Genomic DNA, 144,179 nt, shown 5'->3' on the forward strand with positions numbered 1-144,179 from the left:
ACCAGTTTGATGCCGCTGGAATAGGGTATCCCATAGGTAGCTAGGAGTGGTTATATGGGAGCTGCTACTCTTTGCTCAAAGCATTTACTACCTGAGGTTGATTCACTGCTGTGTATCAGGAAAAACTATAACTATCATTGAAAAACTGGCCTTCAAAAAGGCACTTTTTAGCAGTTTGTAACTCAACAGAATAGGGAATAGGGAATTCACATTAGCAAGCACTTATCTTAGTATCAATGCTGACTTTGCATTTAGATTGGCTTTAGGACACCACTTCTTTCTTTCTGGCTTTAGAACATCACATTCTTAAGAAGAACTTTTATGCTTTTAAGTTTCCTTCTCTCTGTATTGATGATGGTTGATTCCACTTATCTACTGAGGTCATCACATCATCAAGCATTGTATGATCTGATTCCCCAAAGCTTAGATTGAAGGTAGTTGAATTAGTACTGGTAGTACATTCTTTACCTAGAATGCCTTAAATCATTCTATGTGGATTGGTAGGAGGGAATCTACAAATTAAAATGCAGTCAAAATTATAGAAAGAACTGGTAACCTCATTCACTACTTTCCCAACATATCCATATTTAAGGATACAATTGCAATAGGTTTCTACAATAGTCTAGTCTAGTGGAATTTGCTACTGCAGTGTGATGTATAAGGCTATCCATGGATATTGCTCATGACCACCAGAATGGCCTCTTACCAGCTGTGGGAAATATAGGAGTATCACTATTCTAATCGTCTTTCCAGAGGCATCTCCTTATGGGCCACCATGGGAATGGAATGTTGGACCAAAGAGGTTTTTAGATGTCCTTTTCATGTCTTCACATTTTCAATGTGTAATTCATTCTGTCAGTTGCACATATTTTATGTAATGGTATCCTGTTTTACAATTTTTGGGGGGGAGAAAAGGGGGGGTAGAAGCAGCTTCAAAATAGGCATATTTACTGCTCTCACATGGAAAACTTGTGTCTGCTGTGATAGATGTATGCATTATTATTTTTACATCTCCTCGGCACTGTAGTAATAGTGGAAATAAAAAGAAATGCACTCGTGTGATGATTTACCTGATTTATTTAATAGGCTGATTGGCCTGATCTATCAACTTTGCAATTTTCCTAATAACAACATACAAGACTGTAAAGTTTTTCTTCACCAGTGTGATCTAAGGATTAGGGTGTTGGGTTGAGGCCAGGCTTGTGTCTACTCCCAGCCACAGAAGGTCAATAGGTGACCTTGGCAGTCACTCCTTCAACACAACTGGCTCCAGACAATCATAGTGAACAAAGAAAATGGCTTAGGACCTGGATATTTACGGGACCACCTGCTGCCACCAGCAGCCTCTCACCGGCCAGTACGCTCTCATAGAGAGGGGCTCCCCTGGGTGCCGTCGGCCAAACAGTGTCGACTGGTGGCCCCCAGGGGGAGAGCCTTCTCTGTGGGGGCACCTGCTATCTGGAATGAGCTCCCCCCGGAGATACGGAGGATCCCGGATCTACGCACCTTCCGCCGCGCCCTCAAGACTTTTTTATTTCAACAGGCCAACCTGGCCTAACTTTTCCCCTTTTAACTTTTTAAATTGTAAATTTTAAATTTGTCTTAAATATTGGGGGTGTTTTAATTTGTCCAGGGCCAAATTATCTAATGTGGTTTTAGATTGTCTTTTAAATTTTGTAATTTATGTTTTATTTTTGGCTGTTCACTGCCCTGAGTCCTTCGGGAGCAGGGCGGTATATAAATTTGATAAAATAAAATAAATAAAAAGATGGATATGGACATGGGCATGCATGCCTACAAGCCTCCTGAAGCTTCTGGAAGAATGGTGGGAGATGCCAACTTAACAATAAATTAATAAAATTAAATAAAAATAAATCAGCATTCTGTGTTAAGCAGCAGCCAACCTGAGAACATTATTTTATTTTCAGAAGCACAGAAACACTACACAGGAACAATTTACAGGTGGCAGCAAAAGGAGGCATACCCAGACTAGGCATTGATAAGTAAGATTATACAGCAGTGGAACGAAATGATGATTTAAAAATAATTGTCCTGATTTGCTGGGAGAAAAGGAACGCTTTTTACACCTTGTTTCTTGGGATAGGAATTTCCACCTTGTAGATGTGGCCATTGCTAACTAAAGGCATATACAATTTAAGTACACTGAGCAACTGTAAAAGAGAGGCAAGATCAAAGAGTCTGGTTTAGCTCAACAGACAGAAGCACTGTAATTTAACATCAGCTGTCGAGATCGAATCTCACCAGGCTCAAGGTTGACTCAGCCTTCCATCCTTTCTAAGGTAGGTAAATTGAGGACCCAGTTTGTGGGGGCAATAAGATGACTTTGTATAAATATACAAAAGTATGAAGGCTATTGCTTAACGCATTGTAAGCCACCCTGAGTCTCCGGAGAAGGGCGGCATATAACTCAAATTAAAAAAAATAATAAAAAAGGGGGAGGGGAATGGGAGATAGGCTCCCAGGAATCAAATCACAAACCACTTAGCTCTTACAAGCACCTTGAACTGTATATGGAAATGCACTGGTAGTCAATCTGCTGTAGTTGATGAAATAAAACTTTTGCACAATCCCAGTATTTTTTTTTCCAGTCAAAAGTCTAGCAGCTCCATTTTGCGCTACAGTAATCACATCAGCAAGTGGTTTTCTGTAATTCAGTTGATGAATAATGCACATATGTGGAACTATGGCCAAGGCTGATCTAATCAGCATCAGACTCGTTCAGCATACCAACTGAAGCAGTGCAAAATAACCCCTGTACGTTTCCATCTTCATTACATCCAGTTTCCGTAGGTTTCAACTTGAACCCTGCAATTCTTTTGGTGATTGAAGTATCATTTGAATTTAAAACATACAGATTTGTCTAAGATCAAGATTTGTAGTGTGAATGTTTCTGCAAAAAGAACCCAAAGTAGGCCAGGTTTAATTAGCCCTGCCTACTTTATGTTTGAACATGCCCTTTCATATCCAAGGAGAAGATGCTTTAGATAGGAGGAACTATCTACTTGGAGGGATATATTACTTTGCAATCACCTATACTGGGCTATTGCTACTCATATTCACCGTGAATACCCTCTAACAGAAGAGTATATATTTGTGGGCAGTACATACATAATGGACAAGGCACAGCCTGAAATTAAGTACATGAAAGTCTAACCTATCAAGCTTTCTAACTATACACTCAGAAGCCTTAAGTTGTGAACTCTTGCCATAAATAGCAAAGGATCCTCCAGGAGCCAGTTCTGAAAGACCACAACTCATTTAAAAAATTTTCCAGACCACATGTTAATGTACAATAAATGAACATGTATTATTCACATATTTCACAATATTCAAAATTCTTCCAGCTGTCATCTTTAACAGCATTAATTTGATGTTAGGAAAGTATTACAGTTTTCTCATATTTGTGTGTCTGTGGCTATTACAAATTGTGTGAATCATGATTAGGTGAATGTCATGGGCTCCTACTGAATGGTACACAAAAAGAACAATGCGAACAATAAGCCGAAGCATCAAGGGTCATTTTTTCCCCCCTGCACTGGACTTATGAGTTTTCTCTTCTGGTGTTCCACAGGGCTCAGTTCCAGAAAAGTGTGCAAGATGGTGACCTTCAAGATATAAAAAGCTAAGTTAAAAGGACATGCCTCGACGTCTTTTCTAAAAATAGAGTTTAGGACCAAACAAAGTTCCAGAGAGAATTTATTTCATAGCCTGGTAACTAACTCTTAATTTAGTAGGTTATAACTGAGTTCCTTGAATAGATGGTGAACACATCTTTTAATTCATTTAAATTGATTTAATTTTCTTCACTCTTCTGTTTTCAGCTTTGCCTCCAAAGAATATAGGATTTATGGACCTCCAGATATTTTGGATGTAAACTCTTTCTAATCAGTGGGGCCAGTGCAGAAGGCCGTCTTATGTTACAGCACAATATTATGTCCATTCATAGATATCTTCTCATGGGCGTCAGTTCTGCTTCTGAAAGAGTCTGTTCTGTACTAAAATAAAATGCTATGTCCTTATGGCTGTTTGCTTCTATGTCTTTTTATACTTGTGGCAGAATTACTACTAATAGAAGAAAATATTTGTAGTTCAGGGTTGAACTGTGGGGCCTTGGTGTTCTTTAAGCTTGGTTGTTTTCTTGCAGATATTTCATGATCAAACATCCTCAGTGCCAGAGTTTGCAAGAAAACAAACAAGCTCATAGATAATCAAGAACCCCACAGAGTTGCTACTGTTTGTGTAACATAAGGCATTGGAACCTTAACCAAATTCATTCAGAGTTTTAAAAGGCATCTCTGCAGAGAACCTCTGATTATGTTCCAGTCCAGTATTATTAAAGGAAACTTCCCACTTTATCTATTGCTAGGAGTGGTATCTCATACGTTAAGAGTGAAGTTCAAAGTCATCCAAGTAGATTTTGGGTCACATAATAGAACTGTTTCTTCTTTACCTTTATTTTATAGCCTTACTCCCAATTTCTCCGCAAAATCTACTCGAGATTTGGAAGGTTCTCCCGGAGGAGAAATTGATGAGAATGGAAAGATTGAAAACAAGGGAATTTACTCTCTGTGCTCTCAATGGATAATCCACGATCAAAATACCTCAATAGATTTCCCCTTTGGTGCTATAAGGACATTGTGACAAAATATTGATGATTTTCCAATTTTTTTTAGTTGAAGTATACCAGTGCTGAAATGAATGTGTGATCAGGAGTACGAAAATCTTATAGTTGTCACGAGATCCTGATGGCTGGCAGTGTAAGAGAAACATTACCAGCCACATTGTTTCTGAGTGTGATGGACTATGAAATAATAAAAAATTCTTAAGGATAGAGTAGCAGTGATGAAACAGTTAAACCATAATTCATTTGATAATGAGGTGGACTCATAATATATTTAAACTCCGTACACAATATGTTTTCCTAAAATGCTTTTCTGTATTATTGAATAGTTAATCCACACAAATAAAAAATATCCCTTGATTGAACTGGCAACAAATCACATTCCAGTTTTAATAATATGCTACAAACTTTTTCTGTAGGATAAGGGGCATAGCTAGAAGGAAATGAATTTGTAACAAGATGGCACCAATTTGAATACCGCATGAATGATCAATTCAGGAAAAAAAACTAGCAAGAGACACATTTGTAGGAATTGTGAGTGTTAATAATTTCCATGCAGATAAAAGATAAGAAAAGTTTCATTCCTTGGCTAGTAAAGTTATTTGCATACAATAAAGCCTGAAATAGATCATTAAGTAATTATGCACAATTAGTTTTATGCAATTTGTAATGCTCACAGTTCAAGACTAATACATTTCCAACATGGGCCATGTGTTTTAATATTATTATAACAGATCTGAAGTAGACAGCAGACTCCTGCAGGGTGAAAAACAGCCTTTGAAATGAAGAGAGAACAAAGAGCAATGCAAACTGATCTATAGCCTTACATATTCAGAAACCTGTGTTTCACTGCATAGGAGAAAAAGTTGATTATATCAGGTTTGTGATGCACTTTCCACTCTAGAAATATCTGGGCTCATTTATTTGCAAGTTAGTTTCTTTCCTATGAGGTGTTCTCTTTATTGTCAAGCAACTATATGCATGTGTATATATAGAGATATCCATCTTTTAGATTTCAGCTTTATTACAGCAACAATTAGTAAAATGAAAAAAATAAGAAAAATGATAGGTATGATTTAGCAGTTTTTAAACTGATAAATGTTTTAAGAAAACTAGAATCAAGGTCTGAATATTTTAAGTTATTACAATGAAACATATACAGTACTTGTACCCCAAATTGTATTAAAGAATTCATAATGTGAATTCTTGAAGCAATTTTTCCAAGTAGAAAGCTTTAATGAAAAATAAACTTACATTTAATCAAATCTTGTATCTGATTAAAAATAATGGCTGAATTTAATTTCAAGAAACAGTTGCAAGGCATTAAGGTAAATTGTTCACCCAAAAGTGCTTGTAAAAACACCTTTATTTCTAGTCAGGAAATCATGGGGGCTGTTTCAAGGCACTTGTGGAAAGGACCACGGACAGGCAGTCTGCGGCTTTGTTAGAATGTACCCTACAGGCAAAATCCTAATTACAAGTCAAGAAAGATTGCTTGTTTATCAAACTCACTTGATAATGAAAGGACAAAAGAGATGTGAGATAAACTGGGGAGACCCTTCAATAAAACCAGATGGATTTCAAGGACCAGAAATTAGGTACCAATTTTGAATTTAAAGGCACCCAGCAATTTGTAAAATTGTAGTCTCACAGTATATGTGTTCCACAGAGCACTTCAAACCCATGAAACAGTATAATCATAACTCCACAGAGCACTTATAAACCACAAAACAATATAATCATACCTAGGGGCCCTAAGGATCAACACAAATAAGCCAAATTGGAGCAAATGTACACAACTGTTGCAAAAGAAATAGTTATCTCTTGGCAACCAAGAAATAAAACAACAATATTGCTTGATTAATGATAACTATAATAATACATAAGTGTTCCCTGATTTTCTGAAATGATTCCATGAAGAGAAAAACACAAATATTAGGCTAAAAAAACATAAAAACTAATAATAAAATTACAACCCTTTACTTAGAGTTGAAAGCTACTGAAGAGTTCAAATAGGGCTGTTTTTCCACCTGACAAGAAACTTTGGATAATAGAGCTAATGTGAAAATAAAAGTGTTGCAATGCTTTAGTAACTAATTAATTAGTTTCATATTTATATACCAAAAAAAGGATTCCTGTTTAATTGGTCAGCAAAAAATCCAAACACCAACAAAAACAAAAAGAGTAATGCAATGCTGAGATACTGTCCCTATTACTGATGGCTAAAAATAGGATGTAGCAGATGTGGTCCTTCTGAAAGGATATCATCAGTATTTTCCTTGCAAGCAGTGGCAGGCAGAAAGCTACCAACCAGATGGAATTTTGTAGGCACTTCAAGGGAAGAGGATCAGCAGTTTTCCATGCAGGAGAATTTCACTAGTCTTTCACAACAAAAGTATGCAGGTGGAGGGCGAAGAAAAAAAAAAGATGGAGGAAAAGCTTTTGTGTCTTCTATTATAGCTTATATGGCTGACAGGGTCTGACTCCCTTCTGGATTGCTGGCTAAATGATCATTAATATATACATTTATAACAACTGCAGATGGAAAAAAAAATAAACTCAGTCAATCAAGCTTCTTTAAATGAGAGCCCTAACAATGCAGACAATATGTTAATAGTATAGAGAACTATGTTTTAACTAAAAGTACATACTTTTCTTCATCCTTGTTGCTACATTTTACTTGTTAAAACATAAGGTGGTTTTCACACTGGGCAAGTTTCATCCTATGTTATCAAAAAATAAATGTCTGTCTGTCTGTCTGTCTATCTTCTATGTCTATTTGTCTGAAATGAGGCTTAATTTTCTTATAATTCTATGGACTTTTCTGCATTTCATTCAATTCATTCAAACACAATATTCAGTTCTGAAAATTCAAAGTCAAAAATAACCTTGTGATCTTTCAGGATTTCTTTTATATTGACTGAATTGATGTTTGCCCCAGAGATGAATACTAACATTCAAATTAACTGAACCTGAGAACAGTTCTATATTTCAGGCTTGAATATAAAATCTTATAGTTTAAACACAAAAGAGGAAGTAATAGAAATAGTTGTCCATGTGGTTTGATACAAAGGAATAACAGCAAGAGCGATTATGGTATCTCACAGAAAAGAAAGAACATTGGTATCATATGTAAAGATTCTGTTGTATCTGGTTCTTTGCTGTACATGCATTCCATACATTTTTGTTTACAGAGAATTTTACATTTGAGAGTTCTTGATCTTTACAATTGACAGCATCAGAAGACCTAGAAGGTCTGAGAACACACATATCATCTTTAACCTGCTCACTTTTCTTAACCAACAGAGGATCAATTATGGGTTTCCAGTAATGTTTTCTTTAGAAGAATTAAAAGGGCAGGATTAGGCAAGCAAAAAGTTCCAGCTGCTAATGCTGCCATCTGTCACAAGGATGACAAAAAGGAGGTCTTTATCACTTTGATTGTTCCAGGAAAAGTGTGAAATGACTTTTGCATTATTACCAAGAAAATTCGGTGTCCATATCCGTGAATAAGGCTACCACATCTGGGCTGCAAAACAGTCAACCGTAGAGGGCACAAAACATACAGAATCCTCTAGCTTGCTGCTGCCTTCTAACAGATGTCCAAATTTTTGCAGCTTAGATATGGTAGCCTAAGTATGCAGTCACTAGGAGTAAAGCTCAACTCAAAAAAGATTTTGCTTTTTTTTTGCAAATAAAAAAGCATTTGTTTCCTAGATACTGAACATAACTAAAATAACAAATAGGCAGCAACTAGATCAACACCACTTAAAAAAGGATTTATAAGAGAATTTCTCTAACTATATTAATAATAATAATAATAAAATATGGTCTCAGTGTTCTATACCCTGAAAGCCACAAAGCTGTATTTATCGTATATCTATATTACTGACAAAAAGTAAAATTTAATGCAATGCTTTAAACTGTCAGTTCTTAAAGTGCCTTATTTTTAAATGGGACAAAAAAAAAATACTGGTCGTATGTGGAAAAGTTCTTTTTAAAAAGCATCTATTTTTACATAGATTTTGGATGGTCTACAGCAAATATTATTTGCAGGGTTTTTTAAAAAACTCCAGCACAACAACCAAAAAGCAAAGTTTTATAAGAAATGGGGGAAAGCGATTTTTTTCCAAAGGTTTTCTGCAACCAATACTGCCCCACCTAAGGTCCCAAAGGTAATTCATTTGATCTCTGAAAGATATTTTACTGAGAATAAACCCTTTGGACTCTCTTCTAGCCCTTTCAACCTGGCTGGGAAATAGGAGTATCTAATTAAACAAGTTCAACTTTGGCATTGGGATAAACAGCTACCACGTCGTATCCTTCTGGTGGTTTAACTCTTTCCTTGGCATGCGTCTCACAGTATAGTTGTTCCTCAATGAAGAAATAGCCCCTTTGCTTCAGGTTGAGGCCACAGTCGTCACACATGAAACATTCTGGATGGTAGAGCTTGTCACGGGCTTTTACTATTGTGCCACTGTTAGAGTGAAGGAGAGAAGATAAGATAAGAAAGTTAAATACTTAAAACCTTATTTCTTGCAGGTCAATGAGTTATTACATAAGCCTAAACATCTGTAGATATTCTCAATCATTCAGGTCATGGTTGTCCCAAAGGTGCTTTTTTTAGAAGGCAACTGGACTTTTTTGTTTTTTCTTTTGAAGACTCATATTCAAAAGATAAAGATAAGACTCATATTCAAAAGATAAAGTCTTCAAAAGAAAAAAGAAAAAAGTCCAGTTGACTCCTGAAAAAGCACCCTTGGGGCAACCATGACCTGGATGACTGAGAATCTCTACAGACTTTTAGCTATACAATTTGGGATGAACACCCTTTGAATGGTGTGGGAGTAGGAATAGATTTCCAGAAGAAAAAAATTGCAGACTACAGGAACCATTTGCACTACTCAGGTGACCCCGAGGACACAGATGCTTCAAAGACCCTCTAAAACAGGGCTGTTAAACTCGTGGCCTGCGGGCCGGATGCATCACATGCTGGCTACACGCACACCCAGTTTAGTGAAGGAGAAAAAAGTCCCGATACGACATCACACGACACCATGACGATGTTAGTTTGACACCCCTGCTCTAAAAGAATGCAAATTACCAGCTGTCTGCAAGGAATATAAATCCTTCCATTCCCCACTATCCTGTCAGGGCTGAAGAAGCTTCTTGGATGAGAAGTGAAACAGCTTCAAAAGAAAAAACAAGAAAGTCCAGTTGTCTCCTAAAAAAGCACTTCGGGACAAGCCTAAACAGTTCTATTTTACCTAGGCACATCTCTGGCCCCCAAGACAAAGACTAACAGTTAATAAGACCTAATAGCCAGCCATCAACATCCCAATCTACATCTAAAACACTACACACAACAGGCACCATATAAATATCACACACAGAACAGCCCAAAGCACACAGAGAAGTTCCCTGAGGATGGGCTACATCACAAATCTGAAAGCTTGGAAGACAAAACCTCTGGTCCCGGTGACCAGCCCAGACTGGATCCTGCAAAGACTAAGAGCTTTGCTTCCACCATTTGCAAAAGCCGAGGATGTGCAGCTGCTCCTTAATTCCATATTTCTGAGCTGACCGGATTCCAATGAAATCAGGGAATCCTCTTTTGCATGGAGTTCCATACAAATTTTGGAACAACACAGGTACTTTGGATCAAGAGACTAACATTCGTCAATGTTAAAGCTGCAATACATATTTAATTAACCTTCCTGTGAAAGAAGAAGTCCAGATGCCATCCTGCTCTTATAATTCCACCCAGCACATAAAGTAGTTTTATGGCCTATACATTACAATGAGAGTTTAAAATGAAACAGATGGCACTTTTATTCACTAGCTTTCCCAAACAGGATATAAACTATTAAGGCTCCTGGGGAGATTCATGTACTTACACAATGCCATTACCACATCTGGTGCACTCAGGGAGCATCTGCAAGCCAGACATGGCTCCACCCAGTTTAGGGACTGGAGATTTAATGTGTCTCGGACTGGTCACTTTGTCGTACTTTTCACCTGTCAACAAGGTAAGATAAAATTTCAGTATTATTGATTTAAGGCGTGTGGAATGTCCCAGATATGCAAACTTCTTTGTTTAAATACAGGTAGTCCCCTAGAACAGTTCATTTAGTGACCATTCAAAGTTACAATGGCACTGAATAAAGAAAGCTGGGACAAAAAAGCCGTATAGATGGAACACAGAAGACAGATGAAGTTGCCTAATTTAGAAAACGTTCTGACTTTATAGATTTGGGGGGGGGGGTTATGATCTCTTGCTATGTAAAGGAAATCAAGCAAGGCAATAACACTGCTAAAGTGCACTTTTATAGCGTGCCAGATTTATTTATTTTACTGTATGTATGTCAGGACTCAGAGAGACCTTTAATAAAAGCAAGGACTCAGAGAGGCCTATAATAAAAGCAAGATAGCATGTTAGAAACTGGCTCTTTTTAAGGATTATATTATGAAAAAAAAACCTATGTAGTTTGAAATAACCAAAAAAAGAGGGAACTCAAGAAATCTTTATATACAAGATTGTATACATGTAATGCAGATATACAGATATGCAAATACCAATGTCCACATTCTGACTGCTCTGCTTTTTAAGCAGCCTATGCATGCTTCGAGACTTTGCTTGCTAACACTTATGTCAGTGTCCCCTTTCCCTGTTCTTTTTAATCCGGGGGGTTGGGGGGGGGGTTCCTGATTTTCTTTTCTTTTTCTTCTCCACTCACATCAATACTAAAATACAGAGACCTGCAATTAGAAGTGGAAAACTGTGGCAAAAGAAAGCAAAGATAGTACCAATAGTAATAAGCGCCTTGGGGCACAATTCCCAAACCACTGGAGCATCAGAAGAACAGTGTTGGCATTGATAAAATTACAGTCAGTCAATTACAAAAGGCAGCTTTACTTGGAACAGCTTATATTAATAAACTTGGATTCATTATATTAAAAAGAGGAGGAAGGTATATTGGAGATGTTTGCCATCTGGAGTTATTTGTAAAAATAATAAAGGCAAGATACAAATAAATAGATAAAATATCCTGTGATGAAACCTTTAGCACCATCAAACAACATCTGCCTATTCCAGGTCTTTGGGAAGGACTCAATAGGTGTATCAGGCCTGGAAGCCTTTTACATTGGGCCTTCAGGCCTGCCACATTTTCTACTGTGAAAAAATGGGAAGGGAGATTGTATGGAGTATGGGAGATGTATAGTCAAAATAACATTCTCTTCTCAGAGAGTCAAGGATGCCTTGCCCTGGCGCCTGGAGTTGGATGACTAGGAGGCATCTCCAGTTGGGATGGTGCTTTGATTGGACCGTGTGATGGACATGTGGGTGTTGGGCAGGGACTTGAACTTTCCTTTGGGTGGGAAAAGCCTGGAAACTTTCAGATTCGGGTTTTCCCAGATGTGACAACATGACATCTCTAATAAAATGGAACTTTGAGGAATCTCGAGCCGCGGAGACTTCTTTCGTTGAGGGTGTTACTTAGAACCCTGACACTGTGGATTGAAATGCCAAATCCAGCCCAAACATCTGGCTGACTGTGTGACCAACCATCATGATCAAGAATTATTGCACATTTGGTTTCTAAGACTGGCTTGTACCTTAAGGTATGCATAAGAGGAACGTTTGTGCTCCTTACCATTCTCTCCAGCTTCCAACATGCCTTGCAGATACCGGAAAGATCCTGACTGCTTAGGTTCTGAAATGGGCCTTTCATGATCTTGTAGCATTTTGTACACATCCGAGTCTGTGTCGATTCCATTTTTGTTCCTCGGGAGAGACCTTAGAGGATCAGCACTATTTGAATAGAAAATGAAGGTCAACCAATTGATGCCAACTGAAGAGGTACCAACCTAAATCCATTAAAGAAAAGGAGTCTTTCATGAGGAGTTTCTTTCACAATGTGTTCTAAAACTGTTTCATCAAATCATGAGCTTGATAACTGCAACTTTTGGCAAACAAATCCCATGTTTACTAATGAGGATTCAACCATTTGTTTCTGCTTTCTTGTTTCTGGAGTGATTGTTGGTCATGTACATGTGCAATCTATATATGCAAAGAATTGCCAATGAAAAAGCCCTTGAGTTCATTCTACTGGCTACTGAACCATATATTTAAGACTAACCAGTAAGTGCAGGACAGCTGCTGCAATTCATTGGATTACTGTGTTACACGTAGATCATTTAAAAAAAAATTGCATTAAATTAAATTACTGAAGGAATTGGAAATCCTCCCACCACTGAATAATATTTGGCACTGGAGGGTTTTTTGTTTGTTTGTTTGTTTGTTTGTTATTGCCAAACATTGTTTCAGGGATACTACTTAAAGAAAAGAAGCTTCACTCCTTATAAATTTTATTCCTTGTGAATTGGGTTGCATTTCATCTATAATACATTTGGAGAAAAAATGTTTGATGTAATGTTTGATATAAATGGCAAACATATATGGCTAAGAAGTCAAAATTAATGGTCACTCATACCATCACACTGGGTCCTTTGGGGAGATCTGTTTTGCCACTCATAAATTTTAGAAGGAGTGGCAAAATAGAAAAAGCTCATTTCTGTTCAGGCTTATTTAAATGGTGCATTCCGAAACTTTACATGCTACCATAAACCCCTGGAGAGATGCAACAGTGTCCTGGACTATATGAAGTCCCTGAAAAACGTGGACTGGGGTTGGAAATGACCGTCAAGGTTGGTTACTCTTGAAACTGCTGGATCATTTTGCTACCATTTTAGCCCAAATGGCTGAAATTCCTCTGAATTTTTTTTCATTTGTTTTTCTATTGATTTCACTTTTATCATCCCAAATGGATTTCCTATTTCTTGTTTATTTGCATCTGGAATCAGCAGAAATTATGGGTTCAAATTTGATAGATTTTAAACATCTAAAATATTTTTTAAACAAGCCACCTTTCATTTTAGAATTTAGAATTTCATTCTATTCAACGGTTAAAGGATATAACCGTGATATGTTATTTTTCACATGATCCGTGCTTATAAAATCCAGCTAAGACATTATTTAAACGCAGTCTACAGTAATGTCCTTCAGAGGATAGAAATTATGCTTTCAGAAGAATGTATATTTAACACCAAAGTAAGCTTGTACTTGGAAAATGCAGCATCTTAACTTAATATATGGCCAGCTCCAAACTTCTATTCTTTTGAATTTTTCTTATTCATACAATATACCACGCAGGTCATTTGATGCGTTGTATGGTTAATTCTAGCTAATGGCCCAGGGATGCTACTGCAGTATAAACCCAGATTTCTGAATTTAATCTAGTAGCCCAGACCAGTTTAAATCTCAGGTCTAAATATTCATGTGTTACAAAAATGTATCCTCATCCTATTTTTAACAATTCCTTATTTAAAACTATTATTTTGTAGCACTGCATATATATAATTTAAAGAAACAGTGTGGTGTGATAGTTAAGGCACCAGGCTAGAACCCTAGAGACTGAGTTCTTAGGCACAAAGCCAGTGGAATGACCTTGAGCCAGTCATTTATTCTTAGCCCTAGAAGGAAGGTAAAATGGCACACCATTTCTGAAAAAAACTTCCCAAGCAAACTGCAGAAACTTGTCCAGGTAGTTTCTGAGAATCGGCACAATTGAACTGGGGTGGTGGTGGGTGGTGGGGTGCTGGTGGTAATATAGCATTATACATGTTTTTTTTAAGATGGCTTTACAAATGGGAAAGTCTATGGTTATTTTCAATCATCCAGGTCTTTGTCCCAAAGATGCTCTTCAAAAAGTCCAAAACTGGACTTTCTTGGTTTTTCCTTGAAAACGTCTCACTTCTCATTCAAGAAACTTTTTCAATTCTCAGCTGCCTTTTGAAAAGCACCTTTGGGACAAATGGGAATGTTCTAACATGAATTTCATTTTTCTTTTGCCAATTTATCTTGAAAAAAAATTATTAGTCTGCTATTTTAACAACTGTGTACTAATAGATAAAGCTGTAATGCAAACACTGTTTTACCCATGGTCTGTTGAACAAGTTATAATTTATTGTCATGTGATATCATGTAAATCAGTCTAAAATCTATAACAAAGTGGGTTTGAGATAACTCCAAAACAGTTAATGTTATGAATCAATGTGATATGTGTCTTTTAATTAGGCTACTCTGCTACATTTTCAGCCATCACTAGGCAACAAAAAGATGGAGAAAATTCCTCTGTTTTGCTGCTATCTACTTGCCAACAGGATTTCTGGAGCATAAGTAGTGTAGTTTGACTTTTAGTAAAATAGTTGAAGAGTTGGTTGATTCATTTGGGTAAACAGTGCTAAAATGATTTTTCTCAAGTGTTTAAATCCATTTTAGGTGGTGGCAGGATACTCTTCGAACAGAAGCACATAATTGTTTTAGTGTGTGTGAAAGAGTGAAGATTTTTACTTGGAAAAAATGGTGCAACACCCCCCACCCCTCGACACTTACCTTTTTATACTGGGTGTGACCATGTTTGGACTAAAACATCCAGATGACCATCAAATGGATGTGAAAAGTGAGAGCTTTCTGTATCTCCCTACTGCCCTCTAGCAATTGCATTTTTGCAGCATGGATGCAGTAATCCTATTTCATTAATTCAATTCAGGCATTTCTAAAAGCAATTCAATTGATATGTACACTTTTTACTCCATACCTTTGGGGAGTTGTGATATGGAAACCACTCATCTGTGAAGGTAAACTAGAATCTGGACTGTTGTTTACATATAGACGTGAAGGATTATTGTATTGCAAATTTAAGGTCTGCTTGTTGTCTGTTGGACTTCCTCCAGGTGAAAAGGCCATGGGTCTCCTGTTTGGAACAGGTCCGTTATCCTAAACAAAAGAAGAAATCATGATAAATTGCCCTTGTCCGTAATAAACTACCACTTTCAGTAAATGGAGACCCATTAGGTGGTCCACCAACTGCAAACAATATTTATTTAATAGTAATGGAGCCTGTAAATTGGGGAATAAGAATCAGCAAAGATGATCTGTTTGAAGAGGAAGAAAATATCTGTATTTCACATGTGTAAGACACCTGTTGTACAATGTCTGTGTTTTAATTTGTGTTGTATCTAAGTTAATTGAAATACATATTCAAGTTAGATCTAGCTTTGAGGAAATGTTTTGATCCTAGACAAATAAGAGATAAACATATGGATGAGCAGATGTAAACATGCCAGTTTAATGTCTGTAAAAACAATAGTGTTATTGTTTTTTAAGATCTGTAATCTATTCATATGAAGTCAAGGGGAACCTGACTAGGAAACAGTCCTTCTACATTATAGTTTAACATTATGGAAATACAATTAATTCACACTCCTTCTCAGTCAGGAAGACTTTTAAAACTATCTCTTTAAACTGCTGTTTGAATCTTAGGATGATTGCCACTTTCTATTTATTATTATATAGTAAAATCCATCAATTATTTTATTATTTTAACAGTTATTCTGTTTTTTTTAAAAATGCTCTTGTATCTAATCCAAAATCTGTGAAATTGGGACTTAAAAAACTGCTGTAAAGTGAAATAAAAAAGTAACTATCAAGATATTCTTTTATCAAAGATTCTTTTATCATATTATTAACAAAAAATATGCCAAAGAAAGAATGCACAGTGCTACAGTCATTTGGAGTTTTATTTTTAGAACAAACATGTACGAGTTTGGTTTTACAAAATAGAATGTCTAGTTGTTTGTTTACATACGCAATCAACAGTGGCTGGCATTAAAAGGTGTTGCCTACCCAGAATTTCCTAAAATTTCCCTCCTCTTCTTCCCCTTCTCCTTTGCTATCTGTTCTCATAACCATGCTAGCCATGAACGCAAAAGGAATAATGCGAAAAAGCAGAAGCCATTATCCACCTAGCCCATTTACCCTGGAGAGTCCTAGAAACTGGACCTGGGGGAAATTCCCAGTGTAAATAATTGCAGTAAAATTAATCCTACTTGGAGGAAAGAAATAGAGAAATGAGCAAGAAAAACAGCAGTGAACTGGAGAGGATGGAAGAAGTATACTAAGAACTGTAAGCAGTTTATATAAATCAGCTCTTGGAAATAAACTTAATTTATTATTCTTTAACTAAAGGTTCCAGGCAACTTAATAAAGCACAAACAACATCAGCAAGTAGATGATACTGTAAATAAGATGCCATTCATGTAGTTTGGTGGTGGTTAAAGCCAGGTTACAAACCAGGAGACTATGAATTCCAGTCTTGTCTTAGGCATGAAAATGGCTAAGTAACCTTGGGCCAGCCACTCTTTCACAATTTACCCCCCAGGATTGTTGTGGGAAAAATAGGATGAAGAAGTAGTATTAAATATGTTGGCTGCCTTGAGTTATTCGTAAAAATAATAAAGTTGGGATTAAAAATCTAGTATCTATCTATCTATCTATCTATCTATCTATCTATCTATCTATCTATCTATCTCCCACTTCATAAATCTGTTAATATTTATTTGCTAAGTCCATGTTATAGCTTCGCTCACATTCCTCAACTAATGCGAGTTTTCCATGCCTCTTTAATACAATGTGAAAAAAAAGGTAGGGATGAATCATTGATATCTCTTTCTGAATCCTAACGATAGCCCTCATTTTTTTTTACTTAAATGTAACTAATTTTTGTTTTAAAGTACCTGAAACTCAAGACTTCTATAAACCTTCCCTACAAAACAAAACCAATTCTAAACCTGCACTGATTTATTCTTTCAGCAGTAATAATTAGGTCATGATATTAGGTCTTTCTGATATTTCTGATATTTTATTAAGACAATACCTGTTTTTTTTTCTCTTCTTGAGAAAAAGGGTGGTACTGCTTTAAAAATCAGAACAACCTTTGAAAGTGCTAATGACCTAATTTAAGCAATTTTGAAGAGCAGCAGAAAGTAGTTACACTCATGTAGAGGCAAAAGCCCAGTCATACAATAATTACAATCTCCATGCTTAGAGACTGCAATTTTATGATATGCATAAGCAGTGTAAAGATTTTTCTAAAATTTTCTGCAAATACTTTTATGTTTTGCAGTTTTTTAAATATTTACCTATAAATGAATGCTACTCTTAAAACCAACTGGTTTTTCTTTTCCATAAGAAGGATTTCTCTAGAACATGTGTTTGTGATAGAACTGTTTAGAATTACAAGCTCTGATTAACTATGGATTCCTTACTTCTCATTTATTTCTTCCTGACTTCTGGGAATGGATGCTGATTATGACAGTAAATGGCATCAAGCCAGTGTGCCTTTCCAACCCCTCAGCTGGTGCCCGACTATTTCTCTGCACTGCCCTACTCTTGTACAGGAAAAGGAACTAGGAGGGGAACAAACAGTGTCTACACAATCAGGAACGCAGCCAGCTTTTTCTGGTAACTCCTTGTACCTAGAAAATGCTTCTGTGGACCTGTCACTCAGGCAGTTCTACTGAAATTGATTGGGCCATGGTTTGTTCTTTCCCGTTAATGAGAAAGCAGAGATGGGATGGTCAAATACCAAATTATTTCTGGAAGCATGGTCTGCTTCTTATGCCAAAGGCCTACAAAGCCAGAATCAAGAAGACAGCAACAAATAGCAAATTCCACTCTGCAAAGAAACTGAAGAAATAGTGGACCACCTAGTTAGCGGCTGCCAGAAGATTGCACAAATGGACTACAAATGACAGCACATCAAAGTAGCAACAAGGGTGCATTGAAATATCTGCAACAAATAACATTTGCCTTCAAGCAAGAATTGGTGAGATCACAGAATAGAGAAACTCATAGAAAATGAAGAAGCTAAAGTGCTCTGGGATTCTACAATTCAAACAGAGAAGCACCTGACACATAACACTCCACATTTAACAATTCTTGAGAACAAAAAAAGTCTGCATAATAGATATGTCAGTGCCTGGAGACAGCAGAAGAGAAGAGAAAGAACCTGGAGAAAAACCACAAAATATAAAGATCCACAAATAGAAATAAAATGACTATGGCAAAAGAAAGAAAAAGATACTACCAATTATAATAGGCTTCTTGGGTGCAATCTCAAAATACTAAGAGCATCATTTCAACATCATTGGCATTGACAAAATTGCCACCAGTCAATTGCAAAAGGCAACTTTGGAATACCATATACCCTGTGATGGTATCTTTAGCAGCATCACATAAAAGCACCTGCCTATCTCAGGTCCTTGGCAAGGACTTGATAGGTGGATAAAAAACTTTTTTCAGTGTCATTATAACTTCGAATGATTGCTACGGTTCTAAGTAGAGGACTATACCACTAGCAAAATTTATCACATATATTTGACATCCCCCATCAATATGTTAAGGTTGCAGGGGGAGAAGAAGAATCAGGATAAGGGCACGTATCCAGCCTCCTCTCCATAGGATTTTTCTTCCTCTCATTGTACAGAAGTCAGGGTGAGACTGTAGTGGGCATTTCTCATTTTCTCTGTATCTGTTTTTTTTTTCTTCCTGAAGTCTAAACAAAGCTAAGGTGAGAAGTGAAAGATATGAAAGTAAATAAGCTCATTACTTGTTTTAAACAACTGCTGTCAGAAATCATAGAGAGGGACATACAGTTTGACTATTTGTCTTTTGGCCTTAGAGCTATCGTTTTCCAGATTTTTAGTTTTTGCTACTTTAATTAGAAATAGCACATTTTCAAATGTTAAACACACTTTTTAATTTTCCTGACTTTATTGCTCTGTTACACTGAAGGGGAACAGGAATGGTAAGCTGGAAATATGTTGCTTTGGCTAAATGCAAAGTTTTCCTATCCTAAATTAGCACAAGAGAAAATAAATACTTAAAATGTTCAAAACAAGCATATGGCAATATGTATAAGAAAATATGAGATTATATTTGATACAGCTCATTTTGGTTTTACTTAATATTATAAATTCGGTATACAGATTTATTCTCTCTGAAAAGAAACTTTTTGATTTGTTACCATACTTCCTGCTGAGTCATGTCAACTAGCACACAGGGCCTTTTATAACTATAATAGTTTTGCCAGATTCTTAGTTTCTGAAAAGTGATTTAATGTTTCTGAAGTGCACAACCCAATTCAGCATCGTTTATTTCAGCCTTTTCTCCTATTGACACAAATATGGAACTTTTGGTGAGTCCTGATAAAGCGGGGGGGGGTGTTCATGTAAATTTAGCTGCTGTGTAATTTTAAAATATATATATATTTAAGCATACATTTTAACTAGTTCATGAGAACTAGTTAAAACTGCAGCTATCATTTTAAACAAAATGATAGGGCTAACCACTCTTAAAAGTAGAGAGATTTTAATGGATTTTCTAAGAGAAGGAAATCCATGTTGACAGGATTCACAAAAATTCCAATTCTAATTCCAAATTGTGATCGGAGCAGAAGAAAATCTAAAAGGCCAAAAAAGTTGAAAAACACTCCTTTATCATTTTTTCCTACTGTTTTGGAAATTCTATTTTTGTCATTGTTGAAAATTACATTTTCCAGCATTATTGCATGTCAGAAAAGTTAAGAGTTTTCTTGTTTGTATCAATCAAAATAATTCTTGCAATTTAAACAAACCCTTTTATCAAGCATAGCATTACTTCTCCAACATTCTACAAATCAGCAAATGTTGGATTGAGAATAGCTCTTTTCCAAAGTAGTCACAATATGCAGATGGCATGTCAGAGACCATGGTGTTCCTATGATTCATCTTTACATGAGGAAGAGCCATTCAAGAACCAGTGATGAAGCAGGATTATGTCCCACTGTCCCTGATTCAGTGGCAGGTTGCTATCGGTTCACACCGGCTCGGGCGAACCGGTAGCGGCGGTGGTGGGAGGCTCCGCCTAACCGCACGGATGTTTCTGTGCTTGCACAGAAGCACCATACACACGCACGCATGCACATACACGCATGCACAAGCAAACCAGTAGCGACGGGATTTGGAACCTGCCCCTGCCCTGATTCCATGCCTAGAGATTCAGACCCCAATCTACTTGCCTGTCCCTCAGGTATGCAGTTTTCTTCCTATGGAAGGCCAGAGAGCACAGACATCAACTGCATGAGGAGGCATCATGGTGAGGAAGAGGGGAGGAGGAAAAGGAGATTGCTTTTCAAGCACAAATTCTTGTAATCAGAGCTGATTGACTCCCATCTTCGTGAGACAGACAGGCTGGGACACCCCTGAATTTAAGGCACTCTCTGAGAGCCTCACAGTAAGGAAACAACTTCTGTGACGTTATGTAGCTAGTTTCCAGCTTTAAGCCATGATACTCTCCTTGGAAAACCTGGACTCTTTCTGCCTCACTGTCAGTAAGAAATTTCTGGTTATCTTATGCCTGGAGTGCAGCTTGCTTTTATAAAATTTATATTATGACTGCTTCCTCCCCAGTTAAAAAAATCCTGTCCAAGCCTTGTGAACTGGGACACACAAGGATATATTTTTTTCTAGAAAAGTTATTCTGTTCTGCAGATGGAAAAAACATTTTGGAGCAACTCCAAACAGAACAAATTGGAAGTGCATGGGAAGGAACATACAAAACCAGGACCAAATGGAAAAGGTTAACATTAGCTCTGTTCTAAGCCATTTATTGTCTGAATAATTATCTTTAAGAAAACTTTCACTCATACCATCTTGGCTCAGTTCTACTTCAAAGGGACTGCTCATCTAATTCACTGTTACCTTCATTTAGACTGATAAGTTCAAGAAATAATTTCTTTTCTCTCTGTCCAGTGCTTTTAAAAACAAAGAAACTCCATCACTTAATAAATAAATTTAGTGACCCCACAGTTATTAAATTTCCATCAACCTGATTTACTCTTAGCTTCTATAAGGCTTTTAAAGCTTACATTTGCACCACGGCCTTTCCTTAAGATAGTTATTTCATTTGCAGCAGTACTTTTCTTAGTAGCTTTATACTAATGATAAACTTTCCCTGAGAGGATGCTCTTCAGATCCGATGGAAAATTTGGAAGTTGTTGTTTGCCACACATGGCAACAGACCAATATTATCATGGATTAATACTTTATCATTTGTCATAGAAAGTTTTTGTGTGTGTTGAGGATAGGATCTTAAAGGGGGCTTAGAAATATTTTGAATGAATTAAATCATTCATTTGTCCATTCTTGCTATGAGTGGAGGTTATAAAAAATATGATTATGAGGTTCTCTCATTATTAATTATGATTAAGCTAAGGTCTTCTAAAGACAATGTTAAGAGGAATATCTCCTGCCATAAAAACAATTATAAAATTATATAAATGATAACAAAATCCAGTTCTTCCTATTGTTCATGGTCAGGTATCAGGACACCTGTAAATATTACTGCCCTTGTGGAATTGTCTCTGTGCCTGTGAAATGCACATGGGTTTTGCGGGAGGAGTTTTTTTGACCAGATCTATTTCAGAGTCTTCCATGCTGGCTGTCTTTATTCCATACAGTTTCTCTGTGTCTCATGGAATCAAGAGACATTCCTAAAAAGAAGACAGGGTAAGCATGCAGTGGCCAGCATTTTTGCTTTGCAGCAATTTTAGACAGTTGAAGCACAAAAAGAAAAGCATAAAATGAACCGATCCAATATTTAGTCCTTAGCAATGAGCAGGGCGGATGTAGAAGAGCAGTAGGGGAAACATGGATATATTAAAGGATTTCTGGGAACAGTCTAACACTATGAGAAGAGGAAGCTTTATGACCTAAAGGTATGAGAAGAGGAAGCAGGGGAAAGATGAGTAATTTTGCTTGGTGCAGGAGGAAGTAGTTGGATTACTGCTAGGAAAGAGCAATGGGTGGGGGTCTGGCATTTCTTGAGAATGATGCTGAAAAAGGAAGACCAAGTCTGGGATGAGAAAAATAACATCCTATGGGTAATCCTGAGTGAGGGAGAGGGAAAAAGAAAGGAAAAAAACAGTGAGTTCTAAGGAATCTTAAATAAGGTACCTTTTAGCCTTGGAAGCTTGTTCTGTGTCTCTTTGTTTTCTGGTTTGATTTTGTTATTCCGAAGCTCGGACTCAACTGTGCCTTGCATTTAGGAATTTGAATTGGTCTTTTAGGTTCTTTCTATGATTGGTTCACTTACCACAGTGGCTAATTTTTGATACTACTCATATTTCCCCAACATTCTAAATATGTCCAAAACTCTAAAATAAACCTTGTATTAAAAGAACTAAGCATGCTGCTGCAAACTGCAGAATCATGTATCATTCATTGTTTTTTTTAAATGCAGTGTTTTTGAGCTGCTCTTCTATAAAATAATGTAGACTTCAATTCCCAGAATTTCCCAGATAGCACAGTTGTTGCTGGGAATCCTGGGAGTTGAAATGCTTGTATCTAAAGCATGCCAAAGTTTTTTAATGACCTCACACAGATGTAGTAACTATAGGTAGTCCTTGACTTACAACAGTTCATTTAGTGACTGTTCAAAGTTGCAACAGCATTGAAAAAAGTGACTTATGACCGTTGCAGCGTCCACATGGTCACGCGATCAAAATTTGGATGCTTGGCAACTGGTTCATATTTATGACAGTTGCAGTGTTCCGGGGTCATGTGATCATCTTTTGCAATTTTCTGGCAAGGAAAGTTAAAATTCACTTAACAACCGGGTTACTAACTTAATGATTCACTTGATTCACTGCAATGATTCACTTAACAACCATGGCAAGAAAAATGGGGCAAAATTCACTTAACAATTTATGTCTCAGCAACATAAATTTTGGCCTCAATTGTGGTCGTAAGTCAAGGACTACTTGTATTATGTGATTTTTCTATGAATTAAATAAAATATCACTAGCAGTTATGTTTCATTGCTACAGTAGGTAGTTGGAGGCTAGTCTGCATACCGCACTGTTGTTTTATCATTGTTAGAAGAATTACATGTGCCATTGTCTCTAGAACTACAGTGCAAAGGAAGCACAAAGAGACTGAAAATGTTTATGGGACCATAAAATTGCTCCATGGTATTAAAAAGTAAGTGAACAGATGTGCTGGTTTCCCAAAGTTAACTGTGCCAGAAGAATTACACTAAAATGGAAACACGGTTTTAAAATTGCTGCATGATTTTTATGTCCTCCTGGAATGAGTAATTGTTTGCTAATAATTTTCTTCTTAGATGGATGTGATAAATTATGGCTGCCAGAGCAACTCTGACTTCAACATTTGTGGTCCTGCAGAAAAGATGTTCCAATAGACAAAGGAGCACATCCGAAACAGAAAATGGAACATCGTGGCAAAGGAACTGGCTTCGGTTTTTGAGGGATTTCCAAATTAAGCTCTTCATCTCATCTGATCTGGCCTACTGATTTCACGGGAAGGATTTTTAAATGAAGAACGAACAAAGCACACTACCTCAGGCTAATTGGCATGAGATGTACTCCCTATACCTAATATTCAGAATTGTCTCTGAAAAGAGATTTATCAAGCTGTGAAGCACTTTAGATTCAATTTCCAAAAGGTGTTTCTGAACAAGTGGGCTCTCAAATGTAACGTTGGTCTACAACACCTTAAAGCAGCCATGCCCCTTGGAAGACTCTAGAAAGAGTGCAGAGAAGAGCAACAAAGATAATTAGGGGACTGGAAGCTAAAACATATGAAGAATGGTTGCTGGAACTGGGTATGTCTAGTCTGATGAAAAGAAGGACTAGGGGAGACATGATAGCAGTGTTCCAATATCTCAGGGGTTGCCACAAAGAAGAGGGAGTCAAAGCACCTGAGGGCAGGACAAGAAGCAATGGGTGGAAACTAATCAAGGAGAGAAGCAACTTACAACAAGGAGAAATTTCCTGACAGAACAATTAATCGGTGAAACAACTTGCCTCCAGAAGTTGTGAATGCTCCAACACTGGAGGTTTTTATGAAGAGATTGTCAGACCATTTGTCTGAAATGGTATAGGGTTTCCTGCTTAAGCAGGGGGTTGGACTAGAAGACCTCCAAAGTCCCTTCTAACTCTGTTATTCTATTCTAAAACAGTCTTATCTCAGGAAATGGCTCTCACATACCCCAAACACCTTTTAGGAATCAGATCCAAATCCCTAGTGTACATATAGTAGTAGTAGTAGTAATAGTAGTAGTAGTAGTAGTAGTAGTAGTACAGTAGTTGTATTACTGCCAATTGGTAAATCATTATATCAAAAGCCGAGTTAAGTGTTATCCCTGTAGAGATGTTTCATGATGCATGATGAATTCAAAGATATTGGATTTCCCTCTAAGACACCCTTTCATTAAGATATCAATTCTGTAAGCTTTATGTGTTCAGCAGTATCTTGCTTGGTAAATTTCCAAACGTGGGGGATGAGATCACACAATTGCTTTCCCTCATTCCTGCTTGAGCTGAAAAAGGATTATTGCTATACAAATGTAAATCCTTTTCTCCTAGAATTAGTAACATTATCTGTCATATTACAAAAAATGTCAGAGGACAAAAAAGAATGATAAAACTTGAATAAATGGGATGCTTTAAAAAGATTTAACAATAGGAATAAATGAGAAAAGCATACTATGAGCTTTTTCTTGCAAATCTGGGTTCCGTACTTTTGCTTGTAAACAGGCTCCACTAAAGCTAGTGATACTTTGTGTTAAATTCCATAGGTTTGGGATGAGCAAATTAAATATTTAATTTTGCAGAAATAATTTGTAAATGGACAAGAAGAAAACATCTGGAAAGTAATTATGTGCATATGTATGTGCAAATGGGTCCTATATAAACAGACAGCAAAGCATCTGTGCCAAGAAAAGAAATCATTTACAATCCAAAACTTCAAGTTATTCTAACATTTTGTTTCCATCCAGTTTCCCCAGGCAGACAATCTTTAAATTTCTACTAATTTCAGCATCAATTTCTCAGCTATATATGCCAGTTTTAGCACTGTTATATTGATATTTACCAATTCAGAGATTAGTTCACACAAATCAATCAATCAATCAATCAATCAATCAATCAATCAATTCATTTATATTTTATATTTCTGAACTGTCCATCTCCCTCAAAGAGGAGCTCTTATATGACCTATATATGAATGTTTTATTTTTAGGAGATAAAGCAATCTTTTTGGGAGATTTAACTATTTATAAGAATAAATATTTTGTATCTATGTTCTATCCTTTATCTACATACCTGAAAAATGTTTCAATAGGTATTATTCTTCATTCACTAGACAAGGTTTCAATTTGGAACTTCGTGAACAGGATGACTGATTGAAGGTAAGTGGGAAAATAAGATGATAGTCCTCCAGAGTTCTTATTTAACTCTGAAAATCTGCCTTATTATACAGTATAAACAAGGTCTACCAGGGAAAGTAAAAATGGAAAACCAACAATAGTCCTTTATATATAGCAAAAAGAGCCTTTTCAGTCATAGACTAGCAATTCTGCATATCACCGCATGCATCTCTAAAAGAACAGCAGCCACAACATTATTTCAGAACCGCTGTCAAGCGCTGTCATTAATCTTTCCTGATAATTTCTTTTTCATTTTAGGATATTTGAGGCATTTTGGAATGCTTAGAATATGAAGCCTAACGTGTATTCAAAATAACTTTGAACATATGATAGTGGAATATGAAATAATTAAGTTATCTTATTTCACCTCAAGAATATTCTTCACATGAAAACACTTTATAGGGACAACCTATTTCATTTCCTTAAAACTGAAATTCTTAAACAAAAAAAAAGCCCCAAATATGCTGATAAAATGTATTCAAATTTGTTTCATAAGCCTTAGTTTTTTAAAGATTTCCTGTCAATAAGACACAGAAAATGATTCAAATTCAACTCTACAATTCATGCTGCTATTCTCCATTAATCTGCCACACAGAGATACGCTCCATGGCATAGGGCCGGGATACCTGCGAGACCGCCTGCTGCTACCGATAACCTCCCACCGGCCAGTACGCTTGCACAGAGAGGGCCTCCTCAGGGTGCCGTCGGCCAAGCAATGTTGGCTGGCGGCCCCCAGGGGGAGAGCCTTCTCTGTGGGAGCACCCAACCTGTGGAATGAGCTACCTCCTGGAATACGACTGATCCCGGACCTCCGCGCTTTCCGAAAGGCCCTGAAGACTTATTTATTCCAACAAGCTGGCCTAGCTTAAATGGTTTTAATGGGGTTTTTAAATTTTTGATTTTATTGATTCTGGGTTTTAAATTGGGAACTTTCTGATTTTGCAGATCTGGGATTTTAAATTGGAAATGACAATGTTTTAATTTATTTTAGTTTTTTCTTAACTTTTGTACTATATGTGTTTTAAGTTGGCTGTCCACTGCCCTGAGTCCCCCTGGGGAGAAGGGCATATATAAGTTGAATTAATTAATAAATAATAAATAAATAAATACTGTACATTCCATGTGTTACTCTATGAGCAAATTTGTAGTACACATAATGTTCTAACCCCAATCTACAGTTTCAATCAATAGGATCTAACAAGGAAAAAAAAACTTGCTAGCAAAAGAGAGATTCAAGAGTGTTATAAGAATAAAAATATAACCTGGCTCCTACCACATTCAGAAACATACATTAAAAGGAGGGCCTTTTAATGAAGCATTTAGAGCTTTACAATTGATTTAGATTAAACTAGATGAATGATGCAAACGTATTTTAAACGATTCCTAGAATTTTTAATCAACATGAAAGCTAATCTTTAAGAAAAGCATTTGCACCAAGTAAACTAATTTTCATGTTAACATCTGTGCAAGGGAGAAAAATATGAAAACTAAAAAGAATGTAAAAAGAAATAAACTACCCTCTTTTAATGTTTTGCAAATAAAGTATTTATTGTGTCTTATAGTTTTATTATAGAGAATGAACATCAATACAAACAGTACTAAAGTTTAAAAATTTTCTGATATACAGAACATTCAATTCAAAGACATCTAAAAGGAAATATGTGGGATTTAAAGAACTTAAGTAAAAAAATTTGCATACAAATCTTTTCTTGGAAAACAGAAATACTTTCTCATATTCTTTTTATAATCATATCTGCTAGTAGATTTTGAGGGTATCAGCAATGTATTTGTTTCTCCACTCACAGGGATTTATACATAGGATACTTTTTTAAAAAAAACTGCACTTTATTACCTTGCCAGAGGTTTATCTGTATCAGTGAAGATATAACTTCAGTGAGCAAAATAATCTTTTGAAATTAATGCTATGTTAGTGTTGCTTTTTAGGTCTCCTGTTTCCTTTTCTACATTTTGGAATACACATGTGGGACAATCAGCTTTTTCTGGGCTCTCATAGTTCATGATATCAATATTTCATTTCTAAAGAATTCAACAAACCATTTCAGTTAAATGAAAGAGAACTAGGTAATATAGCATTTGTATGTGTATGTATTTTATATAAAATGTACTGAATACTAAATATATACCCAAAATGTATTAAAGCTATAGCTATGCTCCTGACGTCTAAGCTATTCCATTTTTGGATCAGTAGATTTTATATTGATCTTCAGAACTTTATTCTGATTTATACATGAATATCTCTTGTTGCAAAGAAACTAGCTTTAAACTGAAAAGGGAATATATTCCTTACTATTATTTCCAGGTTAAAAGCTAGTTTTCCCTTTTGTTGAGTTCTGTGATTTTTTTGGTTTCTTCTTTTACTTAAGGTCCTACTTTTACCTTCCTTTTTCTTTCTGCTTTATTTAACTGTGACCTTTTCTTTGGTATGTATGCTGGTTTGCCTAAAATGTAGCCCTGATAATTCATTCTGAATTAACTCTGTATATAGATGTTCTTTCACAGCCTACTCAATGACTAGCTTAGTTCATGACAATAGTCCTGTGCCTTGTAAAATAGCTTAAGAAAACCCAAATACTTAAAATAAATCAAGTCGGAAAGAAATAGCCAGCACTTTTTAAGATGTTTGCTCAAAAGTATACTAGGGATAATGATGCTTTAAACATTTTGAGTGGCTGCATCATCCATTAACCATTTCAGGAAGCTTTATCTGTTTGGAAATATTTAGTAAATATGGTGTTGCAGAATCCTAAATGGTTTTTAAGTATGGAAGAATATTTAACTTAAATTATGTTTGTTCTTATATTTATTCTGTAAAGTTGTGACTAAAGAAAGGATAAATGAATAATATCCCTTTCTTTCAGACTTAACCAACTGGATGGAAATGAGTTTCCATAAACTTGAATTTATGATACCCATTTATTGATTACTGAATGAGCTTAGCATCTTTTTCCTAGACTAGCACACTTCTCTTTTCCTCACTTTTTTTCACTTGTAATATTGGCCAGAAGAAATAGTTAGGAAGGTTGTACCTAATATTTTGGGTTCAAATGTTTAGTCATGTTATCCAAATTAATGAACAATAATTAATGTTCAACTGTAATTTGTGTTATGAAATCACAGTTTAACACTGGTGATTTCTTATTTTAGGGGGTACTCTTTACAATAAACAAAGACATAAATAAAATGGCTACCAGAGAGTGCAGGGATGTGGTTGGTGAAATCACCAAGAGAATAGATGCAATTCTTGGCCTGCTGTTTTTATTTGGGATAATTCCTTCAATATATAGGCCAAGCCTTGCAGAAATTGAACATATGTGTTTTATTCCTCCTCCATCCAACTGCCAAAACTTCTTCCCATGGGAAAAAGAAACACATAATTGAAAATTGATAATCCCAATTTCAGTAGTACAATATTGAGTGGTCAGGGACTACAAACATGGGACTGGGTAACATTTGTACCCAGCACAGTATATAGACAGAAAGTTGCCAAATTTTGTATTACATTCATGACCACTTTCTGTTCAGAGCTCTTTGTTTCCTCCTTCAGGCCTACTGAGAGTATTGTAAGAGTACAAACATTCTTGACTTACAACCGTTCAACCATTTAAAGTTACAAAGGCACTGAAAAAAAGCCACTTATGATTGTTTTTCACACTTACAACCGTTGTAGCAGTCCCATGGTCATATGATCAAAATTTTGATGCTTGGCAACGGACATCTACTTATGATGATTGCAGTATCCCAGGGTCAACCTTCTTTTGCAACCGTCTGACAAGCCAAGTCAATGGGGAAGCAATATTCTCTTAACAACTATGTTACTAAGTTAACAACTGCTGTGATTCACTTAACAACTCTGGCAAGAAAGGTTGTAAAATGGGGCACACCTCACTTACAACTGTCTTGCTTAACAATGGAAATTTTGATCTCAATTGTGGTGGTAAGACAGTAGTGGGTTTCAATTTTTTTTACTACCGGTTCATGGGCGTGGCTTGGTGGGCGTGGCATGGCTTGGTGGGCATGGCTTGGTGGGTGTGGCAGGGAAGGATACTGTAAAATCTCCATTCCCACCCCACTCCAGGGGAAGGATACTGTAAAATCCCCATTTCCTCCAGATCAGCTGGGACTTGGGAGGCAGAGAATAGATGGGGGCAGGGCCAGTCAGAATTTTTACTACCGGTTCTCCGAACTGCTCAAAATTTCTGCTACCAATTCTCCAGAACTGGTCAGAACCTGCTGAAACCCACCTCTATTGTAAGACGAGGAAAATATAACTGCTGCTTATTCCCCCAAAGCAGGCCCCTTTCTCTAGCTAGGGACTTAGAATGGGAAGGTAAATGGGAGATGGCTAGCGTTTGAAAGACCTGATCTGTAGGACACTGTTGTAGATTATTACCAATTTTCATTCTATTTTACAAACAATAGATTTTATAGAAATTGATTGGTTCATGATAACATTTTCCACAGTGTAGTTTATAAAATGTTTCACAGTGTAATTTTAATCAAACGATAAATTGTGATGACCTGTAAGAACCCCCATGTAGGTATGCTGGCTTATGGTTAAAGATTCCAGCCAGAGGCCAAACTGGCAGGATGTCATAGAAGCTGTTCAATGCACGGGGAGAGCCCTGTGTTTTGAATTGTTGTCTCTTTTTGATATTTGTCCAATTGTAGAATTATTTTCAAAACAACTAAGAAACTAGATTGCTAAAATTCCCTTGAAATGTTTTAGTAGAATCATCTTCAAACTGCAGATATAGCGCCTTGAATGAAAGATCATACAAATCAGTCTCCATTTTGCAATAAATGTATATAAACAACGTAAGTTAAATTCAGGATGATGTACTTGAATGGGGATATTGGGATTTCCTTGTTTAGACTGCTGTGAAATTTATGGCATACATTTTTTTCAGTGACCTGTGAAATCTACCATGCAAGCATATGTGTTTTTCATCAGATAACTTATCATAAAAGAAAAGGTGCTTCTGTAAAATCGCATGCTTGCAAGATTTAGCAGTTCATAGTTTAAATGGTAGTTTTAGCATGAAAACTGTCGTTTGAAATGACTGCCCATGTGATAAATTTCTCTACTGACATTTGATGTTTAATAAAACTAATTTATATCTTTTTTTTCAAAGCTATACAATTAAGAGTTGGTCTATTTACATATATTACCATCAGCTCTTTTCATACTTAAGTCACAATTGCTATTAGAAAAAACAAACTATTTATTTTGATAATTAATGTCAATACGCAGCAGACATGGAAACAGTTGAGCACATTTCAAATTCATCTATGTTAACTTGTGACAAAGTTGTTAAAATGTAAATTGTTACTGTGCACTTGGTTCAGAATGCAAATGCAGTGGGCTGATCTGAGGTTGAATTCAACTCCAGCACAGGCACGTACAACACTACATATTATTGCCTGCATATGCTGAGATGATCAGGATATGATGGGTCCTCAGTGCTCTCTGAACTTGGTTGGGCTAAAGAATCTCTAAGACCGCTCCCTCCCACACAGACAGGCAAGACATCGGAATATAAACTGACAGCAAACAGCACTTCTCACTAGCACTGATGATGTTACCTAGTTAGGGTAATGAAACGTCTACAAGAAAACAAGCAACTCAGAGAGCACCAAAGATCCCACATTTCAACCATGAGCGACGAATATTCTCCTTTAATGATCAGGATAATTTAGCATATGTATTTGTCATAATTGTGAAATTACAAGTCAGGCAAAATAGGAAGTGAAAAACATACAAAGTGGTCCAGTGTGAAGTATGTATGACAAATCAGTGATATTTTGGACATTCATATAATTTAAAAACAACAATACAGAAATTGCTGTCTCTACTTTCATCGAACATTTCTAAATATTTCTCCATCATCACACTTTCAAGGAACTTTGAAAACTGACCCACAGCTTTCCCAGAGTTCCCTATTAACCAAATATAAACCTTTGTTTCTTGAATAATTGTAATAAATAATAAACTATGCCAAACAATTTTTCATACTTAGTGCTAGTTCATAATGTTAGTTCTATTTCTCTGACTATGATCAGTTTGCTTAAAACTCTTCTGCACAGGAAAATTCTACGTCTGAAACCTAAAATTTTAGCAGCAAGTATACTTTTGACTCACTGGAGAAGAGCCTAATGCTGGGAACGATTGAGGGCAAAAAAGGAGACGGCAGAGAATGAAGTGGCTGGATGGAGTCACCGAAGCAGTTGGCGTGAGCTTAAATGGACTCCGGGGGATGGTAGAGGACAGGAAGGCCTGAGGAATGTTGTCCATGGGGTCAAGATGGGTCGGACACAACTTCGCAACTAACAACAATACTTGGTCATGATTTTCCACTATGAAAATAAGCTCCAGCAAACCTCTATATCAAATGTGTCTTTCTTTCTTTCCTTTTGGAAACCAAGGGAACCCTGAAAGCATCTGTTTCTGGCTATAAGCTACATACAATTCTAAACAAGGGAATCTATGACTTGTTTGTGGTTCCATCATCAAAATAATCATACTGGCATCTTAATTTGTTTCAAAACAGTACATTTCTCCAAAACTGCTTTACTTGATTTTGATTTTGCATGTGTGAATTGATTCAAAATAGCTTGGCATTTTATATGTAAAGAGACTGCAGTTGGATATGATGGGAAATTGTAGTCTATTTTAAAGCCGGAAATGAATGCTTCTGTCTCAAGAGAATAGGTGGAGAGAGAGGTGAGGGTGAGCCTAACACTTACTGCAATATTATTTCCTGTTTCATGCAAATTTTATCTTTTAATCTCAGATGGAGACTTGAAAATCTGGTGATTAATTGTTAGCATACTGGAAATGATGTCTTTCCATACAGGTCTGTGGACGAAAAAGTTTCGTAACTTTTAAGAATGCTCTCCATTTTGCATAATTCATATTGCCAAGGTTAATCTCATCTGACCTATTTGGGGAAGCCTGTTTCAGGATTTGCCTGATAAGACTGCCTCTATAATTTAACATTCTAAACAGATGATCATGTTATGTATGGCGAAGACAAATGGAATGCCTATTACCATGGAAACACTCTTCCAAACAAACTAATTGTACCCACCCACGTTTTAATGTATTCCATTTTTTTGGATCTAAGGTGTGCTTTTTCAGATGTGAGCTTCTCTAAGTAATGTCTTAACATGGAGTAACTTCTTTCATGTAGAGTTGTGGGTGGCTGAAGAAGAAAAGTTGGCACACTTTCAAACAACAGGAAAACAGTCTGCAGAGTTTATTTAAGTTCATATTTAAACAGCTAAAATCCTTTAGAAGGATGTTGCTCTGGCCCAAACTATTTGGTCCAATAAAATATATCATTTAATACATGAGGCTTTTATCACTAAAAAGGGATTAATTCACTTTCTGTTCCCATGTCAAAGCTCCAGTTGTTCTGCTTTCAAGTCCAGATGCACATAATGAAGTTTTCTCAATAATGATACAGAAACCTTTTCCTCTGAAATGCATCTGAAGATGCTAACATATTTCTGTATCTATGGTCAAGATCAAATAGAAACAGTACATGACAATGTCTTCTCTTTGATAAAGTAGTAATTCTTTTCTTCCCCTGATAATTAGCCAATGTTTATTTTTTGTACTACTTATAACAGCTCTTTCCGGTGTCCTTTGCTCAGCACTTTGTTCTTTGTTTAGAATTGTCAGACAACTCACTCATGCATCTCTAGTAAAAGAAACATTTACAAAGAAGAATAGTCATTCTTCAGAGCAAACAATGGTGCTCTGTTAGCAGCAAGCTTATGCCCCATGTATTTTCACTATACTCTGATTCTTACTAGAGAATAACTTTATAATGTTATTCTACTATTTTATGGAACCATCTTACAGGACTGTTTAGCAGGACTTATGTGGTTATAATATTTAATGAATGCTGTAACCCATGTAATACTTTTTCAGAAGTATTTTAAGGGATCAGGGAATATATGAATGGATTTTCTTTTCGTTAAAAGAAAATCACTTTTAAAATTTAAATTAATTACTTTTGCATTTACTTTTTAAAATATTAGATTCACTAGCAAGGGAGTTACACTGAAAACCATGTTTTCTTGCCTTTTTATAGTTCCAGATGGTTAATTCCCCCCCCCCCCCCCGGTTAGATTTATTCCATTTCAAAGAAAAAATAGTTAAAAAGCAATTAGAAATTTAGGGCCCTATTAGAATAATTCCAGCTAACAATTGTGAAGTGCATGTTTTTCTGCATCTAAATGTAATGCTTCTTATCTAGTAATAACAGTAGAGTCTCACACAATTGAAATTGTTAATTCATATTGAAAGAAAAGAAATCCAGTTAAAATTTTAAAAATAGATATGTAATTATGTTAATAAGGTGTTTACACTAAATGTAAAAGAAAAGGGGGGGGAGAAGTGAGATTTTATAGTTTCTCATATTGTAAAACCATCCATCCATTCATCCATCCATCCATCCATCCATCATTCATTGTGTTTGTCACTATGTTGTCATGAAAAAACTAATTTTTACAAAGGAACTATCCCCTCCCCAGAAGACAATAAATGCAATAAGTTGTTCAGGTATCTGTCTTCTTCCTCTAACCAGGTACATAGTTGTGAGGTGGGCAATTCTAACCCTGAAAACTATTATAATGGAAGGGGAAACAACCATTTGTTAATACTCATGTACCAAGTCTGCAATTCCTATCTATATGAATCATTTGTGTGTTTTCCCCACCACCATGTCCCAGTTGTTACTTTAAAATGTGAACTACTCGATTTACAGCTCTTCCACAGCACATCCAATTTGAGTCTCAGTTTTATAATTTAGTTAAAAGGAAAATAAACTCAATGCTTTGAGAGGAAAGAAACCTCTTTGGATATATACTTTGAAACCACCTTGCTGACAATATTGTATCAGTTGAACTGTTTTGACTTTTTTTTGGTGCAAGTCAAGATACCAGTTGTTATTTAAAGAATTCTGAGCAGAATATCTGAAAACACAGTTAAATGTTCTATGAATACGTCCATAGTTACATGATTTGTAAGAACGTCTTGTCTGATTGATAGTTTTTTCTCCTAAGCACAAAATGTAGTCAAAACCATTTAATTTCAAACATCTGTTGCAAAAATTCAAATGTAATTACTTCTATTCATTTATCACTGAAGGTGGCCTTTCGGTTATTCTTAATTTGTTTATTATAGTATTATTTTGTTTATAAAACTCAAGGGCCTAGTTTTATTGAAACTGAAATAGTTTAATTAAATATACTGTCTGCAATGCTGTTGAGCAGGAGATGTCTCCCCAATCATTATTCTGGCTGAACTTAAATACTTAATTATATCATGCTATTTACAGCATTGTAAGCATTAAGCAGATATTTACCCTGTAATTCCTACAATGGACTAACCATTTGGAGACATTTGTCATGTTCAGCTTAGAAGGCTGTACTATTAGGTCAGCATCATGGAATTCAAGCAAGCTAATTCCTCTTAGCTTCCAATTGCGGAGTCCTGTTAAATCCTTCTTGATATACACGTTTTGCTCTGGATGTTGTCTGCCTAGCCTTTTCAGGATTGTGATATACCAAGTCACGATAAAGGGATAAACAATAGTTATTCCAATGCTTATTTTCAGTATATATTTATTATTCATCTACTTCATTCTGGTTTACATACCCTGTTTCCCAAAAATAAGACATTCCCTGATAATAAGCCCAATTGCACTTTTGAGTGCATGTGCTGAAATAAACCTCCCCCCCAAAATAAGCCCTCCCCGAAAATATTTAAACGCAGAGCTGGAAATCAGATAAGATGGCAAGAGGAGCCCCATCTTGCTCTATGCACCCCACAATAATAAGACCTCCCCAAAAATAAGGCCAAGCACTTATTTCGAGCTTCAAAATGCAGAATGCAGCCGCGCGAGTAATAATGGGGGCGACTCGTCGCTCCCATGTAACACCCATCTTGCGCAAGCTGCACTGGCTCCCGGTGGTCTTCCGGGTGCGCTTCAAGGTGTTGGTTACCACCTTTAAAGCACTCCATGGCTTAGGACCTGGTTACCTACAGGACCCCATTCTGCCACCGATTGCCTCCTACCGACCAATACGCTCCCACAGAGAGGGCCTCCTCAGGGTGCCGTCAGCCAAACAGTGTAGGCTGGCAACCCCCAGGGAGAGAGCCTTCTCTGTGGGGGCCCCAGCCCTATGGAATGAACTGCCCCCGGACATACGAAGGATCCCCGACCTCCATGCCTTCCGTTGTGCTCTGAAGACCCTATTATTCCAGCAAGCTGATCTGACAGGATAAAGGTTTTTTAAATTGGGTTTTGATAGGGGTTTTAAAATGATTTTAGTTGGATATTTTAAATTTGGCTGAATGATTGTATTATTTTAATAAGCTTTTAACTTTTGTTGTATATTGTTTTTACCATGGCTGTTCACGGCCCTGAGTCCCTCGGGAGAAGGGCGGTATATAAATATAATAAACTAAACTAAACTAAACTAAAAAAATATAAGACAGGATTTTAAAGTTTTAAAAGTGCTATAATTCTTCTCTTTTTATCACCAGAATAGATTATGTCATAAAACTATTGAAGATTATGTGAATTTAAATACTTTGTTTCTATTTTGTATTTGATTAGTTTCAAAAGTAAACACTCGGTTTATACAGGTAGTCCTCGACTTACGGCCACAATTGAGCCCAAAATTTATGTTGCTAAGTGATAAATTTGTTAAGTGAGTTTTGCCCCATTTTTCTTGCCACATTTGTTAAGTGAATTACTTTAGTTGTTAAATTAGTAACACAGTTGTTAAGTGAATCTGGCTTCCCCATTGACTTTGCTTGTCAGATGGTTGCAAAAGGGGATCACATGACCCCAGGACTCTGCAATTGTCATAAATATGAGTCAGTTGCCAAGCGTCTGAATTTTGATCATGTGACCATGGGGATACCGCAATGGTTGTAAATGTGAAAAATGGTCATAACTCACTTTTTTCAGTGCTGTTGTAACTTTGAACAGTCATTAATGAACTATTGTAAGTTGAGACTACCTGTACTTAATCTTTCATTTTTCTGTTAGATATATGCTTCATTGTACCTTTAGGTTTAAATGGTTGGCTACTCATGGCTGCTTTATTTATTTATATTATTTTTAATACAATCTAAAATACTATTTTACATGTAATTCGCTATCTCTAGAGGTGAACGGATAGAATTATTATTATTACTCTTCATAATAGCAATCAGATGGCTGTTCAACCTTGTATAAAAACAGATTTTTTTTCATCTGGAAGCCTTTTGATATTAATAGACAAGCATCCGTACATACGAAGATTTTCCTAATGATTCAGTGCCATATAAAATATAATTGATGGTATTACTCTTTGGACATGAATATTCCCAAAGAGGAACCACAAATTACATTGTTTTCAGAATTATTTATTTACCCAAATATTGTTGCTTAGTTACAAGCAGACTTTTACTAGCATGCTAAAAATGACAAAGTGATTTATTTACAGGAAGTAACAGTGTGGAAATGAGAGAGTGAGATGGTTAACAGAACCATGATTGTTTTTCCCATGAGCTTTGACCACATAGGTGAAGCATAAATGAAACTAAGAATAGCAATATGTCAGGCAACAATTTACTAGCAAATTGGGAATATAATGTTGGCCATTTAAGCATCTCTGTTGTTGTTGTTGTTAGTTGTGAAGTTGTGTCCGACCCATCACAACCCCATGCACAACTTTCCTCCAGGCCTTCCTGTCCTCTACCATCCCCGGAGACCATTTAAACTCACGCCGACTGCTTCAGTGACTCCATCCAGCCACCTCATTCTCTGCTGTCCCCTTCTTATTTTGCCCTCAATTGTTCCCAGCATTAGGCTCTTCTCCAGTGAGTCCTTCTCATTTGGTGGCCAAAGTATTTGAGTTTCTTCTTCAGGATCTGGTCTTCTAAAGAGCAGTCAGGGTTGATCTCCTCTAGGACTGACTAGTTTGATCGCTTTGCAGTCCAACGGACTCGCAGGAGTCTTCTCCAGCACCATAGTTCAAAGGCCTCAATTCTTTGATGCTCAGCCCTTCTTATGGTCCAACTAACCACCTCTATATCTCTTTCTAAACCTAAATGAAAGCTACCTATCTATAGGTATTTGCCTAAGGGGGGGAAAGGGGAGGGGAGAGGTAATTGCTTACTTTGAGTACTGAAATTATCAATTTCTGTCAAATTTCAATTGGATTGATACACTCCTCAAAAGTAATAAAATAACAGAAGTACTATTACTAGAAATAATATAAGAAATGATGATATTAGTTTCAGATGTTCTAGTTAATAGTTCCATGTAATTTAGGTAACTCACATTAGTGTAGTGTCTTGGAAGCCCATCATGCACCATATTTAATGTGTTTTATCATTACTGGATAGAGCAACAACAATAACATCTAGGAATATTTTAAATGACATTTCCCCCCTAGCAATTTGAACTCCTGGAATGAGTTGTCTCTAAAATGGTATTGTGATTTGAACAGAAGGGAGGGAGGGAAGGAAAACTATAATTTGTACAAATTGTACAAATTCATTCCATTCATGATTTATTTCAATGACAGTACAGTAGCTGCAAAGTTTTTGTATCTTTCCACCACTAAATCATCCATAGACAAGCTTATAGTTCCTCTATCTAAAATTGTGCCAGGGTGTTTTCTCATCTTTTTCTTTTCTCAAGAGCATAATAATTCTTTTCACGTTTTTAATGCATTCCGTTAAATTCAACTGTGGGTTTTATGCACCAAATGCTGCTTTGTTTTCCAAAAAAGATTCACTATTTATACCATGAATTTTATTTAATTTTTATCTTCTTCATGAAAAAATTAAGCTTAACAACTGAGATTCAATTAGTTTAGTGCAGTTTTTTTAAAAATTAAAACAGTTTAGGTTTATATTTCCTAATACTTTCAAACAAAACTTAGATACAGTGCTAGGGTTTTTTTTTTTTTTTTTTTGGAGAGGGAAAGTTAAAAAAAAACCCTGCCATTCTTGTGATTTTCAAACACACACACACAGTTCATAATAGAACAGATTCTTAAAACTTGCTGACCCTTCCTTAATTTTCTAGGGAGCTATTGTTTTAGTTATCTCAAACTAAAACCTATCATAGTTTTTCTCTTCACCATCCAGGTCTGTTATTTCCTGTTTCTAGCTTTCTCAGTCTCTCCCTCATGCTCTCATTGTCCGATAAATATTCTAAAGAATAGAAGTGTCCAGCCAGCGAAAACCTTTGTTACTTTGTTAAATCACTGGCTTCAAATTAGTTTATTTGATAATCAGTTCTCCTTATGGCAGAGTGAGACCAAATCAAAGCTGCAGAAAGGATGCATTCTTTATCTACCAGTTAAACTATCAGGCTAACAAAATAAAATAGTGGCTATATCAAAATGACCATTAGTGGGCAGCAAAGAGTTAGAATTTCCAGTATTTCTTACCCTCTTCTGGCTGCTTGGATTTTTGCAACCGAGATATGATAAACTCCCCTTTTTAAGATGCCTTCGAATCAGTCTTGATTACTGCTGATTGCTTGGACTAGTCCATGAAGTTCTCTTGTCAAGATTTCAGAAGTGGTTTAACATTGCCTTCTTCTTGTGCTGAAAGAGAATGACTGGTCCAAGGCCACCCAGTGGTCTTTGTGCCTAAGGCAGGGCTAGAACTCATGGCTAGAGCTCCTGGTGATTAGCCTGATACCTTAACCATGGCACCAAACTGTTTTTCACAGGTGTAATGTTGTAGGTATACTTTGTTGCCATTGCTTAGTGGTCAGAATAAATAATATGGGATTTCATCAGCGTAATGGCAACGTGAATAAATGAGTACAGGGCAGCTATTTCAAGCAGTTCAGCAGGGAAGTCAATTTACTCAGACAAATGATAGATTTCTCTGGAATTGTTAAATGAGGCTAATTGGGATGCTCCAACTTCCCAACTTCTGAGCAGAGGGTTAAATTTGATGGTCTAGATTTTATGATATAATGAAATGAAATGAAATGGAGTGAGTGAGTTAGTGAGATTTGGGCCAAGATAAATGAAAAGAAATCACAAATCCTGAGTAAAAAGAATGTAAAAAGAAAGCAAATATCCGTTCTTTTATAAGCACCATATGGTTGTGTTTTGACTAAAAGTCAATAAGAGAAAAAACCTAGGATAATTTATATTAACGCTCTCTTTTCTTCAGTGGCCCGAAGATTATTATATACTCTAGGGGAGTGATGAGCGTTTCATTCTTCTCTCTCATAAGACTTTACATATTTTCAAACTAATAATAATTGCCAATATTTACCACTTTAAAATGTTTAGAACACTTATATACACATATTATTATTATTATTATTGTAACTGCAAGATAAATATTAGAATCAACAGAAGAGAATATGTGTAGCTCAGGGCTGAACTATAGAGTCCTTGGTGCACTCTGATTTTGGTTGTTTTCCTGCAGACATTTTGTTACTTGATCATATAATATCTTCAGTGCTAGAAGGCAGTTGGGTTTGCTCTCTGTTTATATATAGTGCCTTGCCCTATCCATGTTAGTAGAGGTGTTGTTTTCTTCTTGGCAGTTCCTTGATAGGGCTCTCTCAGAATCACTTCTCCACAACACTAGGCATCTTGGTGGCTCATCCCAACCTGGGAATCTATAATTTCTAGACACCAGGGGGTGAGTCAGTAGCACCTGAGAGCTATTCTAATCCATCAAGTGTAGTTGTGATCCCTTTCTAAACAATCTAACTTTCCTAAACTTGAAAAAAGCACTAAACAACCTATGATCCATTGGGCCTTCTTTTGTCAATATTTGCTTACTTAAAGAAATAAACAGAATGGCCATGGGTGAGCACAAAAACAATGGGAATGCAATTTCCTGCTGGCTTCCCTATTGATTTTGCTTGTGGAAGCTGTTAGGGAACATCATATATCATGAACACATGATTGTGGTGGTGCTGTAATGCCCAATACCTTGCAAATGCAACTGGTCTGAAGATTCTTAAAATTTCCATGAATGTAACAGGCTCTAAATTATGTATGCATTTTTAAGTTAAAGTTTTTGGTGTATCTCAATTCAAATTTGTTGTCCCACAATGTCCTATTTTGGCTATTTGAAGATTACAAACAGATAAACAGACAAGAAAGTTTTAGTGGTATATAGATATTAAATTATATTAGTCACAACATGCTTCACAATCCTTTTGTAGACTATCATATCTCGTGAGACAACAATTTACATAATAGATATATTCTGTGTTTGTTTATACTGCATTCAAAACCAATAATAGGTGATAAGAAATGTTGTCTCTACTGGGAAAATTTTAAAGACTCCACAGGAATATTTTAGGTACATAGTGACTTTGATTTAATGCCTGCTCAAGAGCAAAGAAATACATACTTCAACAGCCTATAACTACCTGCAAGTTAATTACTGCAAGCAGTAAATAATAGCAACTTTTCAACTACTTCATCTAATTTGCCAATAGTAAAATAATGAATTGTGAAAGTTACTCTTCAGTATCTCCTAAACTTTTAATTTGCCTGACATGTAAAGAAAGCTAGGATAAATCTATCCTAGTTGATGACCAGGATTTGTGAAATAAAGTCTCCTTTGAGTTGAACCTGTTTCCTGCTTTGTTGTAAAAATGTAAATGTGGTTTGCCACTATCTCCTTTTAGGATTTTTGTTTTCATTTTCCAATTCCAGTCCCTGTTTTCCCATCCAAGTACCAACTGGATCTGTTTAGCTTCTTCCAGATTAATCAAGGTTCTTTCAACTGCTCTTGCAATCTGAGGAATACTTCTATTGGTTGTAATCTATATCAGATATCATAGAGACTACTGCTACGTATGGCGGGAATAAGTTTTGTGATATAGGCAGGCATTATTTTGGCCCACTATCCAGTCACACAGTTAATTTCCATTTTAAAAATAAAGAGCAAATATATTTTATACTGTTGGTTAATGGCAAGAATCAAAACTAATGTGCATTCTCCCTCAGAAATATATTTGGCAATAAGAATTCATGCATTTGTTTCCAATAGACTGTTCCCCCATATGGACAATTTTGGAAAACATCAACATTTTTTGAAAAGAGTTTTTTTTTTTAAAGAATAAATTGCTGCAGCTAATTAATTAGCCAACATAGCCAAGAAATGGGGAAAAATATAGACAGCATCACCATGCTTCTCCAATAAACACAGAATAAGGATGTGCACGCTACATTTGCCCTACAGAAGATGCTATTTCAGATAAAGATTGAAATAATGCTAAATATACCTACTTTATGTAATAATATCTTTACCTTGCTTTTTCAACAAACAGGATACTCAAGGAAATAGTAACCTTGAGAACTATTTTATGATAAAATAATTCAGAATAGCATTAAATTATATGCTTGTTAACTGGAGTTGACTTGCATGGAATACATGGCAAATGATGGGCAAGTCCCAGGCAAAAAAATAGCCTTTCATTATCTTGCTCTCATTATAAGAAATGGTGGCCCCAATTCAGTGGTAGGTTGCTACCGGTTCGCCCCGGACCAGCAAATCGGTAGCAGCAGTGGTGGGAGGCTCTGCCCACCTGCCCAGATGTCATCAAATATGCTCTGCGTGAGCGAACTGGTAGCAAAGGTAAGTAAAACCCACCTCTGCCCCAATTTTGATAAAGCTTCTGAAAGTTCTGAAAGGAACTAGCTTTCTGCAATAAGTATTTTTTTATCTCTTTTTCAGTTGTGTCTGATTCTCAGAGGTAGCAATAGCACTTAGACTTATATACCACTTCATAGTGCTTTACAGCACTCCCTAAGAAGATTACAGAGTCAGCATTTCGCCCCAACAATCTGGGTCCTCATTTTACTTGTATCGGAAAGATGGAAGTCAATCTTGAGCCGGACAGGATCAAACTGCTGGCTCTTGTAATAAGTACTGTATTAGGACTTTGCAAATCTTTGCTATTTTTATCAGCAACTTTTGCAATCTTTTCAGAAAGCCTGTCCTATTATTTTGAAACCTAGCACACAACAGCATCTTTACAATTGCTCTGGTATTGTGCTGATGCAATGGTGGCAGGGAGCAGCTTCTTCAGTGTCATCTACTATTATATAGATCCTAAAACGTAGAGTGTGTTTGACTGTACGCATTCCAAGTTTTCTTCGGTTATATTTCAATGCTTTACTGCTTTAAGCAACTCAAGAAATCAAGATCTCTGAGAAAATGATGTTAACTGTCTAAACCATATCACCACTTCACAGATGTTTCAGAATTTCAACATTTCATTTTAGAATTAGTCCATGGGTAATCATGAACTATCGCACAAAGCTAAATCAGAAGTATATATAATCCATTCCAAGAAGTTGACAGATGGAATTTAAACTGGTAGAAAATCTCTCCTGCTAGCTAAGGGTATTGGTGGCAAAACGGCTTTCGCTCCAAGAGCACCAAGAGTAGGATACTAATGAAGAAATATCCTTTACTTGCTCATTTACTGATTTGCCTGCTGCATCTATGTTGCATTGGCTTTTTTTTTTTACATTATGCTAAGTAGGAAATATATTCTCTAGCATTATATTTTTCATACAAAGTCAGATACAACTGAATTTGAATGGAAAATATACTTCACCAGAACAAGTGGATTTTATAGACTGTTGCCACTGTATGCCGAGTCTCTATGGGCTGCTGCTAGGAAAGGTTAGTGAAAGTGTGATCACTTACCTAGCCCATATATGGACAGCATGAAATGTAAAGATTAATTTTTTATAAACATCAACATACCACACTATCCAAACAGACATTTAGACATTACAGTTGGATCTAAAAATACTCTGGAAGTATATCTAAAGGATACTAAAAGAAGGCTCCAATTCCAAGCAAATGAACAAACTTTTTTTAAAAAACTAGAAAAGAAACCATCGTTTAAATTCCTTTAGTACTGGATCTACCTAATACTCCTCCTTACTTATGTGTTCACCCACCAAGCCCTCAACAGAAATAAAGCTTACCAACATCTTTTTTTAAGTCAGTCTTTGCTATGAATAGAATAGAATAGAATTTTTTATTGGCTAAGTGTGATTGGACACACAAGCAGGGGTGAAATGCTCCCGGTTTGGACCGGATCGCCTGATCCAGTAGCAATGGCAGTGGGTGGTTCGAAGAACCAGTAGCAAAAATCCCTGCACGCCCTCCCCTCGACCATGGCCTGCTGAGCCGCACAATCATCAGAGGCTTTTTTTTTTTTTACTTTTAAAAGCATTTTTTCTACAACTTCTGCCGAAAAAATGCTTTTAAAAGTTAAAAAAAAAGCCTCTGATGATTGCGCGGCTCAGCTGGGATCGTCAGAGAGACTTTTAAAGCATTTTTTTTTTTGCAACCTCTTCCGGGTTTTTTTTTTTTTGCAACCTCAAAGCATTAAAAAATGCTTTGAAAGTCTCTGTGATGATCTCAGCTGAGTTACCTGATCGTCAAGCATTTTTTCCTGCAACCTCTTCCACAAAAGAGGTGGTTAAAAAAATGCTTTAAAAGTCTCTCTGACGATCCCAGCTGTGTTGCCTGATCGGCAGAGCCTTTTCAAAGCATTTTTTTGCATTTGCAGAAAAAATGCTTTGAAAAGTTAAAAAAAAAAAATGGCCACGCCCACCCAGTCACATTACCCCCCCATCCACCAAGCCACGGCCACAGAACTGGTAGTAACAAATTTTACATTTCAGTCCTGCACACAAGGAATTTGTCTTGGTGCACATGGTCTCAGTGTAATAAAAGAAAAGATACATTAATCAAGAATCATAAGGTACAACACTTAATGATAGTCACAGGGAACAAATAAGCAATCAAATCATATTAGGAAACAGTCAGTATAAATCGTAAGGATACAAGTAACAAAGTTACAATCATGCAGTCAAAAGTGGAAGGAGATGGATGATGAACCTCTATAGCTTATTTCAAATAGACCATAGAATGGCAGTGAAGATAAATAAAATACAAACTGTAATGGATTTTGCATACTTAAATATACAACAGATCCAGAAAGCAACATATTTTTCTGATGTCCTAAGTATGCATTTAATGTTCAACTATATTTTGTATATTTTGTATTGAGGAAGATTAATTTCCTATGTTTATGAATTTTTAAAAAATGATTTAAATTATGTAAAGATCACATACCTGTGATTCAGGTTCTACACTGACACGATAAGCTTGTGCTTTTCCATCTTCTACAGTATTAGGTGACCAAACCTTGCCTTCAGCCCTGCAATGGAAAATTAAGAATTATATGTACAATGTACTGTAGATTGTTAGTAAACTTGAATATAATTTTTATACATTTCCAAGAATCCAGAAACCTGGATGAATCAAAAACACTATTTACTTATTTTTTTCCTTTCCTATTATATTCTTTTATTTTATTTATTTTATTTTATTTCCAATTTATATACCGCCCTTCTCCCTGAGGACTCAGGGCGGTGTACAGCCAGAATTAAGAACATGAAATACAAATATTAAAAAACAATTAAAATATATATAAATTTGGCCCAAAAATTAAAAATCACAAACCAATTTAAAACTTTTAAAAATTTCTTCTTAAGCCAGCCCGGCTTGCTGGAAAAAGTGGGTTTTAAGGGCACGGCGGAAGGCACTGAGGTCTTGGATTCTCCTACTTTCATACTGATAAGTAAAATTCATCCAACTATTCATTCAATCAATCAATTTATATAGTGTCCGTTTCCAATTCATGACTCTGAGCAGCTAACAACAGTTAAAAGCACCATGAAAGTCTGAATAATACAAAAACAATACTCATAACCAGCAGCTGAGGTAAAAATGAAAAAAGCTATCAGCAAATCAATGTAAGCATTGCATGGGCTCTGCCACAGATCCAAGCTTGGTGACACAACCACTTCTTTAAGGTCTTACAAAAGGCCAGAGGGGTCAGAAGCAATCAAATTATTGGGCCGGGAGTGGGGGAGAGATTTTTTTAAAAAAATTATTTATTTATTTATTTTTCAAGTACGTATTAGATAATATATATACAATGAAAATGAATACAAATAAATAAAATGAATACAAATAAAGGGAACATTAGGACAGGGACGGTAGGCACACTGGTGCTCTTGTGCAGGCCCCTTACAGACCTCTTAGGAATGGGGTGAAGTCAACAGTAGACAGTCTTAGGTTAAAGTTCTGGGGGTTTGGGGATGAAACCACAGAGTCAGGTAGTGCATTACAGGCATTGACCACTCTGTTGCTGAAATCATATTTTCTGTAATCGAGTTTGAAGCGCTTCACTTTAAGTTTGTATCTATTGTGTGCTTGTGTGTTGTTGTGGTTGAAGCTGAAGTAGTCATTGACAGGTGGGACATTGTAGCAGATAATTTTATGAGCTATGCTTAGGTCATATCGAATGCGGCATAGTTCTAAATTGTCTAAGCCCAGAATTTCAAGTCTGGTGGCATAAGGTATTTTGTTGCGAGAAGAGGAATGGAGGACTCTTGTGAAATATTTCTGGACACACTCAATTGTATTAATGTCTGATATGCAGTGCGGGTTCCACACAGATGAGCTGCATTCGAGAATTGGTCTAGAGAAGGCACCATGAGAGAAGCCTCTGCTAGATTGCATTCTCTAATGGATTTGACTCAGAGCATGCCTCATATGCCAGACCTATAGGTTGGAGAGGGCGAGATGGTTCCTCACATGAACTGGCTTCATGCCATGGAGGGCTTTATTGGTAACTATCAGCACCTTCAATTGAACCCAGAAGCACACTAACAACTCACAGAACAGAGGTGTATTGTGTGCTGATCAAGGAGTACACATTATTGTCCATGTTGCTGCATTTTGTACCCCACACAGCTTCTAGATGTTCTTCAATGACCGCCCCAGTAAAGTGCATGGCAGTAATCTATTTGGGGGGTGACTGATGCATGAGTGACTGTGAGCAAACTCTCCTGCTCCAGGAATGGGCACATGTGCCAAACAACATGAAACTGTACAAAGGCCTGGCTACAGCAGCTGCCTGTGCCTTAGGCCCAGGAGATCCCTCAGGTTGCACACCAATTCTGTTTGAAATAGTACAGTCACCTTCAAAATTATAGATAAAAAGTCCTTAGAACCAGGATCAGGGGTGGGTTCTACTTACCTTTACTACCGGTTTGCATCACGCCTGCGCGCGCAGATCACCTATGATGATGTCCGGGTCAGTGGGCGGAGCCTCCCGCTGGTTTTACTACCGGTTCTTACGAACCGGTCCGAACGGGCGACAATCCACCACTGACCAGGACGCCCTAATACCCAAGACCACTTAATCTTGCCAGGGTTGAGCTGAAGCCTGTTGTTTCTCATCCAAACCTTCATCATCTCCAGACACTAAACCAAATTTCAACTGTATCACATGGGCAGTCAGAGGTGGAAATGGATACCATTGGACCTGCTTCTGAATGACTTCACAAAGTGGCTTCATGGAGATGTTAAATAGGAGCTGAGCAAGTACCAAGCCCTGCAGAACCCTGCAAAAGAGTGACAGCAGGCTGGACTTCTCCCTACCATCAACACTGACTGCCCTGGAGGAAGGAAGAGAACCAGCACAACATAGTGCCACTCACTCCCAATCACTAAAGCCAATCCAGAAGGATACCACTATTGATGTTATCAAAACCTGCCAAGAAGTCAAGAAGAGCAAAGATGGATACACCACTTCCATCCTGCTCCTGCCACATGTTATTTACAGTTGCAATCAATACCATTTCAGGCCCATCACCAGATCTGAATTTCAACTGAAAAAGCTCCAAAGTTTCCACTTCCTCCACCATTTCCTGGAGCTGTTGCACAACCACGTTTTCTACAACCTTTTCTAAAATCAAAACATATTATGATTTGCAATTCATTTCATTTGCTTAAGTTTATTTTTTTTTTAAGAAAACAACCTTGTAATAATAGCATTTTATAGCCTTTAGCCGTTCATTTGGAGAAAGAAAAAAATGTTCTATTCATTTTAAAATTGTCTAGCTTAACTATACAATAATTAAAATATTGTCTCTTTCCATGTTTAACTTAGCCACTACGCTCATGGCAAGGATTTTCAACATATTTGCAAACCGTGGTTAAGAAATCTAGTTTGCTCTAACTACTGAGCCACAGATAAAACTGTCAAGAAGGACAGAAATTAATATTTGGGAGTGGGGGCAGAAATAAGGAAAAAGCATGAGTACCAAACTACTAGTATCCTATCTACATCCTTGGCCTTCAATTTAATGACTTAGCTTGTTATCTTACCACAAATTAATCTTTGTGGACATCAATATATTAACAAAAGTAGTCAACTGCTATCTCATCAAAACAACATAAATAAGATTTCATAATGTAACTCACTTTTGGTATTTCTATTTTTCATTTTAGGCCACACATGTCCGTTTAGAAAATGTAAAGCTTCTTGTTTCTAGAAGGTAATAGTTAACAAATGCAGCTGAGAATCTTTATTTATATTTAATTCCTGATCTGTTAAACACTGAAGTTTAAGTGAACTGCTGGCAGTAATGACACACAAACTATTTACAGCATGTCAGGGTTTTAGTCTAGGAAGTTTTTACCTAGAGTTTTTTTTCTCTTGTCTAAATGAAACAAGAAAGCATTGTGTTTTGAAACAGTCAATGAATTATACAGTCTACTAAAGCCTTCCATAACTATGATAAGAATGTTGTTCTCAATTTTTACAAGTGTTACATTCTGAAGCAAGTTCTACTGTGATCAGTGAGAATTAATGTATTTAAAGTTAAGATTAAATAAAGACAGACAACACCGATACAGACACACAATGCACACACAGAACACAGGAAAATATTGGATGCTATTTACTGTCAATCAGCTGAAATAAGACACCAGAAAAAATTACAGAAATTACAGCCAGATTCTAGGATTCTGAAATAAGCCCTCATGAACCAAATCCTGGTTTGAAAGTGATCATAAAGTGTCTTCTAATAGTAAGTTTATTAAAAATTACAATGATAAACTACATAGAAACTTTAAAAACCCAATAAAAAATAAAAAGTGCAAAAAAAATTCCCTCCACATGACAGAGAAGAGTTATTCAAGGTCAAGGATGCTGTGTGAGGAAGATAATAGTTTTATCCATTAATCCAGGGGTCTCCAAATTTGGCAACTGAGGAATTCTGGGAGTTGAAATCCACAAGTGATAAAGTTGCCAAGCTTGGAGACCCCTGTACTAATCAAAATGTGATATCTATGGTCTTATTGTAATTAAGGGCAAACCAGATTCTAAACAGTGAATGATTGTTTAAAATAGCAATTTTATTAAAAGATACAATTAAAAAGATTAACATTAATATAAACTAAAAAATAGAGAATACAAAGAAAAAAAGGAAAGTGAAGGAAATGAAAAAAATAGAAAAGATTAGAGTAAAAAAAGAAATATATAAAGAATTGACTTTCTGCCTTTATCACAATTATAAACAATTTTACTTATAACTTTCTCTAAAAATGCAACAAATGACCTCTTCTTCCCACAACCCATCTCTTATTTATAAACAAATTCTTAAAACTTCATTATTTAAATCCTGATTAGAAAAAATCCATTAAGGGTCACCACAACTAAAAATATATCTATTTTAATCTTGATCAAATAAACCAACTTTATATTCCTTCCTTTTACTTTTAACAATTTTGATTTTTAGTTCCTTCAAATAATGTTCTAGAACTTGATTAAGTTCTCATTTTTATTTCATCTCCTCACAATATTCTTCAAAGCTTTAGCAAGCCTCTTTTGTAAACCCAATATCGGAAAATTATCCAGAGCACTCTCTTGGATTTTTGTATATCTTTTATGTAGACAAAAAACCTGCAGCAGGTGTCCCCTTGAACTTTGTCTATTATGAATCCATCAAGTTTAGCTTGGGTAGATGTATCCAATGAATAGCTAACGAGCATAATGTGTTGTAGTGATATTAACTGGTTTTAAAGAAAATACTATGTGTACAGTCCAAAGACTGGACTAAGAAGTGGTCATTTTCAGATGCTTTTGAATATAATTAACCTATGTTTAAATGCAACATGTTGCTTCTCCACAAGTGACCTTTTCAAGTACTATGTTATTCCCAAGGGAGATCCCCCATGTGGAATTTGCTTGTTAGTGATTAAAGGTTTAACTCTTTTCTTGGGCATTTCATGAACTATTGCCAGCTTTTCCTTAACAACTGTTGCATTATTTTAGGATTGAATTTATATGATATTTTACTGATTTGTCCTATTTTTATTCTATATATTGGAATCGGGGTGAAATCTGAACCAGTTTGCTACTGCTTCGCTGGCCACCCATGTGCGCTACACACCAAGCGCATGCTGCACCTGTGAATGCGCAGTACGCACCATAAGGAGACTTGGGAAGGTAAGTGGAACAGCAAGGGGGGGATCAGCTGTGGCGGGCAGTTTAGCTTCACTAGAAAGCAGGAAATCCTGCTTTCTAGCAAAGCTAAACCGCGTGGCACAGGTGATTGTCGGATTGTAGCATTTTTAAACTACCAGTTCGAACAAACCGGTAGTTTTTATCGCTACCGGTTTGCTCGAACTAGAGTGAACCGGTAGCATTTCATCCCTGATTGGAATGCAAGTTTGTCATATAATTATGCTTACTTTACAGAAGGAGAACAGAAATTATAGGTGGTAAAAAATGAAGTTCACCGCTATGACTAACAACCGATTCTGAGAACAAAATACATATTTAAACATACGTTAAGTAGAATATACATCCTATTTATATTCTCACGATACTTTCAGATGGTATTTTAACATTACAGTATCAGTCAGTTTCTATATTGTACTAGATTTCACATATGGTACTAATCTAGATCTTGCTCAGTTTATGTTAGTATACAATTCCTTTATAATCACCACTATAAACTTTCCTTCTCTCTTCACTTGACAGAATTCTTAGTTGCTATAGACAACCAAACAAATAGTTATTTACAAACCTTGTTTAGCATATGTATAGGAAAATGCCTACAAACCTGAAATTGTTTCTCTAAACAAGTAATGAAATGAAATTACAGTTAATCTGTTGGCAGCAAACATTCTTCCTCCCCTTCCCCACCTCCCAATAATGGCTCCTGAATATAAAAGTTGATGGTTGTTAATATTTATTATGGATCTAACTTGTGTATTGAAATCAGAGATCCAGTATTTCCTCAAGGACTTTCCAGAGGAAAATGATGTAATTAATATTTGTTCTTACCCAAAAATCTGAGAAGTGATTCTTTTTTAACCTATGACTCAATCTGGAAATTTGAGAAAATTATGAATAATGCTTTTCATGTGTACCAATATCACTCTGCTGCATACAACACATATGTATTTATATGGCATCACTATCAGAGATGCTTTATTATATCCAAATGTGTTGGAAACAAACTACCTAAATAAAACATTGTGGTTTTAAACTACCATGAAATGGAATTGGCTCTTGACTTTCCCCTGTGCCTATATACAACACACATTCCATATAATTCTCCAAATAACAAATCATAGCATTCATATATTATGTTCCTCTATACATTATTAATCATTTAATTGCTTCTTTGGAGACCTACAGGCTATGGAAACCTGGAAACCTTGTATTTTAAAAAAATGTTTCTTTATAAAATAGTTTTATGCAAAATTTATCTAGGAAGCTCACGAATTCACATGTTTTATGTGAGTTTCAGTATGCCATCTGTAGGTCCTCTAGAGCAGAAGTAGTCAGGCCTGAATTAAACCATTTTCTAATAATATATCATGGAAATGCTAACAAGGTATTGCATGCAGGACTGGCTATAAAAGTGTTATTCATTTTTCTAATTAAGACCAAGCATAAAGAACCGCAGCTCCAGGATAGCTATGGTCTGTTTTAAAGCACATGACCAAAACAAATCTAAGCAATTGCATCAAATGCCATTCTGCTTCAAGTCAAATCCATAACACCACAGTTAGTCAAATAATCAAAGTCATTCATTTGAGAGAGATAATTGTAGGACTGGTTTTTAATAATCCAAAAGCTCTTTTCTTGGTTATCCAGCCTGTCTGATAGTGAGCAGAAATAAGGCTTTTCTGGTCTGGTGTCTCAATTGCCCAGTTAAATCTGGTGCTTCAGATTTTTCTCCAGAATATTCATTGTGGATCTCATCTATGTTTATGTTAAAATACCCTGCAGTCAATTCATCTAACGTTTCTAAAAAAAATGCATCAGCATTGCCGTTTGAAGTTTTATTTTTTTTCTATGTGTTTCTGCAAATCCTTAGTTGAACAAAGAATGGGATATGAGGGTGTGCATATTTTGAAAAATTCAGAAAAATTTCTCTGGCTCTGATATGAGACAATTTAATAAAGCCACGTATAACAGTTAAAACCCACTTTTAAAAAGAGCACCATCTTTTTTTCCAAGCCTCCGATAATAATAATGCTACTATCTTATCCAGAACTCAAACATTTCTTTTAAAAGAAATAGTAATATTGTATCAATCTCTAATGCTTTTCAGTTTTCACTCGCTGAGAAAGGATATGGTTTTTGCATAATCTACAAAATAAAACTCTTTTTACAACATATTGGTAATAATTCATTCGTATGGTGGTGTATGGAAAAACAATTGCCAGAAGATGAAAGAGGTTCGTTAAAAGACGTCCTTGTTCTTGACGTGATCATTAATCACACAGCTACAGTTGGGTCTCCATGGAACCTTATTTGGCAAAGAATGAGCAGCACCAAATTCCAGGAGGATTCACTCAGCAGATATAAAGAGAAACAAAATCATAAACAACCGAGTTATTCCATTTGGCCCACAGAAGTCTCTTCCCCACCCTTGTTTTTTTCCCCCTTAATCTCAACACATAAAAATAGTGAAAGTGATTTGTTCAAGTCAGATTTCGGTTCCGTTTCTTTTGGCCTCCATTCTGTCTGATGGAAAATAAATGGGGCAAACAAAGAAGAACATGTCAAGGACACAAACAGGAAAACAGTCTCATCCTTCACTGATAGGAATGCATGTGTGCAAAAACACAGTGACTCAAATCTATAGGAATTACTAAACCAGATTGTAAAGAAAATTGAACTGTCTTTATATGTTTGGGAAGTGTAGCATGAATCTAAAGTTAAAAGCTAGACATACATTTACTTAAAATCTCAAGAGATAATTAAGCTATCGCAATAAATGCCAGATGGGCATTTGCATATGCAGCTGATCTAAATTAATAATTACATTCATATGCAATATACTTTTCTCAGTGGGAAAAGTACTTCAATGAGGTTGTTCTCATTTTCCAATTCTTTCTTGATTATATCTTAAACTTTATCAGAAATCATTGGAGTTTTGTCAATTATATGGTATTTTAAAATAATGAAAAATGGTTCATCCTGTTTGTTTTCTGAACTATTAGAAACTACTTCATTTAAGGGCAACAATTATATTTAATGGAATTAAGCTAGGGGGAAAAAACCTTTATCAGTAATCCTTTACTTATTATTATTATTATTATTATTATTATTATTATTATTATTATTATATTTACTAATTATTATTATTTACTAATTATAATTATAAATTAAATTTTTATACTGCCCTTCTCCCGAAGGACTCAGGGCAGTGTACAGCCATATTAAAACAACATATGCCCACACAATTTAAAAACAGTTTAAAATATATTAAAAATTTGGCCCATATATTAAAAACTACAAACACCCAATTAAAATTCATTTTCTAAGTCAGCCCGGCCTGTTGAAACAAAAAAGTCTTAAGGGCACGGCGAAAGGTACGTAGGTCGGGGATCATGCGAATCTAATCATCCTTCCAATCACTGAATTAAAGTATAATATAACAGCGCTTAATAAAACAATATTAAATCAGTAAACTGTGAAATGTTTGTTCATACAAGTTGTACTGATAGCAACATAAAGAAAACACATTCAGGTTTCTGGAAGAATTCCTACAGGAATGATCTATATAGATCGCAATAAATAATTTTCTGATGGAGCTAGTTTCTCTTTTCCTTTGAAAACAATGCTTTGCTAAAAGGATGACTCATTTTCAGTAACAAATAAGTCTGCATCTGGCTTAAGCAGTACTACTTTTATTGGCCAGACATCTTTATTTGCAACTCAAAGACTTGCTTAGGGCTGAGTTAAGAAATACAATAACTATATCATCCAGATGTTTTATCTGGTCAAGGCTTAAAAAGAACCAATAAAATTGTTAATATAATTACTATGCTTACTGCATAAAATAAACATGTAGGTTTTCCAATTGGGAGAGATGTTGCTTTTTAAAATACTTAGTTGACTATTTTAGAAGTTCTCTTCTTTCTTCTCCAATATATAAGCCTAAATAATCATTTATCTTAAATAAATCATGATTGGCCCACCATGAAGACTTTTTCTTAATTGCCTAAGGAATTCTTCATTGTCCTTCCAGGTTTCAACCTCACTCTTTGTTCCAATCTTTTGGGGAGCCTTCTTATACTTATTGGCATTTGATGTTTCATATGCTATGATTTCCATGTTCTCTCAGTGTTCCCTGTAGCAGCAGTTTATACAATTCAGCAATTCCAATTTGTTCAGTACTTTATTTTTTCTGTATATTTTGGTGTTCTGCTCACACACTCTTATATTTGCTTTGTTTCTCCTGGGAATTCTCCTTGAGAATTGAACCTGGAAGGGCATGGAATGCAGAATTCCATAGATAATTAAAAACAACAACCAATCACGTGTCTCTGAAGGAAGGACCAATCCCATGTCCAATCTATAGATACTTGACCATTGTTTTTACTTATTTATTTATTTATCAATTTTCTATACCGCCCTACTCCCGAAGGACTCAGGGTGGTAAACAGCCAAGATAAAATACAGATAATACAAACATTAAAAATCCATTAAAATTATTAAATATTTTGGCCGAAAACAAATTTAAAACACCCAATTTATAAAACAAATTAAACAATTTAAAAATTTAAAAATTTAAAAGGGAGAGTTAGGCCAGGCCAGCCTGCTGAAATAAAAATGTTTTGAGAGCACGACGAAACGTGCGCAGATCCGGGATCCTCCGTATTTCCGGGGGGAGCTCGTTCCAGATGTAGGTGCCTCCACAGAGAAGGCTCTCCCCATGGGGGCTGCCAGTTGACACTGTTTGGCCGACGCACCCTGAGAAGCCCCTCTCTATGGGAGCGTACTGGTCAGTGAGAGGCTATTGGTAGCAGAAGGCGGTCTCGTAAATACCCCGGTCCGATGCCATGGAGCGCTCTAAAGGTGGTAACCAAAACCTTGAAGCGCACCCGGAAGACCACCGGGAGCCAGTGCAGCTCGCGCAGGAGGAGAGTCACATGGGAGTGCCACGCCACTCCCATAACTGCACGCGCAGCCACATTCTGGACCAGCTGGAACCTCCGGGTGCTCCTCAAGGGGAGCCCCATGTAGAGAACATTGCAGTAGTCCAGGAGGGAAGTAACAAGAGCATGAGTGACCGTATTTAATGAGTCCCGATCCAGAAAGGGACGCAACTGGCGAATCAGGTGAACCAGATAAAAAGTTCCCCTGGCCATGGCCGTCAAGTACTCTTCCAAAGACAGCCGTGAGTCCAGGAGGACACCCAAGTTGCGAGCCCTCTCCATGGGGGCCAATGACTCGCCCCCAATAGTCAGTGATGGCACTTGCTGACTATATCGGGATGCCGGCAGCCACAGCCACTCGGTCTTGGACGGGTTGAGTCTGAGCCTGTTCCTCCCCATCCAGACCCGCACGGCCTCCAGGCACCGGGACATCACTTCAAGGGCATCATTGGGGTGGTCCGGGGTGGAGATGTACAGCTGAGTGTCGTCAGCGTACTGATGGTACTTCACCCCGAAACCACGGATGATCTCACCCAGCGGCTTCACAAAAATGTTGAACAGTAGGGGCGAGAAGACCGACCCTTGTGGCACCCCACATACAAGGGGCCTCGGGGTCGACCTCTGCCCCCCTGTCAACATGGACTGCGACCAATCTGAGAGAAAGGAGGAGAACCACAGTAGGACGGTGCCCCCCACCCCTAACTCCTCTAGCCGGTGCAACATGATACCATGGTCGATGGTATCAAAAGCCGCTGAGATGTCTAATAGGACTAGGACAGAGGAACAACCCCTGTCCCAAGCCCTCCAGATTAGACTTGCCTAATATTGCTAAGTTTTTGCATTTTTGTACATTTATAATATATATATATTTAAGAAAATGATTTTATATGACTAAAAATGGCCAAGTAGATTCATCTAAATCAAATATATACTGGGTTCCAACAAAATTTCTAATGCAATCTTCTAGATATGGTATATGAATTTAGAATTTCTCTGGAGATTCATGTAATATAGCACAACCACAATGAAATTATTTATAGTTAATTAAATGGCGGGTGGATGACTTAGGGAAAAGCCTCTTAGCCAAATAACACACTACAAATATATAATATATATAAAATAAATTAGAATAAAATGAAGCATTTAAACAAAACTAGGTGTCTTTAAGAGTAAATAGCAAGCACAGCTTAGACAGAAATAATGCTAAAGGACAATTTAAAAGACATGAAAAAATATTTTAAATCAAGAAAACAAATATACATCTTACTTGTATTTAATGGCTGGTGAGGGCAAACCTGATGATATTCTAAACTCTAAATAACCTTGTTCAGTAATTACATGTACTATATATGAAACATTACAGAGAATAAGACCCCAAGTTTTAATTACCACAAAGTCAAGTTCAGTACCATAAAATAGCTAGATTCTTCAGAAGGAAATAATCTTAAATTGTAATATATTTATATTTATATTAGTATTATAATATTAGTATATAATATATAATGTAATATGTTCTAACTTTATAGTTAGTTTAGATAAGCATTTATTGTAGTATACATATAGACACACACACATATAGCACACAAAAAAGTTCAAAGTAGACAAACTTTGAAAATGCTATCTTAAATTATAGAAAAAAAGAGAAAAGCAAAATTTGACTTCATTTATTTGTCTGTTTGATTGATTTCTACAGCCATTCATCTCAACAAATAACTCTGAGCAGAGTATATCATTTATATACTTTGTTACAGAATTATGAACTGCTGCCTAAATTATATGGATTTCTAATTTAAAGATAAATGCATTATATAGACACTTAGACAGTCTCTTCCAAAGTTCTGACATTTTAACAACTTTAATCAGGAATTTTAATACAGGACCTTTATTTATGAAATCTTCTGTTATTGTATATGGTATATGCATTGTATTCTCACCAAGGTTGATGGGAAATTTTGAACTGACATAAACATATATGGTTGAGGTCTTCTGAGATTTCACACAGGTTCTTTTTATGTATATGCTGCAATAAAAATCCCCATTTCCTTTTATGTATTTTTGTGGAATGTTTATATGCTGGGAAGCATCACAGAAGGATATTTCCTATTCTCATGTCAAAAATAATCTTACAGTGGAAAAAGTTGGAAATGTTAAATCATAAGGAAAAAGCAGACATCCAAATTTTGTGAAGTATTCACATTTTCTCTGGAGGTAGAACTGGCCAGTATCAGAGACATAAACGAAATTAATTGAACAAAAATTTGATGCATTTTGTGTGCCAAATCAACACCCCAGTTTACTATAGGAGAAAACTGGAAAAACAGAGATACAGTGGTATCTATTCAACTGCTTTGAAACTCATTGAATTTTGTATTTGACAATTTTGATGGAAAAATTTTGTCCTAGTATTCATCGTTAGTTTGGTAGTCAACACACAAGCTAGAACTTATCGGTCTTGGCTGCCTTGTGAAGGCATTATCCCTTATGGGAAAAAATTGTTTGGTAACCATCGATTTTGGTACTCATCACATCTCCCAGAACCAATTAACAATTAGTATTGGGTACCACTGTATTAGAATTTATTTTCTAACATGTTAAGAACATTAACCTGAAGTTTCAGAGTTTTCAAGACTGTAGTACCTTAACATTTTTTAAGACAAAGTATAAACAGTAAAGAGAAAATACTTGGTATATCAGAATGCCATTTTGGTTTTGGTTAAAAAGGTCTTTCAGATACAAGTATCTTTAAAATCACTAAAATAACATTAAATGCATAAAAATTATTTTGGCAAGATTATAGAATAAATTGCAATTTTCTGTGAGACTTTTGGACACAATTCCACTGAGAGATTACAAAGAGACAAAAACCAATGTAAAATACCCCTCCTATAATTAATCAAGTTCAAATCTTCTTATAAAATATGTAATTATGACCAACCTAGGCATTTCCTTTACTCAAAAGTAAACAGTACACTCTGCCATATTAAAAATTACCTGTATTTATCTTCAGAATAGGCTTTTAGAAGACACCAAACCTAAAGACTTAAAAAATGCCATTTACTTAAAATTGTAAAATTTCAGTAAAAATTGTACAGGATCAAATACTGAAACATGTGACTTTGTCCCCCCCCCATAATTATGGGTCTCACCAACAGTATGTAAATAGAGCCTAAGATGTCAAACATATTACAATAACTCTGGGCTTCTTTAGCTTCAAAAGTACTGACATATTACAACTTTATCACAAATCTTATAGTGAGCTTAATTTGATTATTTTGCAATCCATGCATCTTGGAATTGTTTCAGTCAAAATCCCTAAGAGAAGTTTTTCAAGTTCCCAATTCCATTCTTGATGTTATTTTCTGATCTGAGGTTGGACCACTGTCAGTAAAGGCAAGAATCCAGATCACAAACTTTAATTATTAGTTTACCTGAACTGAATCACCACGGGCTTGGTTCCTCTTGTATTAACAGATCCCTGACACTCTGTTTGGAATCACTCTTAAAAGGCCGGTTTCCAAATGTGTAATATCTGTCAGGAAGCACTTCTGACAATAGAGTTAGAGAGTAACAGAGCCAATATTAAGGAAAGAATAGGGATCACCAACTGGATGTGCTATGTGTTCCAAACTGCCAATATTTGGAAAGAAGACATTGTTCTCTGAAACCAGGAGATCAAATCCCAATTATTGAAAGGCCTTCATACTGACAAATAGAACCCTGCCAGTATCTGGAATTCCAATTAAAATTGGTTTTTTATGAAAATTCTGCAACTTGCAGAAAGACTGGGCCCTCAAAACTTCTTAACAACTTTCTTTCTACTATCCCAAGATTTTCTTACTTCTGTTTTCCCTCAATTCCAATATATATATATATATATATATATATATATATATATATATATATATATAGGTCTTTGGTTATTCGGGTCTTCTCCCACGTAAAATTGGAAGTGTCTTGGCGACATTTCGACGAAGTCTCATTCGTCAGCTGCGATCTCACATTGCTCCTGGAAGCACGAAGCCGAGAACACCAGCCTGAAGATGACGAATGAGACTTCGTCGAAACGTCGCCAAGACACTTCCAATTTTACGTGGGAGAAGACCCGAATAACCAAAGACCTACATACAAACACCCGCGAAAACCTGAGAAAACATATATATATATATATATATATATATATATATATATATATATATATATATATATATATATACACACACACATACATACATACATATACATATACATATAAGGAAGAGGAACAGGATTGTATTTCTCTTCCCAGTATGCCTAGAACATTTTACCGAGAATGCTGGAGTATGTCATATTTAATTATTCATGGCGGAATGAACTAAAACCAGAGGATTTTTTTAAATGGCCTATACACACATGCTGAGAATTAAAATAATTTATTAATTTGCCACATAGGGGATTACAACAACAATTGAAAATAATAATAAAGATTTGTTTTTCTTTCTTTACACCAAAACAGGCCATGAAACCAGGCTAAAAAGTGCTACATAAATAATAACAATAACAAGAGTTTTCCTCTTCCACAAGGAATATAACAAAGAGGTTAGGCAATGAACATCTGCTTGTGGACTGTCAATCACTGGGTATAAACTGCCCAACCACATGTGCGTATAGACCTGATAGGTCAGCATGAGATAGAAAGTTGAGACATTTACCTGTTCACAGATAGTATCAGTTGATCCAGACAAGCTTTGATCTTGTTTTGTGCTTCTAAATGTGTCATATTTTCTGTGCTGTCACCATTAATTGACAAAATGACATCACCTGGGCAAAGGTTAGCGACAGCAGCTTTACTTCCTGGATTTATCTATAGGATAAAAAGAAAGAAAAGTTACACACTATGATATTTTGATTGTGTAAAACTCAGATCTGTCCCTGAAAGGACAAACATATGGAAGGGGTGGGGGATATTCTAAGAACTCAGTGTGTTATCCTGTAGTTTTTCTTGTTGCTGTTGTTGCCTTCGAGTCAATATTGACTCCTGGCAACTGCCTAAACAAGTCCCTGCAATATTCTTGGCAAGATTTCAGAAATGATTTGCTATAGCCTTCTTCTTCCTAGGCTGAGGGTGACTGGCCCAAGGTCAGCCAGCTGGCTTTGTGCCTAAGGCAGGACTAGAACTCACAGGTACCTGACTTATTGCCTGTTGTCTTAAGTACTACTGTATATCACACTTGGCTTTCTCCTGTCAATTAGTGGCTCTAAATACTACATCCTAGCTAGTGCATATAGTTGGCAGTTAAAGAGTATGTGATCATATTTTCTACATCTGAGTATGATATTTGGTGAAATTGCCCATATTTTATCAGAGAATGGAACTGAAGTTAAAAGTAGAATATAAATGTAATCCGTTAATTTGCAAAACTGAGTAACTAAGTTGGAAACACAGCCACAAAATAATATACATTAAATATACCAGTATTATCTCAATATATTTGCAAAAATATAACTTTTGGTTTTCAGAAAATAAACTCTTGTTGGGGCCTGACTTCTCTTAGAATTGGTGCACTCAGTAAGTAATTCAAGCACAATAATTCTTGGAAAATGGTGTAAAATTATCTAAAAATGCTAACACTAAATTCCTAAAGCTCTAAGCTGAGCCGGTAGAAGAGTACTGGTAATAGAAAACAGTCACCAACAGTTTTTCAAGGTATGCTTTGGCAATATTTGTTAAAGATGACAGTATGACTTATTCAACAAACTATATTTCTGGTTTAATGTTTTACAACAATGAAATTCATATTTCATAGTGATAAAGCACCTTTGTTTTTCAATAGGCAGGTCAAAATTAAGTATGTAAATATTCTTCGTAGTTTCTAAATGTTTGCCCTTCCAGAAACCAAATCTGATTTTTATATTTGTAACTTAATAGAAAGAATTCTTGAGAACTGATTACAATTTCAACTACAAAACTACAATTGGGCCTGGTGGCTCAGCAGACTAAAAGCATTGTGATTAACACCATCTGTCTGCAATTACTGTAAATTCAAATCCCACCAGGCTCAAGGTTGACTCAGCCTTCCATTCTTTCTAAGGTAGGTAAAATGAGGACCCAGTTTGTGGGGGCAATAAACTGACTTTGTATAAATATACAAAAGTATGAAGGCTATTGCTTAACGCATTGTAAGCCGCCCTGACTCTCCGGAGAAGGGCGGCATATAAATCAAATTAAAAAAAAAAATTGAAATCAACATTTTTAACTCAAAGTTCAACAAGTTCTAAAATCTGGCTCCAAGTGTATTTGACTCTTGGAAATCTCCAGCCTTTAATCCCAAGTTTTAGTGCTTTGTGACATGGATCGGTTCTTTGAAACCAAGCAATAAATGATAAAATATTTCTGCAATTAAAAGAAGCAGCCAACACTATGGAAGCCATACTAATAGCTTCCTGCTGAGGTGTTATCTTCCCCAACAGCTTTGCTTGGCTAGTACTCAAATAGCTTGTCACTTGCCAGTCATGCATGAAATATCATGCTGTTTATTAAACTCTACAGCATTTTCTCTGGTGTTTTGTCTTAATGCCAAGATCTTGCAAAGACTGTTACTTTGTTTGAGTGTGACTAATGGGAGATGCTAGCAATATTTGTAGTGCAACTAAAATGCATTTTAAAATAAAACAAAATCCTTCAGTAAGCGTTGATTACACTGGTATTAAAAAAATTGAATTCCACATATACAGCTGACCTTAACAATAAATCAGTGGCTAGTGAGTATATGTATGTATTGATTTACCTCCTCAACCTAATATCCTCCAAGACATTTGGGACTGTATACTCAGCATACTGGCTGGGGAATTCTGAGACTTGAAGTATACATATTTTAAAGTTGCTAAGGTTGAAAAACACTGCTGCAGTTTATAAATAAATAAATTTATTCCAGAAGTTTCCTCAACATTCCTTCACAACTTTTGTTATTACTTCTGTTAACTTGTCATGAAAACATAAACTCTAGATATTTGGCATTATTTAATGAGAAAATGCTCTGATGGTTTTAAACATATCTGCCCCTTTAAATATAATATTTTATTGCAGCTACAATCTTATTCTCTAGGTGTGTTTAATATGTAAATACTTTTCATCATCTCCAATTTTTTTTTAATAAAGAACATGTTGCTTCATGAGGATCAGAGATAAAGATATTTCCTCAGTATATACTATTTATTTTCCATCAAGACACAGAAAGACCTTTCTTTTTTAATAAACAAACGAACAAAAAAAGAGAATTTTCCGAGGTCATTAGTGACTTTCAGAATCTGATGGGACATAGTACCTGGGTATGATTTCTCTCTCTTGATCTTCTTTATTATGTTAAATAATATTATATTGGGAATAGTAACATATCAAAGCCAATGTCATAGTTGAAAGACTATAAAATTCTTGACACAAATCCATTCTATACCAGATCTACCATTTCTGGGCTGCAAACATTTACCCGACAACAAATTCAAAAAACTAAGTCTCTCTTCTGTTATCTAGAGCTCATTCAGATTTTTGTAGCAGACAAAGTAGCCATATCTAATCTGAGCTCCAAACTCATGAAGAGACCCAATTTAAGATCATTTGTAAAATAACTTGTTAATTTATTATTAATTTTAATTTAACTAATACATTCATTATGGTATGTGTTACACTTCTACTACTGTTAACCTGTCCAGTTTAGGCTGACCACATTTAGGCTATAAAAATCTGGATCAACAAACAAATGGAACAAAGAAAGTTTTCTGTATCTCTGCCATCCATTATTTGTCTAAATTTGGTTTATGACATGGTAGCCCTTGACAACAACAACAACCAGAACTTTGTGACCTTTGGATATGTGTGGTTAATTCCTAAAGATTTATCTCTTTCTGCAACACTGAACTTCTCCCAAATGCCTCTTGACCCTCTTTTTTTCTCAGTAGTCTTGATATAATGCAAGACTTCAATTTATGTAAGATTATTCCAGAACTGCTCTATAAATATTACTGATCCATTTCATTCAGATTTAATTACACTCTCCCATGGCAATTCCCATATCCAAATAATAAAATTGCTTTGCAATGTAATAATGAAAATCCAAGTTTTCTCGTCTGGTTTGGAAGATGGGCATAGTTTCAAATATAAGTCCTTCCTAGGTATCTATTTGCTGTTCATATATCATTTTTTTTCTTGAAGCTGCCCTCTGTCCCAATAAGGTAAGGAGTCCAAAGTTTGAACGAAAACTTTTTTATTTTCTTCCTTCAGATGGGACCTGACTGATTATTGAATAAGATTATACAGTTATTTGTCAGGAAATTTAGGCACGTGATTTATTCTGATTTTGAGATAATCTTTTATACACCTTTTTTTTAAAAAAATGCATAGGAAGGGAGGGGGGATTAAATAAAAGGTACTACCCATTTCTAAATTACTAGATTTTAACTACATAATCTGCCCTTTTAGGTAGGCCAGCTGAAGAAATAAGTTACTCCAAGACTACTGGAATTCTGCTACTGAATATCTCACAGAATTTCCCTCTTATACTAAAGAGAGTCAAGGTGTAGTTATCTTTTCTCATCCTCTCTTCCTTCCCAGGCCTATGTGAAGGTTTAGCTAACCATTCTTGTATTTCTTCTATAGTGTTCCATATGATTCTAGGTAGATAAGTCTGCCTTTGTTATAGTATACTTTCTTAAACAAATAAGAAAATGAAAAAGCTTATTTAGTTCAATGTTGTTTCCATTAAGACCTGGCAATGGCTTAATACAGACAAAGGAGAAAAACATATTACTTTTAAAAGATTATACAACTAAATTGAATTAAAGCAGCCTTGCTAGAAATTGGGAAAACTGACACTATCAATTAGGGGAAAGTTGAATCAAAACAATATTGTACATATTGTGGTCAATAATACTCATTGATAATATTCAATCATATGTCACCTTTATAAACAATAGCTGAATTGTTTTGGCAAACGTGAGTTAATTTCTTTGGGAGAAAAAATGAAAAGCCACTCCTGTCTTCCAAAAGAAGATTTAAATTGACCTTTTTACATAATATGAATGAAGTGACTCAGTACAGAATACCTTGGATATTCCAGTTTATTTTTTTTGGCAGGACTGGAATATTTTCCAAAGTTTAAAACTTTCTATTGTGTTTGTAAAAGTTGAACGAAGTAACAGCGTTCAAGAGACAATGTTACTCTTGTTTCCAGGTTGCTAAAGTTGATGCCTTCATCCAAGGCTGTCCTCTTTTTCAGTGTTTGCATGATTTCTATACTCAGATTGATAACTGCATTAGGAATGGAAAAAGAACAATATATGCAGAGTTTGCCTGGTTACCTAAACATAATATATTTCATGTAATCTTGTCTCACTCATTAGTTCAGTTTTAGGCAGGAAGATTCTTTCTCTTATCTTCAGATTTCAATTCATTTAATCGTAGTGATTTTTGTACAGTATTTTTGTAACCATGACCCCCAACATTTTCCATATTAATTATTGTTCTGAGCAACCAAGAACAAAAGGATCATAAGAGTAATGCATGTTCTCTTAACACCATACAAGAGAATTAAAGTACATACTGTGCCTTTTAACCTAGTTAAATTAACAAAAAATGGTCTTATGTATATTTCCCAGGAATGAGAAATTTGAATATATGCAATACAGGCATATGCACATCACTGTTATGACACATAACTGTCCAGATCCAATAGGAAATACATGCAATCCTTAAAACATCCCCATTTTCAGATGGATGATGAAGTTAAAAACATCACCAGTTTATCTCTTGGGGTCTCTTTTGTTTTACACTTAGCCTTTAGAAAAATGTTTTTGATTATCTGATCCTTGGGTTTTTATTATTTATTATTTTTAAATGGTTTTAGTGGGTTTTTATTATTGTATGTTTTTAATCTGTGTTCGCCGCCCTGAGTCCTTCGGGAGAAGGATGGCATATAAATTCTGTAAAATAAATAAATAAATAAAAAAATAAATTATCATATTAATCAAATTCAAGCATTTTACTTTTGCCCTTATAAAATTATTTCTGAATTACTGTTCAATTCTGAAAAGAATATTGCAATTTAAAATTCAATTTTTAAACAATGAAGGGAAGCAAGCAGATCATAGTTCTGGAATTATTTCCAATTTCTTTGTCAGCAGGAGCCATTTGTTTGTGTATATTAGAAAACATATAATAGCTTCATAACTCCATTATGGATTACATGACTGGCAGAGAGTTAAAATGGAGCAATTGCCAACAATTGCTGCCCAGCTGCCATCTCTCCCTGAAGAATTTTTTTTTCCCTTGGCAGTCCCCAAACAGATTTGGCCCATTTTCTAACTTGATCTTATCTCTGCTGATTTCAACTCCACCTTGCTCTCCTACACCAAATTTGGTCCCATTTCTGTTTGGTTCTCAGAATTAATCCCATGGATGGACAGATAGAAATAATTTATTCCCAAAGTTTTATTGACTAGAAAACATTGGCTGGTTCTCTAAGTGCATATTTCTACTCTCTCCTTCTCCTTCTCCCATATGTCTGCATTTGTGAATATCCTCTGCAAAGTCTAATCAGTGCAATTGCATATCTGTGTATCTGCTCTGACTTATGGTTTTACTTGCCCATAGTTTTCTGTATGTGTGCACTGAGAAGAATGGAGTAGACTGTATACTGTATTCTCCCCTCTGAGTCACATGACTTTCAAACCCATTTACCAGCAATGGCTATAGAAGAAAGACATTTTCTTCTGTAGAGAGTTTAAGGAAATTCAGATAAAACCTGACTTTAGTCTCTCAAGTGTCTCACTGCTGCCACTAGAGATTGGGAAAGGTTGGTGGGACAAAATAAGTTTGGGGTTTAATCACCAGTTTTCTCTGGGCCACCCAACCAGGAGACAGCAGGATTTATGAGTTCGCAGCAATCTGCCCAGTTGCTTCTCCCTAAAAGATGCAGGAGGAGAAGAAAATTTTCCCTTTATAGTCTTAAGCTAGGTCAAGATCTAGCTCACTTTAAACTTTTATCATTTTTGTCAGCTACTTCCCTACCCTCCTCCACCAAATCCAGTCCCACTCTGTTCCGTTTAGAGAGAATTATTCTGATGAAAGATGGAGAGAAGCCCTTTTGCATTTTATTGTGTTAGAGAGAATAAAAATAGGACAGCAAAACTAATCCCATTTTCCTACAAAAAAAGAGAAGCCGATCTTTAGTAAATCAGAATTGGTTTAAAAAAATGTAAATGATAGTCTGTTTAAATGACAGCTTTTGCTTGAATGGAGAAATTAAAACAACAGTAAATACTGTACTTCCCAAAAATTGCCTTGGTTCCATTGAGGAAAGGTGAGTGTTGAAATGGTTTTTTGAAATTTAACACCCACATCTTCTTTTTCCAGTCAGGAACCTTCGAAAATAAAAATGATTGTCTTTCAGCAGGCTGCCTTCAGTTGCTGATGTGTGGATTTCTGAAAACTGTCCTCTGGAAACTGACATTTCCTTTATATTCATAGTATTAAAAAAAACCATCCACTCCAGAGAGCACAAGAGCTTGCAACTAAACAGTATGGTCCTAGTTATGAATATTGCTGCTGGCCAAAAGGAATTGAATTATCTCATTAGCGAAGAGAGAAAACAAAACAAAATAGGGCTTGGCATATTTATTCCTGTCATCCCCTGATGAAAAACTTATTCCTCCTCCAGCAACCCACTTGGCTTCTGGATTGGGGAAGGGATAAGAGAAGCCAACACAGAAGCTAAGCAAACCACCTAAGCTGGACACTACTGACCGTTCCCTCTTCTGTGGTGGTTACAGCAAATGTTAACTCTTTCAGTGAGTTCTTTACTTTACTTTACTTTATTTTGAATGTATATACCGCCCTACTCCCGAAGAACTCAGGGCGGTGAACAGCCAAAAGGTAAAACACACATAATACAAAATTTAAAAACAATGTAAAAGCACATTAAATAATTTGGCCCAAACAATTTAAAACACCCCTATTATTTTCTAAGAAACTTTTGCTTCTAGAGAATATCAATTTCCCAGAAGGTAAAATTGTACTTTAGAAAAATCAGTTATTTGTCCATACCATTCACTATGTGGTAGAGATCCCAAACCCAAAAATACCTTTTAAAAATGTTCTTGGGGATAGGATTGGGTCCAATACCAAGTTCACAGAAGGCAATCCAAACATGTTCAGAGATAATTTGACCGAGAAAATGCTTCAAGACAGATGTAAAACAGCAGTAGTAAATGTATTGTCCCAGCAATGCACAAAATGACAATTCCATAGAAGGCAAATCAGATTATTTAGAGGGATACACTTAACCAAATAAGTAAAATACCCTCTTATGTTGTCCATCCACATTCAAAGGAGAAACAGGCAAATCACTCACACCCCATGCAATATACACACTTAAGATATGTGCTGCTCCCCTTAAGCATCAAGATATTCGGCATTTCTCCATTCTCAAGAAGCAACTTTATTAAGCATGAATGATCACATTTATTTATTTTATTTGTATTCCCACTTTTATTATTTTTATAAATAACTCAAGGCAGCAAACATATCTACCACACCTTCCTCCTCCTATTTTCTCCACAATAAAACTCTATGGGGTGGGGTGGGCTGAGAGAGAGAGAAAGAATGATGGGCCCAAAGTCACCCAACACAGGCATGGACCAAACTCACTCTTGCTTTGTTACACAAAATTTTCTGTAAATTATTTGGTTATTCTTTTAAAAGTTATTTTCTAGGGTTGATCATCAGCAAGAGTTTATTAGAGTAACCAATATTATTAAAGAATGTACTTTTAGCTACTTTCATTTTAGAAATATTAAATTATTGTAATCAACTTGAAAAAGTTTTCTTAAGTATACGTAGGGTTTTTTTAATTTCAAGTTTGCTCCTCTTATGTTTGCATAATTGTATTTCCACAGTAGCTAGGTACACCTGCATCAGGAAAACAATAGTTTAAACTTTGTTTCAAAAATGCTGATGTCATTATACCAACATTGCAAAATAGTATAAATTCTCCCAAGTAGCTTGAATGTTTTTGTTTCATCTAGCTTGGCAAAGACAGAAAGTGTTTAGGGTGTGGGAGATTTATTTTGTTAAGCTTCCACCAAGGTCAGACTTGGAATGAAAAGATTATAAATAATTTCTCTTGCCTGATTTCCACTTCTGGATTGCTGGTGCGATAAACTAATTGAAGTAATTAATAAGAGGCATGACATTAAAATGGCTCTAATTATCTGTGTGCCAAAACATAATGAAGTGAATAAACAAAGAATATTTTACAATTATGTCCAAAATGAAATAAATTTAAAACAACCTTTTTTCCTTTGAATACCACCAGCCCACTGTGAGGTTATTTGAAGTAACTTGGGTTTTCTACAGCAAATTCATAGTATGTTAAGTGGAGATGGTTAAGTTAGGAGAGTAATTTTCAGTAATACATCTGTGGTATCTTAGATTGAAAGGTTCCCCCACTGTACCACATTATTAAACTGCAAACAAGATTCAGTCACAAAATTCAGGTTGTATGATAAAGCTAAACTATATTTTAGCTGTAGAAGAGCAAATCTAATAGCCCTTCCAGATACTTCTTAACACAGGCAAAGAAAGGAACTGGAAAAATTATCTTTTATTTTCAATATTTTGTCATTCCATCTACATTAAAACAAAACATTCTTAACTTTATCTTCAGCTATTGAAACTTCCACAAAATTTATGGTATCCTTTTGGGCCAGCTATTGGGAATGAGAAGCATGGTGTTGCTGCGGTTCTCCTCCTTTCTTCATTGCAAGTTTTAGATGGTGTTTGGTGGAGCAGAGAGGTTGAACTCGAAGGCCCAAATTAAGGCTGATTTAGTGCTTGGCATTCTCTCCTCTCCCCCATATGAACCACTGGAAGAAGTCATTGGGATTCTGAGTATCATTAATCCAGGCTGATGATTTACAGTGGTATCCCTCAATCATTGGATAACCAAGTAGTGCAATTAATGTTTTATCCAAGTGTCTGGAAGCTCTTGAGGGAGACAGGGAGGAACAGGCTTAGATTTGATCTAATAAAATCAAGGGGCCAAGAGTGTTTTGTCCTCTGGAACAGGGGATCTTCCATTTTTTGTACTATCCCACTTGGCAATCTCAAAAATAGCAGCTATGGCCAGGAAAACCTTTGCACAGGTGTAGCACTATGCCAGTTGTGCTTTAGAGATTTCCTCATGTTCTGGTCACTTTTTAGGTGGCCATTGCACAAGGTCAAGATATTTGAAGGATTGCATGTCTTCTATGGTGCTATCCATCTTTTGATAGATTTGACTTGTTTCAGATCCTATTGATTAAACAATGCTATCTATCAGGACCCAGGAAGTGGGCCTTCTCTGTTACTGCATCTGCCCTTTGGAACAGCCTTCCCTGAAGATTCATAGGGTTCCTACTCTGCCTTCCTTCAGGCGTTCTTTGAAACCCTGGTTTTTCCTTCAGGCCTTGGGCTAGGATAGTTCAATGGTCCCTTTAAACTGGAGGGGAATTAATGGAATTGATCTTCTAACTTTGTGAGGCTGTCTGGAGTTAGGTAGGCAGGCGGGCGGGCAGGCAGACAGACGATGGATGGAATAGAGGCAGAGACAGATAGGGATAGACACAGATAAGGATGGGTGGAGAGAGAGAGAGAGAGAGGGAGGGAGGGAGGGAGGGAGATGGATGGATAGATAGAATAGATAGAGATGGATGGATGGATGGATGGATAGAATAGAGATAGATGATAGATAGATAGATAGATAGATAGATAGACAGACAGCGATAGAGATGGATGGATGGATGGATGGATAGAATAGAGAGAGAGAGATGGGTGGATAAATAGAATAGAGATAGATAGATAGATAGATAGATAGATAGATAGATAGATAGATAGATAGAGGCTTATTTCAATAAAATATAGTATTCCAGTTTGGGTATAACAACTTATGATTAATTGAAAAAATTGTGGTCGTTTCCAATTTTCTCCTCATATACCCACCAGGGGGTGGGGGGGTGGGAGATGAAGCACACCAAATTTACTGCACATGCTTTTACAAGAGCTCCCCATGCAATCAATTTCCTACAATTTTATCACTAAAAAAATTAACATTCACTCACATTTCTACCTATGACAATAACATAATATTCAATTGGTCAGCCACTTAATCCCTTCATAGTATATAATTCCTTTTCCTACTGTTATTTGGTGACTGCTATCTCTGAAATGCAATTAATAATATAGCATCTTACAACTGTGCATTACAACTTACAACTTACAACTGTGCATTAGGTTTGTAAAATAATTTTTCTTTACTATTTGGTCTATTGGCTTAATGTAATTTATGCAGTTTTTAAAAATGAAATCACTTGAATCATTTCCTAAGTGAAACTAATAACAGCAATTACAGAAATCAAGCTGTGATGTGAATCATAGCAAAATACTTCTTCTATCTTCTACACTTCTTTCATGAAATTATTACCTGATAACTCGCTAAAATCTCAGCCACAGAGACAAACTTTGAAAGATTCCAATCTTAAATATTTGTAAAAACCCATTAAAACATACAAGACTACTATTTTTCAAACTGTACAATATGACAGAAATATATATACAAAATGTTTGAATAAACCTGAATAAGACAGAGCTGCATCTCCTTGCTAAGAGATTACAGTTGTAATGAAGGATTTAATGGATCATTTCTAGAGGTGGGGCACATACTTAACAGATGTTTGCACTGTGAATAATAACTCAGATAGCTATTCAAGACCAAAGTTGTCATCTTTATTTAACCGCATGTAGACTTCACAGATACTGACTCCTTAACACCGCGACTAGTATACAATTTCTAATGATTTTAAGATTCTCGTGTTATCCAGGAGTTATTAAAAATACCTAAGTGAAGGGGAGGAGCCCTGCCATTTATGACATTATGTCTACAGCAGGGGTGGGTTCTACTTACCTTTACTACGGTTCGCAACGGGATCATGCTCGCTCGCTTCGCTTACGCACACGCCTTGCTTCTGCACATGCGCAGAACCTTCTGTGCATGTGCAGATCACTTCTGATGACATCAGGGTCAGTGGGTGGAGCCTCCCATCGGTTTTACTACTGGTTCTATAGAACCGGTCCAAACCGGGGGCAACCCACCACTGGTCAATAGGCTGTGCCAATGGTAGCATACACAGAACCCTCCATTGTGTAGATATTTCAATTCCATACTTGGACACAACTGGTTTAATTGACATCTCAGCCACAATTTATTGGAATGAGATTGGTCTCTACTGCCTGCATTGTGGATAGCTCTTCTTTTAATTACACCTGAATACTATAAAGTAGAGAGTAAAGATGTTGGTCTTTGCTAAACAAGGAGTGAAAAGGAAGGAAATGAAAAGGCTGGAATTGTTGCATACCAGAACTCAATATTAGAGAGAATTACATATAGCAGCAAATAAATGTATCTTTTTCACAGAGGCAAAGAAAAATAAATAGCACATTAGGGCAGAAAAAAAAAAATACTGCAGGCACAGATTAGTTTTTAATCTCTCAGCTTTTCTTTGTTATTGTGGCAATGATGGGAATCTTATCAAATTAATTTTATCATAAATTAGCCTAATATTACAACTATTTCATACAAAAATATATAAATCAGTCTTTTTCAAACTTGGCAACTCTAGGATGTATGGAGTTCAACTCCTAGAATTCCCCAGAGTCCACACATCTGAAACTTGCCAAATTTGAAAAATATCCATATAAATGGATAACCTTAGAACAAAATGTTGTTAATACACAGTGACTACTCTAAAGAAAGCAACAAATGTAGAAAGAAGCAGGAACAAGGAAGCAATGAAGGAAATCTAGCATAAAAGTTACCATAACAAAAATATGGCTTAATGTGAAATCTTCTCTTAAGTTCTAGACTGGCTGCTCACTTGCTCTTCAAGTACTTTAGGGGGTTACTATACTCAATTTATCAAGGAAATGTATAAATAGTAGGCTCTAATTTTTCTCCAGTTTGCCATGACATTATTCTCATTCCTAGCAGGTTTTGAGGCTTGTAATTTTGTTGCCTTTTGCAGAACAGTGTGGATTCTTGAACCAAGTCTCAGGGAAAACTCACAGAAACATGTCAGAGCAATAGAATTTAAAACAAGCATGACTGAATTCTTCTCTAACAACATTTTATGACAGTGTAGAAACTCATTTAGTTAGCATGTTAGTGCAATTACTTAATCAACCCCCCAAAGTAATATATGAATAAAATGTAGCTGAAATTTAGAAATAGATTTTTTCTCAGTTTTATGAGGGAGGTCCAATAATACAACACACACACACACACACACACACACACACACACACACACAAATGGCTATATTAGTGAAAAGAGAGCCAAATAAATTGCTTGCCTATGTAAGAACAGTGCATGTACAACAGAGAGAGAAAATGCAAGTATTTACAAGCATATTCAGAAGATTTTATTTTGTTACAAATGAGTAGGAAAATGATCCAATGCAAGTTTAATATTAAAAAGATTAAAAAGTGACCAAAAGAAAAATGGATTTGCTCACCTATTGTTATTTCTGAATAAGCCTCGTTAAACACTTTATTAATTTGCTTTAAAACCCAACATAAGTGAAGTTTCCATGGAAGAGTTTAGGATACTATGTCTGGATTGCAGAAATGCAGATGATAAATACATGATACTGGAGATCTAAAAAACCCATAAATTTCTGCTTCTATATAGTTGTCATCTGGATTTTTGATATTCAAATCTAATAGCCTTAAATGAGATAGATTCCATAACGAATGGTAGAGAACAAAAGAAAGGCAGTAGTTTTCTAAAACAAATAAAGTATGTTGAAGTAATTTATAATTTTACTTGTTCCTCATTTGTACACTGCCATATATTTATCTACTACAATATTTTCTGCTATTAAAATCCCAGTTTAAAACAATGAGAATTTAAGGGGGAAAGCCTATCTAAATTAAAAATTACATAAATTAAAAATACATACAGTAGCTTTTGCAAATAAAATCCAAGTTAATTACTTGTTATATGTATTCTGAAAATTTTCATTTTTCCTTTTTTTTCTTTATCTCTTTTTTTTTTAACTTGCTGTAGTGAATTCTTCTAACAGAGTCATTTACAGAAATCACTTTGCAGGTTGTAGATGGGAAAACACCCTTAACTGTTTTTCTGTGCAATGGCTTGACAACCAATCACAAGTAATATAAACAAAGCATTTATCTTCAAAGATAAAAACACTTTTTTTCAGACCTAAGATACTGAAAGATCCAAAGTTCATGTAGTTTTGCTACATTAAGCATATTAAGACAAAGTACAATACTCTAAATTTTTAGAGTAGAGGGAATATCTATAGTATATGGCTTTCATTGATTACATTCACATTTTAAGCAAGCACTTTTCCTTCTCAAGTAATATAATAATGGACATGTCTAACATGGACATTTTTCCGGGCAGCCTGGTTGGATAATAGGTTCTTATAGTATTATTTTTTGCATTTAAGATAAAATATTCTCAGATACTATGGGACCTTATTACAGTACTTGCCATTCTTACATCTTTCATTACTTCCTTTCATCATATGCAGTAAAATTAATCATATTTTTAAGATTCATATTCATTTCATTGTCGTGTATCCAAGTGAGTAGACTTATGGGTAAAATAGTGTATTGGAAATAAGTCTTCTGAGCTGATAACTCATCAAGCTTCAACAATTTCGTTCATCTTTGGATCTACAAATGGTACCTTCTTCCCCATCAATTCTAGCAGAATATCCCACACACATTCATTCAGCACTCAACAATTTTCTCTAAACAGATATCTGGTTCTTCATTATCACTAATTACTCCAGCAGAATTTGCAATCATCTCCAACTTTGTTATCTGTTCAAATAAAAACTGAGCTTTGTTCATTGGGACACATAGACACGTGATGTTTATGGAACTGTATTTATGGAGAAGCTTAGTTCTGGCATTTTACAAAGTATTTTTTGAGGAAAAAAGTCAAAGAAGTTTTTTTTTATTACAGATTAAAATGATCCTTCAAAATAACTATTTTTCTTTCATCTCTAATTAACATTAACTTTGTATTAAAATATCCGTAGCATGTGACCATTGTGACATGCTCAGATCTGTCATGTTTTCTCTCTCTGCATCTGAATTTCAGTTGGGTTGCTGAAAGTAAAATTCAATCCCACACCGGAATGGAGTTACTCAACTGAGCTTGTCGATCAGAAAGATTGGCAGTTTGGTGGTTCAAATCCCTAGTATAGGTCTCCTGCATGAGCAGGGGGTTGGACTAGATGACCTCCAAGTCCCTTCCCACTCTGTAACTGTTATTATTATTACAAGTCACTTTTTTTAGTCTTTCCAAATGAATAAGTATATAATATAAATAAATTGTATATATAGGAAGTCCTCGACTTGCAACCACAATTGAACCCAAAATTTATGTTGCTAAGTGAGAAATTTGTTAAGTGAGTTTTGCTCCACTATATGACTTTTCTTGTCATGTTTGCTAACTGAATCACTGCAGTTGTTAAATTAGTAACACTGTTATTAAGTGAATCTGGTTTCCCCAGTGACTTTGTTTGTCAGAAGGTCGCAAAAGGACACTGCAACCGACATAAATGTGAGTCGGTTTCCAAACATTTGAATATAAATCATATGACCATGGGGATACTGCAATGATCATGAGTGGTCATACAAAATAGTCATAAATCATTTTTTTTCAGTGTTGTTGTAACTTTGAATGGTCACTAAACCTACTGTTGAAAGTTGAGGACTACTTGTAGCAAATTATCTTTATGATGAATGAATATGTGCCATTAAATCATTTATGTGGTCATCCTAATGACCACATAGTGCAGGCCTGCACCCACACTAGGACTTCTAGGGCCTTCACTACCAGAGGCACTATGTGCTCTGCTTAAGGACTGCAATGGGGAGAGCAGAAATTGTGGTCATTAAGCATGGCAATCACATGGATACCTCACTTAATGACCACCATGACATATGACTGTAATGGGCAGGCTCCATCACAATCATAAGTTGAGGACTACTTGTATAATCCATTACTACACAGATTTGATTCTTTTTCCCTAAGCGAAGAAATTTGCCCTTGTCATTATTAAATATTAAATATTCCATTACTTTCTGCCCATTTCTCCAAATTATCAAGTTTGTTTGAAATGCCATTCACCTCTTCTAGGGTACTTTATATCATCTGCAGATTTAATAAACTTTTCTTCTACGTTCTCAATCAAACAGCAGATCTGTTTTCACCTAGGCTTCCTTAGAAATTAAACAGCACAAACTTAGTCCTGGCAAACCTCTTTAATTCATATGGCTGTAAATTACTTTCATTTACAGTCCAGAAGGCCCAGACTCAGGGCAAGGCCAAACTTGGCACAGAGTCACAAACAGAATTTTCAAATCTTGAATCAGTCAGATGAACTAATTGCTTCCTGAAAAAGTTCATGTCCCGGTTTGCTTCTCTTTTATGTCTTATGGGAGGGGCCATTCATCTCCAAGTCTTACTCTTACTTACCCTGTTTCCTTAATTGTTCCTGTCTCCTGGCAGCTCTGCGCATGTGCACACTGGGAACAGGCTCACACTGTTCTTCTGCCTCAGACTCTGGAAGCAGCAAAGAAGTATCAGATGGCCTTGGCTCCCTCTCTTCCTCCAACTCAGAGCCATCCTCTGAGCCTTCCCCAGACTCCAGGACTGGCCCACGTTCCTCCCCAACCTCCTTACTGTCCAAATCTGCTGCCATCTCTGCTGGCTGCTGGTGGGCTACAACAGGATCAGGCAGGAGTAGTATGCTGTGAGTTCCATCTCCTAACAAGTTCCAGCTGGCAAAACTCTTTTCTGCTGTAGCCTCCACACTCTGGAACATCATTCTCCCTGAGTTGAGGTTCTTCAAGAATGCCCTTGAAACATGCTTTTTTCATCAGCCTTGGGGATCCCAGGGTGCAAGGCAGCTCTATGAGATTAAATAATGTTTGCTTTCCTGGTTTCTTGGGTTTTACTTGCTTGTTATATTTATTTTGCATGATTACTTTATATTTATTTTATTTTGGTTTGCTGGTTTTAGATTCTTGTGGAAGCATTTAACTATTGTTGTATTGTACTCAGCCCAGAGGTATGTGTTTGTGAGAAGGGTGGCTATATAAATATGGTAAGTAAATAAATAATAAAATATTGAAAAGTAGGTTACCTAAAATATTTTTATGGCACCCACACCCACTATCTTTTTCCAATTTGGCAAGGAGCCATTGATGGCTTGCAATCTATGTATGATTTTCAAAACATATTGTTAAGCAACCACTTGATTGCTGCACTATCCAGCATGTTTGATCTAAAAAAATTTTAAAAAAATCGCTCAAATTAATCTGCCACAATTTGTTCTCAACAAATCACTCCTGGTAGTTACTGCATTGTTTTCGATATAGGTTATACTGTAGATCCATCTCTTGATGATTGGTTCTAAATTGCTGAGCTCACCCTTGATGGGTTCTAGAATCTACAAACTGGTTTGTAGTTTGCTATATTTTCTTTTGACCCTTTTTAACATCATGGGTCAAGTTGCTTGGCAGTATCCATTCTCCAAGAATCGTCACATATAATAGATGAGAGTTCAACCAGACTACCAGCTACTTCCTTTAATATAGTACTCTACAATTACTCTAGTCCTAAAGTTAAACTCAAAGGGATTTTTTAATAATGTTGCTGTCAGTCTAAAATACAAACCTGCCCTTTCATTCTGCTCTTCCTAAGTAGAACTCATAGTTTTGTTGAAGACTGAACTAAAACAGGAGTTAAATAGCTCTGCCCCTTCTTTGTCACTTATGAGCATTTTTCCTTCTTCATTGGGCAGCTATTATAGGGATTGATTTTAAACCAGTCTGAAGAAGCCGTTTCATTTTTAACTTTTTTTTTTTTTTTTTTTTTTTGCTAATTTCAGCTAATTCTGAATTTTGGCTTTCCAGTTATCAGCAGTACAGTTCTGGGGTACCTGCTCTTCTTTTGTGATCTGGTTCTTTCATTTTTCTGTATTTCTCTCCCCCCTCCCCAAATCTCCCTTTAACTTTTTAATGTAGTCATACTGGCTTATTTTGCTATCCTCCATTTTTTCTCTGCATTGGAATAGTTTGTGACTATAATTTATTGTCTTTCTCCTGCTTTTGAGCTCCTTTTGCTATTAGCTTCTCTTGCCATAGGTTCTTACTGATCCTTACTCAGACTTTTTTCAAATCCACTTTTTGCAATCAAATATATGTGTACTCAGTTGATTCAGTGTTAGTTTTCCTTAAAAATAAGGAAAAGTTCTTAAAAGTTCTCAAAAAGAACTCAAGGATTATATGGTAACTTTCCCATAGTGCCAGGTCTATACTGTACTGGATAATATGCTGTATTCTGTTGCTATTATTGTAAAACCATGCACATTTAAAATTAAAATGACCAGATCATTACTCATTTTAACTTTCATCATGAGAGAACAAACTTTCACAAAAATCATTCAGAAACAAAACCTCATGACCAGTACTTGTTTATTATGTACATTAAGCATCTTAATAATGAACACTAATTATTTTAATGGATAATTGTGCAATGTGATCCTGTTATCTTTCTCAGGAAAAAATGCCACTGAATTTTGACACTGCCTATTAAATATGCTTAAACTGCCCAACCTATTTTCCCACTGCTTTTGGGAAAACTGTAGTTGTAGTAATCACACCTAGGATCTGCCTGTTAGAAATTAAAGCAGTTTAGGAAATGATTTCATTATACATTAGGACAATAATTTCTGTGACTAATAAATCCAGGGGAAAATTCTCTGCCTTCCCAAATGTGATGACCCAAGAAGTGTGTGTGTGTGTGTGTGTGTGTGTGTGTGTGTGTGTGTGTGTGTGTGTGTAAAATAGGCAGCGTAATTCTTTGCCCTGCATTAACATTTTCTATCAATCCACTTATATTGATGGGTCCGTTTCCTGCAAACTTTTCATTTCCCTCTCTCCAAGAAACTTTCTTGCACGTTTCTTTTTAAAACAACAACAACCACCGTGCGCTGTTAAACTCTAATCCCATCCTTTTCTAGTCACTCAGCAGCTCGCTTTCTCTTTTTAAAGTCTTCCTTTCCAGCCTAGGCTCGGGAGTGGGAATAAATAAATAAATAACTAAATAAGGAACTGCCCCAAAGTTCAGCGCCTCGCAGGTCTGAGACGGCTCTTCTCAGCATCCAAAATGCTGAGGAAATCTGGCTAAAATCGCACGCCAAGCATCTTTTCTCTCTCGCAGGGGCGTTTACACCCGGGCGCCCTCCTGTTTCTCGTCCCGCTTGTTCGCCTCAAAGCGACGAAAAGCCGCAACGGCAGGAGCGCCAGGTCGCAGAGCTGGCCGGCCAGCAACAAGTGCTTCCCGCAGGGTCGACAAGAGCCCCGGAGGGGCCTTTGAAGTGCATCGCCGCTTTTCTGTTTGGCGGGCTGGCTGGCTGGCTGGGGCTTTCCAGGTTGCCACGGGCTGCTGTAATGGTGCCTGGTGCTGGCTTGAGGATGCGGATCGACAAAGGCTACTATTTTTTTTTAAAAAAAAACCACCCACAGCCACCCACAGTCCCCTGATAACCTTTGAACGAAACCAGGCGGGTACAAACGTGCTTTCCTGGCATCTAGGCCCGCCAGCTTTCTTTCTTTCTTTTTCTTCTCCCCCCCCCCCTCTACCAGTCTGCCCAAGACGGCGCAACGACGCGAGTGCCGAAAAGTGCCAATTCCCGCCTCGGTCGCCTGAGGCGCTTCTGCAACCTCCATCCATCCCCCGCCAGCGCGCAGAGAGAGAGAGAGACGCGGCTTTCCCTCACACACTTACCCGGGAAATAGTCAGCGGAGTGCTAAAATCTTTCCCTCCGACCAGACGGAACCCCCATGGCGAAGGACCGTTCAGAGCCACTGTCTGGGGCATGGCGGGGCTCTTCAAGCCAGAAAGAAAAGCCGGACGAGGGAGCGCGCCTGGCCAGCCGGCTGAAAGCAACTCGCAAAGCGGCGCCTCTTACGCCAACTTCTCGCCTCTCCTCTCTCCTCTCCTCTCCTCTCCTCTCTTCGCCTCTGTTGCTTTCTAATCCACTTAAAGCGCCTGCTAATCTCCGGTCCGGCCTGACGTCTCTCGGCTTCCCCGTACAGGGGAGAGGGAGGAGGAGGAGGAGGAGGTACAGGGGGCAGAGAAAGGGAGAGGCGGGGCCCTTCACGCTTAGGGCGGGCGGGAATCCAACTTTCTCCTTGTCCCTTTTGCACAACGAGCCGTTGGGTAAGGATATTCCTTGATTAGACTTGGGGAGGGATTTTTTTTTTTTTAAGTCACAGAAACAACCTTTTCATTCGAGGGTTCCTGCTGTTCTTTTATACCTGAGTCAATTGCTAACCAATGCTCAGATTATCAGGAGAGGGGGGGGAAGAGAGGGAGAGAGGGGAGGGAGATGGAGGCAGAGGGAGAGAGGGAGGAGGGAAGAGAGGAAGGGGGAGGGAGAGAAGGAGGAGGAAAGAGAGGGAGGAAGGGAGGAAGAGAGGGAGAGGGAGGGAGAGAGGGAGAGGGAGAGGGAGGGAGGGAGAGGGAAGGAGGGAGAGAGAAAAAGGGAGGGAGAGAGGGAGGGAGAGGGAAGGAGGGAGAGAGAAAAAGGGAGGGAGAGGGTGAGGGAGAGAGGGAGGGGAGAGGGGGAAGGGAGAGAAAGGGAGGGGGAGAGGGAGATGGAGAGAGAGAGAGAGAGAACTGTCAAATCTCAGGTTCATATGCTTTCCCTAACTGAAGAGCAACTTTCTAAGGAAAGCATTCAAAAACAACAACAACAAAAACAAGAAGGAAGAACATAGGTAGACCTTGCCTTTGTTTCCTCTCCAGTTCCAGCAATCTTGGCTTACATTTACATTTCTTTTCTCTGTACATGGTTATGCAAACAAGCCTCTGGTAGAGCCCCCTCTCCCAATGTATGAATTGGTTTTATTTACACAATATTGTACAAATTGTTACAAGCAGTTGGAACTCTGAGGGGTTTACGGAAGAATGAAAAATAAAATGCCTTCCCTTTACTTTTTATATTTATTAGATAGATATTTTATCTATCTAAAAAATATCTATTTTTAGGAGACTTTAAACTCAGCTGAAACGAAGGAAAAACTGGATCCAGCTCCCACCCCAATATTCTGAGTAGTGTTTTTTGGAGGGGGAAATGCGAGAAAAAAACCTGACTTCCATGTGTTGTAATTTATAGTTTCCTAGATCAGAAAGGATCCCAAATAATGCAGACTTCGATGTTAAGGATATAGTTTGCTACACTAAAAAGTTTAAATTTTTCCTCACTTGAACTTAATAATGGTATAAAAACTTGCTATAGCAACATGTTTTTTATGCTTTGTCCCCATGATGTTGCTTTCATCTTATTTTCGGTCCTGATTAGGATGAGTTTAGTCATCTTTAGATGTTCTGATGTGAAAGCTACATTTCTCCTACTCCTGCAGCCCTTCCTTACTCTAAAACAGGGCTGTCAAACTCCCGGGCCCGTGAGCCGAATGCGTCACATGCTGGCCACACCCACGCCCGGTTTAGCGAAGGGGGAAAAATTCCGCTACATCACATGACTCTGTTATGACAACATGGGTTTGACACCCCTGCTCTATAACCCTAATTCCTGCTCTATAACTATCCAAGAAAACCCAAAATACAAAAAAAACAAAACAAAACCCTCTCACAGTTTCTCACTTGTTTCCTTGGAGGCAAGTTAGGTGATTACAATTAACTTACTATGTTACTGGAAGTGGAAGTAAAATATCTCAATAAACTTCTGAAAATAGTTTTTTTTCCTTATTTTAAATATTGGTTTGTCCTTTCTACCTTGGTCAGCTATGCCCATGTATGAGTCTCTCCCTCTGTGTGTGTGTATATGTGTTTGTGTGCGACACAATTTACAGCTTTTCATCTGTAGCTATACAGCAGTGACACAAGCTATTTTGCTGCCCCACGTCACACAGAAAAGTGACCCTCATACACAATACCCTTGAAACCAAGTCATTTTCTAAGTAGTTTTGTACTTATTAAACTGCTGCAACATTCTTCTGTCTGAGATAAGACAGTTCCTATTTTTGTAATTGATCCTCTTGTAACAATTAACTGTATTAATAAAGTTTACCCTCCAGCACTTCAAAAATAAAGGGAGACATGCTTATAACAGCTCAGTTTAAATTCCAAAGGTTATTGTTTGAACTTTTTCCACAACTCCACCTCCTGCATGCATCATTACATAATTCAGAAGTCTGTGCTCCACCTCCTGCATTGTTTACGTTTACCTGCCCTTCTCTGTTTATTCTATTACCAGTTTGGTTAGGCTTGAAAAGGAAGGCAAGCTGAAGTCATGGTTTGCCCAAGAAACTGTGGCTTGGAGCCAGTCGTTATTTCTAAATTTAGCCAAATTGTCCTGTGAATAACAATAGGGTGAAGAGGGGAGAGAAAGAAGAATCGTATACAGGGGCTTTAACATGTTATTTTATTTTTTTATTTATCAAATGTAGTCACTCTCAGAAAAGATACAATACATCAATAAAGATACAATGGATCAGGAAAAGGATCCAGGTAAAAGTTAGGCGAGTTAGGTGATTACAATTAACTTACTATGTTACTGGAAGTGGAAGTAAAATATCTCAATAAACTTCTGAAAATAGTTTTTTTTCCTTATTTTAAATATTGGTTTGTCCTTTCTACCTTGGTCAGCTATGCCCATGTATGAGTCTCTCCCTCTGTGTGTGTGTATATGTGTTTGTGTGCGACACAATTTACAGCTTTTCATCTGTAGCTATACAGCAGTGACACAAGCTATTTTGCTGCCCCACGTCACACAGAAAAGTGACCCTCATACACAATACCCTTGAAACCAAGTCATTTTCTAAGTAGTTTTGTACTTATTAAACTGCTGCAACATTCTTCTGTCTGAGATAAGACAGTTCCTATTTTTGTAATTGATCCTCTTGTAACAATTAACTGTATTAATAAAGTTTACCCTCCAGCACTTCAAAAATAAAGGGAGACATGCTTATAACAGCTCAGTTTAAATTCCAAAGGTTATTGTTTGAACTTTTTCCACAACTCCACCTCCTGCATGCATCATTACATAATTCAGAAGTCTGTGCTCCACCTCCTGCATTGTTTACGTTTACCTGCCCTTCTCTGTTTATTCTATTACCAGTTTGGTTAGGCTTGAAAAGGAAGGCAAGCTGAAGTCATGGTTTGCCCAAGAAACTGTGGCTTGGAGCCAGTCGTTATTTCTAAATTTAGCCAAATTGTCCTGTGAATAACAATAGGGTGAAGAGGGGAGAGAAAGAAGAATCGTATACAGGGGCTTTAACATGTTATTTTATTTTTTTATTTATCAAATGTAGTCACTCTCAGAAAAGATACAATACATCAATAAAGATACAATGGATCAGGAAAAGGATCCAGGTAAAACAAGGATTAAATCAATTACAAGTTAAAAGGTGGAGGGAGACCTTCGTGGCACCAACTATAACTCTCTGTGAGACCCATATACAAGTTGGCAAAGCCAGGTCTTCAGACTCTTTCGAAAGGCCAGGAGAGTGGTGGGGGGAGGGGGCTGCCCCACCTTTGGTGGGGGAGGATATTCCAGAGGATGGGGAAGACAGCACAGAAGGCTCTCTTCCTGGACCTGGATAAAGTCAAAATTCTTTAATTGACAGGGTTCTGTAACATGCCTTCTCTGTCTGTCTGACTGGGTGGGATGGGCTGATGTGATGGAGTTAAGGTGGTACCTTGAATAATCTGGTCCCATAGCATAACCAATACCTTGAATTGAACCTGAGGCAAATTTTCATCCAATGCAACTCATGCAGGAAAGGCATTATTTATTCATTTGTTTATTTGTTTGTTTGTTTGTTTATATTTCATGTTCACAGACTGCCTGTCTCCTTCTGGGTATTACATGTGCCATTCTTGGGGTGCCCAAAATTGTTTGCACAAGCTAAATTCTGAAACTTCCAAATACTCTTCAAGGGTAACCCCATGTAGACTGCATTGTAATACTCCAGAGAGGAGTATTAAAAGGAGTATCTATTGTATTGATTTTTTTAAAAAATAACTTTTTAAAATCATTTAAAAAAAAAAAAAAGTCCTAACATGAAAAATGGCTTGCTGGATGTCTTATGATTTCTTTGTAGAAGTTGATACGATGTATAAATATATTGATGTAAACTATCAACAATCCACTCCCATTTATTTAAGGGCTTAAATTTACAGAGAATCATAAGGACACTTTTGGAATGCATGCTAGTAATTTAACAATTGAAAAAATTGAAAATGGCACCTGGCTAGAATGTAGGAGACTGTGAGTTTGTCCTGTCTTAGCCATGAAAGCCAGTTGGGTGATTTTGGGCCAGTCACTCTCTCTCAGCTCAACCCACCTCTCAGGGTTGTTGTTATGTGGAAAATGGGTGGAAAAAGGTGAGTTGGATATGTTTGTTTCCTTGAGTTATTCTATAAAAATAAAGGTGGGATATAAATAAAATAAAAATAAATAAAATGTCAAATTGTGTTCTCTGTTAACCCATTCATTGTTTGTATGGTGAATACCAATAAATATTCTCTTTCTCCAACTCTGTCAACCTTATAAAAAGTACAAAAATGCTGAAATCTTGTTGCTACTGTTTGATTTTCCTTCTCTGTTGAAAAGATGGGAGGAGAACATAATAATTAGACTGAAATGGGTGGTTCAGTGGGTGTAGTAGTTTTGATTCTGACATCACAAGCTATTATTTGCTTACCTAGAAACAGGTGAAGTGAGTAGCTCCGTGTGTTAAATGCATACTCAGATTGGAATGCTTTAGCCATATGCACAAGCTGTAACTGGACATATAATAATTTGCAGAGCTGAACAATATTCCACTGCTGAGCACACTCCTTGCACACATTCTTTCTTTAAGAGTCTGAGGAATTGTTGTTTGTTTACTTCACCTCCCATGTAATCTCCTTACATGCTGCTGTTAAGCCAACAGGTTGTAATTTGGTCAAGTTTCACTATAGCATAATGTCAATCATCTCTCAACACAGCCAATGGCATGGAGTCATTGCTAATAGTGAGGGGGTTTTTTCTCTCTCTCGTCCTGGAGTAAATTGCTGGTTTCAATCCAAACAATCCAAAAAAAGCTACCCATTATCAGTTTTTTTTTCCCTCAGCTGGTAGTGGAAGCTTTATCTGCAACATGTCCTTGTTCAAACAATAGACAGCCAGGCAAACACATAGAATGTGCTGTGAGCTGGCTACAACAGACAAGCAAGGCATGCTCACACCATTTCCCCCATCTTTACTTGAGCCAAGAGGGATATATTTGCCTCGTGGGAGGGTACTCTTTACACTACTATTTCTACAAACTCTTAAAAACTCATTTAGCCACCTTAAACTTGGTTTGACTTGGCTAGATCAAATAAATTGCTGGATCGAATCTGCATACAGTTTAATTTGGTTCTACTTGGAAGTCAATGTGTGAAGAAATCATAACTGTTTGAATTTCTTGCCTATTATTTCAATGGGAGATTTCCTTTGGGATACCTTTGATCAGCTTGCTACTGAGGTAGGCAAATGGTCCAGCCTTGCTCTGGTTTTGTCATTGTATAGCAGAGGTGTCAAACTCAAGGCCTGCGGGCTGGATCTGGCCCGTGGGGTGCTTAGATCTGGCCCACTGTTTCCAGGGACAACCCTGAAAACAGCAAAGGACTGGCCTGCAGTTCCTTTGCTAGTGAAAATGGAGCTTGGGAGGCTATTTTTGCTGGCAGAGCGCTCGGGCCACCACAGATGCCCCAACATGAGTGACGTCAAGCTGGCCAGGCCCACCCCAACCCCCAAGGTCAAACACCTTGATGTGGCCTTCGATGAAATTGAGTTTGACACCCCTGTTGTGCAGGATAGGCGATCTTCACACTTTACTATGAAAACAACTGAGTCAACATAATACAACTGTATATATTAGTTGAATGCTTTTTCATGTTAGTCAATTTTTCTGGAATAATGGAGAACATTATTGCTGAGCACATTGTAAGCCGCCCTGAGTCTTCGGAGAAGGGCGGCATATAAATCAAATTAAAAAAAAAAAAACATACCTTGACTTTCACTGCATGGCAACCTTTCAAATATTGGAAGAATGCTACCAAGTTACTCTTAATATTTTCTTCTCAAAGCTAAACGTTTCCTATTCCTTCACTCATTTTTCATAAAATTTAATTAATTCCCCTAATCTCCTCCATTCCCTTTCTTTGAATTTATTCTGCTTTGTCTGAATCGTTTGTAAAATGTGGAGTGTAAAGGAGAATCAAAAAGTAATGGAGCACCTATGACTTTTCACATCCTCATCACTCTAGCAGAAAATATGCCCCGTATTCTTTGTCTCATCAGTTTTTCCATATGGAGAGAAATAAAGAGATTTCTTTTTTTAAAAAAAAGGGTTTTGTGGTTTGTGGAGCATAGTAATACATAAAATTCTCAGTGTTTGCATGTTTTTGAACCACATTTTCCACTGGTAGTCATCCTTATTTTTATTACTTACTTTTTAAAGGCAACTTTCTTATTGATTTGGGATGCAGTACACTATGCATATTATTTACAAAAATAAAAATAAAATAGAAAAAAGATAACAAGACATATTTAAAATATCTGGGGATATAGCTAGAAAGCAGTTATCTAGAAGAAGCCTCCTTCAGTAGCCTCCCTTGACGGCAGCTTCCTTCTTTTCTCTTGTTCATGTTGCTTTTTTTTGGTGATGGTTCAGAAGTGATTTACAACTGCTGCCTTCCGGGATATTTCTTGGCATTCTAGCATAGCCTATAGCTCTTTAATTTGCTAGTGATCTACTCTTCAAATGGTAACTGTGTTTTAACCCTGCTTCTGAGCCCAGACCAAATTTGCCATTTACTCCCAACTGTTAAGGGATTAACAGTTGTATTTGAAATGTAATTGAAATGTATACAACTATAACCAAACTAAGCCTTTTTAAATTTACTGGAACTTACTCCCAAATTGCATCTTTAATGCATGTATTTAACTCAAATTTATATGGCTGGCCATCTGAAGTAAATGACTCTGGGTTAACAAGATTTTTAAAAACCAGCAAAAAGCCAACCCAAAATATAAAATAGGCATTCACTAGCCAAGATTAAAAGAACCACAACAAAATCCCTATACCATATAAATGCAATAAGAAACATTTTGAGCTGTGTTGGTGTAGTGGTTGGAATACAGTATTGCAGGCTAATTCTGCAGACTGCCAGCAGTTCAATTCACACCTGCTCAAGGTTGACTTAACCTTTCATCCTTCTAAGGTCAGTAAAATGACCTAGATTGTTCCTGATTCTGTAAACCACTTAGAGAGGGATGTAAAGCACTATGAAGCGGTATATAAGTCTAAGTGCTATTGGTCTTTCATTAAACTTCATTCATAAGCTCCAACAGACCCCAAGCCTTGGATCACAGCTTTATCTTCTGGTCTTTGTAAAAGGCAACAGGGTCCAAGACAATCTGATCTTTTAGGGAATGACATGGCAATACAAAGAATCCTGCTAGATGGCACTCTTTAACAGATGGGATCCATAATATTCTTCTCCTGCCAGATCTGATTGGGGAGAGGTGTTCCCACAAATAACCTGTCCCCATGCCATGGAAAACTTTATAGGCAATCACCAGCACCTGTCATTGAACCCAGAGGCATATTGATAACCAATACAGTTTTTCCAAATAGAGATATAGTATGCATAGATCGAGAAATCCATAGCTGTCTGTTCTATATTTTGTATCATATAGAACCCACTACTATAGTCCATCAGGAGGTGACTAAGACATGGGTGATTATGGGCAGAGCCTTTCAGTCCCAGTCACAACACAAAGCTATGCAAAAGATCTCCTAGTCATTCCCACTATCTGCTCCTTGAACAGGAGCTACAAGTCAAGGTGGAACTCCTTGTACGCCAGTTCTGATTGGGCAGTACCACCCATCCAGAATAAGAAGTTGACTCCACAGAACTAGGAGGCCCTAGAACCCAAACCATTCAGTTTTGCTAGGGTTGAGTTGAAGCCTTTTTGGTCCATCTAAGCCACCATCAGACACCAAGATAGCATGTCCACAGCATCATTTGGATGGCCCAGGTGATATATTCCATCCCGCAATCTAACTGTGATTGTTGTCCAATATTAGATATGCCATCATCTGCCAGCAATGCCCTTCTAGATTCTACGTATGATGAAACAGAACAACCTTTGCCCAAAAGAATGAATAAATACAATTTTGACATCAGGGCTCAAAATAAGGACAAAGTAATGTCAGAGCATTTTAACTTCCCAGGACACTCTATATCAGATCTCTTTTGGTAAAATGGGTTTTTAAAACTCCACCACTGAATGGGAAAATGTTGAATTCACATACATCAAAAGATTAGAGGCAGTCTTAGAAGTTCACAAACACAATGGGGTTTTAACATATTACAATTGTTAATTGATAAGGTGTTTATAATCTGTTTTACCTGCAATCTGCACCTACACAAACAACCTGTCTTCCCGTCCGTTCTCCCCCCACCTCACCCAATTTAAATCCTATATCTGTCTAGCTAGTCTATGCCCTCTGACAAGGTGAGCTACAGCTCTTGAAAATTGATATCTTTTAATAAAATTTGTTACTCAGAAAAATGCTACCAGACAATGTTAGGTTTCTGACATTATAGACCAGTGATGGCTAACCTTTTTGCCATTGTGTGCCAGGAGGGGGGGGGGCTGGGGAGGTTTGCACATGCGCGTGCCCACACCCATAATTCTATGTGCTCTGCCCTGTGCATGTGCACCCAACCTCCCCTTCTGCTTCTGCCATGTGATGGCCCAGTAGGCCCTTTTTTTGCTGTCCCCAGCCTCCAGAGCCTCTCTAGGAGTCTCTGGAGGCTGGGTACAGCAAAAAACGTCACTTCCTGTCCCACCGGAAGTTGGGTAATGGGCCCTTTCAGGTCTCCAGAGGGCCTCCGAGGGAATGGGAAAGGCTGTTTTCGCCCTCCACAGATACACAGAGAGGATCAGGAGGCAGGTAAGAAAGAAAAACAGGCCTTTCCCACCCCCCAAGCCCTCCGGAGGCAGGAAACAGCCTGTTTCCCTAGTTCTGGTGGGCCCAGAAGGCCCGAAAATCAGCTGGCCAATGTGCGCATGCGCGCCAGAGTTGAACTGGTGTTCCCACTGATATGGCTACACGTGCCACCTGTGGCACGCGTGCCATAGGTTCGCCATCACGGTTATAGACTAATACGACCTTCCTCTTACAATATTTTCTCCCCCAATAATATTTGGTTCCCATTGCTTTGTTACCATAACCTGCCCAGTCTCCTTAATTTCTTTTCATCTGTTCTTGAATAGCCTGGGCTCAATGCAAAAACAAAATTCATGCGGTATTTTTGAGGTCAACTATTTCTAATTGCTATTCACATGCTAAGCTGAAGCTTTTCTTCTTATTCCCAGGCCCATGACTCAACATTTCCTCTAATGATAATGATTCAGTGGAGAAATTCCAACTGGAAGGTGTTGTCTAAAAAAAACAAGAAACTCTTCTTCTACCCAAATAATTTCCAGGTAGTCATCTCGTTCTTTCATCAGAATTATAGGATTGCAAGTCAGCCACCACCCTCTATCTAGCTATCGATTTGTAACTTTACATGGTGCTTGCCATATCATGTGCTACTCATAAATGTACCTCAGTGATATATGAAGGGAAAATGTGTTACAGGTTCTGTTGTTTTTATTAGTCAACCCTTGCCCCCTTAATAAACTGCAGGTTTTAAGATTGGGTGGCAAACACAGCTACTTCTTCCTCCCATGTCATAGGAACCCAGTTACTCTGACCTTTTTCAATAATGTTGTTGCCTAGCAGAGTTGGGAAATTGAATGCAATTGTGGGAGCTTCTAGATGTTGCATGATTTATTTATTAATTTATTTATGAATCATATGACAACCTAGGAATATTTTAGATATCTCCATATCAGATATCTGCAGAGCAATAGCTTCTGCTGTTGCCAAAAGGAAAAAAGCCAGATTCCCTTGCAGAAAAGTGTGTGTGTGTGTGTGTGTGTGTGTGTATGACAAAGTGAATGTATTGTGTTATAGTTTTTGTGTGCAAATATGTAAGGGATTGTTGAAAAAGGCAGTGAAGAGGAACATATAATAAAAGTAATATATGCAGGAGAATCAATGGAATACTTGGCAAAAGGTTTACACTGAGATCAGAATAAGTCAAGGAAGTGTAATGTTCTTTTGATTGTTTAATATACTGTATTTATGGATGGATGCCTAAGGAATGCTTGTAGTGACATTAAAGATACGTTAGTGGAGAGCATGAATATACATGTACTTTTCTATGTAGATAACATCATGCTGTTGGCTGAAAACATGAACATTAGATAAATGGTAAAATCCAAGACCAAAGAAGGTGTTTTTTGGCACAAATAGCAAAAAAGAGAAAGTAGATGATGTTTGTCAAAAGAAGGAAATCTAGCTGTGTACAAGAGCAAGTTTATGTCCACATTCTTATATAGGAGTGAGAATTGGGGTATGTCAATAAATCCAGAAAAAAATCATGGTTTATGGTGGAAACTAATTAAAAGTGGTCCTTGGGTTACAACAAATCATTCAGTGGCCATTAAAACTTATGATGGGACTGATTGAGGAGGGTTAGGACTGGTCTTCAGAATTCCACCTGTTGCTGTGTCCCTCTGGCTATATGATTGCGATTCAGGCACTTAGCACCTAACTCATAATTATAACATTGCTGCAAGACATGGTCACATGATTGCAATTTCCAATGCTGCTGCTGGCTTCCCACAATCAAAGTCAATGGGAAAGCTGACCAGAAGTTGTGCTCACATGAGGTCCTGTGTAGTCCTTGTTTAATGGCAGCAACCAGAACTGCTGGAACTGCCATTGTTAAGTGATGTGGTCATGTGACATTGAACTTTACATTTGCAATTGAATGACCAGGATGGAGAACATTTGGAGAACATGAATGAGGACTGAATCACCAAATAAATACATCAAGGAATAATGGATGGCTTAAGAAGAAGGTCTTGGTGGGTTCAAATTAGGTAGAAAAGTTCCAGTGAGATCAAGTTATGAGATCCTACAAAAAACAAAGGTAAAAGTTTGAAGAATAAAAGACAATATATTAAGTGTCCTGATACTGGAAACACAAGGATGGCAAGTAGAAAAGTATGGAAAGGCATTTCAAGTGGTGTTGGAATAAGTTAAATTTAGATAAAGTTTCTTCGTTTATCTCATGTCTCTAATTTTTTGACTTGCTATTTTTTACTCCCTTCCTGCACTTCAGGATAATGTTTCTGCCTCCAAAAAAGAATACCCTAATGGCTAAGTATGTGTATATAATACATGTACTGTATGATGTATGATATAAAGATATGGACTTCTGCTGGAACTAATGTGAGTAAGATGTTTTTAAAAAGAAAGAAAAGCACATTTTGAACCTTTTATCTGAAGATTTAAAAAATAATATGAGGATGATGAATCTTAATTAGATAATGCATAATAGAATGATTTGGGGAGGAATAGCAAAGATTTGCTGCTGTAACACTTTAGACTGCAACAGTTCAGGAAAAGTGAAGAATTTCCTGTTGCTGTCCATTCAGGCAGAAAGTGGAAGATGCTTAAATTGCCAGGGTATGCACACACATGAAGACAGTTTGAGCTAGCTTGTGTATTCCAATAGTAAACATTTAGTTAAATAGAAATGAAAATTATGTTTGTTCATTAGTTAATTGGTATTCTACCTTTTCTCCATGGCTCCATGGCTTAGGACCTCGTTACTTACGGGATCGCCTGCTGCCATCAGTAGCCTCCCACCGGCCGGTACGCTCTCATAGAGAGGGGCTCCTCCGGATGCCATTGGCCAAACAATGTTGACTGGCGGCCCCCAGGGGGAGAGCCTTCTCTGTGGGGGCACCTATTATCTGGAATGAGCTCCCCCCGGAGATACGGAGGATCCCGGATCTACGCACCTTCCGCCGTGCTCTCAAGACCTTTTTATTCCATCAGGCTGGCCTGGCCTAACTGTTTCCTTTCCCCCCTTTTTAAAACATAAATTTTAATTTGTTTTTAATTTATTGGGGTGTTTTAAATCTGTCTTCGGCCAAATTGTTTAATTCGATTTTATTCAGTATTAAATTTTGTATTTATGTTTCTTATCCTATGGCTGTTCACCGCCCTGAGTCCTTCGGGAATAGGGCGGTATACAAATCAAATAAAATTAAACTAAAAACTAAACTCTCCAGGATTTCACAGCATTGTTTCTCAAGCTGGGAAATTTATTCTACTTCCAAAATACCAATTAATGGACATATTGGTTGTGGATTTCTGAAGATCAATGTCCATTCACCCGGAGGTTGCCTGTGCACTGCTATATTTTGAAGGGCTTGAAGGGGTAATATGTAATTATTCTCATCAGCTATCCCATCCTTTCCTTTTACAGGGAGTGTGATAGGAGCAAGAGCTTCATTTGAGATACTAAGACTGCTGGACTATCAGAGAATATCCTATTCCTATTAACATATTGTTCATATCACTGGCTCTAGTTGTTTGAACAATAGCCTACTCTTCTTTATCTGATAGTTCCCAGAGAAAATACTTCTTTGGTGTTTGGTATAGGATTGCTGTTCCTCTTTCTAGTTCATCCAGTATTGTAGCTCTCTTTAAAACTTGCTGTTCCAAAAGAACATTACAAAAAATCATGTCAATTATAGAGTTTTGTGCAACAGTTTAAAAAATCTCTAAAGATGAAATGATTATAATTTCCCAACTGGATTTATTGTATCTTTCATTCATATTTTTTCCATAAGTAGACAAAACATGCATTGGAAAATTGGCAGTCAGGCATGGAGTGTATGCATGGGTGATTTTGTGCAAGAAGAGAAGTAATGTGCTTGTCAAAGCTGCTTTTAAAATTACATCCATCATCGACAGCAACACTGTTATAGTTTCTGTACACAAAAGTTCCAACTGAGTAACCCTCCTGAAAGAGGTTTTACTGCTTTCAGATACAATTGACAAATACAAAACATGAAATCCATTTAATTTTATCTCAACTCTATCTTAGTTCAAAACATTCTCTTTGCTGCCCAATGGGAAATGAAGAATGCACAATGTTTTGAGACCCTTGCCTTAAGCCTGGACATTTGCAAAAATATCTGACTTTTCTCTCTCCCTCCCCCTCCCATCACAATTTACACATTCTGGCTATTATAAAGCACCCATAAGAATGATGTGACATATTTAAATAATACAATAATTTTTAAAGCTGAAAAGTTTAATTATTTTAATAGGAAATAATGGCCAGAATCAAAGGTGAATCCTAGGCATTTTTTGATTATTTTAAATCATTTTGCTCTACTTAAGACTAACATGTGATTGAGAGTAGAAACAATTAATTATCAATATAATTTAAATATGCATCTATTAATTGAATGAAATGGATTCAAAGAATGATACAATGATTTTTTAAAAAAACAAAAACGATTCAGTTGCCATTTTCAGGTCACACACAAACCCAGAGATTGTTTTCTTTTGAAACCTACATAGGAGCATGATTTTAAGAATTAAACTTCCACTGCCCAGCACATAACTATTCTAGATGTTTCAAGAGCAGGTAAAGGCTTGCATCTGAAATATTACGTGAACCAGTCCTAAATTCCACAACTACAAAAATCTAGATTAATGTTGATATTTGGGAAAGTTGCACCTTGAAACATGGATAAAAAGTAAATTACATCATAAAAATATTGGATAGAGTCCAAAACAAATTTGAATTGTATGATTGTAATACTGCCAGATTAATTATTATGCCAAGGAAATTAGATCATAATTAGATCATAAATGAGTATTCTGCTTCATAGAAATTCAGTAAAAGCCTTTGTATTTCCCCTGGGCAATTCTTTTCCCAGAACTGAGTTCTACAGAGGCCATTATGCAATTCATTTATTCATTCATTCATTCACTCACTCATTCATTTTTGGTATTTTTGCAGATCCATCTTTGCCTCTGATCCAAAACCACGGTTACGTTCTTCACCGAGGCACATGAGGATTCTGCTCCTGTTATGATTCCTTTTCAGTTGAGATCAAGGACTACATCTGTTGCAGTCTTTATATAAAACCCCTGTCATTTTTAAATTGAAAAGAGGCATGCAGATAGGTGAAACTAATAGATCCTTATACTTTGCAAAGTAACGTATGACCTAATCCAATTCCCACATCTCATAAAAATAGTTTAGTATCATATGCCACGCAGTGTAATTCTTGGCTAAACAAAAGTACTTCAAAATACTTTTCGAAATATGTACTTTGAGAGAAAGCAGGTTCCCTACAAGTTCAGTGTATTTGTACAAATTTAAGAGAAACAAAGACCGCTGCAGAAATGGGATGGATCCTTGTATAAATTGGCACATGTGAAAAGCTCTGGATCAAAATAATTTGTCCATCAATCTGTAATTCAAACTTTCTCTTTCTCGCACCTCTCTTCCTTGCAGTCTTTCTCCAGTCATTCCCCAACATTGCTGAATTTACCACCACTTGTTGGAACCCAGCTGCAGATAGAGTCTGGTTGACCAACTACAATACAGGGGAAAAAGCCAAGTCCCTTCATTCATACTATCGATTTGTTCTTAAAGTTTCGTGCAATGTTGATTTAAGGCAGGGTACGGACAATCTGAAGTCCTTGGGCCCACATGCAGGATCCAAGGACCTTGTTTCGTAGGCCTTTGAGCTCCCTTGATTATGATTGCTGAAACCGACCATACTGTTTCTCATATCCTAAGGAGGAAAACACATGACAACTGCGATAAAAGTCCCAAAAGGCTTATTTTTATAAGTTTTCCCAACAACCTCTCCTCTCAAACATCACTATCAACTTGAATCATCTGGCGGTACATACTTTGTGGTCCTCAGCTTTCCCCGATGTGTTAAATGTGCCTTGAACCATCAAAAGGTTGCTCACCCTGAAAAGCTTAACTTTAGCTATTGTGCATATTATTTATACGACTCTGCATTTCCTTTCCTGGGGAATTGATTTATGAGTATATCTGAAGTAAGCATATGGTTGGAAGATTTTATCTCCCACTGGAGATTAAAGCTGCAAGGGAAGGCTCTTGAGGTAGACCAGGTCAGGAAACAGACATATACAACATATTAGAACTTTGCGTTATTAATATAGGCTGTACAAACAGAATTTTGAAACTCTAATCATGTTTCTCCTGTTTACCTTCTAATACCAAAGAGGGTCAAAGTGGGGCAGTCTTGAGTTTCTTTCTCATGCCTTACTGTATTATTTTCTAAATGGTTGCCACATTACCTCTTTCTGTAATAAGCCTCTCTATATGTCAACATCATGTAAAACTCTCAGATATATTTCAACAAAGGGCTCAAGGTTACTTAGCAGCTTAATACAGAACTACTTATTAAATGCTTAGTTTGTCATTTAAACAATTCATATACAAAGCAATCAGCATAAGAGATCTCAGCCCCAGAATATGGCAGTTGGGGCAAATGGAATGGAAGTTAAAGTCAAATAATAGAACGTGATTGTTTGAAAGGTTAGGCTAGTGTTTTAGAAGGGTGGAACATTTTTTTCCCTTTGAAAATACATTTTCGTTTCTTTCTACATGAGTAGGTTGTTGGGTTTTTTTTAAAAAAAGATTATGTCTCCAGTCAATCAACACTAATAAATGGTTAAGCATCCATTAATTCATTCTCTGCAGAATGAATGATAGCTTGGTCCCAATTATAGTAATTTTGCAATAATTCAATGGGGAATAAAAGCTTTCAGATTACTGTAAAGGAGCTTGTAAGAGAAAAACCTGATTGTCATTGTTTGGACTTAGTCCAGGCAAACATGAGCCCTAAGGCAAAATTTGTTTCGGGTTTGAAAAAGATTATTTAATTTATAGGCTTGGCGGTTACTGAACCTTTCAGCTTGGAGCTATTTTGCCTTTTGATAGGTTTTTGGAATATTCTCAAATGTTGCAAATTGTATCCATTTGTTTGTTCAAACTATCTATAAAGTTTTTATCACAATTTATGTCATTCTGCCATAAAGCAAATGCCAAGAGGTCATCAAATGCATTAAATAATTCTAGAAAGCTTTCTGTCACATTCAATGTTCTTGTACAATACACTAAGGTATCACATGTACGTGATAGAATTGGCTGACATATTCAGTAACCAAGTAATTTAGCAGGGTGATTTTATGAGTAAAATAATTTTATGGCATTAAAATAATTTAAATTCAATGATGCTTTGTGCAAAAGTATTTATCTACCTTTGTGTTAATGATCAGAAGAGTCACTGAATTTATTTAAATAAGCAATCCATGTGTGTGCATGTACATAATGTACATGTATCTGTTTATAGTTCAATTTTTAAGACTACGTATTATATATTTACAATTGGCCATCAAAGATGCCACTGCCGATTTGATATGGACACCCAACATCAAAAACATCATCAAAAAAGCACAAAGAATGTTCTTTTTGCGCCAACTCAAAAAGCTCAAACTGCCCAAAAAGCTGCTGATTTAGTTCTACAGAGGAATTATTGAGTCTGTCATCTGCACCTCTAGAACTCTCTGGTTGGGTTCTGCAACCCAACAAGACAGATAAAGACTTCAGAGGATAATTACAACTGCAGAAAAAACAATTGCTACCAACCTGCCTTCCATTGAGGACCTGTATACTGCACGAGTCAAAAAGAGGGCTGTGAAAATATTTACAGACCCCTCGCATCCTGGGCATAAACTGTTTCAACTCCTACCCTCAAAACAACGCTATAGAGCTGCACACCAGAACAACTGCACACCAGAACAACTGAACACAAGAACAGTTTTGTCCCGAATGCCATCACTCTGCTAAACAAATAATTCCCTCAACACTGTCAAACTAGTTACTAAATCTGCATTACTATTAATCTTCTCATCCTTCCTATCACCCATCTCCTCCCACTTATGACTGTATGACGGTAACCTTGTTGCTGGTATCCTTAAGATTTATATTGACTGTTTCCCTATGACTATCATTAAGTGTTGTACTTTATGATTCTTGACAATTGTATCTTTTCTTTTATGTACTCCGAGAGCATATGCACCAAGACAAATTCCTTGTGTGTCCAATCACACTTGGCCAATAAAGAATTCTATTCTATTCTATTCTATTCTATTCTGTTCTGTTCTGTTCTGTTCTGTTCTGTTCTGTTCTGTTCTATTCTATTCTATTCTATTCTACATCACTAATTTTGAGCCTCTTTCAATAAATTGGATATAAAATGTTTTTAGATAGGGGTTGCTACATGGCATAAAGAATCTTAATTGATAACTTAGACTTTTTTCAAAAACTGAAGAAATCAAATACAATTTTACAATTTTGGTGGTAAGTCAAATGAACATTGAAATGGGCATATATTATGTGCAGACCAGTTTAAATGTAAATTAATATAAGAAAAGAGATTAAAGCTTTGAAATTGTTCAATTGTTACGCCTTGACTATGTATATTGAATAGGCAACTGTACAAGTAAATTTAGCAGATACAAGCATCATGCACATGGGTGTGAAGGGGAATGTGATTTGGTAATAAGTAAATAGCAGCCTTAAGAGATGGGACAATGCCACCAACAACTCTCTAAAGATTTCTGCCATCCTAACTTAAATGTAGGAAATACATTTTATTTCAGGTATTTTATCTAAAGATATTCAATAATGTTCTAGGGTAGCATTCAGTGGTGAGTTTCAACCGGTGTTACAACCAGTTTGCTTTGCGCCAAAGCGTGCCAAACCTGTGCTCCATGCAATCGCATTGCATTTCAGAACAGCTGAGGCATGGCAATCTGCTCTGCTGTGCCTATCAGCTGGGCTAAAAACAAACAAATATAGGTAGATATAGCGCAGGGGTGGGCGGGAGGGCCCATCTGACGGTCGGAGTGAACCGGTTCACTCTCAGTTCACCATCGCCGCTACCAACTCGTCCGAACCGGAGCGAACCGGTAAAAACCCATCACTGGTAGTATTTATATCTGCCTTGTGTAAAGGAACTTAGAGCTGATGTTGAAGAGGGTATGAAACAACTATAAAGAATCACTTTGGACAAGAGATTATATAGTCCAGAGATTGAAGGAAGCATAAGAAAAAAACTCAAAATAATTCCGCCCTGATTTTGCTTAGTATAAGATGGGACAAAGAGAAACTTTGAGTTTCAAGATTCTGTCATTATATTCTGTACAATACAGCTAGTTCCACTTACGACCACAACTGAGCCCAAAATTTACGTTATGTGAGACATTCGTTAAATAAGTTTTGCCCTGTTTTACAACCTTTCTTGACATAGTTGTTAAATGAATCATTGCAGTTGTTAAGTTAGTAGCAAGATTGTTAAGTGAATCTGGTTTCCCAATTGACTTTGCTTATCAGTAGATGACAAAAGATGATTTCATCACCTCAGGACATTGCAACAGTCATAAATATGAGCCAGTGCCTAAATTTTAATCATGTGACCATGGGGATGCTGCAACGGTTGTAAGTTTGAAAAGCAATCACAAGTTACTTTTTTCAGTTCCGTTTTAACTTTGAATTGTCACTAAATGAACTGTTGTAAATCAAGGGCTATCTGTAAAATGCGCTTCTGGAATCCCAATGGTTTATGTTCCTTGACCTGGCCTATTTTCAAGCACTGACAGTTATAAATATGTCTAGATGGCTTTCAGTAAAAGCAGTCTGAAGCCATGAATTGCCAAAGGATTTTGGTCTAATAGGAAGAAAAGCATACACTATGGCATTCCTGAAGATATAGTTTTCAGGTGCATATAAGAGAGCATCTTAGTTTAATATACTGTAAATAGGAAGCTTTGGCTAGAGGAGAATTAAACTTTTTAATCAACCAATTAACTATTATGGATATTATTTTCAGTGCCTTCTTTGAAATCTTTTGCTCCAGACTGAAATTACCAGAACGTATCTTCCTTTCGGGCAACATTTTCAAATGATATAATATATAATCACTACAAATGATAGCAGATATATGGAAATCAATGGTGTTCTTCAATTAGTACATTATTTTCCTTCATCCTAGAACTTGTTCTATTAAAATGTTGTGTTTATGACTCAGTAGTGCTCTGAAAATGATTTGGAAAAAGTGCTATGGGCATCCTATGAGCCTCTGGACCATTGTACCCCTTGAGGTGAGATCTGCCCCCCACCCCTTTGGCCTTCTGGGTGGGCCTTACTCTGACTCTGCTGATAGGCCTCGGGTCGCGATGGGGTGTTCCATATTGGAAGTGGTTAGTGGATTAAGAGAAAACTCCACCTCAATTTCATTGTTACACTGGTTACTTAGCAAATTTTAAAATAATTATAATGCTAATATTTATTATTTTAATGTTTTATTATTGTGGTTTTTATCTTGCAAGCTGCTTAGAGTCACCTGATGGCCTCTCTTTTTAAGATAGCCTTTCCTTTTTCAGGCCTCCAACTGAAAAAACAACAATCTTGGAGCTGATTTAAGAGTCACATTCACTTAAATGAATCAGTATCTTAAAAGAACTGAAAGGTTTTTTTCAAACTCACAGAAGTTTGAAAGTCAAGAGACTGCTTTAATGGAGAGAAAAACTGTAGTTGTATAAGATCTGAAGCGCTTCTTCCAAATCACATTTGAAGTGTGCACAGATGCATGATTGAGCAAATGAGCCCAATATTTGTTCCCAGTTAAGTTCCTTGCTTAGTCTTAAACACATTTGTGCATTGATTATATTTTAAACAAAAAAAAGCAAGCAGACATGCAAGTGGCCCACATTTCTAGGCTTTTCAAATGTTGGCCAGGGTAGAGAAAGAAGCCATTCCTGTCTTTCAAAATTGTCATCCACCACAAAGGCCCTGAGAAAAAGAAACATTGGAAAATAAATTAGTTCAAAGCAATGGTGAAATCCATTTTTTTTTACTACCAGTTCTGTGGGCGTGGCTTGGTGGACATGGTGTGGTTGGTGGGTGTGGCTTAGTGGGCATGGCAGGGGAAGGATACTGCAAAATCTCCATTCCCACACCACTCCAGGGGAATGATACTGCAAAATCCCCATTCCCTCCCCACTCTGGGGCCAGCCAGAGGTGGTATTTGCCGGTTCTCCGAACTACTCAAAATTTCCGCTGCCGGTTCTCCAAACTGCTCAAAATTTCCACTATCAGTTCTCTAGGACCTGTCAGAATCTGCTGGATTTCCACCCCTGAGTTCAAAGCAAAAAAAAAAAAAAAAGGCCCTCTCTAGTGTCAGCCTGATGAAGAGCATCAGTTTACACTGTTGAGTTTATAACGCATTCTCACCCTGAGGCATTTAAACAGTGCACACAAAATGAACAAAAATATAATGAATGCAAATCTAAAACAGGTGACCGAAAATATATGCAGTTTTAATGTAGTTACATATCTGTGTATTGTTTTAAAACAGAGTCAAATGTAGGAGCATGCATTTGTTAAGAAAATATATATCTTTTCCTTCAATAAAAATGTATTCTTTAAGAGAGTGGCTTATTACATGCCAGAGGCTTCTAAACATAGTTCAAAAGTTTAATGTTACATGGTAGTCATTGAATATTATTAGACAATCCTAAATCTTCTATTCTTCCTTAATCCTATAAAATCCTTTCCTAAGCCTACCGCAGTATGCATGAAGGTCATATATGGTTAGATTTCAGTATGTGTGCTTGTATATTAACCAAATTACATATGGAGTGACTTGACAGATAAAAAATACTTACAGTATAAATGAAACCTGGCAGAGCCAATTTATACATTTTTCTCACTAAATGCAATCAAGTTTATCCTCAAGAACCAGTTCTCAGGCTACGTTTCCTGAAGCTGCAACCTCTTAATAGGGAACACATTTTTATTTATTTATTTAAATATATAGCCTGTTCTTGTCGATACAGTTGTGTCCAATGTAATTCTGATAGGTGTTACATCCTTAGCCCTTTAGTTCCGTAATTAATTTATTATGTGCTGCTTGCCAATGTAGGACTTTCTCCTTTTTTTGAAAGAAGTGCAAGGAAGAGCACTCTGATCAACATTTAGGAGCTGTTTGTGATATAAAATTCTATGCATTTTTCTTCATTTTCTCTCTTCTTTAATTTTATAACATTTGTATGGTTCTTGTGCCATCAAATTGGTATCAACTCTTAGCAACTGCACAGAACAACCACTGTTCGGACATAAATTTCTGGTGCTAAGTGATGAGGTTGTCCCAAAGGTGCTTTTTCAAGAGGCAACTGGACTTTCTGGTTTTTCTTTGAAGACATTTTGCTTCTCATCCAAGAAACTTCTTCAGCTCTGACTGGATGGTGGGGAATGGAAGGATTTATACTTCTGTGTCATGAGGACACAGATAAACCTCCAAGTGACCTTAATGACCCCGCTAAAAGAATGCAAATGACCAGCTGCCTGCAAGGAATATAAATCCTCCCATTCCCCCCATCCAGTCAGAGCTGAACAAGCTGAATAACAGAAGACTGATTTTTGGGATCATCAGAAGATTAGTTACTTTGAGAAGGTCTGTCTGGGATTAACCAAAGCACAATTTGCATAAAGTTTGCAGCTGATCAAATAATAACAGATTCTCCCCACCACAACCATTTATAACATTCAAAGGGTATTACAGGTAGTCCTTGACTTACAACAGTTCATTTGTTCAAAGTTACAAGGGCACTGAAAAAAGTTACTTATGACAGTTTTTCCACACTTAGGATTGTTGCAGCATTCCTATCGTTAAGTTATCAAAACTCAGTTGCTTGCATATTTATGAATCAGTATCCTGGGATCATGTGAATACCTTTTGTGATGTTCTTACAAGCAAAATCAGTGGGGAAGCCAGATTCACTTAACAACCGTTACTAACTTAATAACTATAGTGATTCACTTAACAACAGTGGCAAGAAGGGTCACAAAATGGGGGAAATTCACTTAACAAATGTTTCACTTAGCTACAGAATTTTTGAGGTCAGTTGTGGACGTAAGTCGAGGACTACCTGTATAATATTCAAAGGTGGTAATGTTGTTATGCTAATGTCTGGCTTTCTAGTAACTCTAATTACTCTTATTATAGGATTTAACTGATCTGTTTCCTATGGGAATAGTGGTTGGGTGAAGTAAGCAAAAATCCCAGACACAATCTTTCTGGCAGAACTGTGGTTTGCTGAACAATGATGCTCTGTCTGTTTTTTAAAATTTTTGCCATACAAGTGCAATTATATATATTATTGTATTTTTCAAGCAAACCATTTTCTAGTGGTTAATGACATCATCCCTATGAAAGGTTCTATCCAATCAGATTTCAGTACTTCAGCCTTACTTTAAACAATTTCAGAATGGTTTCATGAATGAGCCTTGGCATTTTAACATCCTGGAATTGAAATAACATTAAAAGATAAACAAAAGTATATACAAACACACACTCACAAATGCATAATTACTTTAGGATCAAGTTACACTTTGCATGCACATATGTCTACAGATGGAGATGCTTTTGGAAATAATAGTTTCTTCCATAAACCAATGGAGAAACTATCAATATATAAGTGATACACTTTAGTGAAGAAAAATTTCTGTCTCTTTATGGTATATTTGTAAACCCTAGCCTAGGCTGTGTGGGGGCACCTGCCCTCTGGAATGAACTGCCCCTGGAGATTCGCATGATCCCCAACCTACGTACCTTTCGCCGTGCCCTTAAGACTCTTTTGTTTCAACAGGCCAGACTGGCTTAGAAAATGAATTTTAACTGGGTGTTTGTAGTTTTTAATATAAGGGCCAAATTTTTAATATATTTTAAACTGTTTTTAAATTGTGTGGGTATATGTTGTTTTAATATGGCTGTACACCGCCCTGAGTCCTTCGGGAGAAGGGCAGTATAAAAATTTTATTATTATTATTATTATTATTATTATTATTATTATTATTATTATTATTATTATTATTAAACTGCTTGCACCATGCTTCAATTTCACAAAACTGTAGTATGCATGAATCACATCATTTTTTTTCTAAAACAGAAATTTCTTGTAAACCTAATATGAAATATATGCTGGCAGTATGATATGTTTGTATAAAAAGCAGTTCTTTTTGGAATTTGTATGCTAATATCTATGATGATTGTTATCCTTTTATTAAATAGAGTAGTCCTTAGGAGATCTTGTCTGGTGTAATCGTTAAGGCATCAGGTTAGAAACCAGGAGCTCTAGCCATACTTTAGGCACAAAGTCAGCTGGGTAATCTTGAGCCAATCACCTCTCTCAGCCCTAAAAAGTCAACAATGGCAAGCCACTTCTGGAATCCTTCCTAGAAAACTGCAGGGAGTTGTCTAGGCCAGGGATCTCCAACCTTGGCAACTTTAAGACTTGTGGACTTCAACTCCCAGAATTCCTCAACAGGCTGCTGGCTGAAGAATTCTGGGAGTTGAAGTCTACAAGTCTTAAAGTTGCCAAGGTTGGAGACCTCTGGTCTAGGCAGTCTCTAGAGACAATTGTCACTTGAAGGCACATGTATGCGTGCATACCCACGCGCACACCCACACCCACACCCACACCAAGAATCAATTTTAAGCAACCCATAGCCCACAGAGCTTCTGTAAATTGTAACGCCAAGCTTAGATAGCAAATAGTTGAAAACAGAAATACAATTCCCACTGATTTTTCAACAGATGAAACAAAATGAGCCATAAACAAATGAAAACCACTTGAAATAAATTAACAGACATTTATAAACTTCTGTTTTCACTTTGTCGTTATGGGGTACTGAGTGTAGATTAATAAGGGGGGGAAAATGAATTTCAACAACTGTAGAATCAGGTGCAGCATAACAAAATTGACAAAATTGAAGCAGTCTGAATACTTTCTGAATGCATTGTAATATTTTGACAATTAGAAGGGCAAAAAAGATGGGTAATTGCTTCCTCTGATTCTCCAGCATAATTGCTCCCTTGGAAGAGAAAGAAAGGGAAATTCCATACATACATCATATCCATTGTTTTATCAGCTCACCAAATCCAGAGCATAACATTAGAAAAAGAGACATAAGGCTGTAGTTTCATGCCAAATTCCCACAGTTTCATAAAGATTCTTCAGATGCAGAGCTGTGTCTTTTAAACACCCTGCTTTGCATCCCTTTCCTGGGGCTATACATGGAAATTGTACAGCTCAAGAATCACTCTCCTTGGGGTTCTTCTTTTCTGAAAGCGGAATAACTTTGACTTTGTGGCTCATGAACCATCCCCTTGGCAAAGCTAGGAATATTCCATAATTTAATTTAGGATCTAAACCTTTGTGTATAATTGTGTATAATACATTATGTTGAGTCATCAGATGCCATAATGTAATTCACTGTCTCTTGGATTATGGCTTGAGCTCTTGGAACTGAAAGATTTTCATCCAATTTTCATGTGATGGTCTTTCATACTCCAGAAGGGAAAAGCATAATTAAATATTATTTTCCATTTTGGCATGAATTTAAAGAAATCTAGTTTCATCATATTAATTTCCTTGTATATGTTTCATTTTACTCTTCCCTGCATGGTTGAAGCTGGATTAAGGGCTTTAGAGACATATGCTGATAAATATTACAACATGTTTAATATATTAAATGTGAGAATTGTTCGTAAATTAGAGCAGAAAGAATTCTGTCTACCATTAAACAAGCAATTGATACTTTAGAGAATTGTCTAAATGTTTATATTATTTCTCAATTGAGGCAACAGAGGAAAGATTTTGGTTTATCCAGCTGTAATTTTCATTCTCTCATGCTGCATATAAATCCTAATATTTTCAGCATTTTATACTCAGCTTTTATGTATACAGATTTTCTAAAAGTGAACTTTCAAAATGAAACCATTTAGTGTTATACTGTTTATCCTAGGACCCTAAAATGTAAACATTCGTTTTTCAAAAAAGTTCAGAAATATCCTACACTGGGACTTTTACATAGAAAATATGTTGATAAATCTGTATCTTAGTAATATTGCTTGTTTTCAGGTGTAGTTGATGATGATGTATTTCTATGGCAAGAATAATAAATGTGCTGCACATTAAAAAAAAGTCATGCTAAACTTTGCACGAGGAAAATATTCAAGTTTCAAATATGACACACATTAAGCTAGAACAATTAATCAGTGGAATGACCAGTGATCGGATAACCATTTGTCTGGAATGGTATAGGTCTCCTGCTCAAGCTGGGGGTTGGACTAGATGACCTCCAAGGTCCCTTCCAACCTTGATACATGTCCTGTTCACAACTTGCCTCCAGAAGTTGTGGGTGCTCCAACACTGGGGGTTTTTAAGAAGAGATGGGACAACGATTTGTCTGAAATGGCCTAGGTCAGGGGTGGGCAATTGTGGCTCTTTTACAGCCTGTGGACTTCAACTCCCAGAATTCCTGAGACGGCTGTCTCAGGAATTCTGGGAGTTGAAGTCCACAGGTTGTAAAAGAGCCACAATTGCCCACCCCTGGCCTGGGGTCTCCTGCTTGAGTGGGGAGGTTGACTAGAAGACTTCCAAGGTCCCTTCCAACTCTGTTATTCTGTTAACTCAAACTTTCCTTTTCATTTTGGGAAAAAAAACTAGTTTTAGTTGTATCAATGATATAAAAAGGAGAAATAGTCAAAAGCTCAACTTAAAGCAGCCCAAACATCCCCTAATTCCCTAATAATTAGCAGAACAGAGCATTTTAACCGTCTTGCTAAAGCACAACCGGAAGGGGGCAAATATTTGTTCCACAGCAATAAGGCAGTGACAAGCAACATCAGCTTCTGAATCCCCATCTAAGTTTCTTAAGATAGCCTGGAATTGAGCACTTTCAATCAGAAGATTAACATTGTTGTTTTACTCAAGACACGAAAAACAAAGAAGGAAGAGTGTTGCTTTCACAGCTAGAACCGTATAGCAAAAACAGTATGTGGTTATGCTGTAATTAAATAACTGAATAATATAATCCAAGTTTGCAATCCCCAGTGCAGATGAAGAGGATGAGTTTCAAGTTTGATATGAAATCGACAGAACACGCAAGTAAGAAGAGTGGCTTCTGATTGGAGACTGGAATGCCAAAGTTGGAAATGTTAAGGAGGAAGTGTAAATTTGATTGTATGTCTTAGGAAATTAAAATAAAGTAGGGGAACAACTTAACAATTTCTGCCACTTGATTTTGTCATAGCTAACAGCCTTCAAACCACTCAAACAACACCTGTATACATAGACCATCACCAGGTCTATGATATCCTGATATCCAAATATATCTAGGAAAGGTCAAAATGATGGTAGGAAACTGGATTTTTTCCCCTAAGAAATACATCTACAAATCAGAAGAGGTTATCTCTTACTGAGTCATGGCCTACTTTTGTTCTGTTGTTTGAAATTGTATATACATGCATACAAAATAAGAGGGACCTGAGAAATGGTTTTAACATTAAGAAGAAGAGTAAATTCTGATATTAAATCAGAGTTGAAGCATGATTCTCCATGCGCAGAAAACTTTGGAAAACTTGTCATTTTTCTGAATTGAACACTTGCTAAGAGCTCCATTTATGGAGAGGGATTCTTTTAAGATGGATCTTGCATTACTGTCTGGCTGTTAGAGATGACAGGAAACAGTGATGATGATACAATCGAGTTACAAGTCCTATGAATTTTGTCAGATGTAAATGCCTTATTCTCCAATGTGTAAATAATGTATATATGGAACATCAGAGGTTAACTTATTCTTTGGACTTTAATGTATTCATAACTTACCACTCCCATTCCTAGCTCCACCCCTTGTATATATAAGGAGCCACCCTCACCATTCTCGTCGCTTCTACCTTGAATATTCAGTGAATATAGAATGCCTATCATAATTAAAAAGAAATATATTTAAAGCTTTAACTCCTATTATCTTTATTGAGTCTGATCCTGAAAATATTGCAACAAGCTGGTAGCAGAGGATGGTTAATTGACTCAATAAGTAATTAAAAATGTCCAAGAAAGATAGGCCCAACACCAGGGCCTACAGCAAAGAAATAGAAACTGATTAAGAGATGATCAACGAATCCACCAATGCGATTTCGAGAGAATCCGAAGAATACACCACTGAAGAAGAAGAACTAATGAGTGAAAATAATGACCAGAAAGAAATCGAAATAGAAAATAACGAACTCAGGTCAGAGATATTAAAGATACTAAAAAGCCAAAAGAATGATGAAAGTCTCATCGCGGACCTCCAGGAGATGCTGAAGAACAGCGGAGCAGCGAGAGAGAAAAACGTCATTAAAGAAAAACCCAAAGATCAAAAAATCGTAAGTGAGATGACTACTGAGAAAATAGTTGTTAAAAAGAAAAGATGTGATCCCGCGCGAAATTTTGAATGGCAGCCATCTTGGTTTCAACGAACTTCAAAAGAGAATGGAGCAGAGCCAATCAAAACGCTCAGTTCAAAATTTCTGGCGCGAAAAACACTATCAGACGAAGAAAGTGAGAAAGAAGTCCCAAACTCTTCAGATGATCCAAAATCAGAAAGTGAAGACGATTTAACAAAATCTCAAGTAAAATCAGCAATGAAAACGCTTTTTGCTGCTTTTGGGCCAAGACTGAAAATTACCAAGACATCTACGAAGAAGCAAGAAATCAAACCGGCGACTCAAGACCTGCACGCTCCCATCCTGACTTCGAAAGCGACGACGCCCGAGCCCAGAGAGCCATGCCGATTTCGCCCTACACCACAGACAAAATCGGATACCAACGCACACAAAAAGAAGAAAAGAACCGTCACCACCACCAGAACCCCAAAAACCGAGCCAGAGACCGACTCATCTGAGGAGGAGCGGATCGAGAGAGCTGAAAGGGAGAGAACCTTCCACGACGCCACCAAAGAAGAAATGAGCAACGCGCATGTGCGAAACTACGTAGACGACCCAGAAGGACTTGAACTGGCCAGAGAACCGCGCAGACTCATTGCAAGCATCCCAATGCCGTTCTGTAATTTCCTGCACTTGAGAGATCACGGACTGCCCCAGGTTGTAAGTAATGGACAGAATAATGTAGGTAACTTACCCAGTGACTTCCCAAAACTTAGAATTGATGGCATTAATTTACAAGAGTGGTATCAACAGCTTCAGGTTATTTTCATGAAAGAAAATTTACTATTCTTTATAACTAGCCCTCCAAGAAGACCTTGGACTTTAAAAATAGATTGTTTACATCATAGAGCATTTTTCATAATAATATCTAGCGTGTCTCCTGCAATGTATCATAGCATCAAACCAAACCTAACTGTATCAGAAATAATTCAATGCATGTTTAATCTATTTCACAGCGATAGCGTAGCTACAACCACAAGAATGTCTAAGGATTTCTTTTCCTCTAGAGTAAAACCAGGGGTTTCTATAAGTGAGCATTTGATAAATCTAAACAAAATAAGAGCTGAGCTACAATTGAGGGGGGAAGTGATTTCAGATCAAACAATGAAAAGTGTTATTATCAATTCACTTGATCCATCATGGGATAGCTTTATGTCACACTTAGATACCATTAATTTGGGATATTTATCCATAGAAAGTCTATCTAACAAATTGATAGCAGAAGACAATTCAAGAAAAAATCGATCCAGTAACCAAACAGACCACAAACCTTTTAGGAAAGTAGTCTTTCAAGATAAACATAATGAGGCCTTTAGATGCTACAATTGTGGATCCAGGGAACATAGTAGAAGAGACTGCCCCAAAGTCTCAAGAGAGAGACATAGACCAGAATATAGGAGCAAATATAATTACAGACAATCTTCCACAGATAGACACAAATATAGAAGCCCACCAAATTACAAAGAAGGTAGAGGGGGTAGAGAAAATTCAAAAGAGAGGAAATCTGGGTCACTGAATGGGCTAAATAAACAAGACAGCACCAGAACACAGCAGGATGAGAATAACAATTGGCTTATTGATTCTGGTGCAACAAATCACACCACCAACAACAAAAGTATATTATCTTCATTTATAGAAGATAAGTTTGTGATAAAGGTAGCTAATCAAGAAAAGGTTCAAGTACTAGGCAAAGGAAATGTGACCTTGCCTGGTCTAGGGAAAATAGAGGGGGTATTATTAATCCCAGAAATACCTCACAACATACTAAGTGCCATAAAATTAAGCAGAGAATCTGATATCAATATAGTTTTCTCAAAGGGGAAAGCAACTATAGAAAAGAACAAAACAAATGTAGGTACTGTAATGATAAAAGGAGGTCTACCCTATCTGATAACTAAAGAAAGATGTTTACATAACATTGATTCAAATATGGAAGATTGTATTGAAGCAGATGATGAAAATGTCAGTAACAGTGACAATGATGAGTGTAGAATAACTCATGATCACAAAAATACATACAAGGAAAAGAAACCAAAAATAGGTAAACCAATTCATGATGAGTGTGCTCACATCTTACACAGGAAGTTAGGACATGCAAGCTTTCCTGTAGTACAAAAAATGACTGAACACGCAGAAGGTGTCAAAATAAAAAATTGTGAAAATTATTTGGAATGCTCAGTATGTAAGTCCACCAAACTAAAAACCAGTCCCAGACCAAAAAAATCTAACAGATCAACTAACAATATTTTTGATTTGGTACATATGGACCTAGTTGGTCCATTAAGTCCCTCAATTACCTATAGAAAACGTTACTTCCTAACAATAGTGGATGACTACAGCCGATATGGTTTTGTTTACACATTAAAGCACAAGGATGAAACATTTCAGAAATTTAAGGAATTCTACAAACGTATAGAAACACAACATAATATCAGAATAAAGCAAATTATGACAGATAGGGGATGTGAGTTCATGTCTAAAGAATTCTCCCAATGGTTAAAGGATAGAGGAATGTTACATTTCACGTCCAATCCTTTTTCTGCATTTCAAAATGGAGTTGCAGAGAGGAAAAATTCCACACTACAAACCATGATTAGGTGCACATTAGAGGATGCTGGTTTAGGCAAACAATTTTGGTCAGAGGCATTACATTATTCGAATTACACTCAAAATAGAACCTGGTCCAGTATTGTGAATAAGACACCATATGAGGTGATGTACAATAGAAAACCCAAATTATCACACATGCACATATTTGGAGTCACTGCAGACGTACACATACCTAAACAATTGAGGAGAAAGGGAGAAAACGTATCCAGGAGATTAAGATTCATGGGATACGAAACTGGAACCAAAGGGTACAGATTTATTGATAGTAATAACAAATTTATAGTATCCAGAACAGCTGTGTTCCATGAACAGGCCAATTGGTCAAAATTGCACCTTAATGAAATATTTCCTAATAAATGTAAAGATACGATATCTTGCGAGGAAGGAACAACAGAAAATCAAAATATTAACAAAAGTAAGAACAAAACCAAAACTTGGACTAATAGTCAGCATAAAATAAAGACAGACACATTAACAAAAAAGGAAGCTAGATATTTGCATGATAACCATAGCAAGCCTGAAAGAACTATTAGAAACAATAGAAACCAAATACCAAATAAATACAAAGATTACATAATGCATATGAATGGAGAACAAATAACACCTAATACATATGAAGAAGTATTGAAACTTTCACATGAAGAAAGAGAAAAATGGGAACTAGCTATGGAAAAAGAGATGGAAAGTTTACAAGGATTAAATGTATTCACACCTGCGATCGCACCTAAGGATAAAACAATTATAGGTACCAGGTGGATTTATAAAATTAAGAACTTAGAAGGAGGCAATACCTTATACAAGGCTAGACTAGTTGCACAAGGCTATGCACAAAAATATCCAGAAGACTATACTGATACATATTCACCCACAGTGAGAACAGAGAGTGTCAAAACAGCCCTTGTAGTAGCATCTGCACTCAATCTGGACGTATTCCAATATGACATACAGACCGCATACTTACATGCAAAATTAGATAAGGAAATATATGTAAGAGCACCACACAGTCAATACACTAATAAGAACGAAATTTGGTTATTAAATAAGAGTCTGTACGGATTAAAGCAATCCGGCAAAAGATGGTACGATTGCTTGGTAAAAGTACTTAAGACCATGGATTTCAACGCCACCACTGCTGATAACTGTTTCTTTGTAAAAAAGAGTAATGATCATATTGAATTTGTATTAATTTACGTGGACGATATTTTATACATTGGAAAGCATAAAGAGAGCAGGGAAACCTTTGTAAATAAGTTAAATGAACACTTCTCACTGAAATCTCTGGGTAAAGTGAATAAATACCTTGGTGTGCAAATTAACAAAACTAAAAGGGGATTCAAACTTACACAGAAAGATAAAATCATCGAACTCCTAAACAAATGTAACTTAAATAATGCTAAAACCTGTGACACCCCTATGCAAACTGATTTTCTTAGAAACACTGATGAATCTTCCCCTGAGTTTAAAGACAACACATTTTACAGATCAGTTATAGGTTCACTCCTTTATATATCTAATTGGACTAGGCCAGATATTGCATTACCTCTCAATCTATTGTCAAGATATGTTAGTAAACCAACCTTGTATCATTGGGAAGCTGTCAAAAGAATTCTAAGATATCTGAAGGGTACATTAGATTTTTGTTTAATGTTGGAACCCAATAATGACAGAGAACCAAAAATTACTTGTTATGCTGATGCAGATTGGGCTGGTGATACATCATGCAGAAAGAGTACTTCTGGTTATGTTTTTCTATTGAATGATTGTCCAGTTTACTGGTATACTGGTAAACAAGAACTAGTAGCCACTTCTACTACGGAAGCGGAATATGTTTGTTTGTCCAAAGCTGCAAATAACCTTGTATGGTTCAATGATCTGATCACTGATGTTTGGAAGAAACCCACCTTACCATTTATTATGCATGAAGACAATAAAGCGGCCATTGAAATATCCAGATCCGATGCAATTGGACAAAGGTCCAGGCATATTGATATAAAGTTTAAGCATGTGAGACAACTGTCTCAAGACGGATTCATTAAAGCAATACATTGCGATACTTCTGAACAATTAGCTGATATATTAACAAAACCCTTACCTTCTAAACAACACAAATATTTAACTTCTAAATTATATGTATTATATTGTCCTGAATCAGAATGTAATTGGTGTTGTGTAACGAACCGGCATTTAGAGGGGGATTTGTCAGATGTAAATGCCTTATTCTCCAATGTGTAAATAATGTATATATGGAACATCAGAGGTTAACTTATTCTTTGGACTTTAATGTATTCATAACTTACCACTCCCATTCCTAGCTCCACCCCTTGTATATATAAGGAGCCACCCTCACCATTCTCGTCGCTTCTACCTTGAATATTCAGTGAATATAGAATGCCTATCATAATTAAAAAGAAATATATTTAAAGCTTTAACTCCTATTATCTTTATTGAGTCTGATCCTGAAAATATTGCAACAAATTTATTACTTCTCTTTATGCTGTTTTCTTTCCAGCTGAAAGACTACTTAAAGAATCAAATTTGTTGCAGGACCAAACTCCAGAATATCTGTGGGATTCAACAAAGGTGCATTTTTACTTTTGAAGGATGTGCCTTCTATCAGGAAGTATTAATATCTAACATTCCTCTGCTCACAATATATGCAGAAAGAAAAGGGCGGGATCCAGAGATTATCCATATGTAGGGAAAGGTATGTACTACTGTACTTTTCTTATTTTTATGTGGTCCCATATTTCTCCAGGAAAGCTGAAAATTAGAAATCCTGTTTCCTCTAGCAGGGACTTCCATGAGACCTTTATCAGTTTCATAATTCATTGAAGGGCATGTCTTTATCCAACCTGCAGTAGAGCGTGTTGACTAATACATTTGCAGTTTTTGAATGAAAGATGTGGAATTGTGTGGCTGCAAATGAAAATCACAGTTTCCATATCTTTTAGTAAGGACAGAGCTAATCCTAATCATATCACATTTAGAAGAAGCTGATATGACATTGTCCTGATCTAAAGTCTCCAGCCCTGAGAAGCTGGACATCCTAACAACAAAAAAGGCCAGGAACTGCAGAGGACAATAGTTTATTGACATGGCAGCAAAAGAATCTGGGAGAGAGACTTTGGTTAAAGCTATGCATCAATAGGACAAACCTAGACAATGTAATGTATAGATTTGTAAAAATCCCCATTTGATTATTATTCTTACCTTCTCAATATTCCACTTGTAAAAAGGTGATACATACATGAAGAGTGTGTAGCAATAGTGTCTTCAGCTAGGGCTTGTGCCCTGCCTTCTTCACAGATTGTCATGAGTTTTAGAGTTAGGGTTAGGGTCTTCTATTTGTAAGCATTCTTTCTTTCCATCCCATCCCCCACCCATAGACTAACTAAATGGTGTACTCTATTACTATCTCTAAGAATCCTATGCCTGAAAATAGCTTTAATATACTGCATTAATCTTGATTAATTTCAGCATTGGAAGGATAGCAAAAGTAGTTGCTAGAGATACAGTAGCCACAGTGATGGCTAACCTTTTCCGGACCGAGTGCCCATCCCCCGTGCATGTGCACGTGGCCCCTGCCCATGGGCCCTGTCCCTGAGGACATGCCCCTCCCGCATGGGACCCACCCCCTTGCATGCATGCACAGCCCCCCGCATGTTCCCTGCCCCCGCACATGCACGGCAGAGACCCAACAACCAGCTGGTCGGCAGGAGGCACGCGTGCATGCACAGCAGAGCTGAACTGGGGTGACGGCTCGCGTGCCCACAGAGAGGGCACTGTGTGCCACAGGTTCACCATCACGGGTATATAACATGTGAATTAGGAAGGTGTCTATCTGAGCTGCTGTTGCATTCCTTCTGCATGTTTTGGGCTTAAGCTGTATTGCTTTCTCCTAGTTGCTTTGGTAACAGATCTCACCTATCTTCCAATAAAGTCAATTTTTTGTGATCTACACTTATATGCTTATCAGTTTTTGTAAATTATTGTAATTTACTTTGCATGAGGTTTCCCTTCCATGTGCAAAATACCAAAGTGGGTTATAATGAGGATGTTCTAACAGAGCTTTTTAAAAATCTGTGTTATTTCAACATTTTCTTAAAGAAATAAAGTCATAACAACGACAATAAGTCAGATATTGTCAAACTTTATAGTGTCGTGACTTCCTAAAGTTTCTAATAAAATTAACCTTTTGTATCACCTCAATCTGACTATTATCTCAAAATTGTACAGTTGAACTAAATTTCAATGGGAAAACTTGAAAAACGCAGTCTGAAAATGTAAAGTTGATTGGGGAAAAAAAAATTGGGGGGGAATTAGAAATGTTGGTTGTGATTCTTTTATTCACCGAACTGAAGACATACGGGGAGGAAAAAAGAGCTTTATATCTCTGTTGAATGTTTTAAAGATTCCCAGAAATGAGGGAAATATAAAAAAGAAATGGATTCTGGTTTCACCCTAATTTCTGATGTATAACAAGAAGGGAAGGGCAAACGCAGGCTTTTAAGATTCTGATAATGTAGCCTATATCAATAGAGTAGAGTTCCAGTCAAATCTGTGGAACCTGTTTTCTGATCTGGACTACAGTGAAGAATGGACAGACCATTTAGGACAAGGTTTGCCCCAGACAGCAGTGGCAGAGCAATCAGCAACAAAGCCAGTAAACATAAGCGCTCATGGAAATCTATCAAGAGAGATTTGGAAGAGACCAGGATCAATTTTTTAATATAAATAATTTATTAAGCATTATAATTGCAACAATAAAAACTAACACAAATTGGGAAAAAAACCCTAAAAGAATAAAAAGCAAAAGTAGAAGGTGCAGAAAAGAAAGGAAAAAAGAAAAAGAAGAGAAAGAAAAAAATAACATAGTAAAAAAAATGAAAAAAAATCTATAAAGAAGTGACTTCACATCTTCATCACTGTAAACAATTTTAGGAACTTACCACCTTCCTTTAAAATATAACAAACAATCTCTTCTTCCCAAATCTCATTTCTTAGATATAAACAGATTCATAAGTCACATTGTTCAGTCCTGATGTCATCCATTAAGAATTACCAGAGATAACAACATATCTATTTTAGCCTTGATCAAATAAACTAACTTTATATTCCTTCCTTTCACTTTTAACAATCTTGATCTTTTGCCCTTTCAAATAATAGATAGATAACCTATCTATCAGTCACTTTATTTCAGTGACTGCTGTGACTGAATCTAGATGTTCTTCTTCAGATACCATGAAGCTCCTCCTAGAAGGTAACAAGAAAAACTGGTCATGGAGAGGATGTGTAGCATCCCTGACAATACTGTGGACCCTACTCAAGCAGCACTTATATGCCATGTCCTGAACAGAAAAAAGTGAACTACCAATAACCATTTCTGCTATCCTCACCACTCTCTATACTGACTTCCTGTCCAAAGTAATAATGCTTCCAAATCAGACAGTAATGCAATATGACAGGATGCTCTCAATTGACCCTTTATAGAAAGTGATAAGGACAGGGGAAGGAAGATGCAATTTTTTCATGTGATGCAGAAAGTGCAGGCGCTGCTGTGCTTGCTTCACCAGTATCTCACTGTTGAACGAGTTTTTGAGCAAGGCTGTTTTTATTACACCAGTTCACCAAACCCTCTACATCATTGAGGTAAGCACTCTCATTGTCATCCTGAATAAGGTCCACTACTGTTTTAGAACTTTCTTTCCATTTTTTTTGCCAAAAAATTCCAAAAAAGCCAAGAATTCTCGCCAAGAATTCCCAAAAATTTTTTCAAAATGTTAAAAATCCTCCTTTGTAAATCCAGTGTAGGAAAATTATCCGGGTCACTCTCTTGGTTTGTTGTTTGCATAATACTTTCAATTGTTAAGACATCAGGTAGTTCCTTTTGTATATCCTGTGTAACATGTTTTTCCATGTCATTCTTGTAAAATCTACTTTCAATTCACTCTCAGTCTGAATTGGTAGAACTCTTCCATAACATAGTTTAGACACAGTCTATCTATCGAGATAGCCACTATTAAAAATAGCTATTAAAAATAACTTCTGGGTTGGTTGTTCAAAAATATCCCTCAATATGTCCAATATTAAAATATCTTCTAGCGTCCAATTTTTAAAGTTTTATTGTGTTTTTATTTAAATAAATAATAAATAAAAATGTTGGTAGGGGTGTGGCTACTCCTTGGTAGTTCCTTGATACATTTATTGTTTTCTGTTTGATTCTTTGTCTGGTGTTAATCCCTTCTTCTCTGGGTGTGTGATTGTAGTAGTTAGTTGTTTCTGAGTTGATTGAAATATATGGTAGTATTATCTTTTTATAACTTGTATTAGTTGTGGTGTAGGGGGTTGAATGTTCAGGCATTCAGTTCAGTAACTCCATAGTTACTCTAAGGTCATATCTATGGCTTGCTACAATTATGAAAGTATGAATGTTTAAGAAAAATTCTTCATTATTAAACTTTCCTCCCTTTTTATTATAGTTGATATTGGTAAGATACGCAAAACAATTTAAAAGTATTTACTTGTTAAGAGACATCAGCTATAATAAAAAAATCATTGGCTATAGTTCTCCTTAGAACATGATTAATGTCAGACAATATTGAGTCCAGAGTGCTATTAAATTAAATAAGCATAATATTCATAAACCACAACTGTGCATATCAGGTTTTATTAGCAGGAATAAATAAAAATATTTATTAGGTATTTAGGTTCCAATATTTTCCATACAGTTCACTAGGTTATGAACTCAACAGTTTTTTCCACTCTCCTTGCACAAGCTATCTGTTTGCCAAGCCTTCAACATGGTCTTGTGTTTTCGGTTCAACCTTTTTACAATTTCCAGCTTTTCTGGCAGAGCAGTGAAAATGTGAGTTTATGAAGAGGTCTGCATTTCTGTGAAAACAGATTTTTTTTCAGTTAAGTAAAATATTGAAAATTCCAGCAATTTAAAAAAGAAATTCTAGCTTTCACATCATGACCTTAAAAGTCCACATACAACCTCTCACCTGCCAAATTCAAGAGTCTACAGGAGCAAAACTTTCAACTTATATGACAATAGCAAAAAGAATAAAATGGATTGTTCATGCCTTGCTTTATATCTCTTCCAATCCCAAATAAATGGCCAAGATTTACCCCTGTTTTGGAAGATTATTATCATTTCTGAATAGAAATCTGTTCCTAAATTTGGCAAATCATATCTGCTCATTTTTAATTAGATTTTTAAATCTTGCCTTTGACGGCAAACATAGCTAATTTTCCTTCCTACTCTTATTTTCTCTACAACAATAATCTGAGGGAAATGGGCAGTTAAGAAGTATAAAATACTTCTTGTAGTACAGTGGACTAAAGCACTGTTATTAACAGATTAACATCTGCTGCTTGAAATTACTGCTAGTTAAAATCTCACCAGGCTCAAGGTTGACTCAGCCTTCCATCCTTTCAAAGGTAGGTGAAATGAGGACCCAGATTGTGGGGGCAATAAGGTGACTTTGTATAAAATATACAAAAGTATGAAGGCTATTGCTTAACACATTGTAAGCCTTGCAGTGCAGTGCAATATGTCTGTGCGGGCTGAGAGAGAGTTACTGGCCCAAAGTTACCCAACTGACTTTCATGCCTAAAGTTGGACTAGAACGCACAACTAACAAATATTAGACATTTCCATGGGAACTGATCTGAATTCCACCCAAAGGGCTACAACCATGGCATGGGTAACAGCACTGAACAGTCTGCTGCAAAATGTCCCATGTGTAAAACAAGTAATTTGTTTCTAAAATCGGCATGTAGAAAAGTATTGTTTTGTTTTTCAGGAACTGTTTATATCGAGGAAGCTTATGTTAGACACCTTGCAGCAAGCAAATAGCCTTACAAAAATGATGTTAGGGAACTTTGCATCATAGAAGGAGATTATAGGATCATTTACACTATTAGGGAAAGTTGTAAATAAAGGTTCTAAGGAACCAAAAATTGGATGCAGACAGAATTTTTGTTTTATCATTTTTAATGCATTAGAATTCCCCAGTGAAGTGGCATTTTGTCTCACTAATATGGACAGTAAAATGAACCAGATATATATGAGCTACGTGCTTCTAGTCTACAGCGTGCAGCCATCTCAGCAGTAAATCTTCATAATTTCTTCAAAACCATGATTGTCAAAGGCAATAAGGAAGCAGAGATGAAAACTAGGAGTAGAATCCTAGTGCAATTCCCAATAGGGAGTCTTATCTTGATGCTCTCCCAGCATTTTTATAATATATTCTTATTAGCTTTACATATGACCGAAAAATAACATAAATGAGCAAGCTGATTATTTACAACACTTGTTTTAAAAGATATGTGCAAAACAGCCCCCAAATGGTGGCTTCTTAAAATAAATAGATCTCTCAGACCACCGCTGGGCAGAAGCTATCAAGGAGTCCAGCAGTATAAATCCCAGATATTGTGTTATTGAATGTCTGCCATAGGTTCTTCCGGACATCTGGAAGGATTTAAATTATAGCAATGGGCTAGTCTATTGGGACGTATAGAGCACTCTCACACGTGTTGACCTATGAACCCTTAGCTCTGGGTAAATGCTATTCAAGCTTCCTAAAATACTTTGAAGCAATTACAATAAAGTATCATGTCTTGCCTGCCATTAGTACATCAGGTTGTGTCATCAGCTTCTTGGAGCTGTCTTTTTTAGTGTTTACCCTGTGGAGATGGCTTTCTTTCTGTCCATTGATTCATTTAATTTTAACCCTTTAGGGGTCATCAGGTTTCACCAGCTGTGACATTTAGATAAAGATATATTTGGGCCTGTTGCAAGAGAGTAGTAGAAGGTGGGAAATAAGATCCAAGAAGGCCATATTAGTTGCAACCAAATACATTACTTTTCAAAATGAACTTCCTACATCTTTCTTTGCTAAATTGTGTACTGGACATGAGTATGAAAACAAGGAATATGTGAAGTTGACATACACAGTAAGAGGCAGAAAGAGTTGTTTAAAGAAGGATGGCATCCTCTGACAAATTCTGCCCCCCATTTGGGGGCGGGAAATGAAGAAGCAGCCCCCACCAATGTCTCCAAACTGGCCCATCCTCTTCCCATCTTCATCTTACCCATTAATGGCCTTTGCCTTCACTCAATTCGGTGTTAATTGTAATTCCAGAAACTAAAATTTGACAGATTTGAGACTGCATTTTAATCAGAGATAGCAGTGAACAGGGTGAAAAGTATTAAAAAGTAGCATGGGGTCCTAGCTAACAGGAAGGGGTGAAGTTTTTTTTCCAGTGTAAAAATGGAACAGGTAGTCAGCCTTTACAATTGATGCACTTAACGACTGTTGTTGCAGCCTCTCCACAATCACATGATCAAAATTTAGGCGTTTCGCAATCAGCATGTATTTACGATGGTTGCAGCATCCTAGGGTCAACTTGGATGTTTGGATGTTGTTTTATCTCTAGAAAGCGCCACAGTTAGGAGAAGACCAAAGACAAGATTCCTACAAAAAGGAGCAACCCAGAAAAGCTTCCTCTCTTTGTAAGTTGCAATTGTAGAGGAAATGGCAATTAGGACAGCCACCAGTGAGCAGATGCTGGTTGCTGTGAGCATACAGTGTTATATTACAACCCCAAAGGCCCAAATTTTGCCAAGCTCTGTGATATAGGAAGGGCAACAGAAATTTGAGGGAACCTTTAATTACTATCTGGTAGTGACCTAAGGATTCCAGCCCCATAAACCAAAGACTGTTGTAGCTATAATTAATCTGCTACTTTTTATGGATTTCAAATGCTGCCTGTTCTCACTGTGTTGCTGATTTTAAGGAATGAGTTTTTGTCTGCCAAAACAAAAGTAGAACATAAAGTAAATTAGAACCATGAGAAAGTAAATCATAAGCCACACTCAATAATTATATAATATGAAGCCCTCTACAGTGGCTATAAGTCTGAATCTCCACCGAGAAGCAAATGTTTTATGTATCTTTGGCTCCCTTTGAAAGCCATAGCTTAGCCTTCAGACTAAGAATAGAAACAAAATTTTCCAAGTTTCCAAACCTACAAGAAGGACAAATTCACAGATCTGGAAGGACCCCACATTTTAACAAGTTGAAAGAAAAGAATTTCAATTTTATATGCTCCAATGGCCATATTCACATGATGTGTTTCAACCAAGATACGGTCCTCCAGCAAACCTGCATGTCTTTAATAGTTAGACCAGGGGTCAGCAACCTGCGGCTCTGGAGCTGCATGTGGCTCTTTCAGCCCTCTGCTGTGGCTCCGTCACTCAAAATATGAATCATAACCGCCAATGTGCGACACCGCCTGGCATGCAATTTATTGAGCTTTTCAACCCCCGGTAGATCAACCATGGATAAATCCAAGAAAAGAAAAGTTTCAGAAGAAAACAGAATATTTAATTCAACTACATATGCTAGTTTTGTGGCCGCTCAAGAAATAGTCAGGTATGGGAAGGGTTTTGTGGCTCTCGGTGTTTTCATTTCTGTGGGAAATGGGTCCAAATGGCTCTTTGAGTGTTTAAGGTTGCAGACCCCTGAGTTAGACATTGGCCCTCTTTTACTTCTCACTCCCAATCTTTCCAAAGGAGGCTCTAACTTCTCTCTCCAATTCCTGTCTTTTTAATTATTTTCTTCCCTCTGGAGGGAATTTGTTTTCCTTGAGAAATGGTGTTGCTGGGATCAGGTTGGATTTAGGAAAACAACAAAAACCTGACTAATCCAGTGGATCTTGTGGGATGGGATGCTATAATGTTTTTTCATCCTTTGATTAATCTTCTTGTCTGATGAATGTGATTCCTCCATGTATAAATATAAGCGGTACAAGTACAAGTCTTATTGTACTTGTTTTATGGTAAATTTATGGATACCAAGTAGTTACCTCAAGCTACCTTCATCTGTGTTTGTTTGGAAAGCAGCAGCTGTTAACAAAATGGCAATCTTGACAATACAATTGGAACTTGCTGCAAGACAACATACATACAAGTTATAGCACTGCCCTATACCCACCAATATCCTATGAAGAATGGCTAGAGGAACTAGATATGTTTTGCTTAATGAAAGGAAGACTGAGGGGAGACATGATAGCAGTCTTCCAATATCTAAAGGACTGCCACAGTGGAAGATGATGGCTATTTGTTTTCCATAGCACCTGAAGGCAGGACAAGAAACAATGAGAGGAAACTCATCAGAGGGAGGTCCAACCTGGAAATAAGGAGGAATTTCCTGAGAGTAAGAACTATTAAGCTTGCCTCCCAGAGTTGTAGCTGCTCAATTACTGGTGGTTTTCAAGAAAAGACAGGACAGCAATTTGTTTGAGTTGGTATAAGGACTTCTGCTTTGCTTGGATTTGACCTCCAAGGTCCCTTCCAACCCTATGATAGCAATAGCACTTAGACTTATATACTGCTTCAGAATACTTTTACAGCTCTCTCTAAGTGGTTTATAGAATCAGCATATTGCCCCCAACAATCTGGGTCCTCGTTTTACCCACCTCGGAAGAATGGAAGGCTGAGTCAACCTTGAGCCAGCGAGATTTGAACTGCTGAACTGCAGCTAGCAGGCAGCTGAAGTAGCCTGCAGTACTGCACTCTAACCACTGCGCCACTTGGTTCTTGATGATGCTATGATGATGCTATGAAAAAGGATGGAATTTGGATTGCCTTGCTGCAACCACCATCTTGCTCGATTTGAATCTCTGCAAATAGTGAATGGATGAATTAACTCAGTTCTAGAGTTCGTATGAAACACTTAAATATTATTATTAACCAGCTGAATGTTTTATGAGAGCTGAGCTAGGAAAGATCTAACTTGATTATAATGCTGAGGCCCCAAAATTGGCAAGTTGGATGCAACTAAGGAAAAAGCATGGCTGAAACTCTGACTAGGATAACTCCAGTGCAATAGTTTCAAAATGTATTTGTTTCTCCAAATAGTTTGCAGAAAACATTTTTAAAAAATGCTCCCGGGACCATTACTGACTTTCATGGAAAGAAAGAAAACATTTTGAATGTAGCCTGCCATTTCTTAAACTCTGCTTTTACTCAATGTATATGGCAATCTGTTTTAGATCATGATCAGCTGTATTTGATGGCAGAATTTGATGCTGGAGCAGACAGTATTCTAAGAAGCAGCCAGAGTTAAGTTCAAGGAATGGGTTTAATAAAGGTAATTACAATATAGTTTAATTCTTACTGAGCCATATTCGTGCTGAAATAGCATTTCATCTTCAGCTGCTGGTCTGGTTTTCCTTTCCAGCTCTTACATTTTTCTGGCCTTTTAGTTTTGCTTTTGGATAAATTTTGTTTTATCCTGTATCTGTAGTTCTTTCAAATGGAAGGCCATGAGTTTCAGTCACTGTTTAAAAAGTTACTATATAGCTAGGCACTTCAGCTTTGGAATTTCTCAACCATTTCCTCAAAAGGAATAGGCATTTTGTTTAGGTTTTTAAAAAAGCACATGGGATCTTAAAAGCATGTCATCTGGATTAGTTTCTGCTTCTTTTAATGTAAAGTAGCAATTATCAAGTCTACCTTTGTTATATAAATTCTTTCCTGGTATGAGAAGACCCATCCTGTGAACTTCACAGTTTAACTGAGATGAAGCTAAATTACAACTGAAGGACTGTACTAGTTGTATTGCTGGCTTAATTGTTTTAAAAGCCAAGCAAGTCACTTGTAAAAGAAAAAAAATGGAACACATCAATAATATGTGAAATAGTAATAGTCAACAAGAATCACAGAAAACAGTAATAGTCAAACATGAATCACAGTGAATATTTTGCTGCAGAATTTTTTTTTATCTAATAAAACAAACTTCTGAATGTATGAATGTATGTTTTCATTATTTCCAAGAAAGCTTCATCAAGAATTGAAAACTTGCTTTGTTATTTAGACCGCTTTTGCCCATACAGATAAGCATTATTTAATCTTCTTCTGACAAATGCATAACAACAATCACAATTCTTGTCCAATAAATCAGCTCAAATATTGCAAAACTTTAGTTAGGATGTTTTGGATTTCAACTTCCATGTTATTTTAGCTAGCCAGGACTAACAGATCTGGGCTCAAAAAATTCAAATAACCATTAGATGGGAAGAGAAAGATAAATTAACTCCTTGCTTGCTATCCTCTCAAAGTTGCCCCCCCCCCCGGTGTGTTGTGCAGTCCAAATTTGCAAAACTCCAGCCAGCTTCAATGATACAGTTTCTCCCTTACTGCTATTTTGGTGCACCTTCCAATAATTTGAAACATGCAGATGTCCATTTTATACTGCGTTACTGAAAAGGTCAGGTTGATCTTTTCTGTTGAGCCACCAATGGATGTTTTTCCTTTCATTCTCTTCAAACTTTTTATATTCTAGCCTTATTTGATTTTTATTTACTTTTCTGCTAACACTTTATAAGGGTATTTCTAATTCAAGGCCAGGCTCCATCCTTGTCTTTGAAGTGACACTTAGCTTTTGTTTAAGTTCCAGGCTTGGTTATTGAAAAAGACAAGTTATAGGAATGAAATGTTATGCTTTAAGTCAGTTGACAATTCCCACTCGTACTCGAAGAATGTAGTTGTGGAATACAAATACATAATCCTGGAACTATGGTAGGGAAAAATAGGGAAAGGATAATCATAAGTAAATTGGTAGGCTTGGAGCAAGGGTAGCTAATGCTATTGGGCGCAGTCCTTGTCACACAGTCACGGGCCACGCTGGGTGGAGTGATAGAATATGAAGTCCAAAACATGTTATCACTACTAAGTAAGAGCTTTCCTTACAATAGCTCCATTTATTTGAGGGAGAAAAATACTATTGGACTGTTGACAAGTCTGGCTCTTGACCAGCAGATAATGTGATTCATCAATCAGAAGAATTATTGCTATAGATGGCATAAAAGCCACTGCTTTTATTTTTATTCACTGAATGCTGACATAAAAGAACACACCTAACAGACAAAAGCCTGTTGAAATAAAAATCCTTTTATGCCGTAACCGTTCTATTATTGGGGAAGATGCTGAACAGGCTCCCTCCTTTGCTGTCATTCATTGTGCCAACCTTCATGGGATCAATTATTAAGAGTAAGAAGAGGGGTAAAGGGAGGTAGCACAACTGATTTGAATTAACTCAGGAATGTTTTAGCTGAGTCACAAATGTCTTCAAAGCACCACCCCTATCCACTAGGAAAAATAACTCATCACTCCAGAATAACTGCATATTAAAAAAATTAATCTGAATCAATATTTGGATGCCATTTTTAGGTCAGTTGGAGTTTTACACGTGCAATTGTTCCACAACTGAAATGTGGGCTATAGAGTTTACATTTAAGTGTGATATATAATATATATAGTTTCTACAGTATACTCTTAATATATTATTCATTATCTATTATTTGCCTTTTCTGGTCTTTTTTGTTTTAATTGTGTTAACTAATATTTTTAAAACTCTATAGACACCTATAGTAAAGGCATATTTTGAGTAGACATTGGGGATGAAATGTTTCATAGTACTAATTGATGTTTTAATGTACTTTTCTTTCACACTAAGCACCCCAAATCTATTAGAATACATTAGCCATATTATATATTTACATTTGTTTGGATATTCACCCTTATTTTATTGTTTAAATTGGTTTTTTTCTCTATTATCTGTTTTTTCTATATCCTTTTAGACTTGTATCAATATTACACATTTTCTTTGAAAATTATCTAGCTTGAACTAAGGGAAAAAAGCAAATAAAGCGGGGGGGAGGAAAAATATTTTCAAGGTTCAAGGCAATAATTTTATTTTGCGAATTTTCATAATCACAAAGGGAAGAGTTTAAGTAATTTTGTTCCCCTATGGAAAACTAAGCATCTTTGTAGATGATTCTTATAGATATCTTTGGATAAATTTCTGTGGCAACTATGTCATTCTTCTCCTTTTCTAGGGTACTACATATTACAGTTTCAGCCTACTTGCCCTCATTCCTGTTCCCTTGGTTTAAAAATGACTTTCTTGATCATTGGAAATTCCACATTCTGCTTCAGTAAAAGGTCTGCCAGGTTTTCCACTTGCTCTATGAACAATACTAGTATTTGCTAAATCTAAAAATGTCAAACTCAAAACTATCTAACAGAAATAAGAGGTGTTTTGGCCCTTCCAACATAAATCATGCAGAAAAATCTTGGCAACTTTTTGATAAATGGAATGTGATAAGGTAGAACTTACTAGTGAAGAAAAAGTTTCTATTTTTTTCTATTCTTTTTTTTTAAAAAAAAAATATTTCCCTGGATACTTTTACCTTTGGTATAAATGAAAAAGTACTCACTATGAAAGCAAGGCAATTAAGAGACATCTTTGGAAACAGACCCAAATTTAACTTTGGAATTACAGATTGTTGTGAGATCAATTTAAAATTGGCACCAAATTGGAAATATACTTGTTAGATAAAAGCGGTGTTTATATTATGTTCTGCTTTAAAAATGCACTTGCTTAGATTCTCACATATGGACCCTGAGAACATTCTCACCATTTCTTGGCTATTATTGCAACTGATTCAACCTGGAAGTTAAGAGTGCATCTCAATTAAAACTGCATCCATTGTAAAGCTAGCAGACTTTAAAAAACAAAACAAACCAAGGCTTTGTAAGTATATTAAAATGTAGATGGTGGCAAACAGCAGCTATCCAATATTTAGTTATATGCATTCAGATGTGTGTATATCTGTGTTCTGCTTTAGATTGATTATCTTGCTTCTGTTTTGAGAAGCTGCATTATTGGAGCAATGGAGAATAATAGCCGCTTGTGTTCCTCACAACAATCTCCAGGTTTTGCAGAGTAAACTCTTCCTGGAGATCTGGCTCCGCTTTAACAGGCTAACCAGGAAAGCCTGGGACTCACCCGTAAACAAAGATTGTCATGTGGAGATTGATTACCCACAAACTCCCAGTTGTTTTAAAGGCTTATGGAGGACTCTCTAAGCAACACTAGTTCCAAACACTAAGCCCTGCTCCATTTTCTTCCACTCTGGTGCTTTGGCAAAGTTCCCAGGAATGCTAATGGGAGTTACATGCACTTTGCTTCAGACAGATCATCAGAACTATGTCCCTTAGTACATTTTATACTACTTCCTTAAGATTTGCTTCCAGAGTTCTTTATATAAGCATTCCTTTCCATTATAAATCTATAATCAAAAACTTTTTTGTAGGTTTTTTGTAAACCACCGTATCTGAACAGAACACAAAGGCTATTCTTTTTTATTTTCATATCTTGGGCTTTTCTTCCTTGATTTACAGCCATCTTAACTTGAGGTCAGAGCAGTCAAGCTCCAAGTAGCCTGACATAGCCATTCACTCAGACAGAGGTTAGGAAGTTGTTTATATCTTTCCTGGGCTGAACTCAGAAGCTAAACAAAATCATCCCTGCTTAATACTTGGATCAGAACCACAAAAGTGTTCCAGAGCTTCCAGCTGAGAAGTCCTCCCTCCCCTGTCCCCTCCCTTCAGCACTCTCACTGAAGAAGGTAACAGCAAATTAATTCCCATGCCAACAAAATAGTGTGGACACTAAACACTACCAACAAAATTGTATAGACTCTGTCAGCAGGAGTCAACCTTAGGTTGAGGATATCTGGACACTTTTATGTTCCTTTGCGGTTGATGTTAAAACCAAACAAACACTAAGCACTCGGGATGAAAGTGCCCAACCTGAATAAATAACATGGAGAAAACTGGGATATTTTGAGAGCCAGTCTGGTAGTCCTCGACTTACAACCACAATTGAGCCCAGAATTTATGTTGCTAAATGAGAAATTTGATAAATGAGTTTTGCTCCATTTTATGACCACAGGGGATCACGGCAGTTCTTAAATTAGTAACAGAATTGTTAAGTGAATCTGGCTTCCCCACTGACTTTGCTTGTCAGAAGGCCGCAAAAGATGATCGCGTGACCCTGGGACACTGCTACCATCATAAATATGAACCAGTTATCAAGCATCTGAATGTAAATCATGTGAGCATGGGGATGCTGCAATGGTCGTAAATGTGAAAAATGGTCATAAGTCACTTTTTTCAGTGCTGTTGTAACTTTGAATGGTCACTGAATGAACTGTTGTAAGTTGAGGACTACCTGTAGTGGTTAAGGTGCTGGCCCTCCCATAGGCACAGAAACTGGCTGAGGGACTTTGGGCCAATTTCCCTCTCTCAGCCCAACTCAGTTCATAGGGTTGTTGTGGCATGTAAATAAGTAAATAAATATACAGGCCTCTGAATCCATGCAACAGGGCAGCAGTCGCTTGCAACAAGATATTATAGGATTCTGGCTCTGCCTTCTACTTCTACAAATCCCAGGGAGAAAAAACAAAGCAAAAGAAACGAAGCAAAAGAAATCCTCTCCGGGTTCATGTATTTATTATGAACTGTTTCTCCTTTATAGAATGAGTTTATAACACCATACAGTACAAATAACATTATATTCCATGAAATTAGAAGACTAAAACTACTGGATAGCAAAAACAGAAAAGTAGAGAGCAGAGCAAATTCGTCTACAACAGTGGTGGGTTGCCCCCGGTTTGCACCCGTTCTATAGAACCGGTAGTAAAACCGGCAGGAGGCTCCGCCCACCGACCCCGACGTCAGCAAAATGCTTCTGCGCATGCGCAGAAGAGCACACGCGTGCATGAGCAAAGCAAGCGCTCGTGCGCGGCCCCATTGCGAACTGGTAGTAAATGTAAGTAGAACCCACCCCTGGTCTACAAGTGTGTGTGTAAAACTCAGCTGGGTTCATACGACATAACCATAACTTGTAGTAAGCCATAAACTGTAGATTACAAAATATAATGACAGTGTTCATCCATTGCTTTAAGCCAAAACCATATTTCAGGCTAAGAAAAAGGTCTGAACTTAGTCCTAGCTACTACAATTTACATTCATTCCGACCAATAATTAATCTAACAACAAATCACTATAAGTCTAACCCTTCTTGTTTATTTTTAAAAAATATTTCATTGAAGTAATTTCTTTTATTGAAGCTTTCTGGTGAAACTATTTTAGTATTAATATAATTTATCTCTTTTTTTCAGCAAGACCTATTTGGATTCTGGGATTTTTGCCTTCTAAAGAGCTGAAGAAGATTAGTTGCTTATGTTCAGTTGCTGCAGTCCCACAGGTACTTAGCCCCAGCCTTTTTCCATCCTTCCATAAGGTAGAGTTTAGTCCAGGACAGTCTAAATACCTTTTCCCAACTTGATGCCAATGCTCAAACAAGATGGGCATTCTTAATACAACATATCTAATGGATATCTGATAGAAATAAGGGAACTTACAAAATTTTGTAGTACATTTGCACCCAGAAACAATGGGGCCCTTATCCAGAAAGAAATTGTTCCTTCCATTTCAATTTAGTTACACTATGTAGTTTTAAAAGAGCTGAGAGATTTTAGGAGGGTATAATGTTCTGCTGCTTGGATTTGTTTAAGATTATAATCATGTGGCACTTCTCTTACCGGGTTCCTGAAGACAAAATGAAACTTACATGAGGAAACAGATGTTTTGCTGGTCTAAACCAGTTGAGAAGCTAGTGTGTCGTGATTTTAATTTAAATTAATGGAAAACATGATCCAGGAATTGCGTAAAATGACAGGAATGTTCCAATAGGAAAACAGAAACAATGTAAAGTCACCCACCACCCTAGTTTGCATATACAGGACAAACAGAGTAGAGATAGAGTGATAATTCCTCATAACAGGAAATAGAATGGTGATATGACCTATTTTGCAAAAGATACCTGTAGTTCTTTATGTGAAGACAACCTCGAATTCAAAGCCGCCTGGTTTAAAGGGAAAGAATTAGAAAGTGCCAAGTTTTAGAAGAGGTCCATCAACAGAGATCACCTGGCAACAGTCTTCCCCACCAGGATAAGATAAACAATGTTTCTGTTACTATAAATTATCATTTCTCACTGTGCTTCAAGAAAAGTTGTTAATACAAATATTATAAAATTCCATGCCCAGTTTTTGATGGTTTGTTTGTTTCTGTTTTTTGTGGATTATATAAACAGCCATTTCAACTCATAAATTTTTTCACCTTTTTTGTCCTTCAAGCAAGAGCCTCAGGTGGTCTTTGCGTCATCTTCTGCTTGTTTTTTATCCAGTATTTGTTGCCTATTCATTTATTGGAAGCACTTGTTCCCCTCTGGTCAAAAGAGCTTCCAGAAACAATGCATCAGTCCATGACATAAGCCTTAGGGGCCTTTCACACAAGGCTTTGTGCCTTCACAGAGTGTAAGCATGAAGTTATCCCAAAATATCTTCATCTTCCATTTCTGACTCTCTTCTGTTTTTGCACAGCTTCAAATTTGCCAGAAAAAGAATCCATAACTGTAAAATATCTTTCATTTGGTAGTAGTAGGAGTTGTCTGTTTCATGTTGTCTACAATTGTCTGCATGCAAAATAATCTGACAGGACGTGAGAGGGACAAAGGTCTCTGCAGAATCTGATGTTTTCATTAAAATGTTAAAACGGATGTCACAATGTTGTGATGTAAGTTCTGGTCTGGTATATATGTACACAAAACATGTACAAAAAGGGCAGAACATGCATCTTAATGTTCACTTGTTTGCTCTCCCCCCCCCCCCAATAGGTTTGATAGAAGGGAAGTTGCAGATCCATCTAGTTACCTTTCCCCTTGAACAAGTTGAAGCTAAAACTGAGAAGCTGGAAGACAAAGTTATTCAAGAATTCATGCAAAGGATGAAGGAATTACATGCAGATTCCACAAGGCCACAAGAAATTGCTTCATCTATTGTGGTTTTAATAGCTGAGTTAGAAATAAATCAGCTCAATAGCCTGAAGCTAATATTGAACTGGCCCAGAATTGTCCCGCGGATTCATATTTTATGCTATAACAGGAAGATTAAAGTAATATCTTGCATCTGTTCAGTATTTGCCATAGGGTCAGGTTGATTTCTTCCTTACTGATAAACTGATAGGCAGACCTAATTTCTCTCCATCTTTGGGCTGATGGAAGAGACCTAAACTTGCTGCTTTTTTGGCTCTGTGGTGCTAATTTTTGTTATTTTACAGTTGTTGCATTTATATTAATATTGTACTTTCTTTTTATGTAAAAGAGGCACACAAATAACATAAGATAATAGCATCTCTGGTCTTTCCACATAAATTCAGTAGATAAGCAATATATCAAAATGGCCCCGTAGTCATTATAGAGAAGATGCATGGAGAGATGGTCATTTAATAGCTATTGTAGTCTTTCTGTTCTCATCTTGTGCATGGTGTCTCTGTGTGAGGGGGAATCTCTAGCAAATAACCACATACATTTCAATATTTCTCTAAAAGTACACTACCATCCTAATTGGGGGGGGGAATTGATAAGCGGCACACTTGTGAAAAGAGACTCCACTATCATCGTGAATCAATGTTTGGATGACTGCTACATATTACTTAGGTCTGAGGCAGATATCTAAAATTTATGGAAAAACCTAGAGAACCAAATCTGAAGCAGAAGCATGAGCCCAGCAAGGGGAATGCAACTTTGTTTATGTTGCTGTAATGTGAATAATCCATGTTGTCCCTAGGCTATAACACACAATTTCTCGAATTAAGGCATTTCAGTATGGATCAAATCTGATGATTATGTGAAACAACTGTGACATTGTTTACATGCCTGTTGCTTGCTGTTTTGACCATCTGGTTGCTTTGGAACGCTGATGATGCCACAAAATATGGCTTCAGCTGCTCTGAGCTATCTGGCATATTGTCTTTTAGTTTCGGCCTGAGAATTTTATGCCACAGTTATGAAGAACAGCATCCCCCAGGTGCTGCTTTTCAATAACTTTCACAATACCTAGCTGGTATGACTACATTTGGAAGAACGGGGATTGGGGAAGGCTGCTGTAGAAGATGGACATATGTCTGAAAATGTATACATGTGTATAAATAAAACCGCTCTCTCTCCATAAAAAAAAAGCCTTGGCCTTCTCAGTCCATGACATATCTTTCTAATTGGAAAAGTCTTGGAGTGACTGATTTCTAAACAAATGTTGTTTTCCGACTCTAGGAACCAACTTTACAACAATTTGGGATGTCCCTCCACATTTGAATGACTTCATCCATTTACTAAGCAGACAGTTTATGTGTTCAGATGCATGACTGGTGTATCGAAAGATTCCTGGCACCTGAAAATCCCCTAAAATTCAAGCCATGAACAAATTGTTGAACCAGAAAGTTCACTCATTACAGTGTTTGTTCCTGTTTGGCCGAGAACCAGTTTCCATATTACATACTTTTGTTGTGCACAATAACTGCTCACTGATAGGATTATAATGGTCTTGGCCATATTAATTACCCTTGGCTCTATTTCAATCTTATTCTTTGAAAATTCCTAGGTTTGGAATTATCTTCTATCATGGTCAAAAGCACCAATTACATGTCTCTGAAGCAGCCGGTGCTGCAAAGTACTGTAGGACAGAAAAGATTTTCTGATTGCTTTAACTCTTTTCATTTTAAGACTATCCTGGAATCAAGCTTTTTTCACTGTGACTGTATGAACATATTCATGCAGTTTTCTTGGCAACAAAACAGCTATTTAAAAGTCATTGATGGTTATATAAATCATGGGTTAAGACTCAGCTTTTTATGTGAACCCAGATAGTTGTGTTTTGTTTAGTAAAAAGGAGTCCTGCTGATGCAGTGGTTAGAATGCAGTAGCAGAACTGCAGACTAACCCTGCCCACAGTCTGGAGTTTAATCCTAACTGGCTCAAGGTTGACTCAGCCTCCCATTCTTCTAAGGTTGATAAAATGAGGATCCAGATTGTTTGGGGCAATATGCTGACTTTGTAAACCACTTAGAGAGTGCTGTAAAGTATTATGAAGCGTTATATAAGTCTAAAAGTTATTGCTAAACCATGACACAACAAACTTGGGCTAGCATTTTATATACCTAATAAAAAAAACCTAATCAGTCTCTTTACAATGGCTTTATTTTTAATCAGTTGCTAAAGTAGTGGCAGAATACCATCAAATCCTATAATTAAAAGACAACAGGCCAATCATTTCAGAAAAATGAAAGTTGAGAGAGATTGGGCTATTTTACTCTTGTCAGGTACCCCTCCACTTGAAGAGGCTGGCAATCATTTCCAGATAGCAGAAATAGACAATGTTATTGTCTGTTAATTTCCCCATTCACAATTCAGGGTCCAGTTTTCTACTTTACTTCCAAAGTACGATTTTTCATATTATGTCAGCTGAAGCATTCCTATTTGTTTCTCATAGCATGCTTTAATTTGTTATAAGCTTACCTCAGCTGTTCACAATTGACATGGCAGAGACAGGAATGCATTGAATCATTTTATTTGTATTTGTATGGCTGCCCATCTTAAAACACAACCCTTAGCATCTCACAATATTTGAGGGGCTGCCACAAAGAAGAGTGGGTCAACCTATCCTCTGAAAGTAGGCTAAGAAGCAAGAGATGGAAACCAATCAGAGAGAGAACCAATCTAGAACTAAGGAGAATTTTTCCTAGTGTGAGAACAATTAACCAGTGCAACAGCTTACCACCAGAAGTTGTGGGTGCTCTATCAATGGAGATTTATAAGAAGACCTCCAAGGCCCCCTTCAACTCTATTATTCTGTTACATGGTCAGAGAATAAAGTTAAAATCACTAAATACTTGTACATGGTTTTCCACAGCTCTACCAATCACAAGGCTTATATCAAACTCACATAATTCAAGTGTGCAAAAATCAATGGCAGCAATATAATTATTTCACTTTGACAGATGTGTTCAGTACATAAGTGGCACATATGCAAATTGTGTTTGAAGCTTAATTGGGATCATATCACTGGAAAGGTTCCATCTAAATTCTTAAGAACGATATGTCAACTGACCCAAATGTGGTTCTAAGGCAGGAGGCTACTGACTGAAGTAGAGATGGCTCATGGCCTTTATTACTGCCTACTGGTTACTGTTCTCCTTTCTTTGAATTATGGCAGATAAGTGTTCCTGAAGAGCCAAGTCTCTTTTTTTTCAGGTTGGCAACTTAGGTAACTTGGTTAAATCAGGTAACCATTCCCAACCATCAGCACTTAACACTACCAGTTTTAATCCCTCCTAACAGCTGTTCTTGAAATCAAATATTAAAGTTCCTTATAAGCTAAGATTGGGTCCTTGAATCCATTCCCTAGCTTCTGTTATACTGTATCTCATATCAGGGCACAAGTGCCCATTTCATAGCAGTCAATAATATTTGGTGAAGACCCAAGACAATTCTGATTTATTTGAGGTTTGATGTCAAGCCACTACTATTTTATTATTATGTTAACTTATGGAATTCTGGTTGCTGAACAGAATAAAGCAGAGCAACAAGTTATCCTGCGGTAAAATGGGTGGCCAATAAATTTAATAAAGAAATAAAGAAAAACAGCTGCTATTATTACCACTACGGCTAATATTACTTTTCATTGTTTTTCCAGTATGAGCTATTGAACTGTTAAAAGTAAAATCCTTCTACTTCAAGGGACTGGAAAAATGAAACTCTGAATTGTTGAACAGAAACAAAAAAGCACAGGCGAAAGAAGGATGCTCAGAGAAAGGAAAAATGCTGATAATGAAGCTATTACTAAAAGATATTTAGAAAGCAACAGGACAGTAAGAAAATATTTCTTTTAAGAGCAGGTTCTGGGACTAAGTATGTATGTTTGTTGATATTTGTGTATATACATCTAATTTAATGTTTCGTGTGTGCAAGATAAAGATAAAGAAAGAATATGTAACTAGTAAGACACACCCATCAGAAAGCGGTTGGCAATTGTTTTCTTAGAACAGAAAAGTGCCAAGGTCTAGAAGCAAGGGAATTGACTAATAAGAAGACTTGGTCACCTGATGTCTAGACTGAATAGTTTACTAGCCATTGCTGAAGGGTGTCTTCCTGGATAGGATTTTCTAATGCTGATCTGGGCTGAAGCCAAAAGCTTTCTTAATCCAGTTTAGAAGTAAACCAACGGGAGAAAAAGACAGGAGCCAGCTTTAATGGTAAGCATAGCCAGGCCCAATGAGAATGAGATTCCATAAAACAAAGAGTGGAAACGCATGGAATGATGTCCAATGTCGTAGGGTTTATTAAAGACACATGCGCACATATTGAGTAAGAACTTTGGTGGCACAATGGTTAGAGTGCAGTACTGCAAGCTACTTCTGCTGCCTACCAGCTGCCTACAGTTTGGCAGTTCAAATCCCACCAAGTGTCAGCTTTGGAAACCATATTAGGCCGGAAGCTTCCATGCTTCCACCTTCTCATGTGTGGGAAAGTAGGAGGGGGGATTTAGTAGAGGAATTGTCTTTAGACATAATAGCATTCTTCCTGTTGGTCAAGGTCAGGCCAATCCTGCATCTGAAGAAGGAGTGGTCAGAGTGCTGTTTCGAGATGGGACAGATGGTGAGTGGAGCATGTGAGGAGTGAGGGGATGGTTTGGCAAGTTTTGATTTACTGAGGCCAAGCTCAAGTTTGAAAGCCTTCCATCCTTCCGAGGTGGAAAACCTTACAGGTGGAAAGCCTTCCATCCTTCCGAGGTGGGTAAAATGAGGACCCTAATTTTGGGGGGCAATATGCTGACTCTGTAAACTGCTTAGAGAGGGCTGTAAAAGCACTGTAAAGTGGTATATAAATCTAAGTGCTATTGCTATTGAAAGAGAGAAAAGCAGCACATGAGATCTGAATTCTTAATCCTCATCTGTTCCATTCGTTCTCATGATCTGGCCAATATTAAAAACAACTCTTGACTAACTTCATCCTCACCGGCTTTAGTTGCACTGCTTTCGTTCCTACTTATAATCAAGTTGCCTGGTTTTCGGATTCAACTGTAGAGTATTCCACTGAACCCTGCCAGTACTATGTGCCAGGTGAAGATCTGAGTCATTACCATTCTGAATTCTTTGCTTTTCTTCAGAATTTAGGATCTTGTGTAAAGGCATGTTTGTCTATTCATAGATGTGATGATGCGGGTCTCTGTTCCGGAACAGAGTGGAATTTCCATAAGCAGATGGAAAGAAAACAATAAAGGCTCAGTGTTTGTTGCTGTGGGAACCACACTCCTCACCAAAACTATCGAAGACTTACAACGAAGAAGGCCACATCTTGTGCCATATAGCAAGCCCAATCTTGGAAAACAGAATAGCCAAGATGTCACATCTCAATGTCTAATTACTGTTTCCATTCACTCGTTTGCTTTTAATTCATTCTGACCTTTTAATATAAATTGCTTCTCTCATCTGCACGAACTCACATTGTTGTGACCTGAAGTCTATATACAAATGACCTCTTGTTTAGAAGTTGGACAATACCACTAAGCTGCTTTTATTTTATATTGTACTGTTATGACATTTCTGGTCTGAAACCATATTTTCCCCAAAAAACAAGGCTGGAATTTTCCAACAACTTGATGAGAACAGCACAGAGCTGTTCCCAATAAATGTGCTTGCAATAAATATCCCTTTTGCTTGCAATAATTTTAGAAGCAATAAAATGTATTTGCAATATTGCTGATTTAAAAAAAAACAGATTTTGGAATTAGAAGGATTTTAGAATCCTTTAGCTGTACTGATTGGAGGGGGGGGCTATCTGTCATGGAGAATCAACACAGGAACGATGCTTTAATGGGATAATATTGTTGGTTTTAAACAATCAGACAAATAAAGTTTACATTAAAGATTCTGACTTTGCTTTTCGGAAGTGAGTTCCTTGTTACTCTGATGTGTCCTTAAGTATCAAGAATGTTTGAAACACAAAATAGAAAAGGTCATTGAAGTTGCAGAATATAGGTGCCGGATCCTAAACTAAGAATGATACATTCTTCAATTCATGATTCTTCCAAGCTGAACACATCTTCAAGTTAGGTTGAGAAATGCTGGTCTGTTTGCAAAAGCTTTCATAACTTATTTTCTCAGATGCTGCATGATCTGCATGTTGGATAAAAAGGATCCCTTTCTGTCAGCCTTCTCCAATCACATATTTTCATTAACAAAATGAGCTTATTACCTAATCAATTGTCCTATGAATTTCCTATGCAATGGATGCCATTCACACGCTTTGAAATATCACCTAAGCCTGTGATGGCGAACCTATGGCAAGCATGCCACAGGTGGCACGCATAGCCATATCGGCACACAAGCTCAGCTCCAGCACGCATGTGTGCTCCAGCCAACTGATTTTTGGGCCTTCCAGTCCCACTGGAAGTTGGCAAACAGGCCATTTCTGGCCTCCGGAGGGTCTCCGGGGTGCGGGGGAAGGCCATTTTCACCCTCCCCAGACTCCTAGAAAGGCTCTGGAGCCTGGGGAGAGAGAAAAATGGGCCTACTGGGCCATTGTGTGCCAGGAGTGTGGGGAGCATGGGGAGCATGGGAGGGGGGGTCACGCGTGCATGTGCGGGTCAGGGCACATAGAATTATGGGTGTGGGCACACACACACACACAATCTCCCTGCACTCTCCCCGCTTCTGGCCCGCGATGGCAAAAAGGTTAGCCATCACTGACCTAAGCTCTCTGGATAATGGCTTTCTTTTATTTCATTTTGATGCTACCTATCTGATGTCCCTTTCTTCCCTCATACCAAATCATATCAAAGATTCTTATTTATTTATTTATTTATTTATTTATTTTGCTTTAATTTATATGCCGCCCTTCTCCGGAGACTCAGGGCAGCTTACAATGCGTTAAGCAATAGCCTTCATACTTTTGTATATTTATACAAAGTCAGCTTATTGCCCCCACAAACTGGGTCCTCATTTCACCTACCTTTGAAAGGATGGAAGGCTGAGTCAACCTTGAGCCTGGCGAGATTTTAACTAGCAGTAATTGCAAGCAGCAGATGTTAATAACAGTGCTTTAGTCCACTGTTCTACAGGCTCTTGCAGATTTTCAAATCTGCACATTGTTTATTCATACTTATTTAAGTATTGTTACTCTTCAGTATGGCCAGAACATCTATTGTCTACATATTGTCACGGATACCCTTAAACTTTATCCTTAGACTAAAGGATACAGCAAATATTGCATACACTGAACATGTCTTTCAGTAAGTCAGCTGGAAATACTCTTGTTTAAATTCCCTTTACTTAGCGAATTTTCTCAGGATGAAATAAAGGGGGTAGAAACAGCAAATAAGGGACAATTGTCCCACCCGCTTTTATTTGGCAAGCAGCCCAAAGCTGCTCTAGAACTCTGTATTTGCATTATATAATGCAGTCATAAGGGCAGAGATGCCCTTTATGTCTCTTAAAAAATCTTTAGATCTGTTTTGATATAAATTTGGTTAATTTCATGTTGTTCTTTTATTAAATGGTGTTAATGAATATTTATAATAAAGAAACCATCACAAGAAAGGAACGTAGAAAGTTGTTAGAGCTTCACTGGGCAATACTTTAGGATAGCTTTCCCCATTCTGGTGATCCACCAGCATCACCAATGACCAACCAGCTTTCTCTGCAGAGATCCCAAGAACACACAGACAAAAGTAATCTAACAGACTTGGAAGGGACCTTGGAGGTTTTCTAGTCCAACCCCTTGCTCAAGCGTCAGCTAAACAATGCCGGCTGGCGGGCCCGCGGGGGAGGGCCTTCTCTGTGGCTGCCCCAGCTCTCTGGAACCAGTTACCCCCTGAGATCCGGACCATCCCCACCCTATTGGCCTTCCGAAAAGCAGTGAAGACCTGGCTTTTCTGGCAGGCCTGGGGCCGTTGATCTCGCTGTTGTGATCTGGCGAGATCCGGCCATGAATGGTGTGAATGGGTTTTAATTGTTTTTAATGTTTTAATTTTTAATGTTTTTATATATGGTTTTTAAATGCATTTTAAGCCACTTTGAGTCTTCGGAGAAAAGCGGCATACAAGTTGAACAAACAAATAAATAAATAAATAAAACCCTATACCATTTCAGACAAATGGCTGTCCTATCTTTTCTTTAAAATGTCCAGTGATGGAGTACCCACAACTTCTGGACGCAAGTCATTCCATTGATTAATTGTTCTAACTGTCAGGAAATTTCTCCTCCTCAAGCAATACAGTAATATTTAGAGAATGGCAAGCAATTGTTGGCAAATTCCCTATATGTGCCCCTCAGTATCCAGTATAAATCCAGACCCTCCCCATTGCATTGCAGAAATTCAATGTCTGGATGTCATTTTCATCTATTCCCATCACTGTATCTTATTAAAATTCAAGGTATGGACCTTTAAACTCTAGCAACCCAATACAAAGAAGGTAAACGTCAGAATAGTTGTGTGTGTGTGTGTGTGTGTGTGTATGTGTGTGTGTATACACATGCAAGATTGCCTGTACTGATTTTGAAGGATATTGCTTAATCATATAGCAATGCTGAGCTTTACTGCAATTTCACTGTAGTCTGAAATGTCATTTTTCATTTGAAGGAAACATTGATGGATCCCTCAAGGGGCTGAAGGTTGAATCTATGGTAAACAATCAAGGACAAAGGGTTCTTGTTTATGCTAAATTCTGGAATGAAATGCCATCATTTTCAAATGGTTGGGTGTGGTGCTTATGCCATAACTCCCACAATGTTCAAAGAGAGTCTCATGACTACAAGTTCAATAAATATATCCTTAAAAAATCCTGATGGTGATAATAAGCTAAGAAGAAATGGAGTACAATGGTAACAGTTATAAATAAGCTGTCAACTGTGTCTGCACAACTTGACTTTGTGTTCTCCTGCTTGGCTTTGTTCCACAAAAGAGCTTTTATGTGACTTTATCAAAAGCATGATATTGGAATAGAGAAGAGTGTAGAACTGTTTCTGGGTGGTATTTGTGGCGCATGATCAGTTTCAAAATACATCGGTTTTCAAAATTTAAATTTCATAGTATTGAGATTTGAAATTATATCCATACATTACAGTTTATTAACAAACATGGAAACTATAAAATACTTCGGAAAACATTATTGAGGGAGATGCATTTATGAAAGGATATTCTATACTGTTCCTTAACAAAGATTCCAATTTTGCTTGTTTTTTAAAAAAATATTATTTTTTGAACAAGAAAAAAAAATAACCATATCATCTCCAGTAGTAGAATTCTCCATGAGATATACTTACAATAATATGATCACTGACCACCCATGGAGCATTGTAATGAATTTTAGTGACATAATTCACCTCCTTGGCCTGATAATAGAATGATGGATGTCATATCATTGTGGCTTATGTACAGTATTAGTATATTCCACAGGAATCTGTAAAATACCAGATATTCTACATATCAATACCAGATGCTTATGAATATGCAGAATAGAGTAGGTATACCTTTCTGTCATGAATTTCTTCCTTAGATCTTCCTTAGAAACATGGAAAGTGGCCTAAGTAATTGGGCATGTTTTTTTCTATGATCAATTGCCTTTTTTCCCCCTTATTGCTGTTATTATTTTTATTGCTTTTATTCATTTTACATATAACATCGTGGTTTGCAGAGGACGGGTACAAGCCCATCTTTATTATTTTTATAAATTACTCAAGGGAATGAAAATACCTGATACCCCTTCCTCCTGTGTTTTCCCCACAACAAGAGTCCTTTAATGTCAGTTGGGCTGAGAGACAAGAGAGATAAAGTCACCCAGCAAAGCTTTCATGCTTAAGTTAGGTTGGGCTAAGAGAGCGTGACTGACCCAGGGAGAGCTCATGAATGACAGCGGACTAGACCCTAGATCCCAGTGGTGAAATCCAAATTTTTTTACTACCGGTCCTGGCTTGGTGGGTGTGGTATGACTTGGTGGGCATGGCTTGGTGGGCATGGCAGGGGAAGGATACTGCAAAATCTCCATTCTGACCCCACTCCAGGAGAAAGATACTGCAAAATCCCCATTCCCTCCCCACTCCTGAGGGAAGGATACTGCAAAATCTCCATTCCCACCCCACTCCATGGGAAGGATACTGCAAAATCCCCATTCCCTCCCCACTCCTGAGGGAAGAATACTGCAAAATCTCCATTCCCACCCCACTCCAGGGGAAGGATACTGCAAAATCCCCATTCCCTCCCCACTCCTGAGGGAAGAATATTGCAAAATCTCCATTCCCACCCCACTCTGGGGCCAGCCAGAAGTAGTATTTGCCAGTTCTCCAAACTACTCAAAGTTTCCGCTACCGGTTCTCCAGAACCTGTCCGAACCTGTTGGATTTCACTCCTGCTAGATCCCCTTATTCTTAGCCTGGCACCGTTGCTGTTATCCAAGACAGCTTCCTTTCTTTTGTTCCCCAGCTGTCCTGCACCAAGAACAAGACGCAACAAGAATTATGGGTTATTTCAGCAAAGAATGATATGCATCCACCAGTGAAAAGTACTTTTCTCCATTTCAGAGATATCTTTAATAAAACCTGTCATGACCTGATTCATCAGGTCTTTGCCTGACAACATCTGCCTTTGTTGTTTTTATACTTGGTCTACACACAATTTCAGAAAACATTCCTGGATCTTAGAAGGGTCATCAACTTCTGAGAGGATGAACAATATCCACAAGAGGAGAAAAAAAAACCTTCCTTTTTCAGGAATACATCCTGAACCGCTGACACTGTCTTCTACGACAAAAAGAAAGCCTTAAACAATGTATATTTTGCAGACCTTGCAAAAGTACAGTACAGTATTTTGGTAGTAGACGAGGATTGGTTATGTCATGGCGCCCCCTAATGTCAAACCTTATCGTTGCAGTTGATTTCTTGTCGGTGAAATAATTCCATCAGTGCAAATTGATGGAAGATGCAGGTTTGAAATTTAGAAGCCCGTCAACCAATGGTCTCCAAATATGTCTTCCTATGACGTATAAATCCAAACTTGAATATAATTCAACATATCAACTGCTTGATAGTCCCCATTGTTCAGACATCATCAGTGGTAACATCATCAATGCAACAACCTCAGTGTACTAATGATGTGAGTCAGGAAATATCTACAACCAACCAACCAAAGTCAGAGACCATTAAGTACTTCACAATTACACTATAATAAATTATTATACTGTACAATTGGGTGGTGCAAGACTGGAGGAACTTCCAAGTGCAAAATTATTGTTGCCTTCCCATTACTGACATTTCCCCCCACACCCTCTACAATTCAGCTGATATTCTGTTCTTATTCACAATATCTCATACTGTTTTCCCAAACGGATGTTAAAATATGATTATGTGAAAGCTTTATGATAATTAAAACTGCATCAATCTTTTATACAGCAGGAAATATTCAAAGCTACAGCAGGCAAACTATGGATGCAAAATGGGAAGGGTTGTGCATATGTGTGTGTGTTTGTGTGTGTGTGTATTTCACATAAGCACACACATTCTTTTTACTGGGTTTAATAATAATAATAATAATAATAATAATAATAATAATAATAATAATAATAATAATAATAATAATAATAATAATAATAATTTTATTTCTATACTGCCCCTCTCCCGAAGGACTCAGGGCGGTGTACAGCCATTTTAAAACAAAAATGGAGCAGAGTTGGGTTTCAGCAGGTTCTGACCAGTTCTGGAGAACCGGTAGCAGAAATTTTGAATAGTTCGGAGAATCGGTAGTAAAAATTCTGACTGGCCCTGCCCCCATCTGTTCTCTGCTTCCCAAATCCCAGCTGATTGGGAGGAAATGGGGATTTTGCAGTATCCTTTCCCTGGATTGGGGATGGAACGGAGATTTTACAATATCCTTCCCCTGTCAGGCGCACCAAGTCACGCCCACCAAGCCACACCCACAGAACGGTAGTAAAAAAATTTGAAACCCATCACTGGTTTGGAGGTATTTTTAATAATTATATCTAGATGATTTTAGTGTGTACACTTTGATTTTCATATTTTCTGCTTCGAAATGGTAGATGTGAATAATGTCTTTTGACAATCTTTAAATACAATATTTTTGAAGACAATTTTGAACCAAGGTATCTTGGTTTAACTTATAGAATGTGTCCAAAATCTAGGACCCAAGGAAAAATTCTGGCTGCTTCAGTGCTACTGGCTGCTGCTTGATTGTTAGGCTGCTGTTACAGTCATGTGATCTTCATTTTCAATGTTTCTTAGAGTTTCCCAGTCTTGCAATCCCTGGCTCAGGGGTGGTATTTACTTACCTTTGTTATCTTCGCTACCAGTTTGCAAATGTGAGCGCACATGTGCACTCACTTCACTCACATGTACCACCTCTGCGCATGCGCAGGGCCTTCCATGCATGTGCAGAGCATCAAAAACGTGGATAAATGGGATGTGATTACATCCGGGCTGGTAGGCAGAGCCTCCCGCAGCCGCCGCTACCGGTTTGCCCAAACCGGATAAAACTGGCTGAATACTATCACTGCCCTGGCTCCTTCCTGCAACCAGTAGTAGCCACTTATCTGCCTACTGGGAGGGGAAGTGGAAAGGGAAGTGGAAAGGAGGAAAACAGAACCCTTACATGTCCTTGTTACCTTGTTACCATCCCTGACCTGCATGGCACCTCTTCTGCAATTCTAAAGCACTCCCAAGCACCTTCCCAATGCACACACACCCTGCACAACAGACAGGAGGGAGAGAGGGAGGGTTGAAGGAAGGAAGGAAGGAAGGAAGGATGGATTTCTAATACTCCCTGCCAGTTTCTCATGAGTAAACTCAGTGGGGAAGCTGGAGGAAGTTGGAAGTCACTGCTGCTTCCGCTGCTTTTTTTGCCCATCTGTGGTAATACTGTTTCTCTAGAAACAGAAATATCTCTGAAATGTTGATCCATGGTTGTCTAGTAGAAGTCTAAATGTGATGTTATCAAGGCATAGTCCAATGTAGGTTGGACTATTCTAGGCTGTCTGTCTGTATCTAGAAAAAGGCACAGTTGATAAGCCAATCAAAATTGGTAATGGACACAGGGATCTTCCTGGCAAGAATCATGGTAACACAAAGCCCCAAGCCTCCAAACTCAACTTGAGACTGCCAAGGAGAATAGCAACAACAATCTCACTTAGACTTATATACCATAACGCTTTCCAGCACTCTCTGGGCTGTTATAATGTCATCATGTTGCCCACAGCAATCTGGGTCCTCATTTTACCAACCTCGGAAGGATGGAAAGCTGAGTTTCTCAGGGAGTGACTCAGCTCCAAATCCAGGCCTAAATCCTGTCTGCATAGGGCTGAGATAAACAGCATCCTCTAGAAATGTCTGCATCTGCATAAACATCACCCTCTCAAGCACCTTGCCCCAAAAGGGAGCCATTTATAGCTGGATGGTAGCTAGCAAAATTATCCCAAACATATCTTTCCAAAAATATTCGAGAGAAAATATTTATATTTGATTGCTACTCTGAGACAAAATATCTGGCTGTTGTAACTGATTATAGCCTCCTTCTCCACTAAACCAGAAGGGAGGATTGACAGCTTTGAAACAAGTTCTAACATGAAACCATTGTTTGAAGTTGGACTAATATCCTGGCTTAGTCTGAAGCAGTGGTGGGATTCAAGTAATTTAACAACTGGTTCTCTGCCCTAATGATTTCTTCCAACAACCAGTTTGCCAAACTGCTCAGAAAGTTAACAACCGGTTCTCCCGAAGTGGTGCGAACTGGCTGAATCCCATCATTGGTCTGAAGGTAGCAACCATGTTTCTTGATTTGGGCCAAAAAAACCACTGGTTAAATTAAAACTGTTTGGTTTTACATTGGAAGAAATGAAGGCTGTTCTGGATTTGCTAATCCATAACCCAGTGGCTCTAAGGAAAGCTAACCAAGCCATTAACCTTTCTAGCCATTCAGCAAAGGAGACAGTATTTCACCATCTAATCTTTATTAAACACTGCAAGTTCAGGTAAAACTGTAAAAAAATAAGCAATAGTATATGATTACAACATGAATAACAACTAGCAGCCTGTCATTGTAATGATGATTTAATAGCTGACCAGCTACTGTAATGCTGTAATGCTGTAATCAAGGGTGAAATGCTACTGGTTCGGACCAGTTCTCCTGAACCGGTAGGAAAAAATGCTACAGGTTCAGGTGAACTGGTATTTCCAACAATCAGCTGGGCAACGATCAGCTGTGATGAGTGATTTATATTAGCTAGAATCGTCGGATTTCCTGCTTTCTAGCTAATCTAAATTGCGTGGCACAGCGGATTCCCCCCCCCTTGCTGTTTTACTTACCTTTGCAGACTCGGAAGGCTTCAAAATGTTCCTTGTTTAGTACTGCGTGGGCGTGCCTAAGGTGCGCTCAGTAGCAGACTCACAGAACCAGTAGCAGACTTCAGATGATTTCACTGCTGGCTGTAATGATGATGCAATGGTAGGAATGACTGACCAGGTTTTCTTCAGCATCAGCATATTCAGTTAAATTTTCTGCTGATCCCTTCTGCTGTCTGTAAATTGGGATCTAAAAAAAATCTCTGCTTTTCTCAATAATCGCTCCTCTTGTATTTTACGACCAATCTTTTGTTGTAGTTATTTACATAACATTAGATTACAGAGGTTATAGAGTAGTGTTTCTCAACTTGTGGGTCATGAACCCTTTGGGGGTTGAACGACCCTTTCACAGGGGTCGCCTAAGACCATCGGAAAACACATATTTTCAATGGTTTTAGGAATAATTTTATGGTTGGGGGTCACCACAACATGAGGAACTGTATTAAAGGGTCACAGCATTAGGAAGGTTGAGAACCACTGTTATAGAGGAAGACCTGAAAATTTTCACAGATGACTGGAGGGCATTTGTTCACAGCAACTAGATATTGGCATCCATATTTCACCATGGAAAAAAATTTGGGACAGGATTCTGACTGACAGCATATGCAATAGAGTTTTCATGTTCAGTCTAGACAAGTATCTTTTCTTTCTCTCTCCTTGTAATTATGAAATGTCCTCTAGTTTGCACCTAGGTTTATGTCTGTAACTTTTTAATCAAGCC

The 144,179-nt window shown here is 37.0% G+C and overlaps 1 protein-coding gene and 1 long non-coding RNA gene across 2 annotated transcripts; one reads left to right on the top strand and one right to left on the bottom strand.

Moving 5' to 3' along the window:
• Positions 1 to 4,883: 4,883 nt before the first annotated feature.
• Positions 4,884 to 79,621, bottom strand: PDLIM4 (PDZ and LIM domain 4). Its single transcript, XM_034404520.3, has 7 exons — positions 79,095 to 79,621; positions 59,886 to 60,037; positions 45,007 to 45,091; positions 15,304 to 15,482; positions 12,298 to 12,455; positions 10,540 to 10,660; positions 4,884 to 9,119 (listed from the first exon to the last, which is right to left on the bottom strand). The coding sequence occupies exons 1-7, from the start codon at positions 79,185 to 79,187 to the stop codon at positions 8,915 to 8,917; spliced, it is 993 nt and encodes a 330-aa protein (XP_034260411.2). The 5' UTR covers positions 79,188 to 79,621; the 3' UTR covers positions 4,884 to 8,914.
• A 9,148-nt stretch (positions 79,622 to 88,769) lies between these two features.
• On the top strand, positions 88,770 to 91,564 carry LOC132710935 (uncharacterized). The gene is made up of 3 exons (XR_009621676.2): positions 88,770 to 88,866; positions 90,615 to 90,724; positions 91,098 to 91,564. It is a non-coding gene; the product is annotated as an uncharacterized LOC132710935 (long non-coding RNA).
• The last annotated feature ends 52,615 nt before the right edge of the window (positions 91,565 to 144,179 follow it).

This window comes from Pantherophis guttatus, chromosome 2 (assembly GCF_059756535.1).
Source record: "Pantherophis guttatus breed Tessera chromosome 2, ASM5975653v1, whole genome shotgun sequence".
In the NCBI taxonomy this organism is placed as follows: Eukaryota; Metazoa; Chordata; class Lepidosauria; order Squamata; family Colubridae; genus Pantherophis; species Pantherophis guttatus.

Coding starts and splice junctions, on each gene's coding strand:
- PDLIM4 (XM_034404520.3), bottom strand. CDS start 79,187: ATGCCCCAGACAGTGGCTCTGAACGGTCCTTCGCCATGGGGGTTCCGT. Junction 60,038..79,094: donor CTCCGCTGACTATTTCCCGG/GTAAGTGTGTGA, acceptor TTTATCCTATAG/ATAAATCCAGGAAGTAAAGC. Junction 45,092..59,885: donor CTGATACTATCTGTGAACAG/GTAAATGTCTCA, acceptor TTTCCATTGCAG/GGCTGAAGGCAAGGTTTGGT.